The sequence below is a fragment of the Balaenoptera musculus genome, chromosome 1 (assembly GCF_009873245.2).
Source record: "Balaenoptera musculus isolate JJ_BM4_2016_0621 chromosome 1, mBalMus1.pri.v3, whole genome shotgun sequence".
NCBI classification, from domain to species: domain Eukaryota; kingdom Metazoa; phylum Chordata; class Mammalia; order Artiodactyla; family Balaenopteridae; genus Balaenoptera; species Balaenoptera musculus.
The window spans coordinates 21,232,353-21,349,199 of NC_045785.1; the positions used below are offsets into that span (position 1 = coordinate 21,232,353).

The window sequence follows — 116,847 nt, forward strand, 5'->3', positions numbered from 1 at the left end:
GGGGACCACTGATTTAAAGTATACAGGTGGAGGGTGGGCTGAGGGTGCGGATAGGTTATATGCAAATACTATGCCATTTTATAAGGGACTTGAGGATCCGCAGGTTTTGGTATCGGCAGGAGGTCCTAGAACGAATCCCTCACAGATACTGAGGGACGACTTATACACATTTCCAGCCAGCAGTTGTAGCAGTGAGAGTTCAATGCTAGAATTTATCAGATTTCTACACATCAATTAAACCAGTTTGAACTTCCCTGGTGGTGCAGTGGTTACGAATCCGCCTGCCAATGCAGGAGGCAGGGGTTAGGGCCCTGGTCCAGGAAGATCCCACATGCCATGGAGCAACTAAGCCCATGCACCACAACTACTGAGCCTGCGCTCTAGAGCCTGCAAGCCACAACTACTGAAGCCCGAGTGCCACAACTACTGAAACCCACACACCTAGAGCCCGTGCTCTGCAACAAGAGAAGCCATTGCAATGAGAAGCCCATGCGCTACAATGAAGAGTAGCCCCCACTCACCGCAACTAAAGAAAGCCCACGTGCAACAATGAAGACCCAATGCAGCCAAAATTAATTAATTAATTTTAAAAAAATTAAGCCAGTTTTCTCATCCTTTATCTTTTATCCCTCCATGGAAAAAAAGAAAACAAAAGGCTAACATTATTGAGCAACCTGTTCTGTGCTAGGCACTACGCATAACTTCATTTGGTCCTCACGGCAACTCTACTAGTATACCCATTTTATTTATTTATTTATTTTAAAATTTTATTTCATTTTTATTTATTTACTTTTAGCTGCATTGGGTCTTTGCTGCTGCTCGCGGACTTTCTCTAGTTGCGGCGAGTGGGGGCTGCTCTTCGTTTCGGTGCGCGGGCTTCTCATTGCGGTGGCTTCTCTTGTTGCTGAGCATGGGCTCTAGGCATGCAGGCTTCAGTAGTTGTGGCACGTGGGCTCAGTAGTTGTGGCTCACAAGCTCTAGAGCGCAGGCTCAATAGTTGTGGCGCACAGGCTTAGTTGCTCTGTGGCACGTGGGATCTTCCCGAACCAGGGCTTGAACCCGTGTCCCCTGCATTGGCAGGCAGATTCTTAACCACTGTGCCACCAGGGAAGTCCCAGTATACCCATTTTATAGATGAGAAAGCTGAGGCTCAGAGAAGGTAAGTGACATGCCCAAGGTTATGCAGCTAATCTGTGGCAGAGCTGGGAGAGAGCAAAACCAGTTCAAGTCTTCAGAAGCACGGGCTTGAAAATGATCTTGGGGAATTTTACCTTTCAGGGTAGAGGAAATGGTTTTATGGTAAAATCAAAATTTCTTGCAGGATATCTAGCCCCCATTTCTTTCTTTTTTTGTAGTTTTTAATACATTTATTTATTTTATCTTTGGCTGCATTGGGTCTTTGTTGCTGCATGCGGGCTTTCTCTAGTTGCAGGGAGCAGGAGCCACTCTTCGTTGCGGTGCGCAGGCTTCTCATTGAGGTGGCTTCTCTTGTTGCGGAGCACGGGCTCTTGGCACATGGGCTTCAGTAGTTGCGGCTCGTGGGCTCAGTAGTTGTGGTGCACAGGCTTAGTTGCTCCATGGCATGTGGGATCTTCCCCGACCAGGGCTCGAACCCGCGTCCCCTGCATTGGCAAGCGGATTCTTAACCACTGTGCCACCAGGGAAGCCCATCATTTTGCACTTATTAATACCCTGCATCCAATTATGTACTCTTGCTCCTGTGTGGTAGCCTGCTGTTTACAACCAGTGCGGAAGCCAACTGGGATCATGTCTCTTACAGCTCTTCTGCATCCCCTAGAGTTCAGAGATCAGCTCCTAGCTAACAGAAGGTGTATTTTATTACTTATTACTGTGATTGTAACCAACTACCATTTATTGATCGCTTATTATGCACTAAATACTCTATATTTTATTTCTCAGAACTACCTTAGAGATAGGTATTTTTATCTCCACTATGTAAACTGAGGCTCAGAAAAATTAAATAACTTGTCCCAGGTCACAGAGCTGTTAGGACCATGGGGGCAGGAGCCTTGAAAGTCTGGCACTGTCCCCAGACTGATGTTAAGGGGCTTGTGGCTTTTCACCTACTTGCTCTTCCCTTAACCATCAGCTGAGCTGTGTCTGGAGAAAGAGAAAAAAATATCAAACTAGAGGCTTGTCAGAGGAGGTGGCTGCCATGTCATGGACCAGACCACAGGGACAGGAGACTTTTGACAAGTAAGTTAGGTATGACTCCACCAAAAGCAGTCACAAAGTCTTGTTCCTGTGGATGCAGGGGGTGAGAAGTGGTCAGGAAAAACCCTGGGACATCTAGCAGTGTCAGCACTGGACAGCTGCCTACATCTACGTGCGGAGAGTAGAGAGTGGGATCTGATGGCCAAATCACTCACAGCGAGGGGGTGATCAACTCACGAGGGTTTCCATCTTCCTTGTCCAAGAATTTGATCCAAGAGGAGGAAATGCAGGGTTCATAGTGCACCACTAGGTGGCACTGTGTGAGGAGGGCACAAAAATTATTCAATCAGAACTTTTCAACATGAATAATTAGAAGGGATTTTAGAGCAAGCAAACCATAAAGTAAACATCTCCTTTTACAGAAGGCATGTGAGATCCAGAGAAGTTATACAAGTTTCCCAGCTTTGTGGCTGAGCCAGTACCAGAGACCCAAGTCTGCCTCTTTCTAAGTTCAGTGCATTTCATTTTAACGCTCATCAAAACACATCTAGATGTCCATCTACTCATGGTGTGATCTTACTCAAGTCACTGATGTTTTTCTGAGTCTCAGTCCTCTGTGCATAGAATAGAGGATTAGTCTAGATCCATGATGTCAATAGCCGTACGTGGCTATTTGAATTTAAATTAATTAAAACTTAAAATTCAGTTCTTAGTCACACTAGCCATATTTCAAGTGCTCAATAGGCAATGTGGATAGTGGCTATCATATTGGACAGCGTAGATATAGAATATTTCCATTATTGCAGATAGTTCTAATAGACAGCATTGGCTGGTATTTAAGGTCCTTCCAGATTTAGTATCCTATGGATCCTCTGTGAGAGCATTGGAGGGTATAGGAGTAAATGCATAAGGTTTCCCAGCTCTCAGCCGGAGTTTTTATTTATTTATTAAATTTATTTATTTATTTATTTATTATTTACTTTTGGCTGTGTTGGGTCTTCGCTGCTGCACATGGGCTTTCTCTAGTTGCGGTGAGCGGGGGCTACTCTTCATTGTGGTGCACGGGATTCTCATTGTGGTGGCTTCTCTTGTTGCGGAGCATGGGCTCTAGGCGTGCGGGCTTCAGTAGTTGTGGCACATGGGCTCAGTAGTTGTGGCTCGTGGGCTCTAGAGCGCAGGCTCTATAGTTGTGGCACATGGGCTTAGTTGCTCCGCGGCATGTGGGATCTTCCCGGACCAGGGCTCGAACTCATGTCCCCTGCATTGGCAGGCGGATTCTTAACCACTGCACCACCAGGGAAGTCCAGCCTGAGATTTTAACCACATATAAGCACTGAGGGATACAGAAAAGAATAAGATGGATACAAATCCTCTGTTAATGGAGTTGACATTCTAATGGACCTAAGGTACTGACTCTAAAAACCACAGCTTCTGCAATCAAGGCACTTAGAACCGTGTGTCTTCAACTTTAATATATATACATGTAAAATGCAGTTTCTGATTCAGTAGGCTTGGGATGGAGCCTATGAACCTGCATTTCTTTTTTTTGTTGTTGGCCACTCTTAGCAGCTTTTGGGATCTTAGTTCCCTGACCAGGGTTTGAACCCGGGCCCTTGGCAGTGAAAGCTCTGAGTTCTAACCACTAGACCACCAGGGAATTCCCTGTCCTTTAACTTCTTTAAAAAACTTATAGCCTACCTAGGACTTCATATTTTAAATGTATTTATGGTAGACAGAACATAGTTGGATCTTGCTTTCTTAATCCAATATGACAATTTCTGCCTTTCTGCAGGGCGATTTAGATCACTTTTAATGGAATTTTTGACATGGCTCAATTTAATCTGTCTTGCCACTTGTTTACTATTTGTCCCATCTGTTCTTTGTTCCTATTTTTCTCTTTTCTTGCCTTCTTCTGTATCAGTTGAGTTTTTTATTTATTTATTTATTTATTTATTTATTTATTTATTTATTTTTGGCTGTGTTGGGTCTTCGTTTCTGTGCGAGGGCTTTTTCTAGTTGCGGCAAGCGGGGGCCACTCTTCATCACGGTGCGCGGGCTTCTCACTATCGCGGCCTCTCTTATTGTGGAGCACAGGCTCCAGACGCGCAGGCTCAGTAATTGTGGCTCACGGGCCCAGTTGCTCCGCGGCATGTGGGATCTTCCCAGCCCAGGGCTCGAACCCGTGTCCCCTGCATTGGCAGGCAGGTTCTCAACCACTGGGCCACCAGGGAAGTCCCTCAGTTGAGTATTTTTTTAATGATTCCATTTTATCTCCATTATTGGTTTATTAGTTATACCTCTTTAAAAAATGTAGTGGTTACTCCAGGATTTATAATATACATATTCAATTCATCACAGTTTACCTCCAAATAATATTCTACCATTTATCTTATACAGTAAGAACCTTACAACAGTAAACTTCCAGTTCCTTCTGAGCACCTTTTATGCTGTTATCGTCATGTATTTTACTTTTAAATATGTTATGAATGCCATTATTGACTATTTTTGCTTTAGTCAGCCAATTTTTAAGAAATTTTTATTTATTTATTTATATATTTATTTATTTGGCTGCATCGGGTCTTAGTTGCAGCACATGGGATCTTCATGGCAGTATGTGGGATCTTTCATTGTGGCGCACGGACTTCTCTAGTTGCAGCACACGGGATTCTCTCTAGTTGTGGCACGCGGGCTCAGTAGTTGCGGCGGCGGGCTTAGTTGCCCAGCGGCATGTGGGATCTTAGTTCCCCGACCAGGGATGGAATCCGTGTCCCCTGCATTGGAAGGCAGATTCTTAACAATTGGACCACCAGGGAAGTCCTGCAATTATTTTTTAAAGAGATTGAAAATAAGGAAAATGTCTTTTCTGTTTATTTTTCCCATTTTCAATACTCCTCATTTCTTTGTGCAGATCCAGTTTCTCTCTGGTATCATACTCTTCCTGTCTGAAGAACTTCCATTATCTTTTCTCACTGTTAGGTCTGCTGACTATGGATTTCCCCAGCTTTTGTTTGTTGCCCCCTCAGCTTTCAGCCACCCCTGCACCCCTGCAACACAGCGGGGGTTCTTCTCCATGCTCTCACCCCTCTCCTTGTGGCAGCCTGCTGGTGCTTGTTACTTGATGCTATGCTGATCATGGTGGCAAGACGTGGGGTGGGTTTCTCTGTTGTCCTGATCCAGCCTCAGTCTTAGGCAAGCTCTATGCATCTGGGCCTCAGCTGGAGCCTTCTCACCATCCCTGTCCCTCCTCCTCGTGGCACTCAAATTCTGCCTTGTGTTTTTGGTTGGTCTGCAGTGTCAGCAGACCTCAGATTGGTGTTGCTGGTAGGATCCTGGGCCTGAGCTGGTTTCTAGCCCCTCCTGGAAAGATAGAGGGTTTCTGCTTCTACTCTTCCCCCAGCTGCAGCGGGGCCTTGCTTGTGTCATGGGGTGAGAGTGTTTCCTACATACCCACCGCTCCAGGCAGATGGGCTTTGCTGCTACTCCTCCTGCAGAAGCAATAGATCTTTGCTGGGAGAAACACGGGCATGAGAGGGTCTTCTTCCCCTACCCCAGAGGCTTAAGGATTTGCTTTATTGAAAAGAAGGAAGCATCTGGAAAACTGGAAGGGACTTTATGTCCATCCTTCAGCAGCAGCCAATTACCTCCTGCACACCTATGCAATGAGGGGACTCTCTGGTCTCCTGCTCTGCCTCCAATCCTTCTTGTGAGCACCCACTGGAGGCCTGTGGAAAAGAACCTGGAGTGAGTGCAAACTCCTCTTGTGTCTGGGCCCCAATCCATACCACACTGATATGCTAGCCCACACATGGTCTTTAAAAATTTGTCAAAATTTTAGCTAATTTCTTCTTACCAGCTTCTCTGGCAGCCACCTCTTTCTCTTGTGCTTTGACAAAGGTGACACACTCTCTGTGTCCTAGCTCACCTTTGAGAGGCTTCTCGCTCTTTGGAATTCGATTGAGTTGGTTACTTTACAGCCTGAGCTCTCTGATGGGCTGGAGAAATATCATGACATTGTAGATTACCCGTCTTTTTCTCCTTATTAAGGTGGGAGTGATGTTCTTTGCCACGTTCTTCATCCAATGTAGAAGTAAAAGCCTGTGGAATTTCTTGAAACTTACCTTTTGTTACTGAACAACACTGGCAACAGTAAAGGATTTACGCAGTAAATCAAGACTACTCTGGTGACAATGCAGTACCCCACACAGGAATGTTGCCAAAATTAATTCCCGAACCCTTAAGGGTAGGTCCAACTTTGCTGCATGCCCAGTGTTTGTGCCAGGCACTGTGGGGCAAAATATCTGTTGATTCATTCAATAAGTATTTACTGAGAGCATCCTGTGAACAGGTATCCACCAGGTTACTTAATGGAGATTCTGCAGAATCCTGGTCCTGGCCTTCATAGGGCTCACAGTATAGTGAAAGTCGATACTGAAAAAAATCATGGCAGGTGTGGCAAGTGCCACAAAAGAGGAAGTAGACGATGCTATGGGAGATCATGACCAGTAATCTAACCTAGTCCTGTCCAGGGAAGCATTTCAGATGAGGGCTGGAGGGTCAGTAGAAGTTAGCCAGGCAAAGAGAGAAGGTATTCTAGTTACTGTGGGTGCATATCAAATTCCCCCAAATCTTATTAGCATTTATTATGATCACAAGTTCCCTGTGTCAGGAGTTCAGACAAGGCACCATAGGATGGCCTGTCTCTACACCGGTGTCTGGGGCCTCAGTTGGAAGACTTAAAGGCTGAGGTCTGTAATCACCTAAAAGTTTGATTACTCACTTGTCTGGTGGTTGATGCAGGCTATAGGCCAGAGGCCTCAGCTCCCCTCCACATGGGCCTCTTCAAGTGGTCTCTCCACATGGGCCAGTATGGGCTTCCTCAGGTTCCAAGGGCAAACATCCCAAGAAAGAGAGCCAGGCAAAAGCAACACCATCTTTTATGATCCAACTTCAGAAGTCACTCAGCATCACTTCTACTCTGTTTTATTTGTTGAAGCGGTCAAAAAATCCCACTCCACTTCAAGGGAAGGGGAAATAGACTCCCATCTCTTGATGGGGGATGGCAAAGTTCTAGAAGAGCATGTGGGACAAGAAATATTGCTATGGACATTTTTGAAAAACAGTCTGCCCCGGTGGGAAGAGTGTTTCACTTGAGAGAATCCTTGAACAAAAATCTTCCGGTGGAAGAAGGCAGAGCCCATCTGAGGACAAAAAAAGCCTGGCATGTAGCCAAGAGAAGGAGACTAGTGTGAGGTCTAAGCGGTCAAAAACCAAAGTCCTCATCCTTGCCCTTGAGGAGTTTGTCATCTTAACAGCCATAGTGCCTCCCTTCTGTTTAGTGCTCTACAATCAGCAAAGCAGCACCTCAGTTATTTCCTCATTTGTTTCAAGCAGCCATACTGTGAGGGATATATTATTAGCCCTATTGTGCAGATGGAGAAACTAAGCATCAGTTGAGGTGAAGTGGAAGGCAACACAGGAGGGTCAGGGATACTCAGTGATTTTAGTTGACACATGGATAAACATTTTAGATGTTAGTAGCTAACATCCATTTTCATAGAAAAATATGTCTAAGACATCAAACTCATCGTTTCACTGATATTATAGCTTGGGACAAATTAAAGAAGGGAATTGATTTAAAGTGGATTTAAGGGAAACTCTTAAATGAATAACAGTATAGAAGGTTTGTGAATATGGTAATAACGATAAAGATGGAAGGTAAATGAGGAGAGTTTGAGAAATACCAGCAAAGGAGTAGGTGTGTTGGATCTGTCTGGAGTCAGATCAAATCCTGGCCAACTCCAAGAGCAAAAAAAAAAAGTCCCAAGAGAGAGCCGGGTAAATTATTTAGCGTCCCTCTGCCTCAGTTTTCTCATTTTAAAAATGGAAATAATCATATGACTTCTCTTCATAGGAATGTCATGAAGAGTAAATTAGTTAATATTTGTAAAGTGCTTAGAAGAATTCCTCACATTTAGTAAGTGCTGTATGAGTATTTATTAAATAAGTAAATTAAATCAACTTATTTAAGCATAAAAGGGAATGTATTGGCTCTTGTAACCAAAGAGTTCTTTGATGTCTGTTTGTCTTCAGTCTGGATCCAGGGGCTCAAAGTGTATCATTAGTTCTCTCTCTCTCTTGCTCCCTCTCTCTCTTTCTCCCTCTCCCTCCCTTACTCCTCCCTCTTGCTCCACATCTCAGCTCCACTGTGCTCTGTCTTGACTCATCTCCGGGTGATCTCCCACCCAGTGTTGGCAAGGTAACCACTGGCAGCTCCAGGGTTAGAGGAGCCTGACATAGCTAACAGCTATCAGTCCAGAGGAAAGAGGCACCTCCTTTCCGCTGCTGTAGGAAAAGCCCCTTTATTAGTTCTGATTGGTCCTACTTGGGTCACATGACCACACCTCAGCTGATCACTGTGGCCCATAGGGAGGACTACTTGGGCCAGTTTAGTTACAAATGCAGCCCTGACCCCAAGAGATGGAGCAAGTTTCCCCAAAACCTTGGACTAAATGTGTGGGAGGGGTGGTTCTCTAAGGAAAATCCAGTGTTCTTCAAAGAAGAGAAGGGATTAGATATTGGAAGGGCAAACAAGCAAACAAAAAGTCTTCCATACTAAGTTAGCTTGTAAATTAAAGTTGCCAGGCCTCAGTTTCCATGTATGTCAAATGAGTACAATATAAGACACTGCCCACTGGGAATTCCCTGGCAGTCCAGTGGTTAGGACTCAGCGCTTTCACTGCCTGGCTTGGGTTCAATCCCTGGTCGGGGAAATAAGATCCCACAAGCCTCGCAGCGCAGCAATAAAAAAAAAAAAAACAATTCCCTCAGAATAAAGTCATGGTAAGGGTTAAATGACATAAACATTTAATAAAGCTTAGCACCATACTAGTCATACAGTAAGCACTCAATAAATATTAGTTATTATTAATAATAACCATGTCACAGAGTTAGTAATGATAGAGCTGGGAATTACACCTATATTTTTTGATTTTAAAGGCTACTGATCTTTATACATTTCAATCAGTTTTTTATAACAGCAAACCCTCTTATCTCTGTAGTATTTTACAGTCTACAAAGAGATTTCACCTACATTTTTCTTACTTGATCCTCACAACAACCTGTTTGCCCTATACGAATGTTTCACAGTTGGAGAACCGGAAGCTTGAAGAACAACACATTCACTCCATTCACTTCCTCAGCAAATATTAAGTGTACACCACGTTCTGTTGAGAGGGACCTCTCCTAACGCTCCAGCTTTCTTCTGTATTTACAATGAAGAGAAGTGTTTTTCAAGTTGCAGCTCATTCTCCATTAGTGGGTCATGAAATCAATTTAGTGAACTGTTACCAGCATTTTAATTTTTTAAATGAAATAGAAAACACTGAGTGCATCCCAAAGAGTGAGCCAGAGTTTGTGAAACTCTCATTCAATTACACATCTGCGTATATATGTGGATATTGGACTATGATGAAAAAAGGAGGTTCCTCTGTGAGACCTTGTTTAAAAAGTTTGGGGCTTCCCTGGTGGCGCAGTGGTTGAGAATCCGCCTGCCAATGCAGGGGACACGGGTTCGAGCCCTGGTCTGGGAGGATCCCACATGCCGCGGAGCAACTAGGCCCGTGAGCCACAACTACTGAGCCTGCGCGTCTGGAGCCTGTGCTCCGCAACAAGACCACGATAATGAGAGGCCCACGCACCGCGATGAAGAGTGGCCCCCACTTGCCGCAACTATAGAAAGCCCTCGTACAGAAATTAAGACCCAACACAGCCATAAATAAATAAATAAATAAATAATTTTTTAAAAAAAGTTTGAAAGCCATTGAGCAACAGAGGACCTCAAACTTTTTGATCCTAGGACTCCTTTACAACCTTAAAAATTATTGAGAACCTCAGAAAAATTTTGTTTTTGTAGGTTATATCTATTGATATTTACCATATTAGAAAATAAAACTGAGAGAAATATAAATCACAGGAATACACAGTGGAAAAGGCAGGTAACTTTTTTGCACTGTTATGGATATTACTTTGAATTTGCAGACCCCCTGAAAGGGTCGTGAGGACTGGTCTACAAGATATATGTTTAAATGTTTCTGCCAAATTCTAACTCACCCTTTCCAAAACACACTCATTATTTAATCAATAGATCTTCCCAGGGTGACTGTTTAGTCATTGGCACTACTCTCCTTCAGTGATCCAGGATTCAAACTAAGGATTCTGGGTTTTGGGGGTTTGTTGTTGTTTTTTGTTTGTTTGTTTGTTTGTTTGTTTTTGCCATGCCTCGTGGCTTGTGGGATTTTAGTTCCCGGACCAGCCATCAAACCCCGGCTCTCGACAGTGAAAGCGTGGAGTCCTAACCATTGGACCACCAAGGAATTCCTTAAGGATTCTGTTTGAGCTCTGTTTTCTTCATCCATCAGACATCTACCTCTCTTCTCTCTTCCAGGTGGACCTGGAATTATTATTTGGGAGGTAGTGTAATGATTAAGATCACAGGTTGCAGTTACACAGACCTTGCTGTAGAACTTTGGGCAAGTTACTCATGCATGTACAAAATTCAGAAGTACTGCAAGATAGAGAATAAAAAGTAAACCTCCTTCCCTCCCCTATCCCAGAGCCATCTTGTCCCTCACCTTGGAGGTAGCCATTTCTCGAATATCAGCTCTCAGAGTTTCTAATTTCATGTCATCCCTTAATTTTTCTGTCTGTCAAACTCCAGGCTCACCTTGAACCCCTCCTTGGCTCTCCCCCAACAAAACAAAATCGGAAGGAGCTTTCCTGCTGGCAAACTCTGCAAAAACCTCTACAAACTTACCAAATGTATTGCTTTGAACATAGACACATTTATCTTTCTCACTGTATTTTGAGTGAATAGAACAATCCCTTTGCCTTTGTAAGCCTGATGTCTACCCAGTTCAATGCTTAATGCAGTATGAGTGTTCAGTGAATCTCTGATGACTGAATGTATTTCCCCTGATCAAGAATTTTCAAAGACTATGCAGTGCCTGTGGGGATATAGGCTAACCTCCTCATATGGACTTCCCAATTTTCTCCATTAGATCTCGAATTCCCTATCCAAACTTGTCCCCTAGGAAATTTGGCTGTAGCCAAGATAGTCTCCTAATTAGAGCCAGTCTGCCAAACTCTGTCCTACTGCTAGGGCTTTGTTTGTGCTGTTGACCATCAGCTGAAATTCTGAAATCAAATATATATTTTCTAGGAACAAGAAATATATCTAGGGCTTCCCTGGTGGCACAGTGGTTGGGAATCCTCCTGCCAATGAAGGGGACATGGGTTCGGGCCCTGGTCTGGGAAGATCCCACATGCCGCGGAGCAACTAAGCCCATGTGCCACAACTACTGAGCCTGCGCTCTGGAGCCCGTGAGCCACAACTACTGAAGCCCGCACACCTAGAGCCCATGCTCTGCAACAAGAGAAGCCACCGCAATGAGAGGCCTGCGCACCGCGATGAAGAGTAGCCCCCGCTCGCCGCAACTAGAGAGGGCGCGTGCACAGCAACGAAGACCCAACACAGCCAAAAATAAATAAATAAAATTAATTAATTAATTTTTTAAAAAAGAAATATATCTATTTACTTAAAATGTAAATGTTTAATATTTCTCACAAGAAATTGTCTGGTTTGGAAAGTTGCATGATATCAGTCTTATTGCAGCATTGTTTAAAAACAGCAAAAGGATCCCATTCCTGGGAGAAAACCATGATCTGAAAGGATACATGGACTCCAATGTTTATTGCATCGCTGTTTACAATAGACAAGGCATGGAAGCACCCTAAATGTCCATCAACAGATGAATGGATAAAGAAAATGTACATATATACAATGGAATATTACTCAGCCATTAAAAAGAATGAAATAATGCCATTTGCAGCAACATGGTTGGACCTGGAGATTATCATACTAAGTGAAGTAAGTCAGACAGAGAAAGACAAATATCATATGATATCACTTATATGTGGAATCTAAAAAAAATGATATAAATGAACTTATTTACAAAACAGACTCACAGACATAGAAAACAAACTTTTGGTTACCAAAGGGGAAAGGTGGGAGGGAGGGATAAATTGGGAGTTTGGGACTGACATATACACACTACTATATTTAAAATTGATAACCAACAAGGACCTACTGTTAGCACACGGAACTCTGCTCAATATTTTGTAATAACCTAAATGGGAAAAGAATTTGAAAAAGAATAGGTACATGCATATGTATAACTGAATCACTTTGCTATACACCTGAAAGTAACACAACATTGTAAATCAACTATAGTCCAATATAACATAAAAAAATTTTTTAAAGAATTTTTAAAAATTTAAAAAAACAGCAAAAGACATTGGAAATACCCTAAATGTTTACCAATATAGGAATGCTTACTCAGTGACATACTATACAGCTGTTAAATGAGCTAGATCTAGGTATGTTAATCTGAATAAATTTTAGATAGAATCTTACTGCATGCCAGGCTTCTTTCTACAGTGTTATGTTCCTGACGTTCATCTAGGTTGTTGCTTATGGGAGTAGTTTGCTCCTTCTCCTTGCTATATAGTGTTCCACTGTATGAATACATACATTTTACTATTGATGACTGTTTGGGTTGTTTCCATTTTTCCATTGTTATGATTTTGTTGGCTGTTATGAATATTCTTGAGCATAACTTATGCACATATGTTCACAATCCACCTAGAGTGGAGGATATGCATGTATGTTCAGCTTTACTCAATACTGTCGAATCGATTTCCAAAGTGGTTGTACCATTTTACATTTCTACCAATAATGAATAAACAGTCCAGTTGATTCACACCCTCACCAAAACTTAGTAATGTTGGGAATTCCCTGGCTGTCTAGTGGTTAGGACTCCGCCCTTCCACTGCAGGGGGCATGGGTTTGATCCCTGGTCCGGGAACTAAGATCCCACAAGCAGTGTGGTGTGGCAAAAAATAAATAAGTAAAATAAAATAAAATTTTTTAAAAAGTAAAAAACCTTGGTAATGTCAATATTTTAAATTTTAACCATTTTTGTGAGTAAGTGGTGAGATCTCATGAAGTTTTTATTTTCATTTCCCTGATGACTGAGGTTCAGCAACTTTTCATGTTTAATGGTCATGTGAGTTTTCTCTTTCAGTATGCATCTCTTCAACCATCTTGTCTTTTTTTTTTCTGACTATGCCACATGGCTTGTGGCCCCTGCTGTGGAAGTGCAGAGTCCTAACCACTGGACCTCCAGGGAAGTCCCACATCTTGTCTATTTTTACCTTACCCATTATTTTAAAGGTCATCTGTCCTTTCTTATTAGTTTATAAAAATTATTTTATATATCTGAACCAAGCCCTTTTCATTTATATATGTTGCATATATCTTCTCTCTCTTTGTAGTTTGTCATTTAATTTTAGTAGTATGTGAGTTTGCCCATGCTTCCCTACCTTGGTCAGCATCAAAATGCAATTTGAAAAAAACACAAACTTTTGCCCAAAGGTATCTCATTGTTATTTTTTAATAAATTGACTTTATTTTTTAGAGCAGTGTTAGGTTTATAGAAAATTGAGCAGATAGTACAGAGAGGCCCATAAACCCCCTTAACACCCCTCCATTCGCCTATTATTAATATCTTGCGTTAGTGTAGTACATTTGTTATAAATGAACCAATATTGATACATTAACTAAGGCCCATAGTTTATATAAGATTCATTCTTTGTGTTGTATAGCAATAGGGGTTTTGATAAATACATAATGTCGGACTTCCCTGGTGGCGCAGTGGTTAAGAATCCGCCTGCCAATGCAGGTGACAAGGGTTCGAGTCCTGGTCCTGGAAGATCCCACATGCCGCGGAGCAACTAAGCCCATGCGCCACAACTACCGAGCCTGTGCTCTGGAACCCGCGAGCCACAACTACTGAAGCCTGTGCGCCTAGAGACTGTGCTCCGCAACAAGAGAAGCCACCACAATAAGAAGCCTGCGCACCACAACAAAGAGTAGCCCCTACTCACCACAACTAGAGAAAGTCCGCGTGCAGCAACGAAGATCCAATGCAGCCAAAAATAAATAAATTACATTTAAAAAAATACATAATGTCATATATCCACCTTTACAGTATCATATAGAATGGTTTCACTGCTCTAAAAATCCTATTTCATCCCTCCCTTCCTCCTTCCTCCTCAAATTCCTGCTAACCACTGATCTTTTTATTGTTGCTGTAGTTTTGCTTCTTCTAGCATATCATATAGCTGGAATGATATAATATGTAGCCTGGCTTCTTTCACTAAGTAATATGCATTTAAGTTTCCTTCATGTATTTTTGTGGCTTGATGGTTCCTTTCTCTTATCACTGATTAATATTCCATTGTACAGATTTACCACAGCTTGTTTATCCACTCACCTGTTGTATTTATTTACTTATTTTTTAAAATAAATTTATTTGTTTTCGGCTGCGTTGGGTCTTCGTTGTGGTGTGTGGGCTTCTCATTGTGGTGGCTTCTCTTGCTGCGGAGCACAGTCTCTAGGCGCACAGGCTTCAGTAGTTGTGGCTCGCGGGCTCTAGAGCGCAGGCTCGGTAGTTGTGGCGCATGGGCTTAGGTGCTCCGCGGCGCGTGGGATCTTCCCGGACCAAGGCTCGAACCCCTGTCCCCTGCATTGGCAGGCAGATTCTTAACCACTGTGCCACCAGGGAAGTTCCTCTACTCACCTTTTGAAGGACATCTTGGTTGCTTCCAGTTCTTGGCAATTATGAATTAAATTGCTGTAAACATCTGTGTGCAGGTTTTTGTGTGGACATAAGTTTTCAACTCATTTAGGTGAATACCTAGGAGTGCAGTCACAGGATCATATGGTAAGACAGTTTAGCTTTGTAAGAAACCACCAGACTGTCTTCCAAAGTGGCTGTGCCATTTTACATTCCCATCAACAATGAATGAGAGTTACTGTTGCTCCATCCATATCCTCACCAGCATTTGGTACTGTTAGTTTTTTGGATTTTAGCCATTCCAATAGGTATGTAGCGGTATCTTGTTGTTTTAAGTTGCATTTATCTAATAACATCTAATTATTACTTGAGCATCTTTTCATATACTTCTTTGATACCTGTATATCTTCCTTGGCAAGATGTCCAGGTCTTTGTCCATTTTTAAATTGGGTTGTTTGTTTTCTTATGGTTGAGTTTTAAGAGATCATTGTATATTTTGAATACAAGTCCATTACCTGATACCTGTTTTGCAAATATTTTTTCCCCAGTCTGTGGCTTATCTTTTTATCCTCTTAAGTGTCTTTGCAGAGCAGATTTTGTTGTTGTTTTTTAATTTTTTGGCCGCACCATGCAGCATGTGGGATCTGAGTTCCCCTACCAGGGTTCGAACCAGTGCCCCCTGAAGTGGGAGCATGGAGTCTTAACCACTGGACTGCCAGGGAAGTCCCCAGATGGTTTTATTTTATTTGTTTACGTGTTTTTTTTTTAAACATCTTTATTGGAGTATAATTGCTTTACAATGGTGTGTTAGTTTCTGCTTTATAACAAAGTGAATCAGTTATACATATACATATGTTCCCATATATATATATTTTTTTGATGTGGACCATTTTTAAAGTCTTTATTGAATTTGTTACAATATTGCTTCTGTTTTATGTTTTGGGTTTTTGGCCCCAAGGCACGTGGGATCTTAGCTTCCTGACCAGGCATCTAACCCGCACCCCCGGCATTGGAAGGTGAAGTCTTAACCACTGGACTGCCAGGGAAATCCCACCAGATGGTTTTAATGAAGTCCAGGTTACCAATTTTTTCTTTCATGGATCTGAAAACTCATCACCCAATTCAGGGTCACCTAAATTTTCTCCTTTGTTATCTTCTAGAAGTTTTATAGTTTCATGTTTTATATTTAGGCCTATGATCCATTATAAGCTAATATTTATGAAAGATGTAAGGTCAGTGTCTAGATTTTTTTCTCTTTTTTTGTATGTGGATGTCCAGCTATTCCAACAGATTATATTCAAAATATTACCTTTTCTCCATTGAATAGTCTTTACTCCTTTGTCAACGATCAGTTGACAATATTTGTGCAGGTCTATTTCTGAGTTCTCTATTCTGTTCCATTGATCTATTTGTCTCTTCTTTCATTAATATCACACTGTTTTGGTTATTGTAGCTTTATAATAAATCTTGAAGTTTGGTAGCATCAATCCTCTGATTCATTGGTGTTTAAATTTTTTTTTTACTTTTTACGTTTACATTTTATTTTTTTTTAGTTGAAGTATAATTGACTTATAATATTATATTAGTTTTAGGTGTACAAGTTAGTAATTAAATATTTTCATACATTACAAAATGATCACCACTTTTGGTGTTTAAAATTTGAATTTCATAATTTCAATGTGTTCCACATGTATACTGTTAAGTTCAACTTGTAACTCTTGTCAAGTAGATGGTGGCATTTCATATACTCTATTTACAGAGGCATAAAGAGCCTAAGTAATCTGTTCATCCAACAGGCCACAGAGCCTTGGCTTTTCAGTGCCTGGGTGCACTAACCTGTTCCCTGGGGGAAAAAACCTTCTCTACTGTCTACAAGGTTAACAACTACTCCTTGTTATACATTAAAACACTGGAATTCTATTTGATCTGTCTTTTGTGAGTTTGATTAGCAAAAGTCATTGCCCTAATTTTGACTGATATCAGGAACCCTGGCACCATTGAGAGTCTAACTGTATAAAACTGGGCTTGGCCCCTGGACTCTGAGTTCTGCCCAAAACTATCACCTTGAAAGTTTCTACAGCAGATACTCCTGGCTGGCTAGCCCCAAATCCATTCACTAATCTCTTTTCCTTTGCCCCTTATTGCAATACAGAGGCTGGACATGCTAAATAATTGTCTTCTGGAATTTTCCAAACCTACCTTGTAGGTAGTTATAAGACATAGTTCTGGCAAGTGAGATATAAGCAGAAATCCTTTGGCGGCTTCTAAAAAGCTTTTGCTTTTTTCATAAAAGACAGCTAGTGCTGTTTCCTTTTCCCCTATTCCTCTTGCCTTGAACATAGATATGATGCTTGGTGCTGCAGCAGCCATTTTGTTACTACATTGAAAAACTAAAACCGAGGCTGCTGGAGCAGAAAAAATAGAAACAAATTATGTTGAACAGCTGAACTAATTACAACAGTCACCTACCTCAGGACTTCTTGTTATGTGAGAAAACTCGACTTCATGTGTTAAAGCCACTGCTGGCCAAGTTATTTATTACTGGCTGCTAAAACAGTCTCAATCAATCTGCTAACTATTCTTGTGGGGCCATCATTGCCTAGACATTTCTTTTGGATGCTTCTTTTGGAAATGTCATAGGATTCTTTGACATAGTCTCTTGAATGTCCGCTTTAGTGGCAATCTCTGTCCCTTTTTTGGCTGGATTAGAAAGAAATGGAGATATCTCATTTAGGAAAGTGGGGACATGAGAGCTGTATTATCTAAAGCTTTTTTAAGAGCAAAAGAGATTATTTTGACGGTCACTCCTGCTCTTACCAAACTGACCCAAGCCTTTACAATTTACACAAGTATCACCTCATTTAATACACAAAATCTATGTTGCCACAGAGAACAGAATTGAGACAAATAAGTGGAAGTAAGAACTTTATTACAAAGAAGAACTTTCTAATGATCAGAATAATGCAAACAAGGAAATGTGTTGCCCTGTGAGAGGGAGAATTGCTCTCCTGGGAAGGGCTGAGCAGAAAGCTGAGGATGCTGAGCAGGGAAGCAGATTAGGGCCTTCTTGACTCTAAGATTCAGACCCAAACTTGGGGCATGAGATAGGCTAATTCTTTCTTAGTCTAGCTAAGCAGGGTTTTAAAGAAGGAACAGAAGATCAATAAGATAAATGGGAGGAGAATGATTCCAAGTGGAAGGAATAGTTTGAACACAGGTGCAGTGTGCTCAAGACAAGTTGGGATAGTCTTTTTTTTTTTTTTGGCTACGTTGGGTCTTCATTGCTGCGTGCGGGCTTTCTCTAGTTGCGGCAAATGGGTTACTCTTCGTTGCGATCTGTGGGCTTCTCATTGCGGTGGCTTCTCTTGTTGCAGAGCACGGGCTCTAGGCGCGCTGGCTTCAGTAGTTGTGGCACACGGGCTCAGTAGTTGTGGCTCACGGGCTTAGTTGCTCGTTGGCATGTGGGATCTTCCTGGACCAGGGCTCAAACCCATGTCCCCTGCATTGGCAGGTGGATTCCTAAGAGTTGGGATACTCTTGATGAACCAGTCGGACAGGAGTGGACAGTTTGGGCCCTTGAGGATTTGTGACTTTAGGCAAGTCACCAGACTGTTCTAAACCAGTTTTCTCTTTGGTAAAATGAAGGGACTAACTGAAATCAGTTGGTCTCAACTTTTCTCACAGTGACCTAGAGTGTACTCTGAAAGGCTTTGCGACCACAAGTCCTAAAGAAAATACAATGAGGGAATACATTTTTAAAAAATATTTAGGGGCTTCCCTGGTGGCGCAGTGGTTGAGAGTCTGCCTGCCAATGCAGGGGACACGGGTTCGAGCCCTGGTCTGGGAAGATCCCACATGCCGCGGAGCAACTAGGCCCGTGAGCCACAACTACTGAGCCTGCGCGTCTGGAGCCTGTGCTCCGCAGCAAGACCACGATAATGAGAGGCCCGCGCACCGCGATGAAGAGTGGCCCCCACTTGCCGCAACTAGAGAAAGCCCTCGCACAGAAACTAAGACCTAACACAGCCAAAAATAAATATTAAATAAATAAATAAATAATTAAAAAAAAGAAGACAATTAAAAAAAAATTTGATTACAAACTACTTCAAACATTCCGAAAAGTATGATAATAATATAACCACGAAGATAAAAGTGAATGTTTAATATTTTGCTATGTTTACTATTGATTTCTTTTTAAAGAACTATGTTACCACTATAGCTAAAACCCCATTGCTCATCTCTTTTTTCTTCCTTTTTCTCAGAGGTAACCACTTTCCCAAATTGCTATGTGTTTTTCCCATTTAAGTTTTTGTACTTTTATTTCATATAAAAGCATCTATAATATGTGGTATTTTTGTGTTGTTTTACATCAATATCATACCGAATAGATCATTTTTCAACTTCCTTTTTTCCACTGCTTATTATGTTTTTAAGATTTATCTATCTTGATAGCATGTAAATCACTGAATTGGTTGTGTAGTACTTCATGGTACAAACAAACCACAATTCACCCATCCATTCCCCTACAGAGGACAGTTAGGTTGTTCTGACTCTTTTTGCTATTGTGACAGAGTTGGAAGACATATCCTTGCCCATGTTTTCCTGTGCACATGGGCAACAGTTCCTCTAAAATATCAGAAGTTAAGTTGCTGGGTTGTAAAATATGAGCATCTTCAATTTCAGGTTGAATATACCCCCTTTTGTCCAGGAGTCCAATCAGGAGGTGAAAATAGTGGTGTCAGTGAGTATCTCTGTAGAGCTGATCAGCTGGAGCATCATCTGATGCTTTTAGGAGAGGAAAAAAAAACAAGCTGCATTCACTGCCACAAGACTTATTTGAATAATCTTTGTCTGCTTCCAAAACCCAAATCATAGAATATTAGAATTGGTCACTTAATTAAATATCTATATAATACAATAATTCCTTCTAGAGTGTCCTGGACAGATGATTATACATCCTATACCTGAATACTACCAAAGACAGAGAGCTCAAAACTTCCCAAGTAGCTCAGCTCTAATGGTTAGAAAGTTCTCTCTTGAACTGATCTGAAAACACCTATGGCTGGGAGGGGGTCTCATTCTGAATTAAACCCCTCTGTGATTCTCTGTTTCTTCTATGTAAAATGAGAGTAAGAATAATACTTATCTCATAAGGTAGCGGTGAGAATCAAATAAGTTAGTGTGTGTTTGAATGTATATATGTGTGTGTACATAGATAAATGCATATATATATACATATATGTATGCATATACATATATGCATGTATACATATGCAATATATAAACATGTCATATATACATATATATTCATAGATGTAGAAAAGAAAAAGAGTACATGAGAGAACAAGTGAGCTCCTTGTAGAAAATAATAACTAATAGATGTAGCTATTATTAATATTCTTCTTCTTGCCGTCACCCACTCTCTACCAACAAAATTTCTTTCTGACAACAAATATTTACCGAGTGTCTGCTGTGTGCCAAAGACTGTGCTAAGAGTCACAGAAACATCAACCACACTTCCCTGTCGGTATTTCTAAGGTCATCTGTGACATTGCCAGCATAGAACAAGGGTTTAAAATGGGGATTCTGGATTCAAATAATCTGGGTTTTAATCCCAACTGTTACTAGCTATGTGATTTGTGAGAGTATTGCTTAATTCACTGATAAGCACTTATCTCCCATGGTAAATGTTCAATAAATGTTAGCAATTATTCAGTTGAATTGACCCAATGTTTCAGCCTGAACCTGGGGAGTCACGGATAGATGATCTCAAAGCTTTCTTCCAGTCCCAAAGTTTATAGTTTTTTAAATTCAGTGGAACATATATCTGTAGGAGAGAGATCAGGAGAAATAAACCATAACATTTTTAGGAGAAAGGCATTTCACAAAGCTGGATTTACAAGTGTAGGCCCTAACTCCTCCAAATGGGGAGAAATCACACTTAGGGAGCTTACACACTAATTCAACTCTTTTTTTTTTTTTTTTACTAGGATTGTTTTTTGTTTTTTTTATAAATTTACTTATTTATTTTTGGCTGCATTGGGTCTTCGTTGCTGCCTGTGGGGGTCACTCTTTGTTGCGGTGCACAGGCTTCTCATTGCGGTGGCTTCTCTTGTTGTGGAGCACAGGCTCTAGGCACATGAGCTTCAGTAGTTGTGGCACACGGGCTTAGTTGCTCCGTGGCATGTGGGATCTTCCCTGACCAGGGATTGAACCCGTGTCCCCTGCACTGGCAGACAGATTCTTAACCACTGTGCCACCAGGGAAGTCCCACTAATTCAACTCTTGATGTAAGCAGAAGCTGGAAAAAACAAGCAACTCATGGAGTGATAAACATGGGACAAACACTATAAATGCTAAGTATGTGTACACAGTTCTTCCTGAGGGTAGGTGCTGCCTGGTTCTCACGGGAGGGACAGGTAATGCTCAAAAGCTCAGATTCTAGAGTCAGGCAGATATGGGTTTGAATCTCAGATTGGTTCCTTATCAGCTATGTGACCCTGGGCAAGTTGCTTTTTAACTCTTTTATGCCTCAGCTTCCTCTACAGCAAAAACAGACATAGTAAAAGGAACTGTACTCAGTACAGTGCTGACATAGTAAGCACACGCTCAACAAAAACAAATTATGGTTATTATCTGACAGATGACACCCTGTGGGTGAGCGACAAGTTTCCATTCTCAGAAGATGACCATGTCTTCCTTTGCTGACTCGAGGCTCTTCATGGGTGGGGCCCGGTCTCTACCTACAGAAGTTAGGCATGATGACTCCCTTGTGACCTTGGGAACTTCCTTAGAGAGGAAGTGTCTCCTGCATCAGACTTGGGACTCAACAAGGCTGGAACGGCCTCTCTTTTTCAGAGGTGGGACCAGCATTCTCAGATGGACCTTTCTCCCAACAAACTGAGTGTTCCCAGAGTGTGTGTGTGGCTGGCTCCCCTCCAGGCCACCCGGTGTAGACTGATTACCTTTTATGCTCTTCCTTCAGGCCGGGCAGCCAAAAGTGAGGAATGTACCACTTCAGCAGCCCCCCAGAGCAGGAAGAAGTTAAGGTGAGACTTGGCTCTGGGGTGGCCCTGGGGCCCCAGCCTGAAGAGTCCCGCAATTAACGGGCTCTGAGGGAGTCTTGAGGAGGCTCTTAGGAGACTGTGTCGGGCTCTGGGGGCAATGGGTGAGGGGAGTGTCCCAGAAGCGACAGGAGGGAGCATTTTACGCGCATATAGGGTGGAAGGTGCGTCCGGGTAACTAATGGCAACTGGGCGGGGTGAGCCCGCGCTGCGGGAGCTCTTCGACAGAGAAAAACTACGACTCCCAGGTTGCTCCAGGCTTAGCCCGGCTTTTCCGCCCGCCCACTGGCTGCCGGTCTGGCGAGCGGCGAAGCGGATTGGCCGCGGCCGTGCGGGGCTCCCCAACTAGCAGGTTAGTGGGCGCCGCCGGCAGCAGACGTTGACCGGGAGCGGGGGGTGGAGGGGCCCCTGATCGCCATTCTGGAAACGGCCGGGCGCTGTCTCTGTAGCGTAGCCGCTGGCTGTGAGGCGCGGGGCGGGGGCGGAGACTGCGTGGCGCAGGCGCGGTGCTGGGCTTCTCCTGGGTCCCCAGACAGCTGGAGGAGATAAACAGAGGAGGAGGAGGGAGGGGAGTGCGTGTGTGAGAGCGCGCGAGGGAGTGTGAGTGTGTGTGAGCGCGGGTGTGAGGCGGTGCGCAGGGGCGGGCGGAGGCGCTGTCCGGCCCCGGCCAGGCGCCAGGCCGGGAGCATGGGAAGGGGCTAGAGCTGCCTGGGCCCCCCAGCCCCCTCCCCGGGATCCGCGCCCCACCTCCGGGGAGAGGGGCCGGGCCCCCCGGACGGACATGGGCTCCTGAAGTTGCGCCGCCACCGGTCCTGGGAAGAGGCCTGACAGGTACGGGTAGCCGCCGCCCCCTGCTCTCCTCGGGCGCCGAGGCGAGGACCGGCTCCGGCAGCCTCGGCACACGGGCCGCCAGCTCTGGGCCGGCCCCAGCCCTGCCGGCCCGGGGGCCTGAACCCGTCCGCCTGAGGGCTCCGGGGTGTCCCGAGAAGGGGCAGGCCTCGCCGGGTCGGAGGGCAGAGTGGGCCGGGGGCGGGGTGGGGACGGAGGGCTGGCAGGGACGTGGGGGGAAGGCTCTGGGAGTTCGGGGAGGCTCTTCCGAGGGAGAGGTGGAAGTCGTCCCATCACGGGACTTTTTTGCGGAGTTTTTGTTTGACATCTGATCTGGCGCGGGTCTCAGGAAGAAGGGGGCAGGTGGAAGTGTCGGGAGGGCAACGTTGACCTGACCTGCTCTCTCTTAGTTTCCATCTCTGTGTGTGTGTGTGTGTGTGTGTGTCCGTCCCCGTGTCCAGTCCAGGCTTCTGGCAGCCGCAGATGCCTTCAGTGGCCCATCCTGGCACCAAGCTGAACTCTGCCGAGGTGTTTCCACCAGGCGACTGTAGCGCCCGTACAAAGGGCCTTTACTTGGGAACTGGCTATTCAGTACCCACTTCAAAGGGCAAATGGGAAGTGTGGAGTAGGAGAGAGACTGCGACCCAGCAGGATCCAATTCTCGTTGCTGAAAGCTGCAGTGAGACGCCCCCTTGCCAGCCAGGTTGAATTCACGTAGTGCCCTCTGGCTCTGTCTTCTGCAGGTGTACTACTAGGGTCTCTAGAAAAGAGGCATCGGGATTTATGACTAATGTCTAACAACCTAATTTGACTATTTCCTCCAAAGGCCTTTCCTTCTATGACTTTAACTTCCTGAGGTAGTGGTAAAGCAACTTTAAAAAGTTTTCCTCTCAAGTTAGTGAGTTTAAAAGCCTGGTAAGGTGGATGTAGCTTCCCCATTCTTCCCAAAGATGGGGTAGATGATCAGGGCAAAGTGGCAGTTAAGTCTTCCCTTTTAATAAAGCCTGAAACAGTTTTGAGAAAAAGATTATTCTGAGGTCACCTCCTGACTCAAAGGCATTATGAAATCCCCACCTAGGGCACAGGTATGCCCAGTGGCCTCACTAAGCTTTTTTGTACATTGCAGTCCTCCTTGAGTAGCCAGTCTCTGTTCACTAAGTTGAAGGAACTACTAAAGGCTATTTTTGATTTGAATTCTGGCTGCTTCTTCTTTGTAATTATATTTTTAAAGGGATTGAATTGAATCTTGGCTATTGAGCATAATGATAACCAGATCCTCTATCACAGGCCAAGGAGTAATTAGTAGGGCTCCTTTGGGCCGAGTCTAAGACTAACAGTGGATTTTTTCATTGCAGTTTGTTGTATTTCATCGGCAGGTGGGAAACAACCTTTTCTGCCATAGTTTGTGATCATGATGCTTAATTCTGGAGTCCAGCTATCCTTCCCTCTTAACCTATTTGGGGGCACTTATGTTCAAGTCACATCCCACTTTGTAGAAGCAGTGCTTTGGGTCAACTCTGAAGGATAACTGAACAACAATTCATATTTCTGCCTGGGACTCCTTCCCTTGGGGTCACTGAAGGAAAGAGAATATGTGTAGTGATTGTGGTGATGGTGTTAACATTGACGATTTGCCAGTTTTGAGTTTTAAAGTTGTCAAACAGCTGACAGTTTTTCTAGCTGGTAAGAACTCATGGGACATCCTGTGGAGGGTATTTTCACGCATGTGGGCTTCAGAATCTGGAAGGATACAACTGAAGAAGCCCCCTGCTAAAATCTGTGGCTCTTGAGGGGCTAACTGCTGGGAAGACCCAAAACTGTGACTTTAATTATTCTTCAATTATTTTTAATTTTCTTCTCTCCTTTTTGAATTAAGGAGTATAGCCCACGTGTGCAGTCCTGGGTCTCAGAGAGGGAGTCATAGACAACGTGTAAGGTGATGATACTTAACCTTTTCTTTTGGGCCCCTGGTTTAATGATCCATTCTGTTTCCTTTCTTCTTTTATCCTTACCTTTCCAGATTCTCCACTGCATCTTTGGGCTGCCAAACCCATATAATTCTTAGGCTGTGCTTTCTTCTCAGCTGTCTAATAAGCTCTTCAAAAACCCAAGCCCTGACAGTTGCGTCAGAAACCAGTCCCTTGGTGTTATGTTTAATTCTGGCTAATTTACTTTGAGGGATATTTACTAATTGGAATACATTCTAAAAAGTGACTGACATTTATTGAGGGCCTGGTATATGTCACGCTCTGTGCTAGGTAGTGTTCTTACTTTATCTAATTTAACCTTCATGACTACCACGTGAAGTGAAAGTTTTTCCTATTATACATATGAAGACACAGGTTCAGAGAGGTAGAATAACTTGCTTAAGGTCACACAGCTAGTTAAGTGAAAGGATCGGAATTCAGACCCAGGTCTGTCTCCTCAGGGACTGTGACACTTGAGCAAGAGCTGAAAGGACCAAAGCTAAGAGCCTGGGGGAACACATACTTGAAGAACTGTCTTTGGAAAGGGAACTGGACTTTCTCTGTGTGATTCTGCAAGGCAGCACTAGGATCAAAGGATGGAAATTCCAAGAGGGTGGATATTGGCTTGACAGGAGAGAATTTGGCTTTCTAAAAACAAAATGGGCTGCCTTGTGGGGGAGTGAGTTACCCATCATTGGAGGTATTCAAGAAGAGGCTTTGCCACTTCTTATCAGGGATACGGTAGAGGAGTTCATACTTATGTAGTTAAATTGGGCTGAGTTTTTTTTTTATTTTAAACTCTGTTATTATATAAAAATTATATCAAATTCCTGTCATTTTGATCTGTAAAAAACTAATATGTATTGAATACTTGCTTTGTGCCTGGCACTTGCTGAACACTTTTCCTACAATATTTCATTTAATCTTCAGAAGTCCCCTGAGGTAAGTATTATCACTATTCCCACTTCACAAATGAGGAAACTGAGGGTCCAGAAAGTTGAAAAATATGCTGGAGGTTACACAGCTAGTAGTAGTAGGGCTGATATTTGAACCTATGTCTGCACCTTCTTAGCTGTGTAACCTGGAGTAAAGCATGTGTTCTCTCTGAGCTATACTTTCCTCATATGTGAAATGAGCACCTACCTTACAGTGGGTATATAAGGACTAAATGATGTAATACGTGCTTTTCACTAGATCTCATCTTTTGCCCCCGAGAGCCTGGGTTTGGGGGTAAAGGGATGCCACTTTGGTTTCTTCAGGTTGAATTCAGGCCTGACTGAAACCCTGAGAGTTCTGGAGTTCATTCTTGGTGCTATTAGTAACAACTGCTGACTCCACAAAGGGCTTTGTGGCATTAGTAACTAATACCTTAAAAACTTGAGGCCTGAATAAGAGGAGTATTCAGCCAACAGGTTGGAGTATTGAAGGCAGTGTCAGAAGCTGTGTGGAAAGAAAATTCTCACCCTATTGTAGAATCAGATTCAGGGATCACTGTTTGCATTTTTATATTTAATGTCTTACTTTAGGATGAACAAGGTCACAACTGCTAGAGCTGTGACAGAGCTGGATACCAAGAATAATAACCCTTAATCCTCCCTGTAGCCATCTGGGGAGGTATTAACCCCATTTTCTTGGGGAAGGGGGCAGAGCAGGATCAGTCCTTGCCCAGGTAGCTATCTACAAGCTCTCTAGAGGCAGTGTTAGGATCAGGACCTTGGTAAAATTTTGTCCTTGTTCATAACCCCCAGATTCTATTTTCAGAAAGCATAAAACTGCTTATTCCCGAACCTTTTAGAGAGGCTTTATCAGAATGGGAGGCAGGCATTTCTGGTCAGGGAGCTTCATCAGTTGAGGCCTGAGTGTTTGGGTGCCAGTGGCGTACCTGGTTCCCTCTTGAGTCAGACATCTGGATGTCACACAGCTGCAAATGAATCAGAAAGGAAGCATTTCCAAATTGATTGGCTTAGTTTTCCTTGACCTTTCTGCTAGGAGTAAAGTTAGAGGGCGAAACTTAAAAGGCTTTCCTGTGAAAGGTACTTTGAGTTGTGGCAGGATTTGGAAAGATGCAAGTTAAAGGCAAAATGCAAGACTGTGGATGCTCTTGAATACAGTGAGAAAGGATAGCATCATCAGAATATGCTTCCATTTCTCTTTCTGTTCCCTTCCATTACCTTAAGGTAATTGTGACCCTAGGAGAAGGCAGATAAATTATCTATGATCACTGAAAAGCAAAGCTCTGAAAACATCAGGAAAATTTTTCACAAAACCCAGATCGTGATACAGAACTATACAGGCAGAGAAGACATCAAGGTGAGTTTTCATCCAGAGCCTCCCACAAGTGAAGCATTTCTTAGGATGGCCTTCCACAGAGAAAGCTTCAGTCAGCCCCATATGGAATCATTTAAGCCAGGAGCCTCAAAGATGGCAGAGAACTTTTCCAAAGATGCTTTGCCGATGGGCTTGTCCTACCATCCACACCTTTCTCAGATGATGTCCTTGTGCCAACTTAGTTCATGACCCTGAAATGCAATCTTTAAATTTGTGTTTGAGCCCGGCAGAGTCAAGGTGATTTTGATTCCTTAGCCTAACCCTAAGAAACGGTAAGAGACAAAGTTTCTACTGGGGAAGACTGCTTGGATGTGGTCTGATTAAAGATAATAGTAGTAACTCTTTTTTAGTGGCCAACAGCCTGGGTCCTGGAGTTAAGCTATCTAGTTTGACTCTTCATTTAATTACTGTAACTTTGGGCAAGTTAACTTCTCCATGCCTCATCCTTCATCTATAAAATGAGGATAATAGTAGTACCTGTCTCACAGGGCTGTTATGAGGAGTCTGTCAGATAACACTTGTAAAATGTTTAGAATGTTCAATAAGTATTATTTACTACGCTCAGTGTCAAGGCATTTTACATACGTGGCTCTTCCATTCCTCATCAGTCTGTGAAGGTAGGCTTTATCATCCCTGTTATTTTTTAAATTTATTTATTTACTTATTTATTTATTTTTGGCTGCGCTGGGTCTTAGTTGTGGCGCGCAAGATCTTCATTGCAGCATGTTTAGTTGAGGCATGCGGGATCTTTAGTTGTGGCATGCAGACTCTTAGTTGCGGCATGCATGTGGGATCTAGTTCCCCAACCAGGGATCAAACTTGGGCCCCCTGCATTGGGAGCGTGGAGTCTTACCCACTGGACCACCAGGGAAGTCCTATCATCTCTGTTTTATAGATTGGGAAACTGAGGTTTAGAAATGCTGTCACACAGAAAGTAGGTGGCAGAACTGGATTGAACTTTAGGTCTGTCAGACTCCACAGCCCAACTCTTTTTATTTTATTATACTAGTTCCAATTACCTTTATGCATTGGAAGTGCTTTTTTTTTCCTATAGGATTGCTTCCGTAGGAAAACCATCGCAAATAGAGTGAAAGGAAACTTGCATACATCTTTTGCATAATTCAGAATGTTGAAAGGGGGTCAGCTGTCACTCAGTGGGAGCACCTCCCTGCAGTGGTAGGCAACAAGTCCAGAGGAAGGAGAATACAGATGACTTGGGTTCCATCTCCACTCTACTGCTACCTAGCAGTGTGTCCTTAGAATTATGGGATAAGGGCATTGGAACGGGTTTTGCAGCTCATCTCAGAGTCTACCTCTCATTTTACAGATGGGTAAATAGGCTGAGGGAATGAAATGTCATACTCAGAGTCACACAGCCAGTTAGAGGCAGATCTTGGCCTGGAGCACAAGACCCTAATCCCGGTTTAGTGCTTCTTCCTCAGTACCATATAGCGTTGTGCTTCAGTTCTCCCTCGTTAAATGGGGATGATAATAACTTTCTAGCTTCCTCACAAGATTGTTGTGAAGTTCAAATGAAAAGCATGAACAAAAGCATTCTGATAGGTATAAAACACTGTTTGTATGCAAGGTAGTCATGCTGTGATTCATTCAGCAAGTATTTACTGGGACCTGCTAAGCCTACATCACTCCTTGGGGACCCAGGAGGATCAGTAGATGAATCAGGTAAAGAGCTGGCCCTCAGGATGCTTTTAGTCTTTTAAGGAAAAGAAGCCACATAAATAACTACTGTTCAAGTTAGGAGACAGATAAAGGAAAGAGTGAGAACTAAATTTTCTTTTCATAAGTTGTCATTTTGAGGTAGAGAAAAGAAGAAAGGGTTTTGGGACTTTTCCTCCTTTACAATTGAGATATAATTTACTTACCATAAAACCTACCCTCTTAATGTGTGCAAATCTGCACTTTTTAATATATTCACAAAGTTGTGCAATGATCACCAATATCTAATTCTGGAACATTTTCATCACCCCCCAAAAGAAACCCATACCCTTTAGCTATCACTGCCTACCCCCCAATCATCCCATCTTCTCCCTCAACACTAGACAACCACTAATCTACTTTCTGTCTCTATAGCTTTTTCTATTCTTGACATTTCATATAAATGGATTCGTACAATATGTGGCCTTTTGGGACTGGCTTCTTTCCCTTAACATAATGTTTTCAAGTTTCATCCATGTTATAGCATGAATCAGTACTTCATTCCTTTTTATGGAAGAATAATATTCCATATATGGATATACCACATTTTATTTATCCATTGATGGACATTTGGGTTGTTTCTACTTTGGGGATATTATAAACAATGCTGCTATGAGTGTTCATGTACAAGTTTTCATGTGGACATAGGTTTTCATTTCTCTTGGGTATATACCTAGGAGTAGAATTTCTGGGTCATATGGTCACTCTAAGTTTAACTTTTTGAGAGGAGGCTTTTCTTAAATGACTTTTTCTTATTGAAAATAATACTGTCACTCACACTTAGTATTTACAGTGTGCCAGTTATCCCATGTAATCCTCACAACAGTCCTGAGGTAGGTACAATCATTCTCTCTGTGTAACAGTTGAAAAAATAGCCAGTGTTTCTTGAATTATCACATGCCAGGTATTGTGCTAAGTGTTTTACAATGCATTACCTCATTAATGCTCCCAGTAACCCTGTGAGATAGATATTATTACATATGCGATAGATATTATTACATATGCCTATATAGCAGGTAAAAACAAAAATAAAACAAAAAAACCCAGGAGCTTAAAAGTAAACAGTTTTGCCCAAGAACACAACCTAGTGTGTGGTAGAGCCAGATTCAAACTCAAGTTTCTTTCCATCCAAAGCTAGTTTCTAATGACTATTTCCACATTAGCACAAAACAGTAAAAGTTTACAGTAGAATACTTGGAAAATACACAGGAACAGAAAGAAAAATATATCGCCTGTTGTCCTACCAGAGACATGACCACTGGCTAACAATTTTTGTGCATATCCTTCTTGTTATAGCGTTACATATGTACATTTTTTGGTTTGTATTTTTTCCCCCAAGGCTGGGATGGCTATATATATGTCTTAAACCTGATTTTTAAACTAAAATGATTAATGGTTTTTCCATTTCATTAAGCAGTCTTCCATGTTTTGAATGACTCTATAATAGGAAAAAAAGTGGGTTTTTTTTGTTTTTTGGGGTTTTTTTTGCCACATCACGAGGCTCGTGGGAACTTTGTTCCCCAACCAGGAATCGAACCCGGTCCCCCGGCAGTAGAAGCGTGGAATCCTAACCACTGGACGGCCAGGGAATTCCCGGAAAGAAAGATTTTTAAAAGGGCTTTATTAGAGAGAATTCCAAATGTATACAAAGTAAACAGAAGAGTATAATAAACCGCCATGTACTCATCATCCTATCTCAATAACTGTCAACATCCTGCCATTCTTGTTTCACCTATACCTCCCCTGCTTTCCACCCACCCATTCTATTTTTTAGGTAAAATTTACAAACATGAAAACACACTAATCTTGATTGTATAATTTTAACAAATGGACATACCCATGTGAACATACCTCCAATATCCATGAAATCATACTCCCATCAATATATAGAGAGCCTTCTGTCACTCTAGAAAGTTCTCAGGTGTCCTTTTCTTGCCAATCTCCACACCCCCAGGCAACACTTCTGATTTTTTTTTAACTATACTTTGCCTGTTTTAGAACTTCATATAGATGGAATCATACAGTATGTACTTTATGTCTGGCTTCTGTTGCTCAGAATCTAAGAGATTCTTCCATGTTGTTGCCTGTATTAGTAGTCCCTTTTTTTTTTTAATATAATAACTTTGTTGGGATATAATCCATATGCCATATAATTCATGCATTTAAAGTATACAATTCATTGGTTTTTAGTAGACTCACAGATGTGCAACAATCACCACAGTCAGTTTTAGAACATACTTATCACCTCAAGAAGAAACTCTGAACCACGGTGAAATACCACTTCACATCCACGAAGATGGCTATGATTTAAAAAAAAAAACAAGTGTTGGTGAGGGTGTGGAGAAAGTGGGACCCTTATACATTGGCTGGTGAGACTGTAAAATGGTGCAGCTACTATGGAAAACAGTCTGGCGATTCCTCAAATAGTTAAACATAGAATTACCATATGACCCAGCAATTCCACTCCTAGGTATATACCCAAAAGAACTGCAAACAAGTACTCAAACAGAGACTTGTACGTGAATGTTTATAGCAGCACTATTCACAATGGATGAATGGATAAACACAATGTGGCATAGCAGTGCAATGGAATAGTACTCAGCCATAAAAAGGAACGAAGTACTGATACGTGCTGCAACATGGATGAACCTCAAAACATTATAATACGTGAAAGAGGCCAGACACAAAAAGGCCACAAATTGTAGGATTCCATTTATGTGAAAAACCTAGAATAGATAAATCCATAGATACAGAAAGTAAATTAGTAGTTGCCAGGCGCTGGGGAGAGGAGGGAATAGGGAATGACTGCTTAATGGGTATGAGGTTTTCTTTTGGGTTGATGGAAATGTTTTGGAATTAGCTAGAGGGGGTGGTCCCACAACATTGTGAATGTACTAAATACCACTGAATTGTACACTTTAAATGATTAATTTTATGTTACGTGAGTTTCAATTCAGTTAAAAAAAAAAAAGGAAACATATCCTTTAGTTATCACCCTTCTACCTCCTGTCCCCTCCAGCCTCAAGAAATCACAAATGTACTTTCTATTTCTATAGATTTGCCTATTCTGGACTTTTTATATAAATGGACTTACATGGTATGTGGGCTTCTTTCACTTAGCATAATGTCTTCAAGTTTCATCCATGTTGTAGCCATGTCTCAGTACTTCATTCCTTTTTCTGGCCAAATAACATTCGATTGTATGGATAAACCACATTTTGTTTATCCATTGATCAGTTGGTGGACATTTCGGTGGTTTCTACCTTTTACCTATTGTGAATAATGTTACTATATGCATTCTTGTACACGTTTTCTTATGGAGTTTCTTTGTTTTTAACAAAGTCACTTTTTTCCTTCTGATCTTGCATTTCAAAGCTAGCAGAGGTGATAAAGACATCCTAGTCTCTGTGCCCCACCATCCGCAGTGGAATCCTCAATGTCAGCTTTGTCTCTCTGGTAGGGAATAAAATATGGAAGAAATGTAACCATGCCAGTGAGTATAGGTAACAGGAGTTATCAGATCTTAGTAGAATTCAGGTTTGGTGGAAGTCTATTAATCACCTACCACGATCCAGGTATATATTTTGTACTTTCATATGTATTTCATCATTTATTCCTCACAAAGATCCATTGAAGTAGGTTAGTATCCCTATTTTACAAATGAGGAAATTGAAACTCAGGTTAAGTAACTTGCACAACTACGGGGCTGAAATTCAGGCCCAGGTGCCTAAGTATTTCAAGTCTGCTTCTCTTTCTGCTGCGTTAACCAGAGCCTAAACAAGGACTATGGCACACCTGAAATGGGTGGTTCCTCGTGTTTGTTTGGATATTACCAATTCAGTCCTTGGTTCCAGATGAGTAATCTTCTCCAGATGTACTTTTTTCTAGGGTTTGTTAACCTTAGGCTCTTATATTACTGGTACCCTTTTCATTTTGAAGTATGAGATTAATTCCTCTAAATTTAACTGTTAGTTGAATTTTATTAGCTTCCTTTGTAACTATATAAAGATGTGCTCATTGAAGAAAGTTTCCTAGTAGCCTAAGTTAAAAGTTTGTGGTTAATCATTAGAGAAATGCAAATCAAAACTACAATGAGATATCATCTCACACCGGTCAGAATGCCCATCATCAAAAAATCTAGAAACAATAAATGCTGGAGAGGGTGTGGAGAAAAGGAACACTCTTGCACTGTTGGTGGGAATGTAAATTGATACAGCCGCTATGGAGAACAGTATGGAGATTCCTTAAAAAACTAAAAATAGAACTACCATACGACCCAGCAATCCCACTACTGGGCATATACCCTGAGAAAACCATAATTCAAAAAGAGTCATGTACCAAAATGTTCATTGCAGCTCTATTTACAATAGCCAGGACATGGAAGCAACCTAAGTGTCCATCAACACATGAATGGATAAAGAAGATGTGGCACATATATACAATGGAATATTACTCAGCCATAAAAAGAAACAAAATTGAGTTATTTGTAGTGAGGTGGATGGACCTAGAGTCTGTCATACGGAGTGAAGTAAGTCAGAAAGAGAAAAACAAATACCGTATGCTAACACATATATATGGAATCTAAGAAGAAAAAAAAAAGTCATGAAGAACCTAGCAGCAAGATGGGAATAAAGACACAGACCTACTAGAGAATGGACTTGAGGATATGGGGAGGGGGAAGGGTGGGCTGTGACAAAGTGAGAGAGTGGCATGGACATATATATACACTACCAAATGTAAAATAGATAGCTAGTGGGAAGCAGCCGCATAGCACAGGGAGATCAGCTCGGTGCTTTGTGACCACCTGGAGGGGTGGGATAGGGAGGGTGGGAGGGAGGGAGACGCAAGAGGGAAGAGATATGGGAACATATGTATATGTATAACTGACTCACTTGGTTATAAAGCAGAAACTAACACACCATTGTAAAGCAATTATACTCCAATAAAGATGTTAAAAAAAAAAAAGTTTGTGGAAGGGATGGTGTTAAGTTCTAGGCATTTTAGAGCTCTGGGAATAGAATACCTTTTAGAAGGTGTAACATCTGCATAGCAACTCATATTTTCTTTATAACATTAAATCATATCTTTTCCTTTGTGCCTTAGGTATTTTTATATTTCTCATATTCCTGACTCCTAGAAACTGGCTTCCTTCTTCCTCTTTTCCATTGAATATCAGCTAGAGTTTGCCTGCAATATCCTGAATTACAAGTAAATGCCATTCCTAAACCTTTGTATTCTAGCTAGAGGAAGTTTTTATTGAGCTTTCACGTTCTGCCAACAAATTAGCCCTCAGTGTTATTAGAGCTTTAAGTGTGAAAATCAGGGTTTATTCATTAACTGTGCTATCCTTAGGATGAAGAAGATACATTAAAAGTTGCTTGTTGTCTGGGAATTCCCTGGTGCTCCAGTGGTTAGGACTCGGCACTTTTCACTGTGGTGGCCAGGGTTCAATTCCTGGTTGGGAAACTAAGATCCCACAAGCCATGTGACTCAGCCAAAAAAAGAAAGTTGCTTGTTGTCTGTTAAAGTCCTTATTCTTCATTAGTGATTTCCCAGTTGTCTGTCTAGCTCTACTGTTATATGTTTAGTTTGTTTCCCCTACTGTCATTTTTGTGCTCTCTTCTAAGATGTGTGAATAAATGAGTATAAATAAAATTTAATTTATTATTCCATGTTGTTCCTTCTGAATTTACTGTCCTAGCTATTCATTTTGGTGTTTTGGTTAAATTAGCCTTTTTCAGTCACTCTTTGGAGCTCTGATTACAGTAGCCTTGGTGCCATTGATATACAATTAATGACAACTATATTGTGTGCTCTTGAAGAGACGGGTCTGTGTTCGGCTTGTTCTTTGCTGTATTTTCAAAGTTTAGCACAGTGCCTGGCAAAATAGGCATTGAAGTTTTTACCTTACGGATTCCTTTTTTTTTTTTTTTTTTTTTAATTTGGCTGCATCGGGTCTTAGTTGAGGCACGTGAACTCTTCCTTGCGGCATGCGAACTTTCAGTTGCGGCATGCGAACTTTCAGTTGCGGTATGTGGGATCCAGTTCCCTGATCAGGGATTGAACCCGGGCCCCCTGCATTGGGAGCTCAGAGTCTTAGCCACTGCACCACCAGGGAAGTCCCCACCTTATGGATTCTTGAAGTCACTTATTTCCGTCTTTTTGCCCCTCAGCAGAACTGAGCATTATGTAATTTGCATACTGCACCAGAGATAGAAATCCCCTTGTTGTAATCTTTTCTAGTGTTTAATCATATATAATATATATAACTTCCTTTTGCCAATTCCAGTCTTTCATTCGTATCATTTCATATCTATGAGTTCTTTACTCTGTAGAATTGACTATTTCCTAACCTTCCTTAAAATAATGCTTTTAAAATTTGACCATGATTAAATCTCCTAATATTCAAATAACTTTTATTTATTGCTCTGATTATTTGTATTTGAGAGACTTTGGACTGAAGTGTGAAACTAGTTATGCCCCCTGTACATATGAGCATATTTCTCTCCTGAGGTGAGCCTTTCAAATAATCTCTGCTTAGAAGTGTTTCCAGTTATGCTTGTCTGCCTCTAAAAGTTTGTGGAAAGGCACTGTTGCCCTTACGAGAGGAGAGGGTGGGTTGTGCTCCAGAATGAGCTATCTGCCAGTGTGCTATCATTTCTTCTCAGGATGGGAATGGAAATGTTTACCAAAATACCAACTGAGCAGTAGTTGTGTTAAATTTGACATTTTGGGTTTTAAACCTCTGCCTACCAGTCTGATATTGTTTTAAATCCCAGTTTCCATTTTACCATTTACCTGAATTGTAATGGTTTTTGCTTGCCTGGTTTCTCTGCTTTTACCTCCCTTGTTCCTTTTAGTATTTCCAAGCCACACACCAATATTAGCTAAAGTCCCTTGCCTTTTTTTTTTTTTTTTCTTTTTTTTTTGGCCTCGCCATGCGGCTTCTGGGATCTTAGTTCCCCCACCAGGGATTGAACCCGTGCTCTCGGCAGTGAAAGCGCCGAGTCCTAACCGCTGGACTGCCAAGGAATTCCCTAAAGTTCCTTGCCTTTGATTCTTTGCTTTCTTAGTATAGGTACTGTATCTTTCATCTCATTATTCCCCTGTGTCAAGCACAGTGCTTGGTGCTTGGTAAAAACTCAGTTTATGTTTTAGGAAAAATAATGAATGAGTAGTGACAAATTAGTTGGCTCTTTTGGGGATTCTCGTAGTGATCATTACTCTAGGAAATTACATACCGTAGTAATTTATTCATATATACGTAGTAATTCAGAGTATCCATACAGTTCTGGGTTTGAGTCCCAGCTCCACCTCCAGTTTATTAGCTGTGTGACATTGTGAAAATTGTCTCACATCTATGACTCTATTTCTTCATCTATAAAATGATAGTAGCATCTACCATACAAGCTTTTTGAACTAATCTTAGCACTAGTTGTCTCTCTCCTCAGAAGTGTATCCCTCTAGTTCTTTGCGATTTCTTGTCATTCACGGTTCAGCTTAAATGTCATCTTCTCAGAGAGCCCCTCTGTATCAGGCAGGATTTGTAGTTGTAAGCAGCAGAAACCAATTCTAGCTGATTCTTGAAAGGATATTAGGGAAACTCACAAAATATCAGGGAAGGCCGCAGAGCAGGCTTGAAGAATGGGCTGGAACAAGGGAAACTGGTTAGCATCCAGGACCCACAGCCAGAATTATTCACGGAACCAGTCCATGAGGTCACTGCTGCCACTTATATAGCTTACACCACCACCAGCTGACTGGACCTTAATGGCCATTATAGCACCTCTTCCTGCCAGCATGGACTCTCCATGGTCCTCTGATTCGTTGACAGCAGATCCCAATTAAGGTCTGGGGCTCATGTGTCTGTTGGCATAGCCTGGGCCATATGCACACACTCTAGGTGTAAGGGAGCCTCAGAAAGAGAATCTTGTCTCCACCATTCTCACTTCATAGTGAGAGGGCGCTCTGCCTCCCGCCAGACTCGTTAGATGGGGAGTTCCCAAAATACAGGAAGGGAGTTCACATGCTGAGCAGCCAGAAAACTCCAAAATACACTATATTTTCTTTGACCTCAAGTCTAAAAGTAGCCCATCAATCACTCTCTGATCAACTTGTTTTATTTTCATCATAGCTCTTTTCACTACTGGATATATTCTTATTTTATTTGTATTATTATTTGTTATCTATCCCCTCCTGCTAGAATATAGGTACCATGAGAGTAAGGAACTTGCCTATTTTGTTCACTGCTGTATCTCCTGGGCCCGGAATAGTACCTGGCATATAGTAGAAGCTTCTTGTGTTCACCTGTTAAATGAATAAATTAATGAATGAATAAATATAAAGCACTTAGCACAATTCCTGGTACATAGTAAGTACATAATATTTGGCAACTTACTATTTCTTAGCAGATAAAAGTATTTATATTCTTTTCAAAATAAAATTAAAGAAAAAACTTTATACTTACATTATTTTATTTGACCTTCCCAGTAATCTTCCAAGGAAAAGGTGTTGGGAGTAAAAAATGAGCCTCTTTCTGGTGAAGCATGCATGGCCCATTCAGTGTTTGTTCCAATGCTTCCTGTGCCTGTGAGTGACCCGAATGAGGGCCTACTTAGAGAGGTTAAGAGACTTGACCAAGGCCACATCACTGGTCTTACTTTATATCAGATATACTCACTGACTTTGGTGTTTTCCATTGTAATAAGCCTCACCCCATATTATTGGTGATTGTGGGGCAATTACTGTTATTGTTTTGGCTTTGACCATTATATCGCAAATCAGAGCCATAAACACAATTGCAGGCCAATGCTTAATTTATGTCAGTTTGTTCAAATTCATAATTTTAATTTGATGGCCAAGGGCCCCTGGAAAAGCCATTGTGGAATTGTAGTTCTCAGATGGCATCCCTGAATGTTCTTGGTGCTTGTAGGTTTTGTGAGCCTAAATAGTGCCAGTGACTTCCATATATCCCTGTTAATGCTCCCTAAGATGCAATGCTGGGTGGCTTCCACACTGTAAGGGAAGGTTCTTGCCCTTTTAAGAGCTTTTAATCCCAAAATAGACCATGGAGGCATAAGCCCCAAAGAACTCGAGCTGAATGGGAACATCTAATCAGGCAGCAAGTTTTTTATAGTCCCACTGTGTGCTTAGCTCTAAAGGAAAAATAAATCTGCAATAACATAGTGTTTATAAATAGAGTCTCCTTTTGTGGTTAAATGCCAAAAGGAAAGGAAGGAGTCTGCTCACAGCTCAGGTGGAGAAGGTTTGGTTTTCGGAGGGTGTGCTAGGAATCTGCAGGAGGCCAGCTGGAGGAAAGCCAGGACCAGGAGATCCAGAAGTGGCCTCGGGAGGTCCTGCTGACTTGGGAGGGTTGGCAGAGAGGCCTGATGGGCCTTACAAGCCATCATTAGAGGGCCATCATGGAGAAGGAAGACTAGACCTCCTGTGTGACTCCAGAGGTAGAAACAGGACCAAAAGGTGGACATAACAAGAGGCAGAACTTTCTTTTAAAACATAGTGGTTTAAAATGTAAAATAGATAGCTAGTGGGAAGCAGCCGCATAGCACAGGGAGATCAGCTAGGTGCTTTGTGACCACCTGGAGAGGTGGGATAGGGAGGGTGGGAGGGAGGGAGACGCAAGAGGGAAGAGATATGGGAACATATGTATATGTATAACTGATTCACTTTGTTATAAAGCAGAAACTAACACACCATTGTAAAGCAATTACACTCCAATAAAGATGTTAAAAAAAAACCCAAAAAAACAGTGGTTTATGTTTTTCTCTAGTGGGTTTTTTTTTCTGATTGTAAAATAAAATTAATGTGCTTTTATAGAAAAAATTTGAAAACATCAAAAAGTAGAAGGAAAAAATCAGTCATACTATTTATTATCCAAAGATGGCAATTGTTATTTTTTATATTTCCTTTTTTAAACATAGCTGTGATAATAGTGTTTACTGCAAAAGCAAAATATAAACATTTGACATGATGTAAGCATTTTTCCTTCATAAGTAGCATTTCTAATGCTACATAATATCATATGGCTATACATTATTTAGCCATTCCTCTATCATTGGAAACTTGGATGGTTTTATTTTTTTTTGCTTTTACGAACTCTGTGATGAATATGCTTCAGTATGGAACTTTTTTATTTCTCATATTTTGTGCTTTCTTATGGCAAATTATCAGAAATGAGATGACTAGGTCTTTCTAACAGAGTTGTATGATAAAGGAATAGTTTGCCTAAGAAGTTCTGAGTCTGAAAGCCTACATATCAGGGTATTGAAGAAGGATTTCTTTATGTTTGACATGGTCACCATTACATTTCCTGTCCGCTCTTTTATTCTGTGCATCTGTTAGAGGGTTGAATGTTCTGTTTGTGATACTGATTTGGTTTTGGGGAGAGCCAAGCTGAAGGTCAAGGATTTTGAAGCATAATTAAAAGTTTCAGACTGGTTGCCACAGATGCATGCTGAGCAAGTGAAACTTGACATCCTTCTTGCTGTATGCCTTGTTCTTACTTTGGGATGTGCTTCCGTCTTCCTTCATACTCATATCCACACACACACACCCATTTTCTAGAGAAGCACACATGACTGACTCCTTCAGTGTTTGTTCCAGTACTTCCTGTGGCTGTGAATCATTGTCTCTCCACCCCCCAACCCCCTTCACCCTCCAGAGGTTCTTCAACACTATGGAGCAGGGCCAGCACACCATGTCATAAATCACAGGCAATAGCCAGTTTACTGGGTGGGCTGGTGGGCTATTTTAGGGGTGGAATCAGGGCCCTGAAGCCACCTTACTCCATCCTCCAAGGTTTGATGATTTTTTCCCCCCAGGTAATTAAATGTGTGTCTTGTGGACCTGGGCTTGGCTGGAATGCTCAAGGGTCCTGAAGATCCTTCTATAGCTTCCTTCTGTTGAATCCATTAAGAGAAGATGGCAAAAGTCAACATAACTAGAGACCTCATCTGTAGGCAGATAAAGGTAAGCAACCCAGACCTATGAATCAGAGCATGAGGTCCTTTTTCCCCACAGATTCATGTTATAGCTGAATAAACTGAGGACTAGAGTCTGTGACTTGCCTGAAATCACATAACTAATTAGTGGCAGACACAGGACTAGAACCAAGGTCTCTTGACTCTGATCTTCTTTTATCCAAGAACATGGAATCATGGAGACTCCTCTATCCAAGCACTTGTACCTGGGCTGCTGAGATTGATGGAGTCTGGTGAAGGAGGGGAGCATGTACGTGCACATCTGTGGAGGAGGCGGGGTGTGCAGCAGAAGTAAATAGAGCTTCTTCATGTTGCTCTGGCTGCTCAGTTGTACATATAACAGAACCTGGGGGAGTCTTAATCCCAGTTTAGCTTAGACTCTTTCTTCTCTTCTTCGAGGGTCTCCTATACCAAAGCCTGCACCTTTTCTCTGCAGTTTGTACCTGGAAGACACTCCAATACTGTGAGATGAATAGATGACTGGGCAGTCAAGCTCATTTAGTGAGGTAGCCCAGGCTTTGTCAGGGAAGCCCTCAGTAAAGGAGCACAGGTGTTTAATGGAGGAGATTCAACCAAGACAAGATGTGCTTTTGAAGTAAGAACCCCAGGCTGGGGTCAGGAACTTAATCTCACCACTGCCCTAATTAACTACCTATAAGACTTTAGTCACTTTACCTTTGTGTGCCTCAGTTTTCTGTTGTTAAATGATAATAATGTCTGTCTGCCTGCAGGCTGATCTTGAGAATGAAATCCGAAAGAACCTGAGAAAGTTCTTTGTAAAAGTTAAGTGCCAAAAATCTTTTAAAAATTAAGTGGCATGCAGCATAAGCTGTGGTCACCATCCAGAAGGATTGAGTGTATGCCTCTACATGAGCCATGTACCTGGTTCACGTTAGTCTGTGTTTTGTATATTTTCCCCTGCATCCCTGAATCCTTTTGCAGCTTTGTCCATTTGTGGGGGTTTTTGTGTGTGATTTCATTAGACTGAGTGGCCCCAAGGGCAAGGACCAATTCCTAGAGGCACAGAATCATAGAATTGGAGGGACCATGCAAGTTATTTTTCTCCTTTATATATACCCCACAATATGTGTCCTAAAGATAATGCCCACCTTGTCTAACCTAAATATGGAAACATTCCCTATTTGTTGTTTCAATTTTTTTTTTTTTTTGGTAACCCAACAATTACAACTTAGTCCTTAATTATATCCTCTCTTCTATCGACATTATTCTCTAATCCCTGCCCAAGTATACTGTAAGCTCCTGCAGGCCAATTTCTTGTTCTCTTTTCTAGCTCCTGTGGGGCCCAGCACAATGCTGCATATGTAACAGGAACATAGTAAATCATGTTAAATTGAATCAATGAATCTATGAGTTTGTTTCTGTTCCCCAGGAGCGGGGTGCCCTGAGCTTTGAGCGGCGCTACCATGTCACTGACCCCTTTATCAGACGGCTGGGCCTGGAAGCAGAGCTGCAGGTAAGAGATCCAATTTGCACCCTAGATACAGATGACTGGCTCTCCATTCTCTGCCTGCAGAGAATCCTCTTTGCACTATTCAAGGCATAAACAGTTTTTCTCTGCAGGTCATACCTGAAGGTTACCTCTCCTTTACAGCGGTTTTATTAGGCACGTAAATCTGAATCAAGATTAGTGATTGACATGGTCACACACAAATTGTTTTTTCGTCATATTATTTCCTTTGTGCTTGGAAAAAGACTATTGAATTTCATAACACTGTTTTTACTATTGGCTTGGACAATAAAGATTCTTACCTTTGTATAGGAATTTAGAGTTTACAAAGTGTTTTCACACACACACACACACACACACACACACACACACACACACACACTTGGATTTTAGCTTCAAAGAAATGCTGTGGGTGGTATATAGGAAATAGGTATTTAAAAAAAAAAAAAAAGGTTTAGAAAAACCAAGCACCTTGTCCAGTGTTGTCCTGTCCAATCCATGGGGAGTCAGGCCTACAGTCCAGATGTTCAGCTTTTTAGTTCTGTCTGACACAGAAACACTCCACAGTGTTAGCTCCATTCCCTTTCCTTCCTCAAGACCGTGTTTTGAATCCAACTTTTAGCTGTCCTATCCAACTTAGTGTCATCTGCAGGTTGAATAAGAATTCTCTTTGGTTCCTTCACGTTTGTTTGTAAGTAATTATGTTGATCTTAGAAAAAGACTAGAAAGAAATTCATTGCCTACTAACAGTGTTATCTCGAGTTAATGAAATTATAGATGATTGTTATTGCTTTCTTTTCATTATAAACTTTTATCCATTATAAAATATAACTACATTAATAGTAATATGGAAAAGATAAGTAAAAATTACTTGTTATTCCCACCTCCCTAGTATAATTACTATGTATATACTTCCTTTTATCTTTTGCATATTTTTACATAATTGTAATGATACTTTACATTGAATTTTGTATCTTTTCTATAATAATCCTTTTCTCCATGTTACCAAGTGGTCTTCACAACTTTCACTTAAAATTTTTTTTCTGACTATATAAGTAGTAAATATCATAGTAGAAAATATGGAATCGACAGAAAAATATAGAGAAGAAAACAAAATCACTTTTAATTCTACCATCCAGAGATAAACATTGTTAATGTTTGGTATATTACTTTCATGTATTATGAAGCAGAATGCTAGTTAAGAGATGGGCATTAGCGCTGAATAAATTTAGTTTCAAGACCTATCTTCTCTACAGCTATATAGCCTTGTTCAAGTTACCCTTAGTTTCCTGATCTGTAAAATGGATCAATAACTGAGAATTGTTGTGATGATTAAATGAGATGATTTTTGAAGTGCTTAATACAATGCCTGGATCATATAAGCTAGTTCAGTAAATAACAATTATTTTTATGTCTTCCAGTTTTTTTCATGCTTATGTAATTTTTTTCTGCAAAGTGGAGCTCATACCATTTACACAGTTTGCTAAACCCTTTTATACTTTTATGTCATTATTGTTTCCCCATACCTCTAAAAAGTCTTTGAAAACATGATTTTGTAAATATATTGTATTATTTATCCTTTACTCTATTTTTTTGAATTTCTTTCCATATTTCCTTGAAAAATAAAGTACATGCCTTTAGTGCAGTTGGAGGTGGGGCATGGAAGGTTTTACCTCCAAGGGGACATTTGGCAATGTCCAAACAGTTTTGGCTGTGAAAACTGAAAGGGTACTACTGGCATATAATGAATAGAGTATAGGGATGCTGCTAAACATTCTATAATCATAGTACAACAAAGAATGTGCAACAAAGAATTATGCAAAGCCCAATGCCAATAATGCCAAGGTTGAGAAACCCTGCTCTGGTGGATGCTGAGTAGACAGTTCTGGCTGGTCTTCTCCTTTTAGCTGTGCCTCCACCCAACCCATATTGTCTCTACTATCTCTTCCTGGTTTTATAACTTTGTCCACAACAGACTTGGAAACCTCTGTGAACACAAAACAGGATTCTAGCTATTATTTCCAAAGATTTGGCACTCAAATACAAAAATATGTTAAGGTGGATGAACTGTCTGAATTTGCACTTGGCTGAAGGCCACCTTGGCCGGGACCTATAGTAACAGTGCACAATATGAAGGAATGCCCACAGGTTTAGATGTTAAAACAAAGGCCTAGTTTGGACTTCCCTGGTGGCGCATGGTTAAGAATCCGCCTGCCAATGCACGGGACCCAGGTTCGAGCCCTGGTCCAGGAAGATCCCACATGCCGTGGAGCATCTAAGCCCGTGTGCCACAACTACTGAGCCTGTGTTTTAGAGCCCGCGAGCCACAACTACTGAGCCCGTGCACGTAGAACCCATGCTCCGCAACAAGAGAAGCCACCGCATTGAGAAGCCCACGCACTGCTACGAAGAGTAACCCCCACTCTCCACAACTAGAGAAAGCCCGCGCGCAGCAGCAAAGACCCAACACAGCCAAAAATAAATAAATGAAATTAAAAAAAAAAAGAAAGACCTAGTTTAAATCCCAGCTTTGCCACCTGTGAGGCTTAGAGAAGTGAGAGCAGATGGAAAGAAGACTGGGAGAAAAATAGGTTTGTGAGAGAATCGGGGTTGGACCTGTAAAGTTTGAAAGCCTGTTGGATAGCTTTGTGGAGATGTCAGGTAGGCAGTTGATGGTCCTAATCAGGGGAGAGCTCTGGACTATAGGGAGAAATCCGGAGACTTCAGCGATCCACGGAGCCTTAGAGAATAGGGTCCAAGACCTAGCTCTGGAGATACTCCAGCTTTCAGAAATTGATTACAAGCTAAGGAGATAAAAAAAAGTTAACCGAAAGAGAGTCAGTGAAGTAGAACGGAAACAAAACCAGGAGAGTGTAAGGAGAGTATTTCAAGAAAGGAGTGGTCAGTTCTACTCAGTGCTTCTGAGAGGTTGAATAAGTGAGGACAAAACAGTGACTGTGGTCTTGACTAGAGCAGTTTTATTGGAGTGGTGAGAATAGATACTAAATTGGAGGGGTTGAGAAGTGAATTGGAGGTGAAGGAGTACAACAGCAAGTAGACAACTCTCTATTTAAAAAAATTTTTTTAGAGAATTCCCTGGCAGTCCAGTGTTTAAGACTCGGCACTTTCACTGCATCAGCCTGGGTTTGATCCCTGGTTGGGAAACTAAGATCCCACAAGCCACACGGTGCAGGAAAAAAAGAAAAATTTTTTTAAAGAGGGTGATGAAAATTTATTTATCTATTTAGTCAGTTATTACAAACTTTTCCCCTAGATGAAAGGAAAGATAGGATGTAAGCAGTAAAAAGGGTAAACTGTTGCAGGAAGGGGGACCCCTTCTAGGGCCCGAGAGTGGGGTCTTATCTAACACTCAGAAATGAATTGTCCAAGGAGACACACATGCTGACAAAGCAAGAGACTTTGTATTGGGAAGGGGTGCCTGGGTGGAGAGCAGTAGGGTAAGGGAACCCAGGAGAATTGCTCTGACACGTGGCTCACAGTCTCAGGTTTTATGGTGTTGGGTTAGTTTCCAGGTTGTCTCTGGCCAATCATTCTGACTCAGGGTCCTTCCTGGTGGTGTGAGCATCACTCAGCCAAGATGGGTTCCAGCGTGAAGGATTCTGCGAGGTTGGTAGGACATATGGACTGGCGTCTCCTCTCTCCTTTTGACTTCTCCCGAATTCTTCCAGTTGGTGGTAGCTTGTTCCATGTTCTTTACCAGGATCTCCTGCTGTAAGATAAGTCATGCAGGTGGTTACTGTTGCCCCTGGCCAGGGTGGGTGGTTTCGGTCAGTGATTCCCCTAACAAAACTGTAAAAGATACCTTCTCTTGCTTTTCTACATCTACTTCTCACCTTTCTTTCTTCGGCTAACTACCTGGGCAGCTGACTTGCACAGATGTATCAATAGTCTCTCTTGTCATCTATCTTCTTGTTGGCTTTAACCAATGAGGAATCATTTCAGGAGATTGGAAGAAGAAGGACAGCTTTTTTTATTCCCCTCACTGCCATCCTTCAGAATCACTTTATTTTGTTTTTGTTTTTGTTTTCCAGTTTTATTGAGTTGTGTTGACAGTTCTTGAAAGACCTTGTTTACAAAAGGAAGCAGAGAAATGGGGCAGTAGCTGGAGGGGCCTTTGGGATCAAAGGAGGGATTTGTAAGAATGGGAAGAAATACTAGAGGTTGTTTGTATGTTGATGAGAGAGAAAGTGGTTGCTGATAAAGGATTAGGACAGAATAACTGAAGGAGCCACATCCTAGGGAAGGTTGGAGGGGATAGGATTTAGAGTTGAAGCAGAGGGCTTGGCCTTTGATAAGTGCAAAGACATTTCTGTCATTGTTACAGGGTCCAGTAGGTTTGGCGAAAAAAGAAGCAGAGACTGGGATAAAAACTGGAAAGTCATCGTAATAGTCTATAGTTGCAGTTCTCAAAGTGTGGTCTGCAGACCCCTGGGGATCCCCATGACCTCTTCAAGGGAATTCATGAGGTCAAAACTACTTTCATAGTAATACTAAGACATTATTTGCAAAACAAAACTAAAAAAATAATAATTCGTTTAAAAATTTGCGAAAAAAAAAGTGGTAAAACTACTGTCATTTTAGCGTGAATCAAGGCAAGTAGCATCAAAGTCATTGAATTATTTACCCCATGCATTTGCAGTGACCCCCCCCCCAAAAAAGCCAGTCTTACTTAAAATGTCCTTGATTTTTACATCAATAAAATAATACAAAAAAACTTATTAATTTTAAATTTCAACCCTTAAATACAGATCTCTTCAGTATTCTGTATTATGAGGTGGGAAGAATCCATAAAGTACTGCTGCTGCATACTGAACTCTGACAGTTGTCTTGAGGAAAAGCACTTTTTCAGTTGTTTTGAGTTGCAAGCTCAACTGGACATGTTTTTCATGGAACACCATCTGAAAGAATGGCTAGCAGATGAAAACTGGTTATTCAAGTATGGGTATTTGGCAGACATTTTCTTTGAAATGAATGAAGTAAACTATCACTTCAAGAAGAACAACTGACAGTATTTGTTGCCAAGGATAATATTTGAGCTTTAAAGCAAAGAAAAAAAAAAAGAATATAGGAAAACTTGTATCTCCCACCATGAGCTTGATAGCCTCTCAGTACTTCTTAAAAGTCTTTTTGATGAGATCTGTAGTGATATTAACAAATGTCAACTTTATTTTATTGTTCAAATTCAGTGAGTCCTTTTTTTTTAAAATAAATTTATTTATTTATTTGTTTGTTTATTTATTTATTTATTTATTTTTGGCCGCATTAGGTCTTCATTGCTGCACGTGGGCTTTGTTTAGTTGCATCCAGCAGGGGCTACTCTTTGCTGTGGTGCGCGGGCTTCTCATTGCGGTGGCTTCTCTTGTTGCGGAGCACAGGCTCTAGGTGCGTGGACTTCAGTAGTTGTGGCACGCTGGCTCAGTAGTTGTGGTACGCGGGCTCTAGAGTGCAGGCTCAGTAGTTGTGGCACACGAGCTTAGTTGCTCCGCAGCACGTGGGATCTTCCAGGACCAGGGCTCAAACCCATGTCCCCTGCATTGGCAGGTGGCTTCTTAACCACTGCGCAACGAGGGAAGCCCCATAAGTCACTGTTTTGAAAACAAAGTCATACATCTGTAAAAGACCCAGGCCTAATGTAAAATCAACTAATGTTTGTTTTTGTATTTTTTATTTATTTTTTTAAGTTTTGGCTGCATTGGGTCCTCGTCGCTGCATGCGGGCTTTCTCTAGTTGCAGCGAGTGGGGGCTACTCTTCGATGCGGTGTGCGGGCTTCTCATTGCGGTGGCTTCTCTTGTTGCGGAGCACAGGCTCTAGGTGCGCAGGCTTCAGTAGTTGTGGCACACAGGCTCAGTAGTTGTGGCTCACGGGCTCTAGAGCGCAGGCTTAGTAGTTGTGGCGCACGGGCTTAGTTGCTCTGTGGCATGTGGGATCTTCCCGGACCAGGGATCGAACCCGTGTCCCCTGCATTGGCAGGCGGATCCTTAACCACTGCGCCTTCAGGGAAGCCCAAGATGTTTCTAATATCTAATTCTTTCATGGCTTCAGAGTATTGTGTTGTATGAGTGTACCATAATTTATTTAAATTGTCCCTGTTGATGGATATGTAGATTACTTACAGTCTTTTGTATGTACAGTATTATTCCTTGCAACACCATTTGGCATATGTGGGTGTATATTTTTAGAATAAATACCTACAAATGGAATTAGTAGTCAGAGAGTATATCCATCTGTGATTTTAATAAATATTAACAAAATTGTCTTTCATGGAGTTTGTACCAATTTATACTCTCATCACACTTCTTCAATCTTAAACATAGTGTTCAACAAACATTTGTTCTCTCCCCAACCCCAACCTCTTCTCCCTCACATGTCCACCATTATTCTGAGAAATTTCACAAATGAGTGAAACATAATGTGCCAGAGAGATCTCAACTTGGCTTCCTAAGAGAAATGTAGTCTAGGCTGATACCTGAAAGATGGATGGGAGGAGCTAGGTAGATTTGGGGGAGATAGGGAGAGAAAAAAATCCTAGGCTGGGGGAATAGCATATGAGTGATGCAAGAGAGAGTAGAGGGTACTTGGCTCAAGAGACAGATGGTCCCAGGATACAAGTGGAAGAAGGGTGATAGGTGAAGTTGATGAGGTTGGGATGTCCATAATGAAGGATGTTGTAAGCTGTGTTGAAGACTGTTGATTTTATCCTAAGGGCAGTGGAGAGCTATCAAGTGGTCTTTACCATGTGAGCAATATGATCACAGTTAAGGTTTTTGTTTTTGTTTTTTTAATTAAAATTGGCTTCAAAATGAAGATTGCAGAAGTTTAAAATATGGACAGCTAGACCACTTAAGAGATGGTGTCAGTGATTCCGGAAGAGGTGATTGATTACTTGAACCTAGATAATGGTAATTTCGATGGAGAGAAGTCAGTGAATTTGAAAGACATTTAAGAGGTAGAATTAACAGAATTCTTAGTGACTGAATGTGCAAAGTTAGGAAAAGAGAGGAGTCAAGGATGAAAGTTAAGTTTCTATTTGGCAGGGTAAATGGTAGTATCATTCACAGAGTTAGGGAGCACTGGAGAAGGAATAAGTTTGAAGGAAAAGATGATAAGCTTGGTTATGGATGTTCCGGAGCTATAGGCCCATGTGTTGTCTAGTGCTTTCTAGTCAGGTAGTTGGAATACTTGGGTCTGAGCTTAGGAATGAGGTACACACTGGAGATGTTGATTTGGGAGCAGTGAGCAGCATATACATTGGAACAATGAAAGTGAGTTGTGATTGCCTTCGAGGAGTGTGTATAGTAGGAAGAAAGCCTAGGATAGAGCCATAAAGAACACCACTATAAGGGCCAGGTGGACAAAGAGTATGCAAAGGGTATCGAGAAAGAGCAACTAGGGCTTCCCTGGTGGTGCAGTGGTTGAGACTCTGCCTGCCAATGCAGGGAACACGGGTTCGAGCCCTGGTCTGGGAAGATCCCACATGCCACGGAGCAACTAGGCCCGTGAGCCACAACTACTGAGCCTGCGCGTCTGGAGCCTGTGCTCCGCAACAAGAGAGGCCGCGACAGTGAGAGGCCCACGCACTGCGATGAAGAGTGGCCCCCGCTCGCCACAACTAGAGAAAGCCCTCGCACAGAAACGAAGATCCAACACAGCCAAAAATTAATTAATTAATTAATTAATTTTTTTAAAAAAAGCATTGTTTAAAAAAAAAAAAAAAAAAAAGAGCAACTAGAGGAGTAGGAAGGAAAACAGAGAGGGTCATGCCACAGAACCCAGAAGAAGAAAGTTTCATTGAAGACGAAGTGGTCAGCACTATCAAATACCACTGGGGACCAAGTAAGATAAGGACTGAGAAGTGTCCCTTTGATTTAGGGCAAGGAAGCCATCATGGTCACCATGGCAAGGGCCATTTTTGTGGTATAGTTAGAAGTGGGTTGAGGAATTATTGGGAAGTGAGGAAGTAAAAATACCCAGTATAGACTACTCTTTCAGTATGGTTATGAAGGGGAAGAGAACTGGAAGGCCACAGCTAGATGTGGATTTGGCATCAAGGGAGGACTTTTTAGATTAGAGAAACTTGAGCATGTTTAATCCCAAGGGGAAAGAATCAGTAGAGAAAGGGAAAGTTGAAGATACAGGAAAGCTAAAAGATTATGTGGGGTTCGGATTTTGTCAGATGAAGGTTGCAAGAGAATGACTGTAGTAATGAATCATGGAGTTTTAGGGGGATGAGAAGGAAGTAAAGACATGAGGTAGCATGTAAGGAGAGAACAGAGTGACTGACTGGACTTGGAGGACTTGTTGAGGATAAGAATCATTGAGGAATGATATATATTGTCTTTTTTCACTTAACTAATATATCTTGAAAATCACTCATCAGTTCATAGAGTTCTTCTTTTTTTTTTGGCCTCGCTGCACAGTTTGTGGGATCTTAGTTCCCTGACCAGGGATAGGACCCAGGCCCACAGCAGTGAAAGCGCTGAGTCCTAACCACTGGACCACCAGGGAATTCTCCACAGAGTTCTTTTTCACAGCTGCATAGTAGTCTAGTGTGTAAATAAAACAAGATTAATCAGTGAATTTCCCATGTATGGGCTCTTAGAGTTGTTTCTAATAATTTGTAATTACAATGCCATAATGAATAACCTTGTACATATGTATTTTAGTATTGCTAGAGATATATCTTCAGGGTAAAAACCTAGAAGTGGGAGTGCTGGCCAAAGAGTAAATGTATATATGTGGTTTTGTTAGATATTGCCAAATTTCCCTCCGTGGGAGTTGCACCATTTTGCCTTCCTGGTAGCAATGCCTGAGAGTGCCTGTTTCTCCACAGCTCACCAACAGACTAGGGAGTTAAGCTTTTGAATTTTTTTACCATTCTAAAAGATGAAAAATGATATCTCAGTAGAGTTTTAAATTACATTTCTCTTATGAGTGAAATAGAATATCTTTTTCATATATTTAAGGGCTGTTTTAATATAATTTTGCCAAGTTTGGTGTAACAAAGGAGGGAGAGTAAGAATTTATATATGTACCTGCATATTTTTACAAGCACAAGCATAGAATGGATAAGCAGAAACTAATGAAGTTGGTCACCTCTAGGGGATAGAAGGCATAAAGTGGAGAGGTAGAGAAAAGGGAATAACCCTTTTGGACCTTTTTGTAGAGTTTTTAATTTTATAACCACTTTGAGGTTTTACACATTCAAAAAGTAAAATTAAGTCAGCAGAGATGGGGAAAGGGATGCCACCTAACTCAAGTGATTTTCGACACAGTACTTTGACTATAAGTATTCTTTGTATGTATTTTAAAGACAAGCTAAAGAAATCTTGATTGAACTCTAGTTAGTAAATTTGTCATTTGTAGTGGTATTCCTATAGCAATTCTGTAACTATCAGTATTTTGTGTGTGTTGTAGAATTGAGCAAATGAGTAAATATGTCAGTGTTGTTGGGATAAATTTATCAGTTAATATATAATAAATATAATATTTATAATATTGATATAATATACCAATGTTGTTCCCTTCTCACTGTGGGAGAAGGGAAATTCAGATATGGAATAGGCAAAAGAAGAACTCTGAGGTATTGGATTGGAATTAGCAGTATCTGTATGAATTCATGGTTGTTTGTTTGTTTGTTTTGGCTGTGCCACATGGCTTGTGGGATCTTAGTTCCCCGACCAGGGATTGAATGTGGGCCCCAGCAGTGAAAGCGCCGAGTCCTAACCAATGGACTGCCAGGGGATTCCTGAATTCATGGTTTAAAAATACATATATTTTAATATAAATTTTTATATTATTTCCAGCTCTGTCTTCTGAAAGGGTCCAGAAGCAATGATACCTCAATAGCCATGAGTTACTGGTTTCTAAATACCATTCCCCACTAGAAAGAACCAGGGGTCCTTGGAGGAATAACTGATTCAGGTCTGGGACAGCGAGTGTACGAGATGAGCCTACAACATCCTGTGGCAGAAGATCAACAGAAAGTAAAGAAATAAAAATGACAGGAACATATCATAAGGACACAGAAGCCAGCTTGAAAGGCATGCTACTGGCCAAACCCATGACAAGTCGAGCATCAGGATGAATAATGACAATAATGAATTAAAACCCACTGAATAAAAAAATACCTGATTTTGCACTGGTAAGAGAGAGAGGGCGAGAAAGAAGGGGGGTGGGTGGGCGGAGAGAGAAAAGCACTTCATTCTAGTAGATTGATGACCACTAAATGAAGAAATGATAAAGTTGGAAAAAATCACCATTTTATAACTGTCACACCACATCATACCAGTAATTGATTCAGGCAAGAATAATCAATGAATGATTGAACCATTGGGTGAAAACTTGACGGTGGACAGGATGTTTGCACAATGTAGAAGTGTTTCCTCACAGATAGCAAAGGGGAAAATAGTAACATTAGAGTGGAGAAACCTGGTAGATACCACCTTAACATCAGGTGACACCTGATAGTGTGCACTGAGGAGGACACAAAATCACCTAGGTGGTATTTCTGTCAAAATGCATTATCTAAAACTAATCACGAGGAAATAATCAGACAAATCCAAACTGAGAGACATTTCTCCAGAACAGCTGACATATTCTTCAGAAATGTCAATGTCATAAAAAACAAAGGACTGAGGAACTGTTCCAGATTAAAGGAGACTAAAAAGAAAATGACAACTAAATGCAGTGTGTGATCCTGGATTGGATCCTAGATCAGCAAAATCAAAGGGATAATATTGGGACAGTTGGTGAAATGTGAATATAGACTGTATATTGAATAATAATTGTCAGTGTCAAATTTCCTGACACTGAAATTTAAGTATGTAAAGGGTCCTGAAGTCTGTAACTTATTCTCAAATGGTTCAGGAAAAAAGTGTGTGTGTGTGTGTGTGTGTGTGTGTGTAGAGAGAGAGAGAAAGGAGAAGGGTGAGAAAAAGGGATGTTAGCAGTTAATGAAATAGGGGAAATGTATATATGGGTGTTTTTGTACTATTCTTGTACATTTTTATATGTTTGAAATTGTTTCAAAATAGAGAGTTAAAAATGTTCATTAAGAAAATATAAAGAAGTGTTGTAGTGGCAGCAACTGAGTAAGAGAGCCTGAAGGGAGGTTGAGATTAGAGGATTTAAGTTTAATGTTGATTAGGGTAATTCTAAGGTGTTCTGGTATGTAGACCAAACCACTTCTCTATATTCCTTGGACATCTTTGCTGAGCATTCCACATCACCCTTTAGTTATATGCACTAGCTCATCTTGTCTCAGTGAGTTTTATTGTCATAACCAGACAGGAGCCAAATATCCTGGGATTTCAGTTTGTGGCCTGCAGTCCTCACTTTGGAGGCAGGGGGTACTTGCTTTCAACATCCCTAGGGTTTTCAAAGTCCACCTTAAAGTTCTAATCTCACTTTGATCCATTCTATTTCTTCCACTTGTGGGATTTCTTGGCATGGTGTTAGGCATTAACACTGAGAGGTGGAGAGAGGGAGAGGAAAGTAACCTCACTTTACAAATAAGGAGAGTAAAACAGCACTTCCAAGGTCACATAAGTGGTAGAAATAAGATTAAAAAGATTTATTTCAGGCCTGTCTGGCTTTAGAGTTCACATTCTTTCCAGCTCAACCATGTGTCTACTTTTTTAAAGGGCTTAACAAATAGTTCTTGGCTTGGTGGGTTTATTCTCTTGCCTTATTAGTTTTCTTAATATTGTCCTTAAACAAGTTGAAAACATTATATGTCCCACCTTCACAACTGGCTTGATGGCTTTTTTGTTTCTTGTATAATTTGAGCATAAATTCACTAGAAACAAGTCATATCAAACTAGATTGGTTTTCTTTTTTAATGTAATTAGTATGGTAGACCAGGGCAATTTCGTAGTGTAACCTGATTCTAACAAAGACTTGTCAGAGTTTTATTACAATATCAGTTGAGAGAAGTAAATTAGATAACAAGTTCATCAAATAGCCTGAAAGAAAGAGATGGAGCAGAGATCTGACTTTGTGAGAGATTTCAAGAGCTATCCTTTAGATCAGGGGTCAGCAAATTATGACTTGCAGGCCAAATCCAATTTGCCACCTGTTTGTTGACTTAGTTCTTTAAGTTCATTTTTATTTTATGTAAGTGTACAATTCAGCATTTTTTTGTTTTTTGTTTTGTTTTAGTATATTCACGAAGTTGTACAACTATCACCATTACCTAACTCCTGACATTTTCATCACCCCAAAATAGAAACCCTTTTAGCAGTTACTCCCCATCCCCTACCCCTGGCTCCACCCCTGGCAACCACTAATCTGTTTTCTTTCTCTATGGATTTTCCTATTCTGGACACTTCATATGAATGGAATCATACAATATGTAGCTTTTTGTATCTGACTTCCTTCACTTAGTATGATAATTTCAAGATTTATCTATGTTGTAGCATGAATCATACTTCATTCCTTTTTATGGCCAAATAACATTCCATTCTGTAGCTATACCACATTTTGTTTATCCACTCATCAGTGGACATTTTGCTTGTTTCCACTTTTTGGCTATTATGAATACTGCTGCTATGAACAATTTGTGTACAAGATTTTGTATGGACATATATTGTCAGTTCTCTTAGTTATATACCTAAGAGTGGAATTCCTGTGTCATATGGCAACTCTAGGTTTAATTTTTTGAGGAACTGCCAAACTGTTTTTCAAATTGGCACCACCATTTTACATTCCCACCAGAAATGTACAAGGGTTCCAGTTTCTCCATACCCTTACCAATACTTATTATCTGTCTTTTTTTATTATAGTCATCCTAGTGGGTGTGATGTGGTATTTCATTGTGGTCTTGATTTGCATTTCCCTAATGACTAATGATGTTGAGCTTCTTTTCATGTGCTTATTGGCCATTTGTATATCTTCTTCTTTGGAGGAATGTCTATTCAGATCCTTTGCCCATTTTTAAATTGTTATTTATCATTTTATCATTGAGTCATAAGAGTTCTTTGTATGTTCTAGATAATAAACACTTATCAGATATGTGATTTGAAATTTTCTCTCTCATTCTGTGGGTTTTTTCAGTTTCTTGAGAGTGCTTTTGACACACAAATTTTTAATTTTCATGAAGTTCAAATTATTTTTTTTCTTTTGTCACTTATGCTTTTGGTGTCATATTTAAGAAACCATTGCCTAATACAAGGTCACAAAAATTTACACCTGTGTTTTCTTCTAAAAATTTTATAGTTTTAGATCTTATGTGTACATCTTTGATCCATTTTGGGTTAATTTTTATATATGGTGTCACGTAGAGGCCCAGCTTCATTCTTTTGCATGTGCATATTGTTATTACAGCACCATTTGTTGAAAAGACTATTCTTTCTTTCATTGAATTGTCTTGGCACTCTTGTCGGAAATCAGTTAACCTTACATAAATGTAAGGGTTTATTTGTGAACTCGTAACTCTATCCCATTGATCTAAATGTCTGTCCTTTATGTCAGTACCACACTGTTTTGATTACTGTAGCTTTGTAGTAATTTTTGAAATTGGGAAGTGAGTCTTCTAACTTTGTTTTCTTTTTCAAGATTGTTTTGGCTATTTTGGGTCCCTTGCATTTACATATGAGGTTTATGTTCAGCTTGTGAATTTCTGCAGAGAAGGCAGATGGGATTTCGATAGGGATTGGGTTGAATCTATAGCCACTTATTTTTATAAATAAAATTTTATTGGAACACAGCCACACATTCATTTATGTATTGCCTATGGCTGCCTTAGTAATTCAGCAGCAGAATTGAGTAGTTATAACAGAGACCGTATGGCCTGCAAAGCCCAAAATATTTACTGTCTGGCTCTTTACAGAAAAAGTGCCAACCTCTGCTTGAGATGATGGAGTAAACTTATGCTCTGAAGCACCAGAGGGCAGAACCTGGGAGTCATTCATTAATTCAGTCATATGTTCAAGCGTATATTGAGTGCCTATGATATGCCAGAAATGTTCTAGACTCTGGGAGATGAATATAGCAGAAAATAAGACAACATAGTTCCTGGCCTCATGAAGCTTCTTGCTATGGCCTATATGACACCCTTAGAATATTGCCTCTACTCACCTCCCTGAGCTTATCTTGCCTTACTCTGTCCCTTTTATCACTATGTTCTAGCCACACTGGCCTTCATTCTGTATCTACAGCATACCAAGCCCGTTCCTACCTTTGTACTTTTTCTTTCCTGTGCCTGGCATGCTTCTCCTTCTCAGCATTCAAATTTCTCCTCAAAGGCAAGCATATACAGTGGAGAAAAGACAGCCTCTTCAATAAGTGGTGCTGGGAAAATTGGACAGGTACATGTAAAAGTATGAAATTAGAACACTCCCTGACACCATGCACAAAAATAAACTCAAAATGGATTAAAGACCTAAGTGTAAGGGCAGACACTATCAAACTCTTAGAGGAAAACATAGGCAGAACACTCTATGCCATACATCACAGCAAGATTCTTTTTGACCCAGCTCCCAGAGAAATGGAAATAAGAACACAAATAAACAAATGGGACCTAATGAAACTTAAAAGCTTTTGCACAGCAAAGGAAACCATAAACAAGACCAAAAGACAACCATCAGAATGGGAGAAAATATTTGCAAATGAAGCAACTGACAAAGGATTAATCTCCAAGATTTACAAGCAGCTCATGCAGCTCAATAACAAAAAAACGAACAACCCAATCCAAAAATGGGCAGAAGACCTAAATAGACATTTCTCCAAAGAAGATATACAGATGGCCTACAGACACATGAAAGAATGCTCAACATCATTAATCATTAGAGAAATGCAAATCAAAACTACAATGAGATATCATCTCACACCGGTCAGAATGGCCATCATCAAAAAATCTAGAAACAATAAATGCTGGAGAGGGTGTGGAGGAAAGGGAACACTCTTGCACTGTTGGTGGGAATGTAAATTGATACAGCCACTATGGAGAACAGTATGGAGGTTCCTTAAAAAACTACAAATAGAACTACCATATGACCCAGCAATCCCACTACTGGGCATATACCCTGAGAAAACCATAGGTCAAAAAGAGTCATGTACCAAAATGTTCATTGCAGCTCTATTTACAATAGCCAGGACATGGAAGCAACCTAAATGTCCATAGACAGATGAATGGATAAAGAAGATGTGGCACATATATACAATGGAATATTACTCAGCCATAAAAAGAAATGAAATGGAGGTATTTGTAATGAGGTGGATGGAGTTAGAGTCTGTCATACAAAGTGAAGTAAGTCAGAAAGAGAAAAACAAATACAGTATGCTAACACATATATACGGAATCTAAGGGAAAAAAAAAAAAAAAAAAAGCCATGAAGAACCTAGTGGCAAGACGGGAATAAAGACACAGACCTACTAGAGAATGGACTTGAGGATATGGGGAGGGGGAGGGGTGAGATGTGACAGGGTAAGAGAGTGTCATGGACATATACACACTACCAAATGTAAAATAGATAACTAGTGGGAAGCAGCCACATAGCACAGGGAGATCAGCTCCGTGCTTTGTGACCACCTAGAGGGGTGGGATGGGGAGGGTGGGAGGGAGGGAGATGCAAGAGGGAAGAGAAATGGGAACATATTGTATATGTATAACTGATTCACTTTGTTATAAAGCAGAAGCTAACACACCATTGTAAGGCAATTATACTTCAATAAAGATGTTTAAAAAAAAAAAAAAAAATTTCTCCTCAAACATAGCTTTATCAGAGAGGCTTTCCCTGACCACTGTATCTAAAGTATAACCTTTCACCATGTTTTATTTTCTACATAGCATTTATCACTATCTGAACTCATTTTATTGATTCCTGTGCTTATTTTTTTTCTCTCCCCCACCACTAGAGTTCTCTCTCTTATTTAGCACTGTAGCCTTTGCATGTATAAGAGTGCTTAGCATATAAAAAATAAAAATAAAATCAGTCAATCAAATAAAAAGATTGAATGAATAAAGAGACTTTGCAGGGATAGACCGCAGATATAGGTCAGCATAAGGAAAAACTTTCTGACATGAGTTATGGTTGTTGACCTGCCCCACTATATTTATACTTAGATTTTTAGCTAGAACATATAGAAGTTGAAATATATTTTAAATCGTTCCTTTTCATGACTTCTAGGAGGATTTTTCCTTCCCCAGTAATCATAGTTCACATCAGGCTATACTATAAGTCTTGAATTATCATGGTGCAAGGGAAAGAACATACTTCGATTTGATTTCCAGTTTTGCTACTCAGCTATCACAATGCTTTACGACTGTTGAATTGGTTCCCACAACAACCCTATGAGGTTATGTGTATTATCTCCTTTTTTAGAGATATAAAACCTGAAGCACAGAGAGGTTAAAGAACTTGCTCAAGGAAACAGCTTGTGAACATGAAAACACATTAACTGTCCTTTATGGACAGTTTAATGGATTTTGAAGGGTAATTATGTGAAGCAATTAGGACAGGGCCTGACACATAGTTAAGCTAAGTTTTAGTTATTCTTGTTACTCTTACTGCTCCATTTAGTAATTCTAAGGCACACTAAAATTTGAGAAACCATTGAACTAAGTTAAAGAAGCAACAAAAGGATTTTATGGAGATGTCTGGGTATTCAGATCATTCTGCCTTTAAGATAACTATCAAATTATTAAGTGAATGGAGAGCAAGTGAAGAATTCTCAAGAGTTTTATTTGCATTCAGGACTCACTCCATTCTGTCATATTACAACTACGTAATCTCAATACATGCTAATAAACACGTGTATTGTGAAGTTTAAATGAATCGATATACGCAACAGCTTAGCACTTACCCTGGCATTTAGTAGATGCTTAATTAATGTTTGCTGGATTTTCATCTAAATCTTCCTTGCTCAGACTCATACTCACACTATCAAGGAGTTATAGAGAAGCACGTGGCCATCTGTTTCCTCTCTTTCCGAGTTGGCATTTCCTGTGGAGGGTCCACTGAACATCTCTAGAGCATTGATCTTTTTAGTGGAACTTCATTATACAAACGTTTAGGTCTGAAGTCAGTGGGTATGTTAAAGATGTATGTGATTTGGGTTGCAGTTAAGAGAGGGCCCTTACATGTATCCATGCAAACTGGGCCACAGTTGTCTCCAGTCTAGACTATGTCCTCAAAGATCGTTTAAGCTTGCTCTTAAAGCCTGATGCTCCTGCCTTGTGGGTTTTTTTGGTACCTCTCTCCTTCTTCTGTTATGGTAGACCTTAGTCTCATGTCGCCATAGACATGGACCTGTCTTTGTTTATTCTACTGTCTATTCCCTTTTCTCCCAGTGCCTTATACATAATGGGTGTGGAATAAATGAGTTGTCTGTTTGGTCAGAGCTTAGGGTAGCAATTTAATAGCTGCAGAAATAACCCTTTAGAAAAAGTTAGTAAATAGGAAAGAGTCCAGCTGTTCAAGATGTATACCCTTTGTGAGTATTCTGGCCATGTGGAGGGGTCTTTGAGAGTAGGATCTGGAAGAACACACAGAGGTTGGCAAGAGAAGATACCTGAAGATGAGTTCCATGAATGGGAGCCAGCATTTACCAAAGTGTGCTAGGCACCTTGCATATATTACATCATTTGATCTCCACAGTGATCTTGTCAGGATGACATTATTATCACCTCCATTTCCCAGTGAAATATCTGAGGCTCTGGGAATCTTAAGTGACTGCCCATACACCTAGAAAGAGGCCAAGCTAGAGCTGAACCCAGACTGTTCTTTCACTTTACAATTCTGCCTCATATGTGTGACCCAGCTTCCTCTTGTAAAAGAATTGCTGTGACAATTCTGCCTCATATGCCTCATATGTGTGACCCAGCTTCCTCTTGTAAAAGAATATATCTGGACAAAAGGATATCCAGTCCTTTGGGTTATGCCAGGATACACATTGGTTGGCAGACTTCCTAGCTCTTTGCTTCTCTTTTCTTATTCCCTTAATGCAATGTGTCCCAACTTTTTCCCTTATCAAGAATGACTTTTATTATTTTTTTCCCTGTAGGTCCTACATTTTGATAGATTGTTGTCTCCTAAATTGTACTAATTAATAATGTTTCTTATTTTAATATACTTCTCCACACCATGACTGCTCAGCAGAGCTCCTGAGTAGCATTGGCTATACCTAACATTACAACACAGATTGTATATATTTCCAGTCAAATGCAAAAAATCATGACTTTGTGCCTAGTCTGGGTTGCCCAGTCACCTGTAAATATTCTTTTCCCACTGGACTTTTAAAATACATCAACTCGGGACTTCCCTGGCGGTCCAGTGGTTAAGAATCTGCGCTTCCAATGCAAGGGGCACGGGTTCGATCTCTGGTCAAGAAACTAAGATCCCACATACCGCATGGCACAGCCAAAAAATAAATAAATAAATAATAAAATAAAATACATCAACTCACCAAAATTGGAACTGATCTAAGTGTACAACACTAAGGTAGAGATGAATATGGTTTAACCTTTGGAGGAATATTCTATAACCATTTGAAGTGATGCTTATGAGATCATAACAACATGGGGAAAGGCTAATGTTATAAGTTTGGAGAAGAGGAGGAGAAAACAAAACCTCATCAGCTCCTCCAGAGGACAGGAGACTTGTCTGTCTGGCTCAGTTGTGTCTCTCTGATCCAGTACAGTACTGGCAGGCACATAGCAGGTGTTTAAGTTTTGAGGGAAATACCCCGAAATTTAAAAAGGCAAAATGGGGCTTCCCTGGTGGCGCAGTGGTTAAGGATCCGCCTGCCAATGCAGAGAACACAGGTTCGAGCCCTGGTCCGGGAAGATCCCACATGCGCCACAACTACTTAGCCTGCTCTCTAGAGCCCACGTGCCACAACTACTGAAGCCTGCACTCCTAGAGCCCATGCTCCGCAACAAAAGAAGCCACCACAATGAGAAGCCCACACACCGCAACGAAGAATAGCCCCCGCTCGCCACAACTAGAGAAAGCCCGCGCGCAGTAATGAAGACCCAACAACGCAGCCAAAAATATAAATAAATAAATAAAATTTTTTTAAAAAGTAGATTGTAAAATAATATTTTAAAATTAATTAATTAATTAATTAATTAAAAAGGCAATATGGCACCATAGTTAAGAGCCAAGCTCTGGAATCTGTCAGACATGAATTCACATTCTTACTATACTGTTTATACAGTATGGTGTATTAACCTTTTCCTCATCTGAAAAATGAGAATAGTGGTGGTGTTTCCATCACAAGGTAGTTGTAAAGTTTACCTCAAAGCATAAATGAAGGGCACAATATTGTTCCTGGTAGATGGTGAGATAGCACTTATTATATATCAGCTACCACTATCACTATTATTATTACTACCTTTTTTTCCCCTCTCTTTACTGAGGTATGATTTACATGAAAATAAAGTGCATAGGTCTCAAGTGTTGAGTTAGATGAGTTTTGGCACTTGAGTAACTACCACCCACGACAAGATAGAGAATACTTCCATCACCCTGGAAGTTCCCATGGTGCCCTTTCCAGTCAACACTCCTACCTCAGAGCAACAACTTTTTGGCTTCTGTCTCCATAGATTAGTTTTGCCTGTTCATATACTTTCTGTAAATGGAATTATATAGTATACATATTTTTGTGTTTGGCTTCTTTTGCTTATCATAACATTTTTTGAGTTTCATCCATGTGGTTGCATGTATCTATGGGTAGTTCCTTTTTATTTCTGAGTAGGATTACACTGTATGAATACACTACTTTTGTGTATTCATTCTCCTGTTGATGATCATTTGGGTTATTTCCAGTGTGGGGCTTTAAAAATTAAAGCATCTATGGATATTCTTATACCAGTCTTTAGGTGGACAAATGTTTTCATTTCCCTTAAGTAAATACCTAAGGAATGGAATTGCTGGGTCATAGGGTAGATATAAGCTTAACTTTATTTATTTATGTATTTATTTATGTATTTATTTATTTTTTTTTAATTTTAAGCTGCGTTGGGTCTTTGTTGTGGTGAGCAGGCTTCTCATTGTGGTGGCTTCTCTTGTTGCAGAGCGCGGGCTCTAGGCGCGTGGCCTTCAGTAGTTGTGTCATGCAGGCTCAGTAGTTGTGGCTCACTGGCTCTAGAGCGCAGGCTCAGTAGTTGTGGCGCACGGGCTTAGTTGCTCCGTGGCATGTGGGATCTTCCAGGACCAGGGATCAAACCCATGTCCCCTGCATTGGCAGGTGGATTCTCAACCACTGCACCACCAGGGAAGCCCATAAGCTTAACTTTGTATCAGACTGACAAACAGTTCTGTAAGGTGATGGCAGCAGTGAGATCTCTTTTTAATACAGGTGGGAATAAGGGTGACATTTGAGGTAATCCAGCACAGCCAGAGAAATACTTTGGAGTCATATGGACCTGGGTTCCTATCCGGGCTCTGGTGTTTACAATTTGTGTGACCCTGGCTAAGTTATTTAATATCTCTGAGACTTGGTCTCACCTGTAAAAAGGGAGTGATAATGAGATCAGGTATATTAATAGCTAGTATTCTACCTAGCAGTGGCATGCCAAAGTGGGGGCAGTAGTGCAGACTTGTAAGGGGGTGCATGGTCTGTAAGGAATTTAAAAGCAGTAAGAAAACCACCTAAAAGTCCGTTTGCTTTTTATCATCATTCTGCACCTACAATTCTAAGCAGTGTCAGTGGTAAAATGCTTCTCCGTGCCTCCTTTTCCTCCTGTACACCATGCTACCTAGAATTTATAGGAACTTATAATAAATAGTAATTATAATCAATATTTAATAAAGTTAAGCAGGAAGTAAGAGGTTGTAATTTGTAACTTAAGTGAGATTTGTAGCTTTTATTCCAGGTACTTTCTCTGTGCACTTTCTGTTTTCTCCAGATCCCTGGTGTGGAAGGCTCACCCTAAGTAGAAACATTTCCTGGGTTCCAGGGAGGCACACAGAGGTCTATTCCTCTTTAGGAGCCATCTGTAAACAGTCCCTCCTCTCTGTTCCTTTAAAGTTTGAGGTTTTCTCCCCTTTTTACCCAGTGTTTAATTCTGATATATGTCATAGGCATATTTTCTTCCATTGTATTTGTCCATGTAATTATAGATTGTGTACCTAATCTAAGCCAGCCTTATTTATCAAGGCCAAAACAAATCCTCTTAAACAGTCTGTGCCTTGTAAATTAGCTTCCCAAACATACATTCTAACTTATGGAGCTCTTTATTAATGTTTTTTGTCAATAGTTACTTTGTATTTATGTAGAATCTGGTTTGGGCTTTCTCTCTACACTTTCTCCAACTTACCTGCCTCTGAGCTATTTTTTACTATGTAAAAATGAATCATAGGTATCATATTTGTCTACTGTGGCCTGTCTTCTGTACTTTGGATGGACTACTGATTTGAAGACAAATACAGTAATTCTGGAAGCATTAATACATTTTTCAGACAGTGCTTAAGAGCCTGAGCTCTTGAGTTAAAATGCTTCCTGATACCACTACTAGCTGTGCCACATTAGCCATGTCTAACATGTGTGTGGGGGGTGTTTGTTTGTTTGTTTGTTTACACCACCAAGCAACTCTCTGTTACCAGCTGGGTTCCCTACAATGTAACTCAATTCTGACAGAATCTACCTGGAGATAGCATCAGATCCCACAGGTTAAGGGCTCAGTCCTACAAGACTGCCCTGCTGTTCCCTACCCCCAACACCTACTTCAGATGCCAGTGGCAAATCCAGGTTGTCACCTGTGCTTTGGACCAACTGGCTATAGATTAGAGGTTCCAAACACCTTCTCCTTCGGTTCAATTAATTTGCTAAAGTGACTCACAGAACTCAGAGAAACATTTTAGTTACTAGATTACCGATTTATTATAAAAGGATATAATTGAGGAAGAGCCAGATAAAAGAGCTGCATAGGGCAAGGTATATGGGAAGGGTGCATAGCTTCTATGCCCTCTCCGAGCATGCCGCTCTCCCCAAATCTCCACATGTGTACCAACACAGAAGCTCTCTGAACCCTGTCCTTTTTGGGTTTTCTTCACATTGGCATGGTTGATTAAATCATTGACCATTGGTGATCAGTTCAACCTCCAGCCCCTCTCCCCTCCCTGGAAGTCAGGGAGGTGGGACTGAAAGTTCCCGCCCTCCAATCATATGTTTGGTTCTCCATCCTTAGGTGCTTTCCAAAAATCACTTCATTAACATAAACCTCAGGTGTTAGTTGAAAGAGGTTTGTTATGAATATCATGAAACCTTTATCACTCTTATTACTTAGGAAATTCCAAGGGTTTTAGGAACTCTGTGCCAGAAGTAAGGATGAAGACCAAATATATCTTTTTTAAGTATAAATAAGTATATATAAATCACAGTATCGCAGCAGATTACCTAACCTCTCTGAGCGTTGTTTTTCTTATCCATGAAATGAGTAATGATACCTGTTTCTTTTTTTTTTTTTTTTTGAGACATTCACATTGTATTTCTAGAATATAGATGATCATTCAAGTTAGAAGTTAGTTAATTTTTTTTAATTTTTTAATTTAATTTAATTTTTTTATACAACAGGTCCTTATTAGTCATCCATTTTATACACATCAGTGTATACATGCCAATCCCAATCGCCCAATTCAGCACACCACCACCCCCACCCCCTGCCACTTTCCCCACTTGGTGTCCATATGTTTGTTCTCTACATCCGTGTCTCAATTTTTGCCCTGCAAACCAATTCATCTGTACCATTTTTCTAGGTTTCACATATATGCGTTAATATGCGATATGTGTTTTTCCCTTTCTGACTTACTTCACTCTGTATGACAGTCTCTAGATCCATCCATGTCTCTACAAATGACCCAATTTCATTCCTTTTTATGGCCGGGTAATATTCCGTTGTATATATGTACCACATCTTCTTTATCCATTCTTCTGTCGATGGGCATTTAGGTTGCTTCCATGACCTGGCTATTGTAAATAGTGCTGCAATAAACAATGGGGTGCATGTGTCTTTTTGAATTATGGTTTTCTCTGAGTATATGCCCAGTAGTGGGATTGCTGGGTCATATGTAATTCTATTTTTAGTTTTTTAAGGAACCTCCAAACTGTTCTCCATAGTGGCTGTATTAATTTACATTCCCACCAACAGTGCAAGAGTGTTCCCTTTTCTCCACACCCTCTCCAGCATTTGTTGTTTGTACATTTTCTGATGATGCCCATCCTAACTGGTGTGAGGTGATACCTCATTGTAGTTTCGATTTGCATTTCTCTAATAATTAGTGATGTTGAGCAGCTTTTCATGTGCTTCTTGGCCATCTGTATGTCTTCTTTGGAGAAATGTCTATTTAGGTTTTAATATTGAGCTGCATGAGCTGTTTATATATTTTGGAGATAAATCCTTTGTCCGTTGATTCGTTTGCAAATATTTTCTCCCATTTTGAGGGTTCTCTTTTCGTCTTGTTTATGTTTTCCTTTGCTGTGCAAAAGCTTTTAAGTTTCATTAGGTCCCATTTGTTTATTTTTGTTTTTATTTCCATTACTCTAGGAGGTGGATCAAAAAAGATCTTGCTGTGATTTATGTCAAAGAGTGTTCTTCCTATGTTTTCCTCTAAGAGTTTTATAGTGTCCAGTCTTACATTTAGGTCTCTAATCCATATGGAGTTTATTTTTGTGTATGGTGTTAGGGAGTGTTCTAATTTCATTCTTTTACATGTAGCTGTCCAGTTTTCCCAGCACCACTTATTGAAGAGACTGTCTTTTCTCCATTGTATATCTTTGCCTCCTTTGTCATAGATTAGTTGACCATAGGTGCGTGGGTTTATCTCTGGGCTTTCTATCTTGTTCCATTGATCTATGTTTCTGTTTTTGTGCCAGTACCATATTGTCTTGATTACTGTAGCTTTGTAGTATAGTCTGAAGTCAGGGAGTCTGATTCCTCCAGCTCCGTTTCTTTCCCTCAAGACTGCTTTGGCTATTCGGGGTCTTTTGTGTCCCCATACAAATTTTAAGATGATTTGTTCTAGTTCCGTAAAAAAATGCCATTGGTAACTTGATGGGGATTGCATTGAATCTGTAGATTGCTTTGGGGAGTATAGTCATTTTCACAGTGTTGATTCTTCCAATCCAAGAACATGGTATATCTCTCCATCTGTTGGTATCAACTTTAATTTCTTTCATCAGTGTCTTATAGTTTTCTGCATACAGGTCTTTTGTCTCCCTACGTAGGTTTATTCCTAGGTATTTTATTCTTTTTGTTGCAATGGTAAATGGGAGTGTTTCCTTAATTTCTCTTTCAGATTTTTCATCATTAGTGTATAGGAATGCAAGAGATTTCTTTGCATTAATTTTGTATCCTGCAACTTTACCAAATTCATTGATTAGCTCTAGTAGTTTTCTGGTGACATCTTTAGGATTCTCTATGTATAGTATCATGTCATCTGCAAACAGTGACAGTTTTACTTCTTCTTTTCCAATTTGTATTCCTTTTATTTCTTTTTCTTCTCTTATTGCCATGGCTAGGACTTCCAAAACTATGTTGAATAATAGTGGTGAGAGTGGACATCCTTTTCTTGTTCCTGATCTTAGAGGAAATGCTTTCAGTTTTTCGCCATTGAGAATGATGTTTGCTGTGGGTTTGTCATATATGGCCTTTATTATGTTGAGATAGGTTCCCTCTATGCCCACTTTCTGGAGAGTTCTTATTATATATGGGTGTTGAATTTTTTCAAAAGCTTTTTCTGCATCTATTGAGATGATCATATGGTTTTTATTCTTCAATTTGTAAATATGGTGTATCACATTGATTGATTTGCATATATTGAAGAATCCTTGCATCCCTGGGATAAATCCCACTTGATCTGGTGTACGATCCTTTTAATGTGTTGTTGGATTCTGTTTGCTAGTATTTTGTTGAGGATTTTTGCATATATATTCATCAGTGATATTGGTCTGTAATTTTCTTTTTTTGTAGTATCTTTGTCTGGTTTTGGTATCAGAGTGATGGTGGCCTCATAGAATGAGTTTGGGAGTGTTCCTTCCTCTGCAATTTTTTGGAAGAGCTTGAGAAGGATGGGTTTTAGCTCTTCTCTAAATGTTTGATACAATTCACCTGTGAAGCCATCTGGTCCTGGACTTTTGTTTGTTGGAAGATTTTTAATCACAGTTTCAATTTCATTACTTGTGATTGGTCTGTTCATATTTTCTATTTCTTCCTGGTTCAGTCTTGGAAGGTTATACCTTTCTAAGAATTTGTCCATTTCTTCCAGGTTGTCCATTTTATTGGCATAGAGTTGCTTGTAGTAGTCTCTTAGGATGCTTTGTATTTCTGCAGTGTCTGTTGTAACTTCTCCTTTTTCATTTCTAATTTTATTGATTTGAGTCCTCTCCCTCTTTTTCTTGATGAGTCTGGCTAATGGCTTATCAATTTTGTTTATCTTCTCAAAGAACCAGCTTTTAGTTTTATTGATCTTTGCTATTGTTTTCTTTGTTTCTATTTCATTTATTTCTGCTCTGATCTTTATGATTTCTTTCCTTCTGCTAACTTTGGGTTTTGTTTGTTCTTCTTTCTCTAGTTCCTTTAGGTGTAAGGTTACATTGTTTATTTGAGATTTTTCTTGTTTCTTGAGGTAGGCTTGTATAGCTATAAACTTCCCTCTTAGAACTGTTTTTGCCACATCCCATAGGTTTTGGATTGTCGTGTTTTCATTGTCATTTGTCTCCAGGTATTTTCTGATTTCCTCTTTGATTTCTTCAGTGATCTCTTGGTTATTTAGTAATATATTGTTTAGCCTCCATGTGTTTGTGTTTTTTACGTTTTTTTTCCGTGTAATTGATTTCTAATCTCATAGCATTGTGGTCAGAAAAGATGCTTGATATGATTTCAATTTTTTTAAATTTACTGAGGCTTGATTTGTGACTCAAGATGTGATCTCTCCTGGAGAATGTTCCGTGTGCACTTGAGAAGAAAGTATAATCTGCTGTTTTTGGATGGAATGTCCTATAAATATCAAATAAATCTATCTGGTCTATTGTGTCATTTAAAGCTTGTGTTTCCATATTAATTTTCTGTTTGGATGGTCTGTCTGTTGGTGTAAGTGAGGTGTTAAAGTCCCCCACTATTATTGTGTTACTGTCAATTTCCTCTTTTATAGCTGTTAGCAGTTGCTTTATGTATTGAGGTGCTCCTATGTTGGGTGCATATATATTTATAATTGTTACATCTTCTTCTTGGATTGACCCCTTGATCATTATGTAGTGTCCTTCCTTGTCTCTTGTAACATTCTTTATTTTAAAGTCTATTTTATCTGATATGAGTATTGCTACTGCAGCTTTCTTTTGATTTCCATTTGCATGGAATATCTTTTTCCATCCCCTCACTTTCAGTCTGTATGTGTCCCTAGGTCTAAAGTGGGTCTCTTGTAGACAGCTCATATATGGGTCTTATTTTTGTATCCATTCAGCAAGCCTGTGTCTTTTGGTTGGAGCATTTAATCCATTCACGTTTAAGGTAATTATCAATATGTATGTTCCTATTATCATTTTCTTAATTGTTTTGGGTTTGTTTTTGTAGGTCCTTTTCTTCTCTCGTGTTTCCCACTTAGAGAAGTTCCTTTAGCATTTGTTGTAGAGCTGGTTTGGTGGTGCTGAATTCTTTTAACTTTTGCTTGTCTGTAAAGCTTTTGATTTCTCCATCAAATCTGAATGAGGTCCTTGCTGGGTAGAGTAATCTTGGTTGTAGGTTCTTCCCTTTCATCTCTTTAAGTATATCATGCCACTCCCTTCTGGCTTGTAGAGTTTCTGTTGAGAAATCAGCTGTTAACCTTACGGGAGTTCCCTTGGGAACTCCTTATGGGAGTCGTTTTTCCCTTGCTGCTTTCAATAATTTTTCTTTGTCTTTAATTTTCGCCAGTTTGATTACTATGTGTCTCGGCATGTTTCTCCTTGGGTTTATCCTGCCTGGGACTCTCTGCGCTTCCTGGACTTGGGTGGCTATTTCCTTTCCCATGTTAGGGAAGTTTTTGACTATAATCTCTTCCAATATATTCTCGGGTCCTTTCTCTCTCTCTTCTCCTTCTGGGACCCCTATAAATGCGAATGTTGTTGCATTTAGTGTTGTCCCAGAGGTCTCTTAGGCTGTCTTCATTTCTTTTCATTCTTTTTTCTTTATTCTGTTCCGCAGCAGTGAATTCCACTATTCTGTCTTCCAGGTCACTTATCCGTTCTTCTGCCTCAGTTATTCTGCTGTTGATTCCTTCTAGTGTATTTTTCATTTCAGTTATTGTATTGTTCATCTCTGTTTGTTCTTTAATTCTTCTATATCTTTGTTAAACATTTCTTGCATCTTCTCAGTCTTTGCCTCCATTCTTTTTCCGAGGTCCTGGATCATCTTCACTATCATTATTCTGAATTCTTTTTCTGGAAGGTTGCCTATCTCCACTTCATTTAGTTGTTTTTCTGGGGTTTTATCTTGTTCCTTCATCTGGTACATAACCCTCTGCCTTTTCATCTTGTCTATCTTTCTGTGAATCGATACCTGTTTCTTAAACAAGATAATGGATGTAGAATGCTGTATTAGTTTCCTATTGCTGCCACAACAAATTACCACAAACTTAGTGGCTTAAAACAACACAAATTTATTATCTTACAGTTCTGTAGATCAGAAGTCTGACATGGGTCTCACCAGGCTAAAGTCTTGACAGGGCTATGCTCCTTCTGGAGGCTGTAGAGTAGAATCCGTTTTCTTGCAATTCCCGCTTTCTAGAGATTGCTGTATTTCTTCACTCGTGACCCCCTTCTTCCATCTTCAGAACTGGCAATAGCAGGTCAAGTCCCTTTCATACCTACATCTCTCTACTCTCTGCAGCCAGGAAAGGTTCACTGATTTTTTTTTTTTTTTTTGATGTGGACCATTTTTAAAGTCTTTATTGAATTTGTTACAATACTGCTTCTGTTTTATGTTTTGGTTTTTTGGCCCGAGGTATGTGGGATCTTAGCTCCCTGACCAATGATTGAACCTGCACCCCCTGCATTGGAAGGCGAAGTCTTAACCACTGGGCTGCCAGGGAAGTCCCAAGGTTCACTGATTTTAAGGACTCGTGTGATTATATTGCGCTCACCTGGATAATCTAGGCTGATCTCCCCACCTCAAGGATTTTAACCTTAATCCCATCTGCAAAGCCCCTTTTGCCACCTACCATAACATATTCATGGGTTCCAGAGGATCAGGACATGGACGTTTGTAAGGGGGCCGTTGTTCTGCCTACCACAAGTGCAAGGTACTGTGCCTCGCTCTTTGTAAACCCTCAGTAAGTGGCGCTCGTTCAAGGCCCTCGGTACTCCGGGAAATTGCAAGCTGAAGATGTGAGCCCTGGGCACAAGTAATTTAAAGCCTGGTAGGAAAATCAGAGGGGTGAGGACAGAAATGATTCTGATCCAGAGTGACCAGAGTCATGTGTGGGGTTTCCACCAAGTGCTGTGGGAGAGTGAGAGGCCTCAGGTCAGTAAGTGGTCTGGCAAGTTTGAACAGAGTGAATGTGTCAATAATGTATTTAAGTGCAGAACCCAGAAAGAAATGAGGATCAACTCAAATGAGAATCTTTATAGGACAACGGGTAAGAAGGAAGGAGAAGGCAGAGGAAAAGCCTCTTCTGCCTAGAGAGTCAGGGAATTAGATTTGTTCATGTCTCTTGATTCTTCCCACTAGTCCCCCTGGACTCACTTGTTCATTATGCAGCAGATATGTGCCAGGCACTGTACCTGGCCTAGGGGATACAGTAAACATAGTACACAGAGGACACTTCCCTGCAGCTCAGTGTGGTGAAGCAAAATAACCGTGTCAACACAGAGCCATAATACAGTGTGACAGTAGGAGCCCACAGGAAGGATGTGCCTCCTTCCCAGATTTACAGGGTGGGAAAGGCATCTTGAGGGAAGTGCCGATAAACTGCGACCTGAAGAATGAGTTAATCAGGATGCTCTGGGCCACAGGTAACAGCCCAACTCAAGTGACCTTAAACAATAATGAGCAGACTGGCTCCTGACTGGAAGCCCAGGAGTAGGGTAGGCATCAGGGTTGGTTACTCTGGTCACTTTGGCTCCATTTTTCTGTGATTCCCTTGGCTGGGCTTTCCTCTCTCTGTTTATTTCACTCTCAGGCTGGCTACCCTCGTGGTCACAAGTCCAGGAGTCACATTAGGACACCCAGCATCCAGAGAAAGAAAGCCATCTCTTTCATAGACTCTCTCCTGAAAATGAGAAAACTCCTTTTCCACACACTCCCAGCAACTGGTCCCCTTGCATCCGATTGGGGTCACAGGCTCATTTCTGAGCCACTCCCTGTGTCCAAGTGCATGCCATGTCCAATTTGGCTTAGATCTAAGTTCCTGAACCTATCACTGTGGGAAGGACAGTGAACTTACACATGGTCTGATTTGGGCTGGGCAGATAATGAAATGAAAATCAAGGTGCCATTAAGAATGAGGGAGGCTGAGGGAAAGAAAGAACAGAGTGTAGGAATGGAAGTGACTTGTTCTCTCCTTCTCCCATGTAAGACTCGTTTCTGCCACTTCATACCTTCTGCTTTCCATGGATTCTGTTTCCTCTTAATTCTAGCTTTGCCATGACTTCTCTCTGCACATGCTTCCAACTTCAGCATCTGTCATTAACTGCCTCACTTCTCCGTGTCTCTCAGTTCAAATCCCCAAGCTTAATTTACCTCACTATACCAGGCTCCACCTACTTGGAAGTAAGCTGCAGAAGATCTAAATACAAGATTTATTTTGTATACTGCTCTGCCCCCAGCATCTGAACAGTACCTGGCATGCAGTAAGTGCTCGATGAATTAAATATGTGCCAAGTGAAAGGAAGATCAGCCTTCTAGCTAATCGGCTGCCTTTCAGTCAGTTGCTCCTCTGCCAGATTTTCTGTGGCTGAGGGGGTGTCCCTTGAAGGGACTGTTGACATGTCCCCTCTAGTGGTAGGAGCAGAAATTTGTTTGGATATAACTTCTACTACTATTATCTGAACTTCAGTTTACTTTTCTGCAGAATAGGATCAATGAAATCTGCCCTTTATGGCTCAGAGGGGTTCAGTATCAAGTGAGATCATGAATATGAAGGTACTTTATATATTGTAAAATGCCAGGCAGTGTAATTCAATCCTGGTCACTCACATACGCCTGGAAAACACTGATGACGGAAAGGCTATTTTACCTGTTCACTTCCACTTCTTGATGTCGAGTTATCCAGGAGAACCTCTAATTGGCTCTCTTCTTGTCCCTCTCCATTTGCTCCCCCAGGGTCACTCAGGATGTGTCAACTGTCTGGAGTGGAATGAGAAAGGAGAGTAAGTATGAGCTCTGACACCTAGGGGGTGCTGGAGAATGGTATGGGGAGGTTGGGAGAAGGGGACTTTCCTTCCTCTCTGTAGATCTAAGGAAAAGAGTGGACCCAAGAGAGGAGACTGCTGCTCTCTGCTATGTGCTTAAGTTTAGTTCATCATTATCAATACACAGTTAAACAATGAATCCCAGATAGATGGAAAGTTGAATGACCTTCCAAACCCTGTTTTTTTGATAAGCTATTGCATTTAAGGAATGATGAGAAATTCTCAGGACAAAATAGAAGAGAATCAATCACTGTTTACAAGATAACCTTATATTCTGTGACATCTCCTGTTCTTCAGGTTCTGTGTAGCCTAAGTCCTTATCAACTGGGAAACATGGGATAGAGGAAGGGGGGCCCAGGAACTTGAGGAGAGGTCAGAACTGTTCCTTCTCTCTACTTGCAGCTTGCTGGCCTCTGGTTCTGATGACCAGCACACGATTGTGTGGGACCCGCTGCACCATAAGAAGCTGCTTTCCATGCACACGGGACACACTGCAAATATCTTTTCTGTCAAGGTGAGCAGGATAAGCCACAAAGCAAGTGAATGGTGTGACTGGGCTGTGCACATGGTTGTGTTTGCATGTGTGTGTCCCATGTATACCCTGGGGTCACAGACATCTTTGTGATCTGAGCATCTGCTGGTGATTCCTGAAATTCCGTCTCTTTTCCATGCTCTGCTTCTTCTCTTAGAGCCAAGAGGCCAGCTCCAAATGAATTTGTACTTATACGTGAGTGGTGATGATGGGAGGTATGGTTCTGAGCATGAACTTCAGTAGCAGGCAGACCTGTGTTTGACTCCCTTATCTGCTCCTTGGAAGCTGTGTGAACTGGGAAAATCACCTGACCCCTCTGGGCCTGTTTACCCATCTGTAAAAAGGAAGTAGCTAAGGAAAATCCCCCACATTCATGAATAAATGAGTAAATAAATAATTTAACTAAATAAGGAAGTAGCAATCCACAGCGCTGATGTTACAGTTCAATGAGATGATCGATTTAAAAAGCACCTGTCACAGGTGATTTTAGCTGTTCTACTTTTCATAGGAAATGAGTCTGCTGATTGTTGGTGGAGGGGAGTTGAGCTGAGAAGAGGCAGCGGACTTAAAAGACTTCAGACCTCTGAAGACCTGTTATGTGGAAGTGACATGAAACTTGTGCCTCTCGGTCCCAGAGAACAGACCTAGGAATAGTGACTGTTAAGTTTTCAGAAGCAAATGTAGGCCTGATGAAGGAAAGAATTGTCTAATGCTTAGAGATATTTGAAAAAGGTAAAATGGGCCTTCTGAGGACGTAGTAAATGTCCTAGCACTGAGGTATTCCTCATTGGGAACTTTCATCTGCTAGGTTGAAGGCTGAAGGAAATGACCTTTAAGGACTTTCCAGCTCTGAAATTCTGTAATGGATGTATGTGAGAGTGAGGCTGTCCTTTGGAAAGCCTCACTAATCTAAGAAATATTTTCCTAATTAAAATCAAGATGAATTGCAAGATACCTGAAGAAGAAGATAGATTCAAGAGCTCAAAACCAACTTATTTCACTAATCAGAGCTTCTTTCCTAAGCTCTGATTCTCATCTCCTGTTCCAGGGACCAATCCTAGATGAATTTCTGTGATTTGAGAGACAGAACAATGCTGATTCACCTCTTGCATGATGAACAGAGACTGCTTTCCTCCCCTGAAAAGTGTTAGGTCCAGTTTAAATCTGTGGGGTCAGATCTGGGAAAGGGACCTAAGCTATCAGTCTGGTATCATAGAACACAAAATGTTGAGTTCAGAGACCAGAATTGGACAATGACCTTGATACTCCTTAATAGTAACACCCTGGGCAAGGCACTTATATTCACAGACTCTCAGCCTCCTCTTCTGTTATAAAAAGGTATAGAAAAGGGTTCCTCTCTCTTCTGGTAATAAAACACCACAGATCTATTTATTTAACCCACGAGCTCCCCCTGGTGGCATCTATAGTGTGGAACGAGTATGGCAGTGGCCACAAGCTCTTCCCAAGGGTTCTCCTGTTTATTTCTGTTGCGCGTGGGGTATATGTTGTCTCCAGCCAGGATTAAAGACTACTAGTTGTCCCTAAAAATGATCAAATTCCATCTGTTTCATCTAGCCCTTATCCTGGTGAGCTGTTAGAGAGGTGCATGTGGAAAGAGTGAATTGTTAAAGTCAAATGGGACTTTAGCTACTTAAATGCAGGAAAATGTCAACACCCTCTCCCCCACCCTCCCAGACCCCAGCACATTCAGCCTTGTTGTGGGTTGGGAGAAACTTTTCAACTAAGAAAAAAAGATAATTCAATCTTTCAAACTTAAGAAAGAAGAGAAGAACTCAACTAACACCAGACCCGAATATTTTTCTTCCTCAACACTAGGTGATAGAACTGTATACATTTTAAAAATTATTATTAATCAAAGTTATGTTTGTGGCTATTTTGACCTTGCCGTATGTGATCTGGAATATTTTGTTCTCAACTTCATCAGAATGATGGGGTTGTCCTTTTGAATAATGGCCACATAAAGATGTATTCTCGTGATGCTCAGCCCTTCCCCAAGTTCTGACTTTTGAGCCATTTCCAGCACTTGCCATTATAAGGAGTGCTGCTTGGAGCATTTCTGCACAGGTCCCTTTTTTCTTTTAGAATTATTTCTCAGAAGTGGAAGTTTTAGGTCAAAAGATAGAAATAGTTTTTATGTTTCTTGCCTATTGCCAGATTGTTCTCCAGAAATATTTGAACCAATTTAAAACACCCACTCCCTTATAACACTAAAAGTCCTTTTCATTTCAAGACTAATTTATTACTTAATCCCCAGGTTATTAAATAGCCATCATGAGGCATATAGGAGTCAGACAAACTTGAGTTTGAATTGACAGTCCTACTGAATGCTAGTGCCGAACCTCAATTTTTAATGGGGTTATTGTAAGTATTAATAAGATAAATTACCTGCTCGATGTCTAGCACATGGTAAATGCTTAGTAAATGGTAACAGCTATGATTATCATCCATTCAGCTCTTACCTGGGGAAGAATCAGAGGAAGAGGGTTCCTTAGGTAGTCCAGGTTGGCATAGGTCAGGACCACTCTGGCAAAATAAAGGTGCACATCCTGATTTTGACCTTTAGGCCTACAGGCTGATGCTCGAGATCCAAAGTTTTCTTGGATGGGCTCGTTTTCTTATCTGATATGGAGAGGGAAAAAAAGGTGCTAACATCCAGGCTAGTCTCCTTCCGTGGCCTAGCCCCACCACCTGCCAACCTCTTCTTCAATCTCTCCCAAGCAGTTCCTGCCTCACGCTGGGGACCGCATCTTGATCACAGGGGCAGCTGACTCCAAGGTGCATGTCCACGACCTGACAGTAAAGGAGACGATCCACATGTTTGGAGACCACACAAACCGGGTGAAACGCATCGCCACGGCGCCCATGTGGCCCAACACATTCTGGAGCGCTGCTGAGGATGGGCTTATCCGGTGAGGGCCTGAGGCAGGGAGTGGGGCCTGTGCCTCCCTGGCTCCCACTCCATGTTGGTTCCCCCTTTCTATCTGCCCTACTGCTTCCTTCCACAGGCCTGGCTCCTTCCCTCCAACAGAGTTCCAGCCTCATTTGTCTGCCCAACACAGTTATCAGTGAACAAACTCCACTGATTTACTTACCCTATTCTTCACCTTCCCCACTTCTTACCCTCTCCTGAGCTTTCTTACCGTCTCCACTGGCTTTCTCACCATCTCAGATGCACCGTCTGCCCCCTCTGGGCTTTCATACTTGCTGTTCCCTCTAACTGGTTTTCTCAGTCCCAGCTCTTTCTCAACTCTTTCTTACCCTAAGGAGACAGCTTAAGAGTCACCTCCCGAGAAGCACCTTCTCTGACCATCCTATCTAAAATAGACACCCCACCATTGTTCTTTGTCTCCGTGCCCTAATTGTATCCTCTATAACTCTCATCACCCTCTATAGTTCTTTTATTTTATTTGCTTGATGGTTTACTTGTTTGTCTGTGTCCCTCACTGAGTCGTAAACTCCCCCAGCATTTTGTCTGTCTTGTCCATCTTGTCCACGTCTTTCTTGTCCTTGGTTGTGTCCCTAGAGCCCAGCACAATACCTGGCACATAGACGCACTTGATACACTTCCCTTGAACAGTCGCTCAATGGGCATATTCCTGGGAGGGGGATAGCCAGCCAGAAATGGTTAAGTGGACTCTTCCCCTTTTCACTGGCCTATATCGCGTCACACCTTTGCCTCTACTTCCCTTCTTCTTAAAATGGTCTCATTGCCTTTCTTTAACTCCTTTCTTCAGATATAACCTTAGAACATTTTCCTTATTTCCGCAATCTGCTTTAATTGCCTTCCTTGAGATACTATGAGACTTTGTGCCCTCTTCCCTGTTACAGAGGAGGAGGGGTATCTAAGTCATGCATGAACTAGAACTCAGACAGATCAAGTCAAGTCCTCCCTCTGTCACTCAGTGTCTGGGGCAAATCACTTCACCCCCCAGACCTCAGTTTCCTCATCTATAAAATGGGAATTATCATAATATCTCTTTTGTTGGCCTGAGCATTAAAATTGAGATAGTGCCCGTAAAACTTTAGCATAGTACTTAGCAGACAGAATGCACTTGGTCGGTGGCGGGTCCAACTGTCTGGTGCGCTGGTTGACCCTGACTGACTAGACTGTGCCAGGGCAGCAGGTAGAGGCTAAGCACCTAGGGCATGGGGCAGGAGCCTAAGCACTTAGGGGCAGGCACAGTCAGGGGAGGAGTCCTAGCAGAAGGTGAACACAAGCTGGCCTTCCAGACAGGATTTGGATGGGCAAGGAAAAGCAGAATGGACTCCCCAGCTTGAGCAGAGTTTGTGAAGGCATGGGTAAACGTGCCACATACAGGACACAGTTCTGAGGCTGTAACTGACCCACACTTAGAAAACTGAGGAGCAAGGTTGGAGAGGTATGTGAAATCATGTCTTGAAAACCAGACTGAGTAGTTTGATAGAAGTAAACGAAGAGTAGACTCAAGCTAAAAGTATTGAGGAATCTCTGCAATTTTTTGAGCAAGAAAGTGATGCAACAAAAACAATATTTTAGGAAGAGCAATCGGGTGAGGATGGCTTAGAAAGATAAGTGAACAATGAAGAAATTATTGGAGATGTTTAGGCAGAGGTGGGTGAGCACATGAATGATGCCCTCGCCATTCTCTGGATGTGCCTGTGTCCCAGCATCAAAGCAGTTCCCCAGTAGGAGTGTGCTGACGCTGGGTGGATGTTTTGGCATGACCTTTACCACCCAGATGGGACTTGGGCTTGTCCTGGCAGTTGGTGTTTCTAGGTAGCTCTTAGATGATCTCCAGATTTTCTTTTCTGTCACCTCTATACTTCTTTTGTCTCCTGCAAGAAACTAGATTAAGAATAGAATTATTCTTAATCAAGGAGCAGAGCAGAGCAGTTAAAATGCAGTCTTTCCAGCTCTGCACTATCTCAGCGCTGCACTTACTGCAGTGTCGTCCAGGCAAGTTATTTAGCTTCTTTGAACTTCTAGTGGTACCTAGGGATGGTGTGAGAATTTATTTAGATAATACATGTATAACACTTGGGAACAATACTGGACACAAAGCAATTTCTCACTAAGTGTTAGTAGTCAGTAGTAATAGTACTTAGTAGCAATAATATTGATATCTGTTAAAAAAAAGGGTTTAGTAGTATCTACCTTAAATAATTATGTTAGAATAAAACAGAATGTGTGTGAAGCCTACTATAGGTGCCTGGCACACTGGGCACTCAAGAAATGGGAGTAGTTTTTGACATTCTTAATTATTTACAAACAGGTTCAAAGCCCCTCCCAATTCCTTTGCATTTGGGCCTTGGCTTCTCCCCTGCCTTCCACCCACGGACACAACCCCCAATCCCTAACTGTGTCCTCTCTCACAGCCAGTATGACCTTCGGGAGAACAGCAAACACTCGGAGGTGCTGATTGACCTGACAGAGTACTGTGGCCAGCTGGTGGAGGCCAAGTGCCTCACCGTCAACCCCCAGGACAACAACTGCCTGGCAGTGGGGGCCAGTGGGCCCTTTGTGAGGCTCTATGACATTCGCATGATCCATAACCACAGGTATGAATAGCACGGCCTCCCATGGGCAAGGGAACCTGGAACCTGCTGCCCCTTTCCCTCATTGCCATGCCCTCTTCTTTTTGAGGTGGGTCTTTTTTGCTTTTTTTTTTACATTTTTTATTTCTTTAATGTTGTATCTATTTCATTTATTTATTTGTGGCTGCATTGGGTCTTCGTTGCTGCGTGCGGGCTTTCTCTAGTTGCGACGAGTGGGGGCTACTCTTTGTTGCGGTGCGCGGGCTAATTGCGGTGGCTTCTCTTGTTGCGGAGCACAGGCTCTAGGCGCGCGGGCTTCAGTAATTGTGGCACATGGGCTCAGTAGTTCTGGCTCACGGGCTCTAGAGCACAGGCTCAGTAGTTGTGGCGCACGGGCTTAGTTGCTTTGCAGCATGTGGGATCTTCCCGGACCAGGGCTCCAACCCGTGTCCCCTGCATTGGCAGGCAGATTCTTAACCACTGCGCCACCAGGGAAGCCCTGAGGTGGGTTTTTTTAATTTTGTGATTCTTTTTTAAAAAATTTAATCCATGCTTATTTTGGAAAATGTGAAAAGTGTATTAAAGAAATTACCCATACTTCATTACCTGAAAGAAATCACTGTATATAGTATTTTCTGCGTGTTCTTTCACTATGAGTGTATGTACAGTTATAATTTTATACATGTAATTCCTTTATTTGTACATATAAATCTACTTTATTCTTTTTTTTTTTAAACAAAAGTAGAATATACTCAGAATCTCCACAGAAGTCCCAGACCTGAGCGGCTCCGCCAGCTTGGGTTTTCAGTGGACTCCTGGGACAAGTGCAGAAACTTCTGGCCTGCATTACTTTAATTTGTGGATTTGGGTGACCACTATTGCTCTTCACAAACTGCATGACTTAGGGTGGACCTTGAGCTTTTAGCTTCCTCATCTGTAAAATGGGAGTAATAGGGTGGCCATGAACCAAGACAAGTAAGCAGGACCTACTTATAGAGCACTGTAATGTATGTGTCCACAGCTGTCTAGTTGGTGGACCTTTGGGGGTGCTGAGATAAGAAAGGTACCTCCTCCTGTATCTCTCCAGGGGTATACACTTGGGTTTTTCTCCAGGAAGTGTGGTATGGTCTAGCCAGGAGTAGTGTTAGGCATTATAATCTATATGGTTTGCCTTCCCACCAGAAAGAGCATGAAGCAGAGCCCTTCAGCAGGTGTGCACACCTTCTGTGACCGGCAGAAGCCCCTTCCGGATGGTGCAGCCCAGTATTACGTAGCAGGTAGGGCTCAGCCCAACTCTGGCCCTAAACTCTTGGCAGGGTGTTGATTGTCTCTGGGGCAGTGCAAGGAGGCAGCATGGCATGGTGACCAAGAGCAAGGGGTTTAGAATCAGGCAGACCTGGGCTTTGATGCTGACTGTCAGTGACCAGCTATCATATAACCTCTGGTAAATTACTTACCCTTGAGGAGTCTTAAATTTCTTTTCTGTAAAATGGGGTTGTAATGACTCAATGAGATAAAGCATATAACACAGTTGGCCCAGTTCATACAGTAAGGGCTCAACACTTGTAGTTGCTTTTCTGATGAAGATGATGGCTATCATCATTGATATGGTTGACTTCTCACAACTCCCTGCCCCTTTTGGGAGGGATTGGAAGCCTCACACTAGGGTAACAGGGCTGTTCCCTGCAGGTCACCTGCCAGTGAAGCTGCCCGACTACAACAACCGTCTGAGAGTGCTGGTTGCCACCTATGTGACCTTCAGCCCCAATGGCACAGAGCTGCTGGTCAACATGGGAGGAGAGCAGGTATGGACGGCTGCCCAACGTGGCTCTGCCCTTCCCCCTCCCACCCTCATATCCATCAGCCAGGGCTGTGTACCCCACAACCCCTATGATGAGGCAGACAAGAAGCCTCATTGTAAATGACGTTACTGTGAAATGTGGAAGTGCCATGGCATCTTTGGAATTCCTAGAGAGGTGCCCTGGCCTTGAGTGTAAGGTATAGAACTGACAGACTTGTCTTCAGATGCTGGCCTTTTGTTTACTAGCTGTGTACTGTGACTTTGAACAACTCTCTTCATTTTCCTGAACCTTGGTTTCCTCATCTGCTATTTTCCTAGGAGGAAATCCTGGGGCTCAGAGCATGCAGCCAGGCTGCAGTTTAGGGCCAGCTTTGGGAAGTGTTCTTTGATAACGGCAGGTTGCTAACCCTTCTGTTTACCATCTCTCAGTCAGGATATTTAGTAAGCCTTGCATAAATTCATTTACTCTACAAAGTCACTGAGTACTTACTCTGGGGGTAGCATTATCATAAACACGAGGGAAACAAATGTGAAATATGATCCATCCTAGGCTGATGGGAGTGACATGGCAAGTGAAACCGTTGATGACATTTAAAGCCAAGGTGTGACACAAGAGAAATGGGATGGAGACTAGGTGAGCCCTTGAGTTCAGAAGAGGGCTCTGGCTTCAGATTGCTTAGCCGTCACCTGGCTTAAAGGTAGCATAAAGATGAGTGGCGAGACAGTCTAGCAGAATGGTTCGGAGCCAGACAGACTCGGTTTTGGGTCCTGACTCTGCCACCTGCTGCTTTTATGGCCCTGGATAAATTAATTAAAGTCTAAGCCTACATTTCTTCATCTGTTCAGGGGGTGATGATAATAGTACCTTTTCGTGGGGGGGTTTCTAGGATGAAATGAAAAAAAGCCATATAAAACACTTAGCAGAGGTCCTGGAGCAAAGTAAGAATTCAATAAATGGTAAGTAATAATAGCTAATATTTACTGAGGGAAGTAACTAGCAGTGTTACTTTGGGCAAATTGCTTCTCTGCTCTGAGGCTTCAGTTTTCCCATCTATAACATGAGACCTCTGAGAACCTTGTTGACCTCATAAACATGTGATTCGAAGTAAGGACAGTATTTCAAGCCATCCACCCTAAGGGCCAGGAACTGGCGAGATTTTCCTGCCTGAGGTTTGCTGCATAGAAACACCCCTTCTCCCTCACTTGATGGTTCCCTGCTCAACACTCAGCTGTGCTCCTGAGAGCCACCCAGGCCTCGCTCACAGCCCAGCCACATTCTTGCCTCACAGTGTCCATTCTTTTCTTGACCCCTGCACTCTAGGTCTATTTGTTTGACCTGACTTACAAGCAGCGGCCGTACACCTTCCTCTTGCCTAGAAAATGCCACTCCTCAGGGGGTAAGTTCTCCCTTCGGGTATCCTTTAGGGCATCTCTGCTGGGGAGCATGAGTGTATACTGCCTCTGCTGAGAAGCCTGCCACTTACCTTGTGCTGGCTGTGATCCTGCAAAAGGAGTAGATTCTCTGAAATAACACTGTACAGTAAGAAGGAAGGTAATATTAGGTCAGAGAGGTCTGTCAAAGGGGTTTGCGTCACAGCCCTTTTCACTTCCCTCAGAAAAAGCAGGTTCTTTCCATGGCTTGGCTCTTGAGGGCCTGAAGTAATTGTCTTTCCCTTCTCGTCCCAGCCCAGGCTCCTCATTGATTTCTTCCTGGGGCCTACAGTTGATTGAGGCACCTCCTCACCCCCCACTCCCATCCCCACCCCCAGCTAATGCCAAGTTGAAGTTATGGCCCTCTTCAGCCAGCAGAGGGCGCACAGGCTTTTCTTTATGTCCTTGCCTGCTTTCTGGGAATAGACCTACCCTGGAGGGCTAGCCCCACAATGGAACCATCAGACCCTGTGGTGGAAGCTGGAGGGCTGCTGAGGAGAAACGAGGACCTCCTCCTAAGTTGTTGCTGTTCCTTTCTGCCCACCCCCTCTCAGAAGTTCAGAATGGCAAGATGTCCACCAATGGTGTGTCCAACGGTGTGTCCAATGGCCTGCACCTTCACAGCAACGGCTTCCGGCTGGCAGAGAGTAGGGGGCATGTCAGGTGAGGCCAGCCTGACTTTCCCAACCTTCCCAGCCCCAGTTACACCCCACTGGACTGGAGGGAGGGCGCGTCCTGTAAACCTTCCTCCTGACCGCCCCCCAGGCATACACCCCAGAGTCAGGGGACTGGGACAAAGAGGCTTCTGGACTGTGGCTAGTGGTCCCGGTGCCACTTCTTCCTGGTAGGACTCCAGTCATGCTCAATCTGAAGCTCTGGTCCCTTGATACCAGTAGCTGGCGTCAGGACCCAGGGGCTAGCTCCTCTTAGCACTGGGCTCCCTCCTATAAAGCGGTCGCACACAGACGGGCCTCCCCCATTATATTTCCTCCATTCATAGCATCTTCTAGCCTCTGTTCACTGCCAGGCCCTGTGCTGGGCTTTGGATACAGAGGTGCCCAGATCCTCTAGCCCTTGAGAGAAACGTAATTTACCTATAGAGAGATCCATGGGAGGCACTTGGGTGGTAACGAGGTTCGGCTCAGCATGGAGGCTGTAGGTGTCAGCTACTTTCATGCCCAGGAGTTTGATTAAGAATTCCCTTAAACCTGTCCAGGACAGCTTCATTTCTCCCTGTTTTTTTTTTTTTCCCACTGGCTCAGAGCATCTGGAATTGTGACCATTACCTATCACAATAACCCAGGCCAAGGATAGGAGTGGTACCCTCTTTTAGATGACAGTGCAGATCCCAGGGACCGGGAAAACCTGAGTGGCCTTCAGGCAGGGCTACAGACTTCCTGAGAGGCTTCTCTGGCCTTCCTTGGTTGGCCTGACTTGGCTCTGCTTCCTGCACAGCCCCCAAGTAGAGCTGCCCCCATACCTGGAGCGTGTGAAACAGCAAGCAAATGAGGCTTTTGCCTGCCAGCAGTGGACCCAGGCCATTCAGCTTTACAGCAAGGCCGTGCAGAGGGCCCCTCACAACGCCATGCTCTACGGGAACCGAGCTGCTGCCTACATGAAGCGCAAGTGGTGAGTGGGCCTGATGGAAACAAGCTGCTGAGGCATCCATGGAAGGTAGCAGTGACATCCTGCTGCCTCTTAGGGCTTCTTAGGCCCAGGCTTCTCCTCCCCACCTCCAGGTTAGTGGTGGGCAAGTGCCTGACTTATTAGTCAGGAAGCCTCAAACACCAAGAAAGCTCACAGTTAAGTGGAACATGTTCACAAGTAGCTTCAACATGGTGCTTTGTTAGAAAATGCTGTGACCACTGGAAGTAGGAATTGGGAGAATGGTTAATCCCCACTCTTGGAGAATTGCGCCTTGAATTGGACTTTGAAGGAGCAGTAGAGTCTTGCTAGATGGAAATGAGGCATTTGGTGAATTCAGTTGGTATCTGTTTGAAATGATTCTGCAGCTCCTTGACCTTGGGGCTTGCTTTCCTATGCTCTTGGACCGTTCGGACCAAACACAAACAAGATCCTAGACATCCGAAGCTGTCTGTGGGTCTTGCTGAGTTGTAGTGGCTGGTGGTAAGGGAGTAGGTCCATATCCTGAAGAACCCTTTATCTTTGGAGACCATCAGGGCCCCTGGCCCCTCTGCCTGCAGCACCAGCAGGCAAGCAGGCAGGCAGACCCCATCCCCCAGCCAGGGCCAGGATGGGAGATGGATAAAGCTGGGCCCACAGCCATTTCTGCTCCGTCTGGCATCCCTCGGCTCTGCCCAGACAGACAGGCCAGCTGGTGTGCCATCGTCTGGCTGCAACTAGGCAGGCCAGAGAGGGAAGCTTAAGAAACCCACCCAAGTCAGCAGGATGGTGGATGGGGGTTCGGAACGATGCTGCCCCCACGGGCCTTAGCTCAGGCATCAGGCGCTCGCCAAGGGCTCAGATGGCAGCCAACCCCAGGAGACGACAGCTTTGGGGCCATCCTGAGGTGTGCTGCCCCTCTTTCCCAGCAGGTGGGTAGAATGCAGTGGTGTTCAACCAGGCTCTAGGCTAAGAGCTGTCTCATTCCTGCATTCTTGCTAAGAGAGACTGATGATTTCCCAATCCATGGGTACCCTCAACATGTTCTCTGAATTCCTACTATGCACTAGGAACTAGGGACACAAAGTTATGTCACTCTGAGTTCTTGTGCTCCAGAGTGCCCAGTCTCTGGACAGGGGATAAAGATGTGGACATGCTTCATCACCAGAGAGGCAGGAAGCAGTAAGTCTTTGAATGATCAGGTGAAGTGCTGTGGGCATCAAGAAAAGTGAGGTCACTTTAACGGGGGATCAGGGAAGCGCCAGGAAGGTGTGATGTCTGAATGGGCTTTCAGTGTCAGCAGGCTTAGACGGGAGATGCAAGGAGGAGCGGACTGTGGGGGAAGGACATCCCCAGGGAGATGAAATGGTGTGAACAAAGGCGTGGGGGTGGGGGGCTGACCGAAGAGCTTGTTTGCAGAACAACAAATCCATTTGGCTGGAGCCGAGGGTTCGGGCAGGGACTGGCAGGAGATGAGTCTGTGAGGTAGCCTGGGGCCAGCCTGGGAAGGACTTGGAATGCAGAGCGGTGGCGTTTTGGCCTTGATTCAGTGGACAATGGGCAGCTACTGAAGAGTTTTGAGCAGGAGAGGGCTGTGCTGAGGGCTGTCCTTTCAGGGAGATTGATCTGGCAGTGAGTCTGGATGGGTGAGCCCTGGGGCCAGCCTGCTCTCTCCCCAGCCCCACATGCCTGCCAGTGACCCCTAGAATGTCACATTCTGTCCCGGGCCAGTCTCCCCAGGGCTGCCATCTGCTCCTGGATGCAGTGGGAGTGGCCACCCTCTGGCCCCTGGCTGCTCTCTGGTCTGGCTCTCTCCAGGAGCTCTGAGGGGCACCTTGCAGGCAGCAATTGGGTTTCCAAACAGCGCCTGCTCCTTCGTCCCAACCACCCGTTCTGATGCAGGCCGTGCCATCGAAGCACTCTGTCTCCTGCCCGCCCCCACCCTGGCTGAGCTGCTTGCTCCTGGTCTGAGCATGGCCGCTCCAAGGACCGGGGGCTTCCTCTGAGTGCTGTAGGAGAAGGAGGGTCGGGAGGATAGCGCCCACGTTGGGCCTGCTCTGGCCCCGTGCAGGGGAGTCGTGAGCTGTGCCTTGGTGGCGGGACCGTCAGCTCCAGGGAGTGCTGCTTAGCACAGTTGGGTCCTAGGCCCCCCTCAACCCAGCAGGAAAACAAAAAACAAAGAAACCCCCACAGCTCCCAAAGGAGAAGTGGCTCCTGTGACCCACCTGGCTCTCCAGATAAGAGGTGGGAACTGGTCTGTGGAGCTGGGGGAAGGTGTATTTTATATTCCGGCACAGGGTGGGAGAAGGAGGGGCTTTTTCTTTGGCCCCTCCCCACCCCCCCCAAAACCATTCCCACTTCCCCATATCCATCCTTTGGGAGTTTGGAGAAGTCCGTGTGGGTGATTTGGAGCTCCTGGTGCATGCCCGCCCCCCGCCATCAGCTTCCAGAGAACTGACTCTGCCAGACTGTCAGGCCCCATCCTCCAGCCCTGGGAGGTAGAGGCCACAGCTGCTGTGGATCAGTCAGCCAGGACAGAGGGGGGTCTGGCTGAGGGCTTGCTGCCTGCTGGTCAGACCCTGAGTCCCCAGCCTGGCACTTCTGGCTTCCCCGGACCACAGAACTGTCCTTGAGGGCCCCCCGCCTTGGACATGGCTTTGAAGGCCAGCCGGGGGGATTTGAGGAGGTGGATAGAGGAAGGGAGAAGGAGAGCTTGGGGAGCCTGAGGCGGGCAAGATGCCAGGCCTTCTGCTGCAGAGCTGCGGGTGCCTGAGGTGAGCGGGTGCGCAGTTGCACTCTGTGTCCAGCAGAGGGCAGCCGGACACTGGTTTTTGCCTCCCACCCACCTCCCACTCTCTACCTACCCTGCCAAGACCTCGGGGCTCCTGGCTTGCCTCCTTAACCTAGTCTGTCTCCTGGGGAGCAAGGCCTGGGCTGAGCCAGGATTCTCTTCATCCCCAAGTACCCTTCCCCTGAGATCTCTCAAAGGTGGGCTGGGGTGGCCACAGGAAGCACAGGAGACGGAATGGGGACTCCCTGCTTGCCACGTGGCCCCACCTCCAAGCCACATTCCCCTGCCTTCCCAGGGATGGTGACCACTACGATGCCCTGAGGGACTGCCTCAAGGCCATCTCCCTAAACCCGTGCCACCTGAAGGCACACTTCCGCCTGGCCCGATGCCTCTTTGAGCTCAAGTACGTGGCTGAGGCCCTGGAGTGCCTGGATGATTTCAAAGGGAAGTTCCCGGAGCAGGCCCATAGCAGCGCTTGTGATGCACTGGGACGCGACATCACGGCCGCCCTCTTCTCCAAAAATGATGGTGGTGAGTCGGCACTGAGGAGGGGTTGCTGTCACTCTATCTATTTGAGGTGCTACAATGACATTCTGGAGAGGACATAGTTCTGAGATAGGAGAGGCCTAGGCTCACATACTGATTGAGAAGCCACATGACTTTGAGACAGTCACTTGGTCTCTTTGAGACAAGGATTAGCAATACCATGTTTAAGGCACCTGGTGTATTCCCCCTGGGACTCAGGATAGGAGTCAGCTGAGCCCAGTGTGCCTCGCAGGTCATTCTCTTCTGCTCACAGACAGGGCCTTGGCCATTCCATTGGGATCTGAGTTCGGGGTAGTTGGCTGGGATGCATTTGCTCCAGTTTGCATGGGTGCAAAAGAAACAGCAGCACAGGGCAGTAGAAATGCCGTGGGCACAGGTGTGGAGCCTCAGTTCCAATCTCAGCTCTGCCATGTGAAACTGTGTGACCTTGGGCAAAGCACAGCCTCTCCGAACCTGCTGCCTTACTTGCAGAGAGCATTCGAGGCCCTGCCCAGCTCACCTGGGTAGCACTGGAGAGTAAACTAGGTAGTTGTGTGGTCTACAAACATGAGAGGGGAGCTCACTGAGGGCAGACATGGATCCTCCCTGTCTCCTTTGCAGTTTACTAACCACGGGTTGATTCATTAGTCTGAATAGTGCCAGGCACTGTGCTGGGTCATGGGAATATATCTGGGAACAAGTCAGATGGAATTTCTGTATTCATGAGTCGATAGCCTAGTGAAGGAACCAAGCGATGAAGGAGAAACAAAGAAGGCCCTGCGGCCCTGCTAGGGTGCAGGTGTGGTGGGGAGGGCTTGATGGCAGTCTGGGGTTCTTGAGGAAGAGACATTCAGGCTGAGATCTTGAGGATGCGGAGGAAGAGTTAACTAGATGCAGAGTGTAGCTGTGGGAGGTAAAGAGTTCCTGGCAGAGGGACCAGCACGTGCCAAGGCCCTGAAGCAGGCAGGAACAAGGCACTAAGAAGACAGGTATGATTTTACTCAAGGCACTTAACCGATTAGTACCTAATTTGGATCCATGATAACTTGTCTTCTAGAGAGGGAGGGCTTGACCTTACTGCCTTCAGACCTATGGATCTATTTAGAAAAATCACCCCCTCAAGGCTCTCTTGACAGTGCTTTACCCTCCCCTCCCTGCTTCTCACATCCACAGAAACAGACCTTGGGTCTGTGCATCCTTGGGGCTTCCAGACGTTATTCAGGGACCTAAGCCAAGGCCCTCCTGGCATCAGAGGTCTCCTCTTGAACACCCTCAAGGGCAGGATCCAAAGATGCTTCTTTCTCATAGTTGTTCCCAGTTTTCCAGGGAAGAGGTAGAGACGGGTAGCCCTACATTGCTTACCGCTTGGACGGAAAACAGGGTCAAGGGTGGGGAAAAAATGGGGGAGGCGAGAGAGGGACAGGACTCTCACCTTTCCTTGTTCTGTGCCCTCAGAGGAGAAGAAGGGAGCTGGTGGTGGTGGCAGCGGCCCCGTCCGCCTCCGCAGCACGAGCCGCAAGGACTCCATCTCAGAGGACGAGATGGTGCTGCGGGAGCGAAGCTACGACTATCAGTTCCGCTACTGTGGCCACTGCAATACCACCACGGACATCAAGGAGGCCAATTTCTTTGGCAGGTCTGAGGCCCTGAAAAGGAGGAGGGCACAGCCCAGTTGGCAGCAGGAGGTTGGGGTTGGGGGGGGCGGGGCATGGGGACACAATGCTTTCAGAAAAGTCTCACATCCCAGTTCTGCCTTTGTACCCTTGGGCAAATGGCTTCATCTCTGTGGGTCTCAGTTTCTTCACCTATAAAGTGAAAGCAGCCCTCCCCACTCAAGGGGCCATAACAAGGACTAATGAGGTAATCCAGAAAGCATCCAGTGCAGCACCTGGACTCTTGCTTACCCACACCTCCTGCTCCCTGTGTCCCCATGTGCCAGAGCTTGGTTTCTTTATCTGGATGCTTGGCGCCTTGGGCAAGCACCCTCATAGGCTGTCAGTCTTGGCAATCTTTTTTGCCTAGAACTGTGCCGCCGGTACTGAGGGACCTAGCCCATGTCTCAGACACCATCACCCCCAACCCTCCTTTGTAGATGATGTACTTTCTTTGGGTAGGTGGGATACATGAATGTGAATTAAGAATCTCCATCAAGATCCCTTCTAAATGTCAATGGTGTGTCAGGGGCAGATGTGCTGTAGGATTTTAGGGTCTGGATCCAGGAAGGCTAGGACTACTGAGGGAAGGCTTAGGCAGGAGTGTTCCCAGAGACCTAAGAGATGCACGATCTGGTCCTGCACCCAGGGTGCTTATAATGTACTTCGGGGGAGAGTAAGTAGGAGGGACCTAGGCAGTCCCTGACCCTGAGTTTAAGAGAACAGTTGAACAGTGACACCGCTCTGCAGTGTGGAGAGGATTACCATGTGCATGGGAGTTCCGAGTCAGGTAAAGACCCCAGAGTTCAGGGGGCTGAGTGGCTCCAGACTTCCGTGCTCTCCCTTTCCCTAAGCCATGCAGCCTCTGCTTGAGGCCACAGGGCAGTACCCCACCTGACCTCCCTGCCCTTTGCCCCCCCGCCAGCAACGCTCAATACATCGTCAGTGGCTCTGATGATGGCTCCTTCTTCATCTGGGAAAAGGAGACCACCAACCTGGTCCGCGTGCTCCAGGGGGACGAGTCCATCGTCAACTGCCTGCAGCCGCACCCCAGCTACTGCTTCTTGGCCACCAGCGGCATCGACCCCGTTGTGCGGCTGTGGAACCCCCGGCCAGAGGTGAGGGTGTGGCAAGGTGGCAGATGCCAGACAGGGAGGAAGGTAGGGATAGACCCTATGCGCGGCCTCCAGCTGAGCCCATGCGGGTTGGGAAGGGCAGTGAGTCATACAGAGGCTAGGAGCTGCTCGGATGAGTGAGCTCTCACCCCAGGGCCCCAGGCTGCATCAGGGTGGGAGCTAGCAAGCTCTGAAAGCTCCAGATGAAGTGGGCAATTCCAGGGGCAAGAGTTGTCTCCTGCCTTCCAGAGGCATATCCTTGAGCCAGCTGGCAAAGGTGAGACTCACATATGGGAAACAGCAACCAAGGACTGGGTGCGGGAGGGCAGGGAGGGAACCAGGTCAGCTCCAACACCACCTCATGAGAACGGTACCTCAGAGGCTCCCTAGGTACCCTGCCCCTCATATACCACTGCCTTGTGTCCCCCAGAAGCTGTGCAGAGGCCTGTCCCTCAGTCACACGAGAAGTATGTAGGTTTTAGAGTCTAATGGGCCTAAGTTTGAGTCCTGGTCCCTTCACTTACTGCCTGAGGGACTCAACCATCTCTGATCCAGGTTTTTTACCATCTGTACATTGGAATGGGAATGACAGCACCACCTCAAAAGGTTGCTTTGAGGATTAAAGAAGTGATGCCTGTAGTGTGTCCGGCCCACAGGGACACTTAGGACGGTGTGGTAGTCAGTGTGGGTAGGCAGGTGGGCTGGTTCCCCTGCCCTCTGCCCCACCTCCTCCCCCTTCCCAGCTGGCAAAACAGAAGTCAAGAGGTGTGTCTAATTTTCTATGAATTTTAAAGAGAGAAACCCTACAGGACCCTCCCCTGGGGGGAGAGGAAAAGGAGGATAAAGGAATCCTCGTTGGGAGTGGCAACAAAAGAGTGGGTGGGGGGAGTTGTATCTGTGCTCCCCCCTCAGGTATATAGTATGTGTGCCCAGCATATCCTGGTGTGAATCCTCCCTCACTTATGTCCACGTATGCCGCCCCCATATATATAACCCTATGTGGTGTGCTCCCTGTGTATGTCTTGATGTGGTATGTCCTCATCATTTTCCAGCGTGGGGTCTCCAGTGTATACCCTATGTGTATTCCCCCCAGTTTATATCCCAGTGTGTAGTGTCTCCTCCAAGTGTATATTACCACGTGCCCCCCAACCCCAATATGTACAACCCCGTGTGGTGTGTCATCTCCCTCACATACAGCCTGGTTGTGTGTGTGTGTGTGTGTGTACGCACGTGTGTGTGTGTCCCATACATATCCCAGGATGCGTTCCCCTCTACGCATGGACACACATGGATATACCCATATACATCTCCTGGTACGTACATGCCCTCTCCGTACGTGTAGCTCAGTCTGTGTGTGTGTTTCCCCTGCACATATATCCCAGTAGTATGTGTGCCTCCCCCCCACAGAGTGAAGACCTCACAGGCCGAGTTGTGGAGGACATGGAGGGCGCTTCCCAGGCCAACCAGCGGCGCATGAATGCCGACCCGCTGGAGGTGATGCTGCTCAACATGGGCTATCGGATCACAGGCCTGAGCAGTGCGGGCGCTGGGGCGTCTGACGACGAGGACAGCTCCGAGGGCCAGGTGCAGTGCCGGCCCAGCTAGGCCCTCCTCACCCTGGTCCCCAGCCCCTCCTACTGGTTGGGTCCTCCGCCCCGGGCAGGAGGTCGGGGGGTTCTGTTTTGGTTTGTCTTCCCCTTCCCCCCATTTTTTCATTTTCCCTGTTTTGTTTGTTAGTTTGGCATTGGGGGTGGGGATTGCTACAACTTGCTGGCTTTTGGACTTTTGGGCAATTGCCCCTTGACTGGCCCCAGCCCTGAGCAGAAGAGCAGGAGGAGAAGCCCCTCCGTATGCCCCCCACCACCTTGCACTTCCATGTCCCTGGAGGGCTCTGGCCTGCCTCAGGTGGCGAGGCAAGGGCTGAAGCTGTCTTCAAGGACTGCCCTACCCTTCAGTTGGCAGCAGAAAGGGGAGTGGAATTCCCAGTCCATAAGGGCTAGCCTTGACCTGTTACCATTCTTGCTTCTGGTGGGCAAGGCTAGCTCCCTCCTGGTCTTCAGGGAAGGTTCTGAAAAAGCATAGGGTGCCCCCTTCTTTGCAGAGCCACTCTGTCAGGGTGGAAACAGAAGTAAGGATGGGAGCCCTGGAGGGGCAAGGTCAAGCCACTGCTTCCTTGCAGTACAGCGTCCCTGCCCTCCTCCCAGGCACTGGCTCTGGGTCCTGCGCCTGCCCTCACTGGCCACCCCTGGGGGCTCAGCCTTTCCCAAGGGCCCTGGCAGTGTGGGGCACACCATTCCCCACCCATCTGTGCCAGCCCTTCTGCACTCTGGAGGGCCACTCTTCCTTCGGCGCTCTTCAGCCTCACTGTGACCTTTCTGCCAGAGCTCCCAGCCAGGCCTCCTCTTGCTGAGATGGCACTCCCTGCTAGGAGCCTTCCAGGCCCTCTGTGCCCTCCCTCCCATCCCACATGCTGAGCCGCCACAAAGACCAAAGAAGTGATGGCTTTTCTCTGTCCCCTGCTGCTCTGGGGGGAGGGGGTGGGTCTCCTGAGCCACTCGGATGGGGAAGTCCCTAACTCAGCCCCCGCCCTCCTCAGCAGCCTGAGCTTTACACTGGATGCAGCGGTCACCCCACCACTCACCAGACCTCCCTCTTTGCCCCTTGGCTCTCAGCTCAGGAGCTGCTCCTGGTAGTTGGTTCATCCTTCCTCCCCTCTCCCTCCTCGTTCCCCTCAGAGCTCACTTGGCTCCAGCCCTCCAGCTGCAGCCTCTGGGGAGAAGCAGCCTCCCTCCCTCGCTCCCTCCCTCCGCCCTGACTCTGCCAGGTGCCTCCTCTCAGTCAGGCTTCAGAAAAGCCCTGTAGACAGCAGGGCCATGTTAAAAGCTTTTTCACAGTTTTGAGAAGATGAGGGGTGGGAGTGGGGGGTGGTGAGGATAGTGGTGGGGGTCTGGCACCATCTCGTCATTGCTTTAATCCCAGCAACACAGGTGGCAGCCTCTCCCCCTTCCTCTCCACCCGCCCCTCTTCCCACCCCTCTCTTCTAGCTTGGTAATGAAGTATATTTATTGGTGAAGGAAACAGCTGCTGCTGCTTCTCCTGCTGCTGGGACTTGCTCCCCTGTCTCTTCTCCACGACCTTTCTCCAGCCGGGAGGGGAGAGCGGGAGTACTGGGGCTGGGCCCTGGGGCCCAAGGACTAGCAGGGGCCCCTTTGCTTTCCTGTGTTCGAGCCACCCGCCATTTCCTCTGTCCCTGCCTCCTGCCTGCCCAGCCTGGGCCCTGCCGTGTGGAGAGACACATAAGCCTTACTGTCCTCTGGGGGCAGGAGCCGAGCCTTTTTGTTGCTCCGCTCCCAGGAGAGTGAGGGTGACGCAATTGATTAAAACCATTTTGTTCTAGGTGTGGCTGGTGGCATTTGTGGGGTGCAAATGTGTCTTGGGATCAAAGTGAGAGTATCTCACCTCTGTAGCTCTGTGACTTTGAGTAACCACACCTCTACTGGGTAGAATAAGGCCTGCCTTGGAGGGTCACCAGCCTAGCAGGGCCAAGTGCAGAGCCCGGCACTGGTGGCTGTGATTTGCAGTAATAATCAGCTTTCACTCTCTGGGCTGTTTTCTCATCTGTAAAATAAGGAGGTTGAAGTCTTAGCGGTTTTTCAAACTTTTAAAATCACAACCCAAACAAGAAATACACATTTTACACTGTGACCCAAGATACCCACGCTAATTTGTATGTATATACTGAACATAAGTTTTACACAATAATACGCTTGCTACATGCAATGTGTTCTGTTTACCATTCTATTAAGGAGAAAAAAATGCTGACTATAACCCACTAAGTTGATTTCGCAACCTGCAGTTTCTTGATGGGCCCTGGATTAGAGGATTTCTTAGACCAGAGGTTCCCAAACTTTCTCAGCTCACTGAACCATTAGTGTCTCAGTAGTTTTTTCATGGACCCCCTAAGCCAAAAGAAATACCTAACATTTCAATGTGTTAGTTAAGCCTGGATCACTTAAGAAGAATTTATGTCCTACCAGGTTAGTCATTTAAAAAATTAATACATATGTTAGAAGAAACTATTTTTATTTCATTCTTGAATAAGTACAATAACTAATGGAATCTGTGTGCTTGTCGGGTGCTGTAAAACTTGTCAGACTTTGTAATCAGATTGGACCCCACCACCCTCATTTCCTGTTCCACATTGACTTTCATTTGCTTTATATCACAGCAACCGCTAAAAACCCAGCTTCTCGAAGATGACGTAATCAAAGGAATGTAGTGCAATCTAATGATAAAACTCTGAACCACCTTGAGCTAGTAGTTCTCTCGGTAGCCAACAGATGCTTAGTAACTCTAAATTTATAATATCCTACTGTGCTCCTGTGACTTTGCTGTGGCACCCTAAGGTGCGCTGATGCACAGTTTGGGAACTGTGGTTCAGTACTGTGGGAACAATAGTTTCACTAGTGAGATTTTGTGATTATTCTGTTTGTGCATTTGGAGAGAACCAGGCTGAGGCCAGCAGGGTATACTCAGTTTAGTACAGGAGACAGAAAGGGAAGAGGTCCTGTCAGAAGCACAATAGGTGATGTTATGAAGCAGGTGCTTATCATTCCTCTGTGTTCCCAAATTGAAATCTGCAGAAGCTTCTTCAGGACATTTACAGACCAGGCAAGGAAGGGACGATGTACCAGGCCAAGGGAGTAGGGCATAGTCCCAGGTGCCCTCATGGACCCTGAGTGGTTCAGTTCAGCTGCATTGTAGAGGGTGGGGTGGCCCATGGACTCCAGGGGCAGCCAAACTGTGGAGGACTCCTGTGCTTGATGAGGGATTGTAGGCTTGATCCTGTAAGCAAGGAGGAGCCATTGGAAGACTTTACGAGGGGCTCCATTCCATTTGGAATTGGTACCTTTTTATTAATAGACTTTTTTTTTTTTTTTAGAGCAGTTTTAGGCTTACAGAATATTGAAAAGATAGTACAGAGAGTCCCATATACCCCTCTCTCCCTGGCTTAGTTTCTCCTATTATTAACATCTTGCATTAGTGTGGTACATTTGTTACAATTAATGAACTGATATTGATACATTATTATTAACTAAAGTCCATAGTTTACATTAGGGTTCATTCTTTGTATTGTACAGTTCTATGGGTTCTGACACACGCATAATGTCCTGTACCCACACTGTCAAAAAATAGTTGTACTGCCCTAAAAATCCCGTGCTCCACCTATTCAGCCCTCACCAGCAGACACACACACACACACACACACACACAAAAGGGAAGAAGAAAAAAGGTACTAAGTACTTAGGAATAAACCTAGCAAAATATGTACAAGATATTTATGAGGAAAACTATAAAATTCTGATGAAAAAAATCAAAGGAAATCAGAATAAGTGAAGAGATATTCCATGCTCATAAATAGGAAGACTCAATACTATTTTTTTTTTTTTTTAACTTTTGGGTTCTTTCTTCCTTCCTTCCTTCCTTCCTTCCTTCCTTCCTTCCTTCCTTCCTTCCTTCCTTTCCTTCCTTCCTTTCTTTCTTTCCTTTCTTTCTTGCTGTGTTGGGTCTTCGTTTCTGTGCCAGGGCTTTCTCTAGTTGCGGCAAGTTGGGGCCACTCTTCATCGCGGTGTGCGGGCCTCTCATTATCGCGGCCTCTCTTGTTGCGGAGCACAGGCTCCAGACGCGCAGGCTCAGTAATTGTGGCTCACGGGCCTAGTTGCTCTGCGGCATGTGGGATCCTCCCAGACCAGGGCTCGAACCCGTGTCCCCTGCATTGGCAGGCAGATTCTCAACCACTGCGCCACCAGGGAAGCCCCTCAATACTATTAAATGTCATTTCTTCCCACCTTGGTCCATAGATTCAATGAAATCTCAATCAAAATCCCAGCAAATTATTTTGTGACTATCAACAGGCTGATTCTAACGTTTATATGGAGAGACAAAGACCCAGAATAGCCAACACAAATAACAAAGAGAAAGAACAGTGTCAGAGGACTGACCCTACCCAACCTCAAGACTTATAATAAAGCTACAATAACCAAGACAGTGTGTCATTAGCAAAGGAATAGACAAATCAATGGAATGAATTAGAGAACCCAGAAGTAGATCCACACAAATATAGTCAACTGATCTCTGACAGAAGAGCAGAATCAATTCAGTGGAGAAAGGAAAGTCGTTTCAACAAATAGTGCTGGAAGAACTGGACATCTACATGCAAAAAAAAAAAAAAAAAAAAAAAAAAAACAGAATTTACACCATTCACGAAAATTAACTCAAAATGAATCATAGAACTAACTGTAAAACACAAATCGATAAAACTTCTAGAAGATAACACTGGAGAAAATCTAGGTGACCTTGGGTTCAGCAGTGAGTATTTAGATACAACATAAAAAGCACAACCCATGAAAAAAAAAATTGATAAATTGGACTTCATCAAAAACTTCTGCTCTACGAAATCACTGTTAAGAGAATGAAAAAGACAAGCCAAGGATTGAGAGAAAATACAAGAATTCTTACAAGTCAACAATATGAAACAAGCAACCCAATTAAAAAATGGGCAAAAGATCTGAATAGTCACCTCACCAAAGAGGATATACAGGTGACTAACAAGCACATGAAAGATGACCAGCATTATGTCGCTAGGGAATTACAAATTAAACCAACAATGAGATACCACTCCACACCTATTAGGATGGCGATACCAAATGCTGACAAGGATGTGAAGCAACAGGAACTCATTCATTGCTGGTGAGAATGCAAAATGGTAACAGTCTGGCAGTTTCTTACAAAGTTAGATAGTCTTATCATAGGATCCAGCAATTGCTCTACTTAGAATTTACCCGAATGAGTTGAAAATGTATGTCCATGCACAAACCTGTACATGAATGTTTACAGCAGCTTTATGAATAATTGCCAAAAACGAAGCAACCAAGAAGTCCTTCAGAAAGTGAATGGATAAACAAATGGGTACAGCCATACAGTGGAATATTACTCAGTGAAATGAGCAATCAAGCCACAAAGCCATGGAGGAAACTTAAGCGCATGTTGCTTAGTGAAAGAAGCCAATCTGAAAGCCATACCGCATGATTCCAACTATATGACATTCTAGGAAAAGCAAAACTATAGACAGTAAAAAGATCTGTGGTGCTCCATTTTAATGTGTTTCCACATGTGACTCAGCCCTGCTGACAGGGAGCCTGGGGCTTGGTGGGATAAGCCTGCGTAGTGAATATGTAGCAAAACAGACATTAGAATTGGAACCCGTGTGTTTGTGGTGGGCAGCCAGGGCCCTGTGGCCCCAGGGGCCTGCTGCGGGTCTCTGTGCTAAGAAGCATGCTGAAATGCATTTGCAGAACTTAAAAAGTGATGAGAGATCAGCTCAGAGGATCCCAGCCCTGGCTATACATCAGAACCACCCAGGATACTCTAAAAACTACAAATAGGGACAGTGAGTTCCAAAGAGGGGCAGGAAGAGGGAATGGACTGCCTAAAACCCAAGTTATTAGAAGCAAAACCAGGACTGGATCTCTAATCTCTGATTCCTGGTCCAGTTCTTTAAGAATCACTTTCTTATTTAATGTCATGATATTTTTTGGGTTCCTATTTGCCTAGCACTGGCTTAATGACAATGCACGCAACAGATTAGTCCCTGCCCTCCTGGTGCCTCCACATTATCTGGAAGATGTGGGTGGCAAATATGGGGGTTGCGCACGGTCCCTGAACGTTAGATTTCACTAGAAATCATGAGCCCTGCCCCATACAGTCTGCCGTGGAGTGCCCCACTGCGTGCCAGGCTCTGTGTCTGATGGACATGATGGCAGGCGTGAGGCACTCTGTTGTTCGGCCATGTTCTGCCTCCTGCACCCGAGCCACTTCTTGATATATGTATAAAATAGGTCCTGGTCCTAGTGATGCCACAGTTTGCACCTTTTTTATGACGATTTACAGAATCTCAGGTCTCGTCCTCATCACTCTTTAATGGCCCTAAAAGGGGTCACCAGCAGAGATAGCCCAGGGTTAAGGTGCAGAACCCCAACTCTATCTAATCTATGCTTAGATCTTGGGAAAGTTCCTGAACCTTTCTGGGCTCATTTTTCTCATTGGGAAAATGGGTGCCATGATACCTGCTCTGGTTATTTCACTGCATTGTAAGAAGGCCCCAAATCACAGTGAGAGGATGCGCATCAAAGTGCTTAAGTGGTTAAGAGTCCTATGATGGTGATGAGTGGTTTTTTTTTTTTTTTTTTTTTTTTTTTTTTTAGATTTCATTCATAATCACTCCACTCAGATAATTGGAATTAACATTACTTCCAATTTCCAATGTACTTAACTTTTAATTTATTTATTTTATTTTTATTTTTGGCTGTGTTGGGTCTTCGTTTCTGTGCGAGGGCTTTCTCTAGTTGTGGCAAGCGGGGGTCACTCTTCATCGCGGTGCGCAGGCCTCTCACTATCGCGGCCTCTCTTGTTGCAGAGCACAGGCTCCAGACGCGCGGGCTCAGCAGTTGTGGCTCACGGGCCTAGTTGCTCCGTGGCATGTGGGATCTTCCCAGACCAGGGCTTGAACCCGTGTCCCCTGCATTAGCAGGCAGATTCTCAACCACTGCGCCACCAGGGAAGCCCGATGAGTGGTTTTAATTGCTGTAACAGCCAACGCTGAGTGTTCATATTGGGCCAGGAGCTGTTCAGCTATAGCCTATCAAATAAACTTTACAAGAACTTTGCAATTTTCGTTTCCCATTTTAGGGATGAGGAAATTGATGCCCTGACAGGTTCGGTTACTTTCCTGAGGTCTGACAACCACTGACAAAGCTAAGGGTCAATACTGGGCTTGCCGGCTGACACCTGAGTTCATATACTTAACCATCGTGCTTTACTGCCCACCTGGGTGTAGAACACTTAGATTCTGGTCCTAGCTGTGCTTTCTAATTTCTTGGGTAAGTTTGCCCATCTATAAAATGGAATGGAGAAGAAAGTCGTTTTGTAAAACTCTGATGTCTAAAGGGTCAGAGGGTCTGTTCTCAAATGGTTTCTTGCATTGTATCGGCCCCAGTGGTCCCCTCCCCACCACAGAAAGGTTTGGAACCATCCAGGAAGACAGTTTAGGGCTTAATGAGGGGAATCCAATGGAGCAGAAGCAGAAAGCCTGCAGAAGAGAGGACACACACACATGCACACTGCGTCACACCCAGCAGCTCCTCCAACCTGCACTGTGATGGCCCCAGGCTCAGCCCTGCTTCCCTGGATTATTGATTGAGGTGATTCTTCACCAGAGCCATTAAGGCGACCAATCTATGGTCATCAGATAGCTCTGGTGCCATTCCCTGAGCACTTCCTATCTACCCGGTGCCATTCTGACTACAAGGTCCAGTGGATCCAGTCAGTCCCCTTCTCAAGGAGTTTGCCTCTCCTGGGGAAGACAGACATGTAAACAGCTAATGCTAATGCAAGTACACATGAATATTCAATAGGCAGAAACAGCCTTCGTGCTCTGGGAGCAAAGAGGGAGGATTTGCTGGAAACCTTGAAAGTGGTGTAGAGAGTAGGGGAAGGGTGAGAGTAGGGGAAGGAACTCTGCTGAAGGAACAGTGTGAGCAAAGACATGAGGTATGAAGTGCAGGGCTCTTTCTCTGAAGGGCAAACAGGGCAGTGAGTTTAAATCCAAGCAAGTCCCAAGGGAGACAGAGAGAGATGAGGGTGGAAAAGAAGGTTGGGGGTTGGGGCCAGACCATGGGGGCCTTGAATGCCAGGATGAGGAGTGAGATAGCCTGGGGAAGGAAGTGTGTGAGCCCTGGGGACTTTTACATGGGGCCAATTGAGGGGGTGTCCTGACTCATACCAAGAGAGGACATGCCCTGAGTTCACCCTTCAAGCAAGCAGCATCTTACCCTTGAAGCTTTCCCAGCTTGACTGCTTCCAGCTCTGCCATCCTTCCCTCCCCCAGCCAGTCCTATAAGTGGATCCAGATGGTCATTCCTATTTTAGGTCGGGGTGTGTGTTGGGGGAGGGGTAGCTATGAGCTCTATCAATCCTTTCCTGAGCTCTGTTAGAGGAGCTTCTTCCAGGACCCTGCTGTGATCCTCTGAGCCTGGAAGGGACTGTTAGTCTTTGATGGAGATTTCCCATCTGTCTGTGGGTGATAGGGGTGGCAGCAGCACAGGAGGCAAGGGCACAGGCCAAGGAAGCTTTAATATTGGGTAAGAGAACCTAGGTGACGTGTACATGTGGGAGGGGGTCCTGTGAACTGGCTGCGAAGGGGAACAAGCCTGGGAGAGAGGCTCCAGAGGAGTCAGAGAAAGAGCTGGCTTCTCCCTCCAGGTACCTGGCCCTCCTCCTGCCCCTGTTTCTGCAGCTGCCTAGGCCAAGGAGCTAGGTCTCTCTGGTCAGACCCTACTGAGCACTGTGCCTACCAACGTCCATGGGTCCCTTAAAACTCTTGGGTCACTGCGAGGTAGCAGCTGACAAGCTAGGTTCCTGCTCTCAGACTGTCTATAGTTAGCATAGGATACATACCAAGTTTATAACTATTTGCCATTCATTCAGTTTAGCAAATATTAAGCAAATGCTATGTGCTAGACACTACTAGGCACTGGGTTTACAAAAGTGAACAAGACAAATACAGTGTCTGCCCTCAAGGAGTTTCCAGCCTAGTAGGGGAGTTCAACAATACACAGCCACAAAGGAAAAGAACAAGGTATTCCAGGGGAGATTCACAGGAGCTTTCCAATTTAGATAGGGAGGCCAAGGAAGAGCTCTCTGAGAAAGTGACATTTAATCTGCAACTTGAAGGATGAATGAAGGTTACCCAGTTTTGGAGGGAGAAAGGGCATTTCAGCCAGAAGGGAACAGTGTGTGCCAAGTCCATGGGGTATACAAGAGCATGGCACATGAGAGGAACTGAAAAGAGGCTGTAGGACAGTGAACAAGTTAAAAAAAAAAAAAGGGCATGATGCAGGGCCTTGTAAGCATGGTATATTTGTGTTTTAGCCAAAGTACAATGGGAAACCACTGAAGGTTGTCAGATTAAATGTGGTACTTGTGTTAGTACAACCAAATTTGTGGCAGGCCCTAAGAAAGACTGACTTTGGTTGTGTATTCATCCCTACAAACAATAAATGTTTAAAGGGCACCCACCAGCCCTTTGCTAGAATTATGGGCTGACAGTGATGGTAGAGGAATGTCTAAGGTATAGACCTTCCTCGGAGACCTTCCTCCAGAAGAGATGAGACAGCTATAGTGATTGAATCAAGATGTGATTTATTCATTCAACAAACAGGTACTGCACACTTAATCTATTCCATACACGTGCCAGATGCTGGGTGTTGCCCATCAAGGATCACACACATGGGTCACAGGAGAGGCATAAACGTACTCAAAGAATTTTGAGTGGGTTAGAATCATTTTCAGCTGTGATATCTGTGAGGCCTTTATAAAACATCCAGTCATTCTGTAAATCAGTAAACATCTAGTGGGCATCTGCTCTGCACTAGGAACAGCGCTAGCTACTGAAATTAAGGACCTTAGAGTTCCATAACAGAGATAGACATACCCCCCAAAAATGCATTAAAATATTAGGTGCTAAAAACAGGAGAGCAGGCTTTCTATAGATGAGTGTTGAGGGAGGGTAATTCAATGGAAGAAAAACCTTCCCAAAAAGGCATAGCTCCCACCTTCCTGAGCGAATTTATCCATACCTCCCAGTAGCATGATTTTTAGCTGCTGCCTTCGTTCTTTGTCCCCCCATTTTCACTTCCCACCCCAGCAGATTCCATTTTCTTTGTCTATCTTGGCATCCGTAAAAAAGCCCAAAGAATCCAAGATTTGAGCCTGGCTTCTTTATATTTATAGTGTGTGATCTCAGACAATTACTTTAACTTCCCTGAGCCTCAGTTTTCCCATTTGTACAATGAAGGGATCGGATCACATCTAAGGCTTGTGATTTACTCCAGCCAAGGTGATATTCACACTCCTGCACACTGCTCTGCAAGGCCCTTTTTTCTTTGCACGGCTGCACGCATCCCTCCACCCCCATCCCCGAGCCACCTGGCAAACATCAAGGCTCAGCTCAAACATCTTCAGGCAAGTTTCCCCTATTTCTACACACACGCCACACATTGTTTTAGTCTATCCTTCCTTTATGCCACCACTACCTCGCAAGAGACCACAGAATGAAAAAGGGAGAGAGACTTGGGTTTGAGTCGTGGCCACTTACCTCACCTCTTAAGCCTCAGTTTCTCACTTGCAACTTGAGGGAAATACCTAAATTCGCATGTCTAAGCAGTTTATGGGGATTCAAAACAATGTATGTCAAGTCAAGTGCGTGGCACCTAAGTCGCGCTCAATAAATGGAGACTGTACCACACCTCTTAGGAGCCCTCAGCGTACTGAACTACAGAGTTCTAGGTCAGTCTCCCGCGCTAGATTGAGCGCTGCCTGAGGGAATCCCTTCCGCTGCGGTTCAGTGCTAGCGCGAACCCCCGAGACTGGCGGGCGCCGAAGGAGGTGGGTCGGGCCAAGAAGAACGAGGCTCCTATTCCCGGCGGGAAGGCCAAGCCTGGCGGACCCCACCTTCGGGAAGTGACGCCACCGAGCGAGCGGCGCTGGAGCAGGGGCAGGCCGGAGCGGGGCGCGCGCAGCATGGCGGAAGCGGAAGGGAGTTCGCCACTTCTGTTGCCGCCGCCGCTGCCACCCCCGCCCGGGATGGCGGAAGTGGAGGTGCCGACGGCGGCCGGGACGGACAAGAAGCAGTTTAGCTGTGCTGGCGGCGGCGTCATGGACGTGGAGCGGAGCCGCTTCCCTTACTGCGTGGTGTGGACGCCCATCCCGGTGCTCACGTGAGTCTCCTCCGGCGTCCGCCCGGGGACGGGGAGAACCGGGCCCGCGCGGCGTCCTCCGGCGGCCTGGGGCCAGCCTCCGGCCCCGACACACAGCAAACCCTTCCCGCGGGTCCGGGGTTCACCAGTACCCCGCCACCCGCGCGCTGCCAGCTCTGCTGGTGAATGGGACAAGCTCCCCTCCCTCATTACACCTGGTCTGATCTGAGAGAAAGACAGTTGTTGACCGCGGAAAGGTTCTGAGGCTGGGAAGCTAAGGACCTATGGGCGTACAGAAAAGGGGCCCCTAACTGGGTGTGAGAGAGACATCTTCATTCACTCACTGGCTTATTCATTCGTTAAACAAATGGTTGCTGGTCACTTCCTATACGCAAGACATCCTGCTGGGTCTGGAGGCAAGAGTGGGAGTTTGATTGGGACCACACCGACTCCTGGGTTGTCGTCATTGGAAGGGCCCCCAGAGATCTGGAAGTCCAACCCTTTGTCTCACAGATGAGGCTGAAGATCACACACCATCTCAGCTGCAAAGCGCGTTTAGGTCCCAGGCGGTCTGCCTCCCAGACCAGGGTTCTTTCTATGGCATCAGCTTTTGTCAGAAGAGAAAGCAGGTGCACCAATACTGCTGGCGCCTTTTAGCAAGGAGCTTGGGGACGGGGAGGGGGGAGTAGTGAGCTGGTTTGCCCTCGTGCTTCAGCCTTGACAGCTGATAATAAGCACTCCTCACAGTGCTGGACAGTTGGCCAAGCTCTTTCACACCCATTTTCTCTGCATTCCACAGCCACTTTCTAAGGCAGGAATTATATTCTCGGATGATGAATTTGTACCATTAAATGTCTTGATCATGTTCACATGACAGTAAGCAAAAGCATCCCAAACTCCGTTTTCTGACTCCATAACTTGCTCTCGTTTGACTACATCCTGTCCCCTCTCACCTGACGAATAGATTTGTTCCCTGCATCAAAAACAGCCAAGTGGTGTGGAGAAGGGATCATTTTTGTCCTTATATGTTGCTGATCCTAAAATGAGCTTAATTCTTGTATTATGTTAAAATACTTCAGTTGTTCTGTTTTCAAATGCTTATGCATTTGTTTAAGAACACCCAAGTCTTGGACTTCCCTGGTGGCGCAGTGGTTAAGAATCTGCCTGCCAATGCAGGGAACACGGGTTCGATCCCTGGTCCGGGGAGATCCCACATGCTGCGGAGCAACTAAACCCGTGCACCACAACTACTGAACCTGTGCTCTAGAGCCGGGAACCTAGCTACTGAGCCCACGTGCCTTGAGCCCAGACTCTGCAACAGAGTGACGCCACTGCAACGAAGAGTAGCCCCCACTCACCACAACTAGAGAAAGCCCGTGCGCAGCAACGAAGACCCGACGCGGCCAAAAATAAACAAATAAATAAATAAGTAAATAAATGTATAATTTAAAAAAAGAACACCCAAGTCTGAGTCCTTTAAAAATTTTAAGAAAGTGCTTTCATTGATTAATTCAGTATTCTTTTTTTAAAAAAATAAATTTATTTATTTGTTTATTTTTGGCTGTGTTGGGTCTTCGTTGCTGCATGTGGGCTTTCTCTAGTTGCCGCGAACGGGGGCTACTCTTCAATGTGGCGCACGGGCTTCTCATTGCAGTGGCTTCTCTTGTTGCGGAGCACGGGCTCTAGGCGCACAGGCTTCAGTAGTTGTGGCTCACGGGCTCAGTAGTTGTGGCTCACGGGCTCTAGAGCGCAGGCTCCGTAGTTGTGGCACACGGGCTTAGTTGCTCCACAGCATGTGGGATCTTCCCGGACCAGGGCTCAAACCCGTGTCCCCTGCATTGGCAGGTGGATTCTTAACCACTGCGCCACCAGGGAAGTCCCTCAGTATTCTTTTTAACACACCTGCTAAGTGACTCCTATGTGCCTAGAGTAGTTCTAGGTGATAAGAATATACAGTGGTGAGTAAAGCAGGTATGATCCTTGCTCTCACAGAGTTTAAATCATGGTGGGAAGGAGATAGACAGTAACAAACTAATAAAAGAACTGATAGTGAATCGTGCTATGAAGAAAGTAAAATGTTAATGTGAGAATAACTGGGAGGGAATGTATTGGTTTTGCTAAAACCTGTCTTGTTATCCCGAGATCTCTTTGGTTTTTCCCTGTTCATCAAAAACACTTTGTGGGAGTCCTCTGCTCTTCAGAGAGCTGGTAGCAACATTGAGTGTAGGCACCACGATCCCCAGTCATCTGGGCCGGAAGCAGCACACACCCCATTTCTATTCAGATCTATTTACAGGTGTTCATAAGATGAATAAGGCCTACTGCCCCATCAGAAGGCTCATGTTCCCATCAAAGGACTCGCCTTCCAGCAGGAGAGAGAGAGACAGGTGAACTCACCATTGTAGTGCATTGTGGTGATTGCTGACCTAGAATGCGGAGCTAGGAATAGATGTGGCACAAGGAACTGTCATTGATTTTGGAGGTGGGGGGAGGGGGATCAGAGAGGAGGAAACTGAATCCAGAGATCTGTCTGTCCGCTCAGAAGTATTGATAATTCTGCATGAAAAGCCAGATAACAGCTATTGCTACTACTAAAAACAGCAAAGATTGGATACTTACTCTGTCCTGGGCTCTGTTCTAAACATTTTATATTCACTGTCTCATTCAGTCCTTTTATCAATGTAATGAAAATAGATACTGTCATCCTCATTTTATAGATGAGGAAATAAAGGCTTAGAAGCCAGCATAGGGCTTTTTCCACTGAAATAGTCTACCTATACCAGGTAGAGCTCCAGAGTCAATAACTCATTCATTCAATAAATAGTTCTTGAGGACCTATTATGTACTAGGTCTGAGTAGACAGTAGTCCACAAAGCAGCTTTGGAGCTTGCCTTCATGGAGCTTCCAGACTGACAAATACTTTGAGAGTTTCTTCTCTGGGGCTTCCCCAGGCGCAGACTCTTCTGTTGTCTGCAGCCTTTATTCTAACTTCCGGTGAAGCCGTGGTATGTGGAGTATTGGTCAAACCCAGACCTTCTCCCCAACCAGATGGAAGGAATTGGGGGTGGGAGGGGGAGATGGGTCTTGAGATTAGGGCCTGAGAAGCCAGAGGAGCTACTTTCCCATAGTTCCGAGTGTCCATCCTGTGGCCACTGTGAGACTAAAGCAACTTATTGTACGCCAGCCAGTCCAGCCAATCAGATAGCAAGTATTTATTGTACACCTCGTGTTAACAACATTGGGCAACTACCAAGTGCAGGGAAGTGTCATAAGCATTTTGCAGGCATATCCTGTTTGATCCTCACAATCGCCCCCCATTGAGGTCATCATCATCATTGTTCACCTCTCACTGACAAAGATGGGAATGAGTGCCTGCCCAAAACAAAGTCAAGAATCAACCCAGGTCTGACCTCAGAGCCTGACTCCACTCTTAAATGCATGACATTCATTCATGCATCATTTAGTCAACGACTGCTTAGCTCCAGCTATGTGCCAGGCACTGCCCTGGGGGCTACTCTAATCAGTAAGAGAAAATCCCTGCTCTCTGGAAGTTTACATACTAGTGGGGAAAGACAGTAACCATATAAGTAAACAAGATGATTTCAGATAACAGTAGATACTATGATGAAATTAAAGCAGAGTAATGGGATCTGGGTGCCTGGGGTTGTGTGTGTGGCTACTCTAGAAGGCACTGTCAAGGGAAACATCCGAAGTTGACCATTGAGCTTAGGCCTAGATGATGAGAAGCAGCAGCTATGTGAAGCTCTAGAAGAGTGTCTGGGACTAAGGTAAATGTAAAAAAAAAGTATTGAGGTGGGAGGATTTGGTGTGTCTGACGAACCAGAAGTGGGCGTGTAGCTAGAGAGAAGAGTGAGGTGACTTCATAGGGATAAGCAGGGCCAACTGTATGGAAGGAGTTTGGAGTATAAGTGTAATAGGAAGCCCGTAATGGATGTTAGAGCAAGGGAATGACAGAATCTGGATCATTTTCTTAAAAAGACCACTCTAGGGGAATTCCCTGGCCGTCCAGGTAATGGTGGACTCGGCGCTTTCACTGCGGGGGGCCCGGCTTCATCCCTGGTCCGGGAACAGATCCCGTAGCCATGCGGCACAGCCAAAAACAAAAAGACCACTCTGGCCCACCATCCCTTTCAGGTGCTCAAGCTGCAGACCTGGAAGAGCTCTATCCTATCGTCATAAAACTGCCCAGTCTTCCTTTTAAAGATCTTCTCAAGCCATCTGCTTCTCACCTGACCAGTACTCTGGTCAGGATCACCATCATCTCCTGCCAGTATTCCAGAACAGCCTCTGAACTCCTGTCCCCCTCCCATTCTCCAGGCACATGCAGCACTTTGCTGCCTTGGAGTTTTGCTTTCTGCCTATCAACATCCTGTGCTTTCACAGGTCAAGGTTAAAAGTTACCTCCTGTGTGAAGTCTTTGCTGACTCTGCCCCAGCCCCACGTAATTGTTTCCTTGGGCTATATCTCTGTGGCTTTTGCCTCCACCTCCCAGCAGGCAGCCTTCAAATCAGCACGTGGCTACTGGCCCTGGGAGTCCTTTTTTCTTTTTTTCCCTGTGAGTCCTTCTTAAACTGGATCAGTCTCTCCAGCACCTAGTTCCTGTAGAGCCACGGTTCTCAGACTACAGACAGATCCGGAGTTCCTATGCGTTTTGCATATCGGGGTTCAACTGAGATTTGGGTTTTTTTAAATGCCCATGGCTTTTAAAAATTCAAACTTTCGACTTCCCTGGTGGCGCAGTGGTTAAGAATCCACCTGCCAATGCAGGGGACATGGGTTCGATCCCTGCTCGGGGAAGATCCCACATGCCGCGGAGCAACTAAGCCCATGGGCCACAGCTACTGAGCCTGCGCTCTAGAGCCCGCAAGCCACAACTACTGAGCCCACGAGCCACAACTACTGAGCCCACGTGCCACAACTACTGAAGCCTGTGCGCCTGGAACCCGTGTTCCACAACAAAAGAAGCCACCGCAATGAGAAGCCCGCGCACCGCAACGAAGAGCAGCCCCCACTCGTCACAACTAGAGAAAGCTTGCGTGCAGCAACCAAGACCCGATGCAGCCAAAAATAAATAAATACATAAATAAATAAATTTAAGGAGAATCCGCCTGCCAATGCATGGGACACAGGTTCGACCCCTGGTCTGAGAAGATCCCACATGCCGCGGAGCAACTGAGCCTATGCGTCACAACTAGTGAGCCTGCTCTCCAGAGCCCGTGAGCCACAACTACTGAGCCTGCGTGCCGCAACTACTGAAGCCCGTGCACCTAGAGCCGTGCTCCTCAACAAGAGAAGCCACCACGATGAGAAGCCCGCACACCACAATGAAAAGGTAGTCCCCGCTCGCCACAACTAGAGAAAGCCCGCGTGCAGCAACGACGACTGAACACAGCCCAAAAAAATAAAAATTAGAATTAGAATTTAAAAAAAAAAATCAAACTTTCAGTTCCTGGAATACATCATGCTTTTGTCCTGATTTCTACCCTTGCATGCATTGTTTCTTCATCATTTCCTCAGAGGAGCCTTCTGAACCCCACCCCCACCCCAAGGCGCGCACACACACACACACACACACACGCTGGTTTAAGTGCCCCCCCCCAACACTTTTTAAAACACTTTTTAAAACACTTTTTAATTGAGGTATAACGTGTACCATAAAGTGTACAAATCTTAAGTATACGGCTCAATGAATTTTGCATGTGTGTGCACTCATGTCACCCAGGTCAAGAGAGAGGACGTTTCCAGTATCCAGTGGGCTCCCTTGTGCCAGTCAGTTCTGCCACAGAAATAACCCCTCTTCTGCCCTCCAGCACAATAGATTAGTTTTGCCTTTTCTTGAACTTCACATAAACAGAATAATACGCATGCACTTTTGTGTAAGTTTTCTTTTACTCTGCCTTGTATATGTGAGAATCCGTGTTGTGTGTAGCAGTTTATTATTTTTCATTGTTACCTACTATTTCACTGTATGACTATACCCCAATTTGCTTACCCATTTTACTATTGTTGGACATTTGGATTATTTCTAGGTTTTTTTAATCAACTTTATTGGGATATAATTCACATACAATAAAATGCATACATTTTAAGTGTGCGGTTCAGTGAATTTTGACAACTGTTGTTTCCAGCTATTTTTTAATAAAGGTGCTGTGAACATTCTTGTCCATGGCTTTGGTGGACACAAGCATTTGTTTCTGTTGGGTGTATACTCTGAAGTGGAATTGCTGAGGTAGAGGGTATGGTACCAGTTTTCCAAAGCTGTGGAAACAATTTATTCTCCCAGCAGCAGTGAGAAGACAGTTCCAGTTGCTCCGCCTCCTCGCCACACTCAGTTGTTACCGTCCTTTGAGTTTAGCTGTTCTGTGGGCTGCGCTGGTTCCCCGCTCTGCTGTTCACTTGCACTTGCCCCTCTTCTGTACTTCCCCTCCCGCTGCCGCCACCCTATTGGACACTTACCACACAACGTTATATTCATATGCTGTCACTCTGGATGGAGTGTCCCCAGTGTCTGTCTGACCAGCTGAAAGACACCCACAAGCTCTGCCCTTTCCCTGTCCTTTTTTTCACAGGTGGTTTTTCCCCATCATCGGCCACATGGGCATCTGCACATCCACAGGAGTCATTCGGGACTTTGCTGGCCCCTACTTTGTGTCGGTGAGTCCGCATTCAGCCCCCCTCTGGAGGGTTCCAGGGCTCAAGTGGAAGGTTAGCCTATCTTGCCCACAGGCAGCCTTCCTGTCTCCCCAGTATGCAGGAGAATGCAGATGCCATGCAGTCCTGGTCCGGCCCTCTGCTTCTCACCAGTGTTTGACCCCTTTCCCCCTTCTCTTGCCTCCAGGACAGGCCAGGAGGGCAGTGTGGCCAGAAGGATTCTTAAGTAACTGACCCAGCCCTTTGCCCACCCTGGGAGTACCAAGACATGGGTAGGGTTAGAGGCAAGAGTGGAGAATCAGACCATCCTGGTTCCTTGGTCCAGGAACCAAGTGTCTGGACCTTCAGAAGGTGGGAGTCACAAGGCGGGGGCACAGGGGAGGCTGACATGGTTCCCTGGGTGTGGCCATGGAGAAGAGGGGGCGGACCTTCTAGAATGAACCAGCTGTGTTCTCAGGTCTGTTCCCTGGGGATGTGCCCGAGATAGGGCAGTGGCTTGCTCCAGATGAGCGGGCAGCATCCTGCCTATTTCGAGGTTGCAGCTTCCTCTCCATCAGAGGCTGGGATGAATGGGTGTGGTGGCACCAACCTGTTTATATTCATATTTGTCATGATCATCTTAACACCACAAAGGTCTTTCATACCCATTACTTTCACTGTCATATACGTGTATGATAATTCATCTTTGACCAGCTCTGTCAGCAGATTCTGAACTCAGAATCTGTCCCTTTGTAACTCCTGGACCCCACATCTTGTGTGGCAGGTCTAGGACTTGGCTAAAACATCCCCCTCATAGCAGGCCTCTCGAGGCCCAACTGCTGTGTCCACCCCACTCACCCCAACCCACCCCACGTCCTGCTTTGACTGCAGTCACACTGCCAGATTCTGTGTGGGCCACCACAGTCGGGTCAGGAGGTCAGAGGGTGTCCTCATTCACACCACGAAGGAAGCCACTTCCCTGTGGACAAAGACTAGAGATTGACCAGAGAACCTGGAGAAAACAGGCCCAGAGAGAATTACTTGGCAGCCACAGAGAGAGGCAGTCATGGCTGTACCCCAAGTCTTTGGTCTCCGGGTGCAGTGTTCTGTGCACTCCTGCCGCACTGCCTTCTTCACACAGAAGAGCTGCTGCTGGCCCTTCAGATATCCCGCCAACCCCAGAGCAGGGCCCAGGCCCCACTTCTGCCCACCCACCTTACCTCCTTCTAAGTCACGACACTTCCACCACCAACCCAGGTCTGTCTGCTGGGCTGGATGCGGGTTCCCCACTGACCTCTGCTCTTGTCCCTCAACAGGAAGACAACATGGCCTTCGGGAAGCCTGCCAAGTAAGTGATGAACATCCGTGTGATTGGCCCTAGAGCCAGGTTCCTCCTGCCTGGAGCAGCAGGCCAGGCCTTCTGGGGCACAGCAGGAGCCAGCAGCCTGAGGATGGGGTGAAGGGGGGCAGCCAGGGTCTACCAGAGCATCTGACCTTGTGCCACACATCTCCTGCTCCAGCCCCTGGCTGGGTCCTTTACCCACAGGCCATCTAGGCCTTGCCTCAGCCCTGCAAGGTCGTGTTTTCAGCTCCATCGGAAAGGTGAAGATAAGGAAGGGACTTGGTCAAGATCACACAGGAAGTGGCAGAGCTGGGACTCACATGCAGGTCTGTCTCACTCCAAAACCTGGACTCTTTCTCCTGCCCCTCGAGGAACAAACACGCCATTTAAGGTGTAAGGGAGGCATGGTGTGGAACTCTGCTGGAAAGTTCTGGTTGGAGAGAATAAAGGCAGTTTAGTCTCTCCTGGAGCTATTGCTGGTTTGCATGGGATTTTTGGACTTCATTTTTTCTGTCTTGGGGGCCCACCTCAGTTGTGGGTCTGGTGACAGTGCCTCAGTCTTCAGTCTGCTCAGAACAGCATCAGATGCTCTGTTGCCCAAGGCAGCATCCAGGAGGGTGGAGGCCAAGGAGGAGCTGGTGTCGCACACAGCATAGGCGGCCTGGAGCTGGGCTCTCCAAACCCTGCGGACTTCCTCAGGCAGGTGGAAATGTGAGCCAGGAGCCTCTGGTCTGTGTGTCTGCTGCCAGACTGCTCCTCAACGAGAGTTGTAAGGACATCCGTTTCCAGGCAGGAACCCCTGAGCAGCTGAAGTCCCAGCCACGGTGGTTTCTCACTGGTCCCGTCTGTAGGCTCCTCTGTCAAGCCATTCCCCACATAGCAGCCAGAGGGCGCTCTGACCTCCCGGTGCCCCCTGGCCCGAGACCCTTTGGGGTGTCGCCCAGCTTGAGGTTCGCAGACTTTAGCTCCACCAGCTATTCTCCCATTCACCCTAGTCTCCCATGTGGGGAGATGGGGAGAATGCTTTCTGACGGATGAACTCCTCAGGATGACCTTCAAGTCCCCCAGAACGTGGCCCCCCTGCATCTCCAGCCTCACCTTCCAACATCCCTCACCCCGTTCTTCCCTCTGAATCCTCCAGCAGTGCCCAGTTTCTTAATTTCTGGTACACACTGCACAGTTCTGTGCCTCTTCCTCTGTTCAAACTGTTCCCTCTCCCTAGAATATTCACTCCCCATTCTGTGCCTGGCTAATCCTTCCTCCTTCACACTGGACTCAGGTGTCACCCCCAGGAAGCCCCTCTCGTCCCCACTGAGTGAGTTCATATCCTCCCCAGGATCCACATGGCGGTGGGCGTGTCACACTGTTCCAGTTGTCTGCTGTGTGGCCCTTTCCCTGGACCTGGCTCACCCCTGTAGCCTCAGCACCCAGCTCAGGGCCCTGCACAGAGCAGGCGTCAGGGGACATTCGTGGAGCTGAGCCAGTGCCCAGAACCCCTTCTCCCCCCTCAGGTACTGGAAGCTGGACCCTGCTCAGGTATACGCTAGTGGGCCCAATGCGTGGGACACGGCTGTGCACGACGCTTCTGAAGAGTACAAGCACCGCATGGTAGGTGGGCTGCTCCTGAGAGCGGGAACGAGGGTGGGAGGTTTCCCTGCAGCCCATCCTGACCCAGCCCATCCTGCATCTCCAGCACAGTCTCTGCTGTGACAACTGCCACTCACATGTGGCCTTGGCCCTGAACCTGATGCGCTACAACAACAGCACCAACTGGAACATGGTGACTCTCTGCTTCTTCTGCCTGCTGTATGGGAAGTACGTCAGGTGCGCTGCCTGTCCCCCTGGCCGCCGCCACCCTCCCCGGGGCCGCTCTCCCACGGATCCCAACAGGGCCATTTCTGGGGTCCTTCAGCCAGCAGGGACAAAGCAGGAAAACAACTATCTGAGCTCCTGGTGAAGAGGGCGGTGCCGTCTGAAGCCCAGCTCTGTCGCTTGCTCACTGTGAGGTCTTGGGTAGCTGCCTTGGCCTCTCTGAGCTGCAGCTGTCCTTGGTAAAATGGAAATAATGATTCTGGCTCCTCAGGGATGCTGCGTGTGTACAGACCCTGTGCTCAGGTCCAGTGAACAGGTGGACCCTCAGAAGAGGGTGGGTGACCCCATAGGGTCCCCTCCCAGCATCCCTCGTCAGAGGCAGGGTTCTGGGCGGGTGGGCCCCAGGGGCGGCCTGGGAGGACCTTTGAAGCCCCTGCCTCATGACTTGTGAGGTCAAAGGCCGTCCCAATTCACAGATAAAGGGAGCTCAGAGAGGTGGAGTGACCCTCCCACCGGGGAGCCAGCACACACCTGGGCTAACCCAGCTGCCTCTCCAGGCTTTCTTCCAGCTGTGCTCATCATTAAGAGCTTCTGAAAAGGAGATTTTCAGGGTCTTTTTTGGTCCAAAGGCTTTTAGAGGTCTCCTGGGAAGACCTTATCTGTGGTCACACAGAGACTGAGGCAGAGGCGGGGTTGAAGCCGGGCTGAGCCGTAGCCCCGTGCTAACTCTGCCGACCCCTCCCCGCCCACTGGGCTGTGAGCAGAGGGCACTCCTGGCTTCCCCACCCAGACTGAAGACTTCTGGGTCCTCTCGCTCGCGACCTCTCCCCAGACACAGGGGTGATTGTGGGTGGAGTCAGGAAGGCCCAGAGGGTGGGCGTGTCTCTTGTACCCACCCAGCGAGGTGTCACATCTCCACCAGGAGCCTGGAACAGCCCCTGCCCAGGACCATAGCTGGTGCTCCTCCATAGCGGGCACCAGGCCTGGCCCAGTCCCTTAGTTGACTGAGTTTGGGGGTGAGGGGGGTAGTTCCAGGAGCTTCCTTGGGGGGAGCGGCCCCGTCTGGGTTTGTGGGAGGACAGTGTGCCGGCCCACACGCCCACTCACTGGGCCCTTCCCTCCCATGCTCCCCTCTCTCTCCATCAGCATCGGCGCCTTTGTGAAGACCTGGCTGCCCTTTGTCCTCCTCCTGGGCGTCATCCTAACCGTCAGCCTGGTCTTTAACCTGCGGTGATGGCTGCCGCATGGCCCTGGGCCCACCAGGCTCCTGAGGAGGCAGCCGCCATCACCTTTCGTTCCAGATTCTTTCTCCTCACCCCGAAAGGCAGGGATGGGCCTTCTGGTTTTGGCCCAGGGGTCTGGGCTAAGTGAGGTGGAGTAAGGGCTGAGGATGGGCATGGGGTGGAGGTGTTTGCATTTTGTGTCTCACTGGTCGCTCAGAAGCTCCCTGTCCCCTCTTTCCCAGGCTTGTGACTCCCACCCTTGAGGCACCCTTTGTTCATCTGTTGGAAAAGCCTTAGCTTCCCTCTAGAGCTGTGTCTGCCACTGCCTGCTGGGCTCCCTCTGCCTCAGCCCAGTGCCTGGTGTGGGAGGGAAGGATATTTGGACCCACCAGACAAGGCAGCACAGGGGCCGGAGCTGGATTTGAAGCCCATTCTCCTGCCAGGACTCTGGTCCCGGGGTGGAGGTACACTAAGAAGCCTGCATAAACTCAGCCACCCTGGGGCCTTCTCCACTGGCCTCTAGAATGGTCCAGTAGGGCTGACGGGCCCCCTTCAGATGTCTGCCAGAAGCTGCACTAGGGGTAGTTTGTGCCCCACTCCTGGTGCCCTCCAGCCCATGCAGCCCCCTCTTCCCACTCTCCCAGAGCCTCCAAGCACTTGGGCCCATCTCCCCCCTGCAGTTTGGGGCCTGGGCTCCCCCAACCAGGCTGGAGAGATGAGTGACACTGACATATCCAGAGTGACCCCTGCAGATCAGAGCGATGTAACAAAGCTTGGCCTTGGCCCCAGGTACGGGCCTCGCACTGGTGACGGCACCCCTTGGGTCCGAGATGTCGGGGGCCCGTCGGAGCAGCCAGCGCCATCAGGGAGCTGAATGGGAGCTGTCTCCTCCCACCTCCCACGGCTCCCCCTTCTCTTCAAGTTGTGGGACAGGCCTGTGCTGCCCCCCTCACCCCTGCTCCACGGATTCCTTTGTGCGGGGCTCCCTGGGCAGGACAATAAAGAGTTTTAACTCCAGACCGTGCTCGTCCTTGATTTCTCCCTTCGGTGGTCCCGGTTTCACTGAAGACATGAGCTCGCTTCAGCTCCTATCTTCGTGGTGAACTTGGGTTCCTCTGCCCCCGGCAAGGGGTCTGGTTGCCAGGGACATGGTTGGGTCCTCGTCCAGTGCCTGGAGCTTGCAGGAGCCAGCATCCCTCGGGTGTATCCTGCTCTGAGCCGGAGCGCTGCAAGTTCTTCTCCATGCCTCGTCCACCATCCCAAAGCTTTCTCCTTGAGGCAGGCGAATATTGAAACCCCTCCCATATTCCCTGTTGGGAAGAACTTGGCAGTAGGATTGGGAGTCAGCGCTGACAGACCAGAGCCCTGGACCTGGCCCCCACCATATCCATTGGTCATGTTGCCAAGCTCCTCGTGCTGACCCCCAGTGATCCGGTCGCTGCCCTGCTCCGTGGTGCCTCTACTTCTCCATGGCCTTCGGGACCCTGCACTCTCACTCTCCATGCATCCCACTCTCTACCGAGACAGGGCAGCACCTGCTCTCCAACACCCACCCACTTCTGGTCCTTTGCTTTCCACCTGTTGAAGTCGTGCCCTTCCTTCTCAGGGCCCAGCTTAAAAGCCACTTCCTTGGTGAAGTCTTTCCTAATCTTGCCCTATGCCAGGTATCACTTTAGTTGAACTAGCAAAGGATTTGGTCTCTGAATCCTGAGAGCCCTTTGTATTCACCCTGACGATGGCCTTGGGGACAGCTCTAGCTGCGGCCCTCAGGGTCCTGGATCAAGTGTCCGTCAGCACATCCCAGACCCTGCAGTGCTGTGGTTTCCAAGCCTGGGGCTTCTCCAGGGCATGACAGAGGTGGCCCCTCCTCTCTTCAGAGCAATTCCATTTTCAAAAATCTGTTTTGCCTATGGGGTCCACCTAAGTGTTGGGGTTAAATTCTGGTACGGAGGACACCACAGCAAAATGGACAGAAAAGCTTTAAGGCCTGTTTTCACCCAGCAGAACTTTAAAGCAGCCGTGTGGTGATGGGACATAAACAGGTGCCATAAAAATCACCAACAGTTAACTGAGTCCTCACTATGTGCTGATAAAGTACATCATTTATCCTCACCACAGTCCCATGAGGTCGGTGCTCTCATCCCCATTTTAAGATGAAAAAAAGCACAGAGGTGATGTGACCTGCTCGAGGTCACAGAGGTAGGAAGAGTGGAACCATGTTCAAACCCAGCTGCCAGGCTCCAGAGCCCCCATTCAGAACCATCCTGCAAGGTGGCCCCACTGGAGCACACGAGGGAAAGTGGGGTGGGGCTGTGACCGACAAGAAGGGAGAGTGGGCGCTGGAGGCAAGAGAAAGGAATCTCCTTATGACAGTCCCAGGAGATGGCTGCCATTGTCCCTGCTTCATTAGTGGAGAGAGTAAGGCTTACAGAGATTGTCACTGATCCAAGGCCACAGGCCATGTGGCAGAGCCAGAATTTTAACCCAGGCCTGGGGCCTCTTAGCCAGGGGGTGTTGCCTGGAGACCAGCCGCAGTGCAGAGCATCGAGGCCCTGCAGGGGTGGCGATGGGTGGGGAAGGCATTCTGCAGCTGAGGAGCTGGGAGCACAAATGGGTCTGGGTGTTGAAGGGACAGGAAGCAGAGCCCGTAGGTAGGTCTCTAAGGACGTAGGAGACAGGAGATGAGGACCAGTCAGAGCTAGGCAGGGTCCTGAGGGTTGGGTTGAGAGGCCAGGCAGCCCAAAGGATGATGACCTGTCTTGGGAGGTGATGAGACTCCTGCTGGTTTGGAGTAGATTTGTTAAAGGGTCAGAGGGGTCCCCTGGTTGTTTGCTGGCACCTTCCAAAGCTGAGGAATGACAAAAGTGGGATGCTGAAAGGGCCCTCTGACAGCTATGCAATAAAGGGCTGGGGTGGGGTGGGGTGCTGAGTGTGGAGGCCAGGAGACAGGGAGGAGGAGGCTTCCAGGAGAGGCTGGGCAGGGACTGACACCTGGGCAGTGGGAGGGTGGCGGAGGTGGGGGACAGATGGGAGAGAGTCCAGTGAGTGGCAGCAAGCAACAGGAGGCCTGGGGGCCAGGACATGAGGGCTGTTCACAGAAGTGGAAACTTGGAAATAGGAGACGGTTTCAGGTGGGGAGGACACAGAGGAGTTGGGGTTGAGATGACAGCAGGAGAGGGGTCCAGGAGAGTCACAGAGGCAAGGACAGGAGATCAGAAAGAGGAAGGGAGTTTAGAAGGCAGAAGAATAGACAGTGAAGTTTGATGCCTTCCATGGTGAGAGCCGAGAGGTGGGAGGGTTAGAGAAGCATCCCTGGGAGGAGCCAGGACAGAATAACGGGAAGGGGTGAGGGTACTGTAGGCCACTCCTCTCCCATTCCGGGAGACTTGACAGAGGAGGCGGGCATCACAGTAACCGTTCCCACAGTGGATATTCAATGGCTATTGCATCTACAAATGAATATACATATTTATTAAGGGCCGGTAGGGATCTAACTGAACTGTAGTGAGAGCCATCTGAGGAGGGATTATTACCCCTATTTAATCGATGAGGGAAAGGAGGCTCAGAAAATAAGACTGACTTGCAAAAATAAACGGGGAAGGCTGGACCTTGGGCTGGGGGTGGAGGAGGGACCCTCAGGTGCTCCGAGTGGTGGTAACATTCCGGAGCCGCTTCCGAAGCTGGGGAGGAGGAGTGGGGTTTCGCTTAGAGTCCACTCCTTACCCACCTCCCCTCTTGGGGGTCTGTGAGGTGCCCTCTGATCTTTAAGTCATGGTGCAGGTGGGGCAAGACAGGCAGATTGAAATGAAGCAGACTTGGGGGGATCCGGAAGCTTTGGTGTGGCCTCGGCTCATGGTCGCAAAGCAAATGTAATCCAGGGCCCAACCTATTCTCAGGGTGGGGCAGAATCTGGGAGCAGAATGGGGGGTGCTCAGAGGGGCTCCCCACGGACAGAGGGAGGGTATGGGAGCCTCACTTTGGCCCTGGAAGAGTCCAGCCCTCCTCAGACAGATGGGGCCCAGGGTGGCAGAGGGGACAGAGAGCAGCTCTGCTCTGGCCAGCACTTCCTGGGAGGCACATGTGGACATGGAGGGGACTATGTTGGCCAGGGAACACCTGGTACCTCCTATATGCCAGCTTGTGCCAAGCACTTTCATTTCTCTCAGAGGCTCTTCACACTCTGCTGCCTGCAGTTTGCACAGAAGGAAACTGCAGCTCAGAATGGTTGAGAGACCTGCTTAAGGTCACACAGTGGCACAGCAGGAACTATTCAGGGTTGTCTGGCTATAGTCTGCAATCCTTCCACTACCCTGGTTCTCAGAAATGTTTCTAACTTTGCTTTCAAAGCAAGTTCCTGTCAGCTCCTTAGGGGGCAGGGTGGGGCTGCTACCCATCCTACAGATGGGGCA

At 44.6% G+C, this 116,847-nt stretch overlaps 2 protein-coding genes across 9 annotated transcripts; both read left to right on the plus strand.

Moving 5' to 3' along the window:
• The first annotated feature begins 22,271 nt into the window (after positions 1-22,271).
• Positions 22,272-96,813, plus strand: WDTC1 (WD and tetratricopeptide repeats 1). Of its 7 annotated transcripts, XM_036832001.1 has the most exons (18): positions 22,367-22,765; positions 24,639-24,698; positions 39,615-39,762; positions 41,164-41,247; positions 71,502-71,548; positions 71,993-72,104; positions 74,862-75,052; positions 77,499-77,681; positions 78,840-78,934; positions 79,347-79,462; positions 80,780-80,855; positions 81,444-81,552; positions 82,345-82,518; positions 85,599-85,834; positions 87,284-87,464; positions 88,406-88,598; positions 90,003-90,179; positions 94,457-96,813. In XM_036832001.1, exons 3-18 carry the CDS (start codon positions 39,715-39,717, stop codon positions 94,463-94,465), a joined length of 2,031 nt encoding a protein of 676 aa, XP_036687896.1. In that variant the 5' UTR covers positions 22,367-22,765; positions 24,639-24,698; positions 39,615-39,714; the 3' UTR covers positions 94,466-96,813. The 7 variants fall into 7 exon arrangements, with proteins under 7 accessions (XP_036687575.1, XP_036687896.1, XP_036687414.1 ...); XM_036831680.1 differs by lacking the exons at positions 22,367-22,765; positions 94,457-96,813 and adding an exon at positions 22,272-22,286 and having other exon boundaries at positions 90,003-91,991; XM_036831519.1 differs by lacking the exon at positions 94,457-96,813 and having other exon boundaries at positions 22,368-22,765; positions 90,003-91,991.
• Positions 96,814-101,190: 4,377 nt separating this feature from the next.
• Positions 101,191-113,455, plus strand: TMEM222 (transmembrane protein 222). 2 transcript variants are annotated; one of them, XM_036823593.1, is made up of 6 exons: positions 101,191-101,431; positions 108,001-108,085; positions 109,378-109,409; positions 110,915-111,011; positions 111,097-111,218; positions 112,362-113,455. In XM_036823593.1, exons 1-6 carry the CDS (start codon positions 101,235-101,237, stop codon positions 112,447-112,449), a joined length of 621 nt encoding a protein of 206 aa, XP_036679488.1. In that variant the 5' UTR covers positions 101,191-101,234; the 3' UTR covers positions 112,450-113,455. The 2 variants fall into 2 exon arrangements, with proteins under 2 accessions (XP_036679488.1, XP_036679483.1); XM_036823588.1 differs by having other exon boundaries at positions 101,194-101,431; positions 111,097-111,227.
• The last annotated feature ends 3,392 nt before the right edge of the window (positions 113,456-116,847 follow it).

What these genes read in the sequence shown, in the direction of transcription:
- TMEM222 (XM_036823588.1), top strand. Translation starts at nt 101,235, where the DNA reads ATGGCGGAAGCGGAAGGGAGTTCGCCACTTCTGTTGCCGCCGCCGCTG. An exon ending in GCCTTCGGGAAGCCTGCCAA is followed by an intron (nt 109,410 to 110,914) that starts GTAAGTGATGAA and finishes CTCCCCCCTCAG; the next exon opens with GTACTGGAAGCTGGACCCTG. An exon ending in AAGAGTACAAGCACCGCATG is followed by an intron (nt 111,012 to 111,096) that starts GTAGGTGGGCTG and finishes CTGCATCTCCAG; the next exon opens with CACAGTCTCTGCTGTGACAA.
- WDTC1 (XM_036831680.1), top strand. Translation starts at nt 39,715, where the DNA reads ATGGCAAAAGTCAACATAACTAGAGACCTCATCTGTAGGCAGATAAAG. An exon ending in CGCATGATCCATAACCACAG is followed by an intron (nt 77,682 to 78,839) that starts GTATGAATAGCA and finishes CCTTCCCACCAG; the next exon opens with AAAGAGCATGAAGCAGAGCC. An exon ending in TGTGGAACCCCCGGCCAGAG is followed by an intron (nt 88,599 to 90,002) that starts GTGAGGGTGTGG and finishes TCCCCCCCACAG; the next exon opens with AGTGAAGACCTCACAGGCCG.